The sequence below is a fragment of the Papio anubis genome, chromosome 6 (genome assembly GCF_008728515.1).
Source record: "Papio anubis isolate 15944 chromosome 6, Panubis1.0, whole genome shotgun sequence".
Lineage (NCBI taxonomy): Eukaryota > Metazoa > Chordata > Mammalia > Primates > Cercopithecidae > Papio > Papio anubis.
Window position 1 is genome coordinate 58995438 of NC_044981.1, and position 144179 is coordinate 59139616.

At 36.8% G+C, this 144179-nt stretch overlaps 1 protein-coding gene across 8 annotated transcripts; it reads left to right on the forward strand.

The window, feature by feature from the left end:
- The first annotated feature begins 10540 nt into the window (after nucleotides 1-10540).
- Nucleotides 10541-96794, forward strand: PHF3 (PHD finger protein 3). 8 transcript variants are annotated; one of them, XM_021936785.2, is made up of 17 exons: nucleotides 10551-10884; nucleotides 21428-21696; nucleotides 53569-53761; nucleotides 54745-54906; nucleotides 64300-66082; nucleotides 72332-72638; nucleotides 75501-75684; nucleotides 79461-79608; nucleotides 79688-79844; nucleotides 81614-81730; nucleotides 83786-83917; nucleotides 84807-84942; nucleotides 87321-87516; nucleotides 88018-88165; nucleotides 90448-90537; nucleotides 92475-92670; nucleotides 92890-96794. In XM_021936785.2, exons 4-17 carry the CDS (start codon nucleotides 54765-54767, stop codon nucleotides 95010-95012), a joined length of 5859 nt encoding a protein of 1952 aa, XP_021792477.2. In that variant the 5' UTR covers nucleotides 10551-10884; nucleotides 21428-21696; nucleotides 53569-53761; nucleotides 54745-54764; the 3' UTR covers nucleotides 95013-96794. The 8 variants fall into 8 exon arrangements, with proteins under 8 accessions (XP_009203699.3, XP_021792477.2, XP_021792475.2 ...); XM_021936787.2 differs by lacking the exon at nucleotides 10551-10884 and adding an exon at nucleotides 38122-38230 and having other exon boundaries at nucleotides 21585-21696; XM_021936783.2 differs by lacking the exon at nucleotides 53569-53761.
- The last annotated feature ends 47385 nt before the right edge of the window (nucleotides 96795-144179 follow it).

Genomic DNA, 144179 nt, shown 5'->3' on the forward strand with positions numbered 1-144179 from the left:
TCACATGGAACCCAGCATTAAGATTCTCCTGTCATTTAAATTCAAGGGAGATTTTGGAAATCATAAGCACATAATGAAAACTGAGAAGAAGGTTAAAATATTGGAAGTGATTTTTTTTTTTCTTAAAACCAAATCTGTGCTCCTCTGCCATATTTTTATATCCAAAGCTTAAAACATTAAACGTGTTTGTATAAAAGAAATAGTCCATGAAAAAATATTAAATGTGGGCCAGGAGCAGCAGATCACATCTGTAATCCCAGCACTTTGTGATGCCGAGGCGGGCGGAACACAAGGTGAAGAGATTGAGACCATCCTGGCTAACATGGTGAAACCCTGTCTCTACTAAAAATACAAAATTTAGCTGGGCGTGGTGAGCACACCTGTAGTCCCAGCTACTCAGGAGGCTGAGGCAGGAAAATCGCTTGAACTTGGCAGGTGGAGGTTGCAGTGAGCCGAGATTGCACCAATGCACTCCAGCCTGGCAACAGAGCGAGACTCCGTCTCACATAAATAAATAAATAAATGTGCACATGTGAAAGCAATGATCTTTTTTAATTTTACTTTTTATTGTGAAAATTTAAAAACATACATAAAAGCAGAGCGAGAACAGTATCATAAGCCCTCTTGTACCCATCTCCTAGCATTCATAATTATTAGCATTTTGTCATTCTTCTTTTATCTAGTCTCCATCCGTTATTTTTAATCTTAATTATTTTTTCTGGAGTTTTAAAAATAAAATTCTAGATAACAGACAGTTTCACCTATATGAATGTCCACATGAATTTCTAAAAAACAAGGGTTTTATAGAAAACATAGCCCAATACAGTTATCACACTAAACATAAATTTCTAATGGACTTAAATATTTAGTCTATTCAATTTTCTCCAATTGCTTTAAAATGTCTTTACGTTTCAGTTATTAGTTTGTTCAGTTGTTTACTAGCTTGTTCAATCCAGAATCCAAAGAAAATCTACACATTGTATTTGTTTCATGTGTTTTTTAAGTCTCTTTTATCAATAATATTTCACCTTTCCTTTCTAGTTTTTTTTTTTTTTTTTTTAATGTCATTAACCTATTGAAGAAACTGGGTCATTTCACTTTCAGAAATTTCCACCTTCTGGATTTCCCTGATGGCATATGCATAGTGAAGGGCACAACAATCTTAAGACCTTTTCTGAAAATAATCAGAAATATCTTCTTAAAGCAGTACACAAAACTTTGTATCATAGGCTTTTCTTTAAATATGTGTCAAAAGTATTGGCTGGGCATGGTGGCTCAGGCATGTAATCCCAGCACTTTAGGAGGCTGAGGCTGGAGGGCGGGTCACCTGAGGTTAAGAGTTCAAGACTAGCCTGGCTAACATGGCGAAACCACGTCTCTACTAATAATACAAAAATGAGCCCAGCTCGCATGGTGGCACGTACCTGTAATCCCAGCTATCCGGAGGTGGAGGTTACAGTGAGCCAAGATCGTGCCACTGCACTCCAACCTGGGGACAGAGTCAAACTGTGTCTATAAATAAACAAATAAAGTATAATCAGGAAGGACTTTTTTGTCTGGCCTCACATATATGATTGTGTCAGCTTCCAGAGATACCTGAAGCAAGTTCCTGGGTATAAGCTTTCTGCTATATCCTCCTCTCAACCTCTACACATTGCCATGCTCCAGAGATCCATCTCTGCTCCTTTTATCCCTCTGTCTACATTTACTCCTTAGGTAATCTAATCTAGTCCTGTGGCTTTAAGTATCATCTAGTGTATGCTAATTGCTTGAAAAATTCATAACTTCAGCTCTACCATAACTCCTGAATTCTAAGCTTTTATATCCAACTATTCATTTTAAAGTCTCGCTTGGATATGTCACAGATATTTCCAACATAAAATTTATGAAATGCCTACCATGGAATCATTGTACCCCTGCACCCTAATCTGCTCCCACACCAATCCTCTCCAAATCCAGCAAATAATACCATCTTTCATCCTGTTACTTAGATGCCAAATCTTGAACTTCTTAACTTCTTTCTCCTTAGTCCCGGATCTAATCTATTAGTATACCTTGTCAGTTCTACTTACAAAAGATAGTCTGGCTGTGTTTAAATCTCCTTCAATCCTATTATCACCACTCTGGTCCATGCAACACTATTTTTCCCAGCCTCCTGGATTTCTGCAATGGAGTATCTGTAATCTTCGCTTTTATAGGCATTCAACCATAATTGTTCACTCTTGTTTGGCTAAAATTCATTTTCCTTAAAGTAGTTTGAGCAATGTGTAAGACAAATCCAAGAATAGAAAACAAAGATGCAGTAGAGTGGATTAACAAAGCTGAAAATGATTAAAAATGATAACAAAATAGACAAGCCTTTGGTAAACTAATCAAACAAAATTGTAGAAGTTAGAACCTTAGAAAAATGAAGAAAAAATGTTGATATAGCTATAAATAAATACAAAGGACCTGAAAAAGAGAATAATAAAAATAAAAAGTTTTTATTACTAAATAGGAAAATGTAGACATTATGAACAATTTTCTAGGAAACTATAACAACTAATTAGACTCAAGAGAAAATAGAAAATATGAATAGGTTTATTGAAAATCATGCAGTGGGATACTACTTCACACCTAATGAGATATAAATAATCAAAGAGTCAGATAATAACAAGTGTTGGAGAGGAAGTGAAGAAATTAGAACCTTTATACATTACTGTTTAGGAATGTAAAATGGTACAGCTGCTTTGGAAGACAGTTCAGCAATTCTTTTTTTTTTTTTTTTTTTTTTTTTTTTTGAGACGGAGTCTTGCTCTGTCGCCCAGGCTGGAGTGCAGTGGCGCGATCTCGGCTCACTGCAAGCTCCACCTCCTGGGTTCACGCCATTCTCCCGCCTCAGCCTCCGAGTAGCTGGGACTACAGGCGCCCGCCACCACGCCCGGCTGGTTTTTTGTATTTTTAGTAGAGACGGGGTTTCACCATGTTAGCCAGGATGGTCTCGATCTCCTGACCTCGTGATCCACCCGCCTCGGCCTCCCAAAGTGCTGGGATTACAGGCTTGAGCCACCGCGCCCGGCCACTTAAAATTGTTAAACATAGGCCAGGTATGGTGGCTCACGTCTATATTCCCAGCACTTTGGGAGGCTGAGGTAGGTGGATAGCTTGATGCCAGGAGTTCCAGGTGGCCAGACCAGCATGGCCAACATGAAACAGCGTCTCTACTAAAAATACAAAGTATAAGACAGGAATTGTTGCGCTGCCATCCCAGCTACTTGGGGACTGAGGCCACGAGGCTCAGCTTGAACCCAGGAGGCAGAAGTTTGCAGTGACCGAGGTGCGCCACTACACTCCAGCTTGGGTGACAGGGGTGAGGACTCTGTCTCAGAAAAAAAAAAAAAATTGCTAGACACAAAGTTGTCACAGGACCAAGAAATTTCATTTCTTTTCTTCTTCTTCTTCTTTTTTGGCAGAGGCGGGTCTCGCTCGGCTCGCCCAGGCTGGAAGTGCAGCTGGCGATCCGGCTTTCACTACAGCTCCTGCTCCCGGGTTCGCCGTCTCCTGCCTCAGCCTCCCAGTAGCTGGACTCAAGCGCCCGCCCATGCGTGCAGGCACCGCAGGCGGGGCGGTCCCCCTCACCTAGCCAGGATGGTCTCGATCTCCTGACCTCCTGATCCGCCCGCCTCGGCCTCCCAAAGTGCTGGGATTACAGGCGTGAGCCACCGCGCCCGGCTAAGAAATTTCATTTCTAAGTATAACCACAAGAGAAGTGATGGTGTATGTCCACACAGAAGCTTGTATATGAATGTTTATGTCGCATTATTCATAAAGGCCAAAAAGTAGGAACAACTGAAATGTCCATCAATGTCAATGGATCAAAATTGTGGTATACCCATACAAAAAAATATTATTGGTAATAAAAAGAAGTGAGGTACTGATGCTTGCTATAACATGAACAAACCCTGAATACATTTTAGAGCTAAGTAAAAGAAGTCAGTCACAAGAGACCATGTTATGTGATTCCATTTGTAAGAAATGTCCAGAATAGACAAATCCAGAGATAATTAATGACATATTAGTGGTTGCCTAGGGCTGGTGAGGGAATAAAGCATGGGTGGTAATGACCAAAAGGCATGGATTTTTTTTTGGCAGTATGAAAATGATCTAAAATTGACTGTGGTGATGCTTGTACAATTCTGTGCTAAATGCGCTAAATATACTTAAAAAAGTACTAAAAAATCATTGAATGGTACACTTTAAATGGGCAAATTATATGGTATGTGAATTATATCTCAATAACAACTGTACTAAAAAAATCAGATGTCACTTTTTGCTTTTAATACTCTCATAGCTTCTCATTTTATTTATAGTAGATTCTAAACATCTTGCCTTGTTCTTGCCAATCTCTCATCTTCCTGTCTTGCACCCTATACTCGAGTCAGAATAGTCTTCTTTCTGCTTCTAGAACCTCCCAAATGTGTTACTACTATAGTATCTTGGAATTAGCCTTTTCTTCTTCTAGAATGTTCTTCTCATATGACTTCCCTGGTTGTCTGCTATCACACAATTTCACCTTTTCAACTCCCAACCCCTACTTTAGTTTGATGAAATCCTCTTTTCTGGCCCTCCCTTCCAATCTTTCCAATATGTCTTCTGAATTCCAATTTGTGATCAACCACGTTTTCTACATATTTCTATTGGTGAGACTTCCTGAAAAAAATGTCCTTGTGGAGCCTGGACCCTCCAAGCAAATTTTACATTTTCTTGAGGCTCTCTCTCTTCTGTGTAGACATTAAGTTGTACACAATATTTTACAACCTTTTTCTTCTGTTATAGTTGGAATTTAAACACAAATTGTAAACAAGTTATTGGCTTTTAGTGAAGTAATTTGAAAGACTTATGAGTGGGCACGTAGCTTAGGAATGCTAGAATGGTCCCTTTTGAGAAAAGGCATGGCTCTCTTCCGCCCCATAAGAAGCAGGTCCCCTAACCCTCATTCCAAAGGCAGCCTTGCCTAATGGACATGCATTCTGCTGTTGCTCCAATTTACTGTGCTTCCAGTTGAAGGTGCTTCTCCACCTTTGGACTGGTTGATGTAGCATCTTGGGAAACCACAAACTGCAGGGAACACTTAACCTTTAGTCTTCTGCCTGGAGTAGGGAGAGCTGTAACATTTGCTGTGCTTTTAAACTAAAGACCCTTCCTTTTGCTTCTCTACTTTCTGGGCCTAGGAGCATGCAACATAAACTTGCTTTCAATCATATCTTGTGATTCTGATTCTGAATGTGCTCAGAGTACAAACAATTGCTATAGCAACTGGGAAACCAGTCTTTAATCAGATAAAATTTGTATTTCACTATCCCTTATCAGGTGCCCTTTGCCTCTTTGTTGTAACTGAAGTCTGATAGATTCATTTTGAGGAAATTTTTGTGCGTGGTTTGAGGTGGGGGTCCAAACTCCATTCTTTCGTAGGTGGCTGATTAGTGGTTCCCAGTACTATGTGTTGAAAAGACTATTCTTTTCCCATTGTATTCTTCGCACTCTTGTCAAAAGTCTTTTGAAAATAGACACATGGTTTTATTTCTAAACTTTCAATTCTATTCCATTGAAGTATATGTCTATCTTTATGCCAGTACCACACTGTCTTGATTACTGTTACTTCATTATAAGCGTTGAAATCAGGAAGTATGTGTCCTTCACCTTTCCACTTCTTTTTCAATATATTTTGGCTATTCTGGGTTGTTTCTTTATATGTATAGCTTTTCTTTTTGTGTACATATAAAAAATGCACATTTTTTTCCTGTTATGCTACTTAAATGTTTTATATGTTGGAATTTATTTTCCCTACTGTACTCTACTGATGATTGCTGTTTATGGGAAAGTCATTATTTTTTTTCACTGATTTTTAAATAGTACCAAGGCAACTCTTTACTGCTAGCAGTTGTCTCACTGATTCTCTTTGTTAGGCAGTTTTTATTATATGCAAATAATGATCTTTTGTGTCCTTTCCTTTTCTATAGCTACTATTTCTATTCTTGCCTTTTAGTATTGGCTAATATTGAATAATGGTGGTGATAGTGCCAGCCTTATGTAACCTGGCTTGAATGGGGATGCCTCTATCTTTTCACCATTAAGTGTGAGGGATACATCATTGAACTGCATCTTTAAAGGATGCAGGAACAATTCAGATAAGATGAGAGGAGGTATTATGTGGCTTTTGGGGTCATTTGGGATGGGGCATTCCTGTCAGAAGGAGCAGCATGAGCAAAAACTTTAGGTTGAGGGACATTGTGTGGATGTGTGTAGAAAACAGGAAGTAATTAGGTATTGTTGTATCATAAGTTAAAAAGCAGGAAATAGGGAGAGAAGAGACTGAAGAGTTGGCAAGGACCAATCCTAAAGGGCCTTGGTTACATTAAGAAGTTTGGATTTTAATTTTTCGAGATGGAGTCTCGCTCTGTCGCCCAGGCTGGAGTGTAGTGCTGCGATCTCGGCTCACTGCAACCTCTGCCTGCTGGGTTCAATCAATTCTCCTGCCTCAGCCTCTCAAGTAGCTGGGATTACAGGCATGCACCACCACACTCAGCTAATTTTTGTATTTTTAGTAGAGACAAGGTTTCCCCATGTTGGCCAGACTCTTGACCTCAGGTGATCCACCTGCCTCAGTCTCCCAGAGTGCTAGGATCACAGGTGTGAGCCACCATGCCTGGCCTGGATTTTGTTCTTTATATTTTGGAGAATTATGAAAAGATTTCAAGTAGGGAGGTAATATTGTCACTGAGGGACAAAATCGCAAACAGTTTCTTTGTTAAAAGAGTTTTATTTTCATGGCTGCAACATGTTCAATTCAGATAATGAATCATTTGTAGTTCCCAAAACACATCAAGTTCTCTGGTACTTCTTTGACCTTGAGGACATCCCTTTTGTCAGAAAAGGCCCCCATACCCACTCCAGGTCAAATAAAACACGAATATGGGTCTTCTACACCAACTGCTGTCACACCAGGCTGAATCCTAATTATCTACTGCCACTCTTCTGAGTTCTTTGAGGGCATGAACAATACCATTTATTTCTGAAACCTATTGGGGTGCATAATGGAATAAATGAATAAACAAATGAGCAAATGAAGTGTGTTGGCAGGGAGAGTAACGCAGAGGAGCCTAAAGAGATAAGGTCACAAAGACAGTTAATCATAGAGTTAGTTAAAAATCTGATGCCTCAGGTCTCTCTCTGCTCTTTTCCTGTGCCTTAAAGTTGCTGAAGTTGACAAAGGTGCTTTATAGCTTGCACAGTCCTGATGCATGGAAAAGCTTTATTTTATTGTTTGATCCAGCCTTCCTAGGCCGCACCCCTTCAACAGAGGTAAGCTATGGAAATTTTCACCTCCCGATGGGGCTTGCACTTCTTTTCACCCACTGTTTACTGCTGAAAGCCTGAGTAGCTGCGGCCCATCTTTCTGGAGAAAGTAGGAAAAGAAATGTGTGGAAGGGAGCAAGCCGATGATGTAAGAAAAAGTGTTGTAACTTAAGCCTCCAAGTTCAATGATGATCTCAGTAAAATGAGTTTGAGTTATTTTGTTTTTTATTTGTTTGTTTTTCATCTCTGTCACTCTGTCTCCCAGGCTGGAATGCAGTGGTGCCATCTTGGCTCACTGCAACCTCCACCTTCCGGGTTCAAGCCATTGTCCTGCCTCAGCCTCCAGAGTAGCTAGGATTACATGCGACCGCCACCATGCCCAGCTAATTTTTGTATTTTTAGTAGAGATGGGGTTTCATCATGTTGGCCAGGCTGGTCTCGAACTCCCGACCTCAGGTGATCCACCTACCTCAGCCTCTCAAAGTGCTGGGATTACAGGCGTGACCCACCAGGCCTGGCCGAGTTTGAAATCTTTTGACCCCACTGTTTTGATTCTGTGTTTAAGCATATAAACATTTAAATCTAATCTAAACTAACACAAAAGTATGTGTGTTTAGAAAGTGTTTGCCAGAAAAAACTTCATTAAATAAATTTAATATTTTTATTGACTTTCTGCTCATAGTAGCTAATTCTTCCAATTTTTTTCCCCCATATTCAGTGTAGTGATACTGTAGGGAGCAATGTTTCAGTGATGACAAGCTTTTTTCGTATCAAAATTGACTTTTGTATCTACATTGCGTACTGTTTTCCACAGTCTTAATCTCTGCCAGGCTCAGTTTTCTTAGATCAACCTTTTGCAAGATGAAAATTTTATCAACTTTCCTTCTTTCATAATTTTTTAGTTAAATACAAATACACTGTCAGTTTTAGCCATTATCAATTACTCTGTCTTGTTTTCCTACCAAATTTAATTTTCCCAAGTTAATTTGGAGTTTTCTTTCTTTTTTTTTTTTTTGAGAGAGAATCTCACTCTGTCGCCCTGGCTGGAGTGCGATGGCGCAGTATCAGCTCACTACAAGTTCTGCCTCCTGGGTTCACGCCATTCTCCTGCCTCAGTCTCCTGAGTAGCTGGGACTACAGGTGCCCACCACCACGCCTGGCTAATTTTTTTGTATTTTTAGTAGAGACGGGGTTTCACCATGTTAGGCAGGATGGTCTCGATCTCCTGACCTCGTGATCTGCCCATCTCGGCCTCCCAAAGTGCTGGGATTACAGGCATGAGCCACCACACCCGGCCTGGAGTTTTCAATGTTACTGATACAATCTGATCTTCCAATAAGTCCTGTGTGCAGTTATAGCTGTTGCCAGTATTATTATGCTGGTTCTTCTACTAACCTTTCTATGAATTGGGTATAAGATAAATAGTTCGTGTTTACATCTGGAAGCAAAAAGCAAAGATCATTAATGGACAAATGTGAATCTGGGTGCTTGGCTGGTTCAAAATAACAGAATCAAAACATCATGCCTATGGCAAGCTTGTTGACTTTTTTAGGATCAGAAATCTTTGCTTTGTAAATGTGACAGTCTTATGATTCTTACATTTTCTTTTAATCTCCATTTTGTTTTACCTTAAATTTACTAAAACTTCTCTGAGAAGGTAAGTTTTCCTCAGCCCTTCTAAGGGATTTTCCAGCTAGTAGTCTCCCTTATCAAGTTCTACTCTATTGAATTCCTTCGGGGTTGGATTTTGTTTATAACAATAATTTTATTCTTTCCAAATGCCCTTTTGAAATCTCACACTGAGATCCACCAGAAGAGTAAAGATAACATTAGGCTTATTTTTATAATTCATCCCAGACATCCCAAGTGAGAATTAAAAAAAAAAAAACCAACACCTCATTTCTATTTTCCTTTCTCAAAAACACATTACAACAATATTGTAAAACAAAGTCTTGAGGGATTCATTAGTCAAGACATGGGGTGAAACTCTAGGAATCCAGTGGAATCTGGACAACCCAAACCTCCTTTGTAGAAAAGCATTTGGTATTGGGAGTGCTTAAAGTATCAGAAGACTAGAGAGAGGAAAGAACAGATCTTCACCGCATGCCTGTGACTTATTCTTCCACCCTGCACTAATCTTACAATGTGGGCTGCGGTTGGTCTAAGGCTTAAATCAACAAGTACTGTAAAGGTTTTAAAACAGTGCAGACCACACAGTAAGGTGCTCAGCAGGTACTGGCTGAATACTGTAATGGTCCTGCAGATAAAAGCCACAAACTCTGTCCCTAAGGAGCTCCTTTTGGTTGGAATGACTGACAAGCAACAATTACTTCACAGTGCTTATTAAAGGCTGAGATGGGGTTAGCTCAAGTGTCTGTGGAAGCAGACCAGTGGGTCTGCTCGACCAGTGGGTCTCAAAACTTTTTGTCTCTGGACCTCCACACAATATTTGTTACTACAAATAATGTATTTATTAAAAGTATATTTTCCAAATTAATAAAAAGAGTGATATTTAAAATTTTTGCAAATTTCGTCAATGTCTGGCTTAATAGAAGATGGCTGGATTCTCTTATCTGTTTCTGCATTGAATCAGCTGCTATATGCTGTTTTGGTTGAAGGGTGGGAAGAAAATTTGGCCTTAGACACATGCTCCTGGCAAAGAAATGGAGGCTCTTTTGAAAGGTCTTGGCGACCCCTCAGGGAAACCTGGGACCATATTCTGAAGACTGCTTACTGGATATCAAGAATGTTTCTTGGAGGTAGCAGTTTGAGTCTTGAGGTAGACCAGCCATGCAGGGTGAGGGTAACGGAGGTAGTTAATGGTAAGGCTGCTGTGCCGAGCCAGCACAGATATTTGGGCAGAGGGCTCATCTACTCCATCCTACTCTACCATTCTTGAACTCCCAGTCAATTAATAAAAAGTACCTGCGGTTGGGGAGCTGCGCATGAATATTATATTAACTGTGAAGCCTTAGTGCTTATTACGGTCGAGAAAAAGCGCTCCTCTGATTCGCCCCTCCCGGCGGCCCGGAGGTGTGAGCTAGAAGCCCGCAGGCGGTGCCGCGTCCTCGGAAGACAGGGAGGGGTGCGGCAGCGCCGGGGAGTGCTGCAGCCCGGGGCCCCACGGAGGCGCGGCGCTCGAGGCCCCACAGCGCGCAGGCGCGGCAGCGACGCAGGCCGCGGCCCCCGGAACGGTAAACAGTGGGGTCACGTGACGCGGCCCCTCTCCAGCTCCCGCGCCGCCGCCGCACGCCGATGGCTGCGGGGTCTCGCGCCGTCGCACAGTCCCCACGCGGCAAGCGACCTTCGGGCTCAGGGCGGCGGCGGCTGCAACGAGGATTAGGAGGGCGGCGCGGAAGCCAGAAATAGTGTCGTCAGCAGCAGCTATTCCGTCTCAGGAGGAAAAGAGGCTGTGGCAGCGACGCCGACGTCCTGCGCGTACCCCCTCTCCGCGGCACCCACCGGGCCCCCTCCTCCTCCTCTTCGGCGGCGGCAGCGTCCACCATCTTCCTCTTGCTGCCAGTGGTAGCGCTCGTCTGGCGGAGCTGGGTGAGTTGCGGCTGTGGCCGCGGCCAGGGAGACGGGCAATCCTCCCCTCCCCCATCCCCTTCCACACGCACAGCGCCTCCGCGGGCCTCTCCGCCCCTCCCGCGGCGGACTCTCCGCGCTTTTCTCCCGCGCGGCCGAGAGATCGCCTCTCGGGCCTCTTGCGCAACGTTCTCGGCCTACCTGGGCCGCGCCTCTGCCGCCTGTGGACCATTTGGACCGCGGGCTGGGGAGGGAGTCGCAGCGACGCGGTCGCCAGGCGGAGGGTCGGGACCGCGGCCTCTCTCCCGACCACTGGTACCCAGCCGTCTGCCGCGAGTGCGCCCCGCTGCCGCTGAGGCACCGGCGCGCAGGCCCAAGGCACGGCGGGCGCTGCCTGGAAGGCCCTGCTCGAAGGCCCTGCTCGAAGGCCCCCGGATCCGGCTTAGGGCCTCTTCCCTTTCGAGGAGCCCGAGCATGGAGCTTTGGGCCTTGGTTTCGGGAAACTGGGACTGGCCCTGGCTGCTAGGCTGCTCCCTGCCGCTGATTTTTGGAGACGAGAGTTGCTGTTCCATTTATCCACCAGTTAACGCGCGCTTTTGTGCCCGGGACCCAAACTGTCGACTCCTTTTGCTTAGTTTGAAATGAGAAGCCTAGACTCTTGCCTTCCGATAATACATGTAATTTAGTGAACCACTTGTCGATACGTACGTGTTAATGGTGCTAAATAACTGATCACCTGACACGGGGGGCGGGGGCGGTGCGGAGAGTAGAAAGGGAGAGAATGTTGATATCGCGCAGAGTCCTGTGTCCCTCCTTTCCCTCAGGATGTGTTGCCGGGTCAGGTGACCTTTTTCCGTCTTTGGGCTTTTAAATGCCAATTCCTAGAGAGATTGGGGTGGTTATTAGTGCTTTCCAATAGTCACGCGTAGAATATGTTCATGGATTAATGTTAAGTGGCAACACTGCTTTAATATTCTAGTCCTAATCTGCATTACATGTAGAGGTATTTAATTTAAAAAGAACAATTATTGAGCCTTCTCTAAATACTAACTTTACTATCTTAAGTTAAATCTAAAAACCAGTGCAGTAAACTCCATAGGGAGTACTTATACAGTACGTTGTTGTATTTAATTACTATTTTGGGGTGGAACTTGTCTTCCCTTTGTCAAAATGATTGCTTAGGATCTAACAAAACTACACCTCAATCATTCATTTTTTGATTCCTGAATGAAATGTTTGGAACTGTGAAAATATTTGTAGAAAAAGATGTGTGTTTGTGATAGAGCGACATGTTAAGTCAAAGAACCAGAAACTTTTCTATTGTAGTATACTTATGTTTTTGAATTTATAGCTGCTTTCCACAGCACAAAAGGTGTTGTGTAAAGATTATTGTTAAATAGTAATTTTTAACTTTATTTATCACTTAGACCTTTGCCCCCTAATTTTTTCTCTTCATTCATCTGTTTACTGGTTATATATTACCATAATGATTCTTTACTTCATCATCATCATTGTCATTTTCACTGTTATTATTTTACAATACATACCTCATTTTCTGGTGATAGTAGCAGAGTTTAGTGGCAGAGACTTTTAGGAGTGATGATTGCTCTGATTGAGCCACACAATCAGCCCTGAAATTGGCTACTTTTATTTAAAAAGATTGCAGCTTTAGATTTTAAGCTTTTTCAGATAGCTGTACCCGGTGATTTGTCAAAATGATAAAAATGAGCCAGTGATGGGACCAAAGTTTGCCTCTTATGTACATTATTTATAGGTTCATTTATTGAAGAATAGAAAAATGTAGTTTATTTTACTGCTTTTGCATACACCTGAATTAGTTATGTATTCTCTCTTGTTGGGATAGACCTCAGATAACTTTATCATGTTGATCTTACGGTACATTTATATGTTGCATAATCGGAAAAGTCACCTATGAGAAGTGTTTTATGTAAATGTAGGTAAAAAATTGGTTTGATCACATGCACATTTCAAGATAGAAAAATCGAAAGGAATTTGTCTTTAATCATTTCAAACCATGTTATTAAAATTTAAATTTTATTGAGTATTGGAATCCCCTAGGAAAGGTTGACAGTCTTTGACTTTCACTTATGTAATGTATTACTTATAAAAGTTGGGAGGCAGCAAGTGACAATTTGGAGTGTTGAAAAATCAAGAGCTTAGATTTTTTTCATAGTATGAGGCCTATTTGGAAAAACTGGTAAATGAAAATTATACATACAATTCTGTGTTTCAGTTACTAAAATAGATGATGTTTATCTTCCTTAACATGGTGGGATGGTGTTTGCTTTTTTGATGTATTTTGCTTTCTTAAGATCCATTTAAATTTCTCATAAAATCCTTTTTACATATGTTTTTTCTGGAGATAACTTTTCTGTTTTTTAATGAGATTATGAGATTTTTTGGTCAACGTTTAGATTTGTGTGTTACCAATAACTATTTCACCACACAGTGTCAAGGAGTTCAGGATTCTTGGGGTGCTGATTTCTAACAGTTTTTATTCATCCGCATTTCAAGAATTCTTTCTGACAAGTGGCTGCTGGATTTTTTTCTTTTCTGGAAAAGTACGTCTTGGACTATGTTTCTCTTATTTCTTCTTGGAGCACCCTCTCAGAATTCTGGAGTATCTTTTCAGAAGGATAGACACTTTTTCAACTATAAAAATTACTTGGCAAACTGTTAGACATTTATGATACTGTTGCATTTTTGAGAACACAGTCAAAAAATATTCTTTAATTGTTGCCCTTTGATTACACACGGAAAGATATTGAGAGTATTGATGTGATTAAACATACATGAGACCCTAAAACTGTTTCTATTCTCAGTAAAGATATAGACTGGGAAACAAGATTCATGGACATCCGATGTTAATCAGTGTATTAGAGTTAAAGGGGGAAATATCAAGAGTTTTAAAAGGCATTGTATGAGGCATTGCTTTATGCGTGGACCTGACAGTTACTGTCCTGCGTAATGTGTTTAATTTAGACCATTTTTAATGGTATCTTAAAATTTTATGACTATTATACAATGAAGAGTGGATATAGAGAAATAGTTGAGTAAAAATTTTAAGATATTTCCAGAAGTTGCCGGGCACGGTGGCTCAAGCCTGTAATCCCAGCACTTTGGGAGGCCGAGACGGGCGGATCACAAGGTCAGGAGATCGAGACCATCCTGGCTAACACGGTGAAACCCCGTCTCTACTAAAAAAAATACAAAAAGCTAGCCGGGCGAGGTGGCGGGCACCTGTAGTCCCAGCTACTTCGGAGGCTGAGGCAGGAGAATGGCGTAAACCCGGGCGCAGAGCTTGCAGTGAGCTGAGATCCGGCCACTGCACTCCAGCCCAGGCGACAGAGCGAGACTCCGTCTCAAAAAAAAAAAAAAAGATATTTCCAGAAGTTTTAACCTGTTGGCATAATCTAACTTTATTAGACAGTTTTGAAGAGCATGGTAGATTATACAGAAAGGCTGAACTTTAATATTTTAATTCACTTGTAATTTATGTGAGCTGGGCACATGAAAACAAAGTTTTAGACTGAAAATAAATGGAAAAGTTTGTAGCTGATAAATTGCTTTTCCTCTAATGATGTTCATATGCACTGAGGCTAACATTTTGTTTTTTTTATGTGTAGAGGGTGGCTAAGTGCATATTCCTGCTTTATTTTGGAAGAAGGATGAGTCACTTTTGTTTCTAGCATTTTTTAAGATTTCATTAATGATACATTAAAAGCATAAAAATTAATGTGTAGAGTGCATTATAGAGTGTAAAGTGTAGGCTCAGGAATGGGTTCAAATGTGGGAATATTGGGTATGTGACCTTGGGCAAATTATGTAATTATCTGGGTCTCAGTTTGCTCTAAAGAGAAAGGACTAATAATTGCGCGTACCTTACAGGGTCGCTGTGAGGAACTAATGAGATAATGCATACGATACCCAGGGCCTGACGTATAGTGTGTGCCAGGTACATGTTAGCTTGGGCTGTTACTACCTAGGCCATAGTTTTAATGATGAGCTAGGTCCACTACTTTGGTGGTTTATTCAAATTCCTAATGCTTATAATGTCAGTTATGATATAATGCCAATATAGTTGTAAACTTTGAAGTTAACTTATTCTTGTTACTGTTGGCTACTGTAATTCTGCGTTTGCCAGTTTCAACATCTTCTAATCCTTTCCTAGGGCCTTAGGTCTGCTTTGGTCTAAGTTGTCTTTGTGCAGCAGACACCTTGATATCTTCTTTTTACCAGATACGTTTAGAAAAGAAGTTATGATCCTTGCTTTCTTTAATGATGTCTTGCCAATAGATTCTAATTAACGAAACTGAACCAGAATTTGAAGTGGGGGTGTAGAGTAGATGACTAGGTTGAATTGCTTTGTAGAATGGTACTTTGTAGTATTGTGTCATACCACATGATCTAACCACTTACTAATTTTTGACTCTGTCCTCGAAGGATAACCTATGATTCATCTTCAGTGTTGTTATACCATAGTGGTTAAGAACTGACCTTGGTGTAATGCAGAGTGGATTTGAGTCCTGGCTCTGTCACTTATTTATTTGGTAATATTGGGTGTAACTTTGCTATTTAGCCCCTCTCTTGTAAATTGGGAATGATAGTACCTGCGTAATGGTTTGGTTCTGAGGATTAAATGGCATGATGCATTTAATTTGTTTAGCATAATGCCTTGCACACAGTAAACATCCAGTGAATTTAACCTTATAAACAGATAGAGCAGTCATAAGCACATTGACTCTTAAATGAAATTTTCTGGGTTCAGATTTTAGCTCTGTTTTTCCTGTAGGAGATAGCTTAAACAAATAAAAACAAACAACTTTTAGCTCCGTCACCTACTATGGCAAATCATTTAATCTCTTCGATCCTAATTTAATTTTATTTAATCAGGATAATAATATAAGGTTGTTTTGAGGATTAAATGAATAAATGTAGAGCAGAATTTCTTAAACTTGGCACTGTTGACATTTTTGGCCGGATAATTTTGTGTGTGTGTGTGGGGCTGTCCTAGTGCTTTATAGTATGTTTACTAGATGCAAATAGCACCCTTTCCAGTTGTGATGACCAAAAATGTCTCTAGACATGGCAAATATTCTCTGCATGGGCATACTCACCTCTGATTGAGAATTATAGATATAAAGCATGTAGAACAATGCCTGTCTTGAAGTTTGAGCACAAGAAGTTTTGTTTTATCATTATTATTATTAGTAGTTTTGTTCTTCTGCTACTGCCTATTAGGAATTTGTTTTTAGTAAGCATGCCTGATGAAATTGCTTAATTTAAACGATGGTACAGGGGCTGAAGGCATCAAGTGTGCTCTGCTTTTAAGACCATTGTACTTCTAGGACTTTGTCTGGATTGCTCTTCAGCATTTATGCATTGGTAACTACCTCACTTCAGAACGCTGTGAGGCCTTCACTTACTATGATAGACCAATCTCCCATCACCACCACTATTACTATTGCCCTGTATAACTTTTCGTCAGAGATATTAGTCTCCTGATATATTTGTACTCCCCTCACACCACCCCCCTACACACACACCCACAGACACAAATGTGGACTACGTGAGAGTGTACTTCATCTTAGTACATAACCTCTTTGGCCTTTGATAGCCTTAGTGATTTATTGTTAGGCGTGTATGTGTGTGTGTGTGTTTTAGGAAATAATAGAATTCATAGGTTTACTTTGAAGGTGTTTTTAAAAAGCTGGGATAGAGAATTTTAATTTGCTCTTAAAGTGAGTTTTCATAAAGTGTAATTTTTTTTTTTCGAGATGGAATTTTGTTTTTGTCGTCCAATCTGGAGTGCAATGGTGCGATCTTGGCTCACTGCAACCTCTGCCTCCCAGATTCAAGCTATTCTCCCGCCTCAGCCTCCACCACGCTCAGCTAATCTGTTTTGTCTTTAGTAGAGACGGGTTTTCGCCATATTGGTCAGGCTGGTCTCGAACTCCTAACCTCAGGTGATCTGCCCGCTTCGTCCTCCCAGAGTGCTGGGATTACAGGTGTGAGCCACGGTGCCTGGCCTAAAGTGAAATTTTTTTTTGCTGTTGACACTTTCTAAATCTCATCTTTTTGCATTCTATTAATACTTGAAACACTTATAAAATAATTAGGCTGTTTTGTTAGTATAAACTAAACCTGGCTTCAGTATAATTCTCTGAGAATTACAGATGAAACATATTTTAAAGCAGGAAATATCTTTGGACTCAGATTAAATTTTATTTGGCAAATTAGTACTAATTATTTTTAGTTGTATTCTGAGTCTTTATAAATAGTCCATTAGGACCAAACTCAGCCATTTGTAATTAAGACATGGTGTTCCATTTGCCTGGAATATCCTCTGAATCTTTAGGATCCAGCTTACACATCACCTGCCTAGCCTTTGTTAGCTTCCTCAGTTTTACCTTCGTCTGTGATACTATTCGCAGCCCTTCAATACGGCACTTAGCATTTTGTTGTGATGTTTATATGTGTTGTATTTGTTTATATATATTTATGTTGTTTTGAATTGTGAGTTCTTTGACTTTTTGATGGGTTCGTTTCACTAGACTTAAAATGCTTTGTATTAGATGCTTAATACATGTATGAGTAAATGAATAATTTTGAATTATGCAGATTATTCATTTACATGCTTAGCTGCATATATTCTGTTGTCTGTAAACATGAGTTTACCCAGAAACAATTTCTGACTTTAACATGTATATTCCCAAATTACCAATACTGATTTAATTGGATATACACATAACATTAGCCATTTAAAATTCACCCTATATAGGCTTATTATGTTTTATTAAATTTAGAATGCCAAATATAGGGGAGCATTTAAGTAGAATTTTAGTGTTAAGAAACAGAGATTTGTTTAAATTAGACCATTTGTTTAATTAACAAAGATACTAAATTGGCTCCTAATTTACCCCCTTAATTAGATCCAATTGTCTTTGTTAGCCACATTACTAGGTATCCCAGAATGTTCTTAGTTTTTTTTAAGACTTTATTTTGTAATAATTTTATATTTATAGAAAAGCTGCAAAGGGTGTGTAGTGTTTCTGTATACCCTTATCTAGTTTCCCTGATTATTAACATCTGACATAAAGCTAGTGCCTTTATCAGAACAGATATTGTTATTATTGGTGTATTACTGTTAACTAAATTACAGACTTTATTCTGATTTTACCAGTTTTTTTTGCTACTGTCCCGTTTCTGTTCCATGATCTAATCCAGGGTACCACATTGCGTTTAGTAGATTAGTGTATCCATTACAACTGAGTAAATATTTCTACATTTGGCTAATTTGTTTGCTTATTTAGCATTAGAGTTACTTTATTTTTGAGACTGATCACTTTATATCTGAAACTGATTTTTAAAAATGAATTATATCTCCAATAAATGTTACTTTCAAGGGAGTTCTTTTGGATGGCTACATACTGTTCATTTTTGGCATTTTCTCTTTGGAATTACGTCCAGAGCCAGTTGGAACCATGTAAGAAAAATTATTCTCACTCATTTATAATAATTTTTCTTAAAACGTGTCCCACGAAACACTAGGATTATGATTTGTCCTGTGGAAATTGTCTTCTTTGGACTCACAAATGTGATAATGCTTTATTACTATGTTCTTAGAATATTCCCATTTTCATTAGCCTACTAAACGTGTCTCACACAATGGTAGCTGCTTAGTAAACATTTGATGAATAAATAAACAGTATCGTTAAAGAAATGTAACTTCAGTCTGTCTCCACTTGTGACTGTGGAAACCTTTTTCCTGATAATGCCTGTTTCAATCCGGGGAAACATGCTTTATAAGTCGTAATAGTTTTGACTTAAAAACAGTACTGGAAAGCTTGACCCATTTTATTTACAATATGCTTTATTTAAAAAAAATTGATCTTCAAGAAATACGTTACAGGCTCTGAAGCCATGAAAGGGTTTTGGGATGGTTTCACTCATAGCAGTATTATTGAAAACAAACAAAAAAATTGCTTGTTGATGACTAGTTATAATTGCCTGATCTTCATTATAGCTGTGTGATCTTGAGCTTTGTGACCATAACTTCTGAATGTTGTGAATGTTCCCATCACTTGAAAGCTCACAGCGTATAATTGGTACAATAGGAAGACCTCATAGGAAGTTTGCAGAATTTGCTAGCCTCATGTTGCTGTGGTAACAAGTGCATTTACTTTTTCAGTAGATTCAGCATATCATTTTTTTGAAGGAAAGTTAGCCATTTGTTTCTAGAGCTGAAACTACCTTTTTTCTTTTTGATTGATCTGAGAAAAAAGATTACTAATTGGGATGCAACTCTCTGAAGTGGAGGTGGCTTTGGCTTGCAGTACTGGATTCCAGCACATTCAGATAAATGAATTCATTGGTAGTTCTACTTAATTTTGTAAACATTTAGTAAATATTTTCATAAATTATTTTTAATTACCAGAATTTAATATACTAAAATTTTTTTTGGAACCTGAAAACATATAAGGCGGAAGTATTGGTGATGTATGATAATTGAGACTTTCTTTGGCGCTGAGATCATATAGTGTGGTAGGGAATTCTTAAAGGAACTTGTCCTGAGATTTCTTCAGCATTGCTAGCTACAGTTTTCTGTCAGTTGAGAAAATGCATGTAAAATAAGCAGCAAGTCTGTAGTTAGCATTTTCTTTCAGTGCTTTATTAACATTTCAATGTAAATAAATGGAAAAAAATGAGAAGAGATACCGAAACTCTTCTACTTAGAAGGGCATTAACTTTTGTGAGACAGGAAATTTCTTTTCTTTTTTTTTCTTTTTTTTAAATTGAGGTATAATAAATGCATTCGTTAAAAATGAACAGATTTCTGAAACCGTTATCGCAATCAAGATTTAGGACATTTCCGTCATCTCTCAGGTATCCACGTTCCCTTTTGCAGTTCATCTTTTTTTTGGATTTTTTTTTTTTGTTTTTGTTTTTGACACAGAGTCGGGCTCTTTCGTTACCAGGCTGGAGTGCAGTGGCTTGATTTTGCTGCAACCTCCGCGTACGGTACTCAAGTGATCCTCCCAACTCAGCCGCCCAAGAAACTGGGACTACAGGCACGTGCCACCACACCTGGCTAATTTTTGTAGAGATGGGATTTCGCCTTGTTGCGTAGGCTGGTCTCCAACTCCTGGGCTGTAGTGATCTGCCCACCTCCCAAAGTGCTAGGAATACAGGCATGAGCCACTGGACCTGGCAGGAAAATTGTTTTTAGAGAGCCTTTAATAAGTCAGATCATCTCAGCCCTTAGCTCAGTGTGAAAGGGTAACACTAATGGGTATGGGCTGTGGAGCTTGAAACCTAGGCTAGAATTTTGGCTCTGTTTTGTGACTTTGGGGAAGACATTTAAATTATTCAAGTGCATTTTTAAAAATAATGCAAGGATGATAATAGACCCTGTTTATTATTGGGGCTTAAATTATATAAATGTTGATAAAATTTTTAGTACAGTATGACATATATAACCAGTAGCGTGTATCTGAAATTCTTCCCTCAGTTTTGTAGGGAGAGAGAATTCAAGACTAGTTTGAGGAAATTTTGTTAGATTTGGAGCTAATCTCAAAAATCTTGGAATTAAGGAGCCCAAGATGTTATAGGTTAATCAGTGGAATTTTTTGGTTAAATTAATATTAGTTTTTTTTGGTTGACTTTCTACCCTCTAAAATATGTTGATTCAGTTTTCTCTCAAACCAGTTCAACTTAATTGGTTTAACTTTTCATAATTGAGGCTCCTGTAGAGCTTTGAAATGACTTTTGCTGAGCAATGTAGGTACAGTTCAAATGGGAGACTAACTTGATACTTGTATAGACCACACATAACTAAAATAAATCTAAATACATGATGTAGATTGTCTTTGTGTCATTTATCTTGTTTTTCTCCTAAAAGGGGACCTTGAAAAAAGGTGTATTTGTGCACATCTTTGTGTGCGTGTGTAGTTTTTTAAGTTTTGATTTGTTGGGTTAATAGTTTCTTTTTCATTTTCCGCCCCTACCCCCACAATAAAAGCCCTTTGTCTATATGTATTACCTTTCTTTAAATAATTTTAATACTTTGTAAATAAAGCAAGGCCACTTTATGGTTTTAATAGGTATGGGATAAAAATTTAAACTATTTGATTTTAGCTCTTTTATGTGGACTTATTGTAAAAGCAGTGTCTGATGCTTAATTTGTGAAAAGGTTGTGGTTAAAATCAATTGTTTTTATGCTTTAAGCCTTGTAATTCTTTCGTATGTGTCAAGTTAATGGACTATATACATAGTTTTTTTTCTAAAAATAATGAACTGAGTAAACATTTAGTAGAATTTCTGGTAAAATGATATACTACATGCATGATGAAGAAACATTAGTAAAGATTTGTTCTACATTTCCAAATGTATATTCTAAAAACAAGTGAGGATTTTTTTTAAACAACAATTCAGAAATACCTTAAGTGTGTTCTTAGACTCAAAACTATTAAAATAATTTGGTATTAGGTGATTTTCAATTGATAGCTTTATTTCTTATGGTATTTTTTTTGTCTTTCTATAGGGCTGAAAGACACACAGAAGTCTTCATGGATATAGTTGATACATTTAATCATTTAATTCCTACTGAACACTTAGATGATGCCCTATTTCTAGGATCCAACCTGGAGAATGAAGTCTGTGAGGATTTTAGTGCAAGTCAAAATGTCTTAGAGGACTCGCTGAAGAACATGCTCAGCGATAAGGATCCTATGCTAGGATCTGCAAGTAACCAGTTCTGTTTGCCTGTTTTGGATAGCAATGATCCCAATTTCCAGATGCCTTGTTCAACAGGTAATTCTTACTTTTTTTTTTTTTTTTAGTCTGCAATTTAAAATAAATTTTCAGCAGCTTTTTCTTTTTTCTTTTTTTCTTTTTTTCTTTTTTTTTTTTTAATGAGGAGGGTAGTAGTAAATTTAGGGTTCTTTCCTTTGAATTTAGAGCTTCTTTTCCAGGCATCAGAATTAGAATTTAAACTAAATTTTCTTCCAAGGAGTGTGGAGTTATCCTCAAGGATATTATGGATATAGGTAGGGTGACCATATAATTTATTATCCAGTATGGTACACTTTTTAGAGTTACAGCGAGTACTTTAATAATTACATCATGACAACAGGTATAAATTGGGACTCTTGAGTAAATAGGGATTGCCCGGCAAATTGAAACATGTGGTCACCTTAGGCCTGCTGGAGTCAGGGGGGATGGCTGAATTGACCTTTCTCAGCATACGTCCCAGCCCCTGAAATATTTACATTGTTTGCTCCCATTTCACCTCCTTTGGTATTTTTTGCATGTATCTTAAAACCAGAGAAAGAACTGTATACCTCTGCTGCTCTGGACAGTAAACACTAGCCACATGTAACTATTGATCACTTGCAATGAGTCTGGTCTTAATTGAGATGTGCTATAAAATGCACATTAGATTTTGAAGACTCAGTATGAAAAAAAGTTAAAAAAAATTTCTTCAATTTTTTAATGTTGCTTATGTGCTGAGGTGATATTTTGGATATTTGTGTTTAAAATTTATGTCACTTGTTTTGTTTTTTTTGCCTTTTAAAAAGTGACTACTTGAAAATTTAAAATTACGTATGTGTCTTACATTATATTTCTGTTGGACAGAAAAGGGTCTATAGTTGAAGTAACTACTTTTCTGTAAGGCTAAACTATTCTTAATAAGAAATTACTTTGTCATGTTAATGTATAAAAAAACAGTTTTTCTTTTATAAAGCAGAGAAAATATTACTGTAAACGTTGTGGCAATTATTAGTAGCTATTCTGTGAGTAAAATTATAGGTAAAGGTAAAATCAGCTTCCCATGGAAAAGTAAGGTTTTCCCTCACCATTCCCTAGAGTAAATAGTTCTCAGATTTATGTGATGTTGGTTTGTTTTTCGTTGACTAGACATTTTCTCCTGTACAGTTTGTTCAGCATATTTTTCATTTTTAAAAACGTTTTCTATGTATATTTTAAATTTAATATAGCAATACTTAAAGTTGGGAATAGGTGGTCTGCTGTTCACCCATAAGTTTGTCGGGTTACTCTGCCTTAAGACCTCAACACTGGCTACTAGGAAGCTTCATTTTAACAACTCCTTAAAACTGAGGTCTTTTGAATTGCTTGCTAATAGTGTATCTCTGAATCATTTATATTGTATTGTGTTATTACTTAGGTTTACATTGTTCTGTTGTTGTATTCTAAATGTTTTAAAGCTTTTAAAATTTTGTTTTATGTATGCATTGTTCAATTTTTTACTTTGGTGCTTGTGTCAGTATAGTAGCTCTAATTATCTTTATTGTTAAGCACTTTTGACAGTGTTTAGTTGTATGGTCACTGTTTCCTAGTTTAGTCCAAATTCAGGAAAAACATTTATTTAATATTAACATGGTTCTTGCTGGAACTCCAGTTACCTTCAAGGGTGTTACATTGGATGTGGAACTGACACATGTGTCATCTTGTTAGACTTTTTTGCTTATAAAATTCCAGTTCTATAGTAATACTTGTATTCTTACTTCCTGTCCTTTTTTAAAAATTGATTTCTGTTGATATGAAAAGTTTTTATTAATGTGAAAAATCTTTTCAGTTTTGTTATACATCTCTTTTGCTAATAGAAGACTTAGAGCACGTTTGTAAGTACATAGAAATTTTTTGAGTTACGATTTATTATTTGTTTATGATTCTGTTATCTTTTAAATGAACTTTTAAATTTAGGAACTTAAATTACTTCCTAAATTTTCTGATATTAAAATTTGTTTACTACAATTATTTATCTTTGATTATGTAGCAGAATGTTTACATTGATATACGTGTAGTGTGTATGTTTTAAAGATATGTAAGGAAATATGTGGGGGAAACTTAATAAGGCTTTTCTGTTTAAGATTGTTTAAATTTCATTGTGCCATCTAGCAGGGGATTTATCTTGATTTCAAAGTTCTTTTGCCCTTTGGGATATTTAGGTCAGTAAAAGGCCCACACATTTTCTGAAAGCAAAATGGAAAACATTTTTGAAAAAAATTTTAACTTTTTGTTAGATTTGAGATAATTGCAAAGAAGAAGTCTTATTTATTTATTTATTTATTTATTTATTTTGGTAGAGACAGGGTCTTGTTATATTGCCCGGGGTGATCTCTAACTCCTGGCCTCAAGCCATCCTCCGGCCTCTGTCTCACAGAGTGCTGGGATTACAGGCACTGTGCTTGGCCTGGGAAATCTTACTGTAATTATTGATGAAAACCCTGTGTGGACAGTAACTTTCAGTAATTTCAGCTGTTTTTAAATAAAAACAACATAGTTCTTGCCCAGATTGTTGTTCCTGGCACTATAGGCTTTTACTAGCTGTTTTCATTGAAGCTAAGCAGGGAAATAATCCTGTTTATATTCCTTAGACCAGTGAAAGCTATAGATCGTGGCTGTTTTGTAACCTTAGTGCTAAAATTAGCTACCAAAATAATTGCTACATCATCTTTTCTGTTATGGTGAACCAAGTTGGTTTCGGACCAGTGTTTTTGTTGTTGACATAGTGATTTGGATTGTATTTCAGCTGTCTCAAAAAAAATCGTAGTTTTAGAAAATTATAAAAATAAGAAACATAGAAAATTACATTTAATGCTCTGTTGGATACACAAAAGTTGGGGTGCCAATTGTTTCATTTTGAGAGAAAGCAGCCAGCATTCTTCTTTGAATGCTTTTGACTGTGTCAAGTATTACTTCATCTCTAAGTGTAGTGTTTGCTTATGGTTTTTAGATGTGCCCATTAATACACTTTTTTAACCTCTAGTGAGTGAGCAGAACAATATTTTCCCAAGTAATAGGTTTGAGATACTGAATATACTGTTTATATATACCACTTGAGGAGTGTATTCAAAATCACTGCAATGGTGTTTACTAGCATCAGTTTTATGAAGAAATGTTTATTTTGTCTCTCATTTTACAAACGTGTTCCCTTTTTACATTGACAGCTGTGATTCATAAGTGTGGAACAATCTTGTGTTTACAATCCATTTCTTGATATGGTATATTGAAAATAAATGTTCAGTGACTGTAAGTTGATGTCTTTAGTTTTTACAATATAATTCAACATTGTTTTAAGACCAACAAAACAGACATACTGTAGAAACATGAGTGTTTAGAGCAGCCTTTCATTCAAATAGCACTTTTATCTGCTACTGTAGGTTACTACTTGTAGCTAGTGCATCCTTCAGTGAAACCAAGATGTTTTTTCAAGGCTGCATTATGTCTAGCAAAATCATCATTCTTTTAATTTAAAAAAAATTCTCTACTATCGTATGGTTTTTGGAGGTTAAGCAAATTAAAAAGTCATTGAACTCTTACAGATATCCCAAATATTTGGGAAGAGTTGATTCATATTGTGTAATTGAGTATTTTTTCAACTAAAGGAAAACACCTGCTTACATCATGTGTTGCTTTCCTATCATAAATGACATTGATATTATATGACATCAATCAATGTTGTTTAATATAATTTTAGCTTGCACTGCTTTCCTTTCAAGCAAAGTGTTGTAATAGTTGTAATATATGTTAAGACTAGTTTTACAATTAGTAAAACTATCAGTAATAGTGTGATTTAGTCCCTTTTTTGTCATATGAATTTTAAACTTTTAATCATACCTAGTTTGAGGCTCGTTTATCACTAGACAGAATTCATCTATGTAATATTGGAAAAATTATATTGCACTTGTTCTGGAAAAAAAGGTTTGGTGTACCAGTGTGTCACTGAGATTTGTTTAAAAAGTTTTGGGTTTTATGGCTTCATGTTTCTCTTGGACAGCATTTTCAGTTAGACAGGACATTGAACTATAAACATAGTGGCTCTCTGGTCTAGTAAAATTCAGTTTTCAGATATTTATTATTTTACTCCCTATTTGTGCTTTCTTGGGGGTTGGTGGGGCTATTTGTGCATACTAATTACATCTCTGAATCCAGGTACACATATAAGTTCATTCTATATCTGCACTGGAGTCTTCTCACTGTTTTTGTTTATTATTAGTATTTGTTGATTTTTTTTAAAGCTTCTGTGCTTCAATGAACCTTTTACACTAATAACTTATTTTTGAGAATCGAGTTTTAAAAAATTGTTTTTGACACATAATTGTACATATTTGTGGGGTACAGTGATATTTTTATGTATGTGTACAATGTGTAATGATCAAATTAGGTTAATTTGCATATTTATCACCTCAAATATTTGTCATTTCTTTGTGTTACGAACATTCAAAAGCTGCCTTTCTAGCTATTTGGAAATGCACAATAAATTGTTAATTATAGTTACCCTGTAGTGTTAATAGAGTACTAGAGTTTATTCCTCCTATCTAGCTGTAAATTTTTCTTTTTTTTCCTTGTTTTTGAGATGGAGTTTTTCTCTGTCATCCAGACTGGAGTGCAGGGGGCCTATCTTGGCTCAATACAACCTCCACCTCCCGAGTTCAAGTGATTCTTTTGCCTCAGCCTCCTGAGTAGCCGGGATTACGGGGGCCTGCCACCATGCCCAGCTAGTTTTTGTATTTTTGGTAGAGACAGGGTTGCACCATGTTGACCAGGCTGGTCTTGAACTCCTGAACGCAAGTGATCTGCCCGCCTCGGCCTCCCAAAGTGCTGGGATTACAGGTGTGTGCCACTGTGCCCTACCTAGTCGTGATTTTGTATCTGTTAACAAACTTTTGGCTAGTCCTCCTGCTCCTTCCCATTCCCCAACTCTAGTAATCACTGTTGTACTGTCTACTTCTTTGAACTCAACTCTTTTGCTGCTATATATGACAGAGCATGTAGTATTTATATTTCTGTGCCAGGCTTATTTCACCTAATGTCCTACAAGCTCATCTGTGTTCCAATAAATGACAGAATTTTGTTCTTTTTCAATAGTTAGTATTCCATTGTGTATATATATGACATTTTCTTATTCATCCACCTGTTGGTAGACACTTAGGTCAATTTCGTATTTTGGCTATTGTGAATAGTGCTGCAATAAACATGGGAGTGCAAAGATACTGATTTCTTTTCCTTTAGCTATTTATGTCCAGTGGTGGGATTGCTAGGTCATATGGTAGTTCTTAGTTTTTTGAGGAACTTCCATACTGTTTTCCATAATGACAGTACTGATTTACATTCCCTCCAGGAGTGTGTAAGAGTTCCCCTTTCTCCACATTCTTGCCAGTGTTTATTATTTTTTTATCTTTTTGATAATAGCCGTTCTAAATGGGGTGAGATGATATCTCATTGTAATTTTGATTGGCATTTCCCAGATGATTAGTAATGTTGAGCATTTTCTTCATATGCCTGTTAGTCATTTGTATGTCTATTTTGAAAGATGTTTATTCAGCTTATTTGCCCATTTAAAAAATTGGATTGCTTTTGTTGTTGTTGTTTGAATTCCTTATATATTCTGGATATTAATCCCTTGTTGGATGGGTCAGTTGCAAATATTTTCTCCCATTCTATAGGTTTCTCTTCACTCTGTTTATTGTTTCCTTTTCTGTCCAGAGCTTTTTAGTTTGATCTAATCCCAATTGTCTGCTTCTGCTTTTATTGCCTGTGCTTTTGCGGTTTCCATAAAATCTTTGCACAGACCAGTGTCCTAAAGCATTTCCACCATTTTCTTCTAGTAGTTTCTTAGTTTTGGATCTTACATTTAAGTCTTTAATCCATTTTGAGTTGGTTTTTGTATATGGAGAGAGATGGGGGTTAGTTTCATTTTTCTGCACATAGATATCCAGTTTTCCCAGCACCATTTATTGAAGAGATTATTCCTTCCCAAATGATTGTTTTGGTGCCTTTGTTGAAAATCAGTTGGTTATAAATATGTGGATTCATTTCTGGGTTTCTTATTCTGTTCCATTGGTCTGCGTGTCTGCTCTTAGGCCAGTACCATGCTGTATTGGTTATCATAGCGTTGTAGTATATTTTGAAGTCCAGTAGTGTGATAACTCCAGGTTTATTTTTTTTTGCTCAGGATTATGTCGGCTATTTAGTGGATTTTTTTTTTTTTTTTTTTTTTTTTGGTGCTTCTGTGTATTTTTGTGTGTGTGTGTGGTTTTGTGGATTGTCTTTTTTCATTTCTGTAAAGAATGTATTTTGGTATTTTGGTAAGCATTGTATTGAATCTATACACTGCTTTTGGTAGGTAATATGGTCATTTTCACAATATTAATTCTTCTAACCACGAACATTGGATGTCTTTCTATTTTTTGGTGTGTGTTCTCTTTAATTTCTGTTATTAGTTTTTTTGTAGTCATCCTTGCAGAGATCTTTAACCTCTTGGTTAAATTTATACCAACGTGTTCTACATTTTTTGGTGAGTAGGATTGCTTTCTTGATTTTTTTTTTCCCACTAGTTTATTTTGGTATATAGAAATGCTGCTGACTTTTGTATGTTTATTTTGTATCCCGCAAGTTTAATGAATTTGTTTTTAAGTTCTAACAGTGCAGATAAACAGTTTAATTTCTTCCTTTCCAGTTTGGATGTCCTTTATTTTTATTTTTTTCTCCTGCTTAATTGCTTGGGCTAGGACTTCCGGTACTGTGTTGAATGGAAATGGGCATCCTTGTCTTCTTTCAGATGTTTGAGGAAAAACTTTCAACTTTCCCCAACTTAGTATGATGTTGACTATGGTTTGTCGTGCCTGTATTGTGTTGAGATATGTTTCTCCTATACCTAACTTGTTGAGAGTTTTTATTGTGAAGGGATGTTGAATTTTATCACTTGCTTTTCCTGTGTCTATTGAGATGATCATATTGTTTTTGTTCTTCATTCTGTTGATGCGATGTATCATATTTATTGATTTCATGTGTTTTCATATTTATTTCATATGTTTCATATTTATTGATTTCATAAAACCATTCTTGCATTCCTGGGATAAATGCTACCTGATCATGGTGAGTGATGTTTTTAATGTGCTGCTGGATTCAGTTTGCTAGGATTTTTGCATTTCTATTAATCAGGGATATTGGCCTCTAATTTTCTTTTTTTGATGTGTTTTTTGTCTGGTTTTAGTATCAGGGTAATGTTAGCCACACAGAATGAGTTAGGAAGAAGAATTCCCTCCTCTTCAATTTTCTGGAATAGTTTGAGAATTGGTATTTCTTTAAATGTTTGGTAGAATTCTGCAGTGAAGACTGGGTCCTGGGCTTTTCTTTGATGGGAGATTTATTTTTACAGAGAGAATCATGTTTAACATGAAAAATACAAATTTAGTATGTGTAGCCATGCAGATGAGATGGAAATACATTGGTTAAGACAAAGTATGTACTTTTAATTAAATGTTAAACAAGATGAACTGATGAGCCTTGTAAGCACATGCTTACCCTTTAAGAATAAAAATTTCTATAAGATTGATTATTAAGATTAAATATCATTTTGAGTTTTACATAGAGGGGTTCAGTTGAACGTGGAGTATGTTTTGAAGAGAGCAAAAGATAAAAGAGAGGTAAGTACTTTATAGAATTAGAGCTGTAACTTAGGGAAGAAGAGGAAATGCTGAAAGATCAAAAGAGTATGACCTGGTAGCTGCCATAGATATTTGACAGTTTATCATATTCACAAGAGATCTGACTTTTTTATGAATAAAAGGGAAAGACCTAGGTCCCTTAGGTAGCAGTTAGAGGGAGGCAGAGTTTAAGTGGCTAAAAGGAGGAACTTGTGGTTCTCCAAAATGGAATAATAGGTTCTCTTGCTGGGCATACAGGATTTTTGCTTTTGCTGGTTATGACCCTTTGAGTGAGCTGTTTCACTGGGGATTCAGGCATCAGATAGTTATTTGTATTAGGTGATCTCTTTTTTGTTTTGTTTTGTTTTTGAGACAAGGTCTCACTGTGTTGCCCAGGCTGGAGTGCAGTGATACAATTTCAGCTCACTGCAACCTCAACCTCCCAGGCTCAAGTGATCTTCTCAACTCAGCCTGCCTAGTTGTTGGGACTACAGGTGCGTGCCACCACACCCTGCTGATTTTTTTTTTTTTTTTTTTTTTTTTGAGACAGAGTTTCGCTCTTGTTGCTCAGGCTGGAGTGCAATGGCGTGATCTCAGCTCACTGCAACCTCTACCTTGTGGGTTCAAGCAATTCTTCTGCCTCAGCCTCCTAAGTAGCTAGGGTTACAGGCGCCCACCACCATACCCGCCACTATGCCTGGCTAATGTTTGGTATTTTTAGTAGAGATGGGGTTTCTCCATGTTGATCACGCTGGTCTTGAACTCCTGACCTCAGGTGATCCACCTGCCTCGGCTTCCCAAAGTACTGGGATTACAGGTGTGAGCCACCACACTCGGCCTGTTTTTGTATTTTTTGTAGAGACAGGGTTTCACCATGTTGCTCAGGCTGGTCTCGAACTCCTGAGCTCAAGTAAGCCGCCCACCTTGGCTCCCCAAAGTGCTGGGATTTCAGGCGTGTGCCACTGTGTCTGGCTTTAGGTGACCTTTTTAGGTCTTTTCCAACCCAAATTATCCATGAAACTGTTATTTCTTTTTATAAAAAGAAATACAAATTATTTTTTGTGTTCACTTTAGTCCTAAGTTCTATTGGTTGGCTTTATGTATTTCATAGCTTCTTTAAATTATATGCAATATAGCTTAAAAGCATGGTGATAACTACTACATTTATGTAAGTAGCTTTAATTGCTCTTAGTTCAGTTTGTTTCTTGTCATTTTATTTCTTACGCTTTTTCTGGGTTATAGACTGCTCTTCTATATAGATATTTCTTCTTTTTCTTTTTCTTTTTATTGCAGTGTTGGGGTTTTGCTATGTTGCCCAGGCTGGTCTTGAACTCATGGGCTCAAGCCATTCTGTGATTATAGGCATGAACCACCGTGCCCGGCCCTGCTTTAGACATTTCTAATGGACTGTGCTGTTCTTTTCAGATTATTTTTCCATAGTCATTGCTGCAGCCATCCTTAAAACAAAAATAACAATTGAACTCAGAGATAAAACATATATATCTTTTAATGTAAATACTAAAATATCACTTTATAAATTCAGAAAATCCAGAGTAGGGAATTTCTGGCCCAAAGCCAGAGCTTTCCAGTTGAAGTCTTTATTTTGCATATTCTGTGGCTTTTCTGTTTTAATTCTATTTGCTTCCATTTATTTTTGCTTTCCTTAGCTTGACATAATATAAAACTGAATATATCTTAGTGGTACTTTGCATTGACTAATTTTTTTGCCTTTTTAACTTAAAATGTGAAATAAAATCAATCTTCATTACTGTATCTCTGATAGTTTTTGTTTCTTCTTCTGTTGCTTAAATTTGTTCCATTGTTATTCCTGAAACCCTTAAAAAAATCAAGACACCTTGGACCACGACTAGTACAGTTTTTATTCTAGTACAGTTGCTGACTGTGTGTTTGTATGTGTGTGTGTATAGTGTGTATAAACTTGCATTTTTGTGCTGTTCCAAGAGACTTTGTTTTCCAAGATTTTGAGCCTACTATTTGTCTATTGAATTCATTTTTCCCCTGGAGATCTGTTGCCCAGAGCCCCCTGTCTGGGTTTGTGATTTTCTAGGCCTGTTATATTATCTTCTATATCTGAGCTTTACTGCTCTCCTTAATTAGAGCTATTATTTCCCTGTATTCCATCTTCTTTATTTTTTTATCTATACTCTCTTTCTTTGTTGAAGTCCTTGGTAATTTTCTAATACCCTCTAATACCCTCATACTTGACTAATGATTTGCTTTTACATAGAATCCAAAGTTGAATGTCACTTTTCCTTCAAATTTTATCTCGTTGTTTCTTAGCCTTCTAGCATTTAATGTTGCTGGTCTGTTGCCTGATACTTATATAAGGCTTGCTGCATTGTTAGGTTACCTTTCCTCCAACCCAGCTTTAGGATCTTCTCTTTACCTTTTGATGTTCTGAAATTGCAGTGATATAGCTGCATTAGCCTTTCATTTATTTTCCTGGGCACTTGGTGGGCCTTTTCAATTTGGAGCGTGTTCTCTTAAACTCGGGGAACTTTTCTTGTGTTTTCTCTGCAAACTCCTGGAAGACAGATGTTGGCTGGTGCTTTTTACCTATTTCTTGCATCTTTCCAACATTTTGCTTTATATCTTTCTAGATATTTATTGCCATATTTTCTACCTCTTTGAATATTTCATTTTGACAAATATTTTACTGTTTCTAAGAAATCTTTCATGTGTCCTCTTTATTCCATGTTTTTGGTAGTAGTCTATTCTCACAGGGATATACAGTAGACTTTTGAATAATGTGAGATTTAGGGGTACAGAACCTCCATTCTTTGCATTCTGAAATTCATATATAACTTTTATCTTCCTCCAAACTTAACTACTAATAGCCTATGTTGACTGGAAGCCTTACTGATAGCAGAAGCAGCTGATTAACACATATTTTGTATATTATATGTTATGTGTATTATATACTGTATTCTTACAATAAAGTACACTAGAGAAATATTAAGACAGTCATCAAAAAGAGAGTATGTATTCATTAAGTGGAAGTAGAGCATTAAAAAAGTCTTCACCCTCATCTTCATGTTGAGTAGGTTGAGGAGGAGGAAGAAGAGGGGCTAGTTGGTAGTCTTACTGTTGCACGGGTGGCCGAGATAGAAGAAAATTGATATATAAGTGGAACTGCACAGTTCAAACCCATGTTGTTCAAGGGTCAACTGAATAACTGTCTCTTTAGATATAGTCTGAATTAATTTTTGTATTTGTTTATTTTGATCTTTCTTGTAGTACTGCATGCTTTCCCCACAGGTCAGATTGTTTTTCGTTGGTTGTTAATGTTTACAATTAATAGGAAGTCTAGTCATGTTTTGCTGTGGGATAAGTAGGCTTTAGATAGATAGCCTAAGGTTATTTTGGGGAACCAGGGTAAGAAGTACCTTATCATTAGGTGATAACTGTCCTATTTCCTTCAGTTCATTCAATTTAAGTTCAGGGTTAAGAAAATACTTTCTCTTACTTTGGGTTCAATGCTTGGTTGTAGGCCTTGCTGGGTATTCAGGTGGGGGAGGAGATGAGGTTGACCTCTCAGTATTAAGGCTTTCAGTTAATCCTTAATGTCTAGCCCAGCTCACTACTTACGCTATCTATCATTTCATTTTTGGAGGTTCTAAAAGTTTGTTGGACAAGGTTGTTCACAGCCTCTTAAGCCTCAGCTTCTTTGGACTCTGGGCTGTGACTTTTTTGTGCTCTGTTTTAGTTATCTTTTCTATTCAGTTTTCTCTTCATCTCCTAGAAATGTGTTTAAGTCTTTGATTTGCTTTTGGTCTTCTCTTTATTCATTTTGTTGTTACAGGTTTTTACCTTCTATTCCTTCTCATTTTAATGGGATTTGGGGATGGGGAGATAAATAAAGATGTACAAAGTCTGCCGTATTGAATCAGTGACTCTTTTAATTAAGTCATAATAAATATAAAATTTCTGTCATACAGTAATTCTTACTTAGGGATTTTGGAACCCTCTCCATTATTATCTTGATGGTTATTTCTTTCATGGTGTATTTGCATTACTTTCCTTGCTTTCAGATTTTTTCACCTGTTGGTAATATTAATCTTGTGTTAGTAATAAAGCTATTAACAAACTTATCTGAGTTTGCAGGGTTCTCCGGAGAAACAGAACCAATAGACTGTGTGTGTGTGTGTGCGCGTGTGTGTGTGTGTGTGTGTGTGTGTGTGTGTATTTATAGCGAGAGAGAGAGAGAGAGAGAGAGAGAGAGAGAGAGAGAGAGAGAGAGGGAGAAATTGATTGATTGATTTTAAGGAGTTGGCTTACGTGATTGTGGAGACTGGCTGGCAAGCCCAAAATCTGCAGGGTAGGATGGCAGGCTGGAGACGTAGGGAAGATTTGATGTTGCAGTTTGAGTCCAAAGGCATTTTGGAAGCAGAATTTCTCTTATTCAGGGGACCTCCATTTTTGTCTCTGAAGAGCTTTACCTAATTGGTTGTGGCTGACCCACATCATGGAGAGTGATCTTTTTTACTCAAGTCTTTTGGTTTAAATGTTAATTATTTAAAAAATACTTTCACAGCAGCATTTAGACTTGTGTTTGACCACATATTGGGGCATCATGGCCTAGCCAAGTTGACATATAAAATGAACCATCTCTCACGACAGAAAAGTTGATGTGAGTTAATGCATGCATGTTAATTAATTTGATTTAGCCATTCCACAGTGTATACATGTTTCAAAACATGTTGTACACCATATATTATTGTCAACTAAATAATTAAAAAATCAAATTAACCATCATAGTAAGGTCCCCAAAACTCGGAACATGATAAATTATTCTTTGAACTGCTACTTTATATATGTTGTCATGAAACCAGTGTTAATCTTAGGATTTTTGAGAAAGTGGTTTCAAGATGAGTATTGTAGGCAGATGCAGCTTAAAAAGAAAACCCCTGACTCTTTTCTCATAAGGAATTGTATATATAAAGGAAATTGAAAAAATAGTTAATATGTGTGGATGTTAATGTACTAAATACTGTGCAAAACCACTTTGCTAGCGCTGTCTTATTAAATCTTCACGAAAACCTTAAGAGCTGTAGATACTACACGTTGAGTATCCCCTATTTAAAATGCTTAGGACCAGAAGTACTTCAGATTTTGGATTTTATTTTTTGGATTTTGGAATATTTGCGTTATACTTACTGGTTCAGCAAGCCTGCCTAATCTGAAAATCCCAACTCCAAAATGCTCCAGTGAGCATATCCTTTTGAATGCCATTTTGATGTTCAAAAAGTTTTGTATTTTGGATTTTGATTTTTGGGTTAAGGATACTCAACCTGTATTACTAATCTCATTTTGTAGCCCAGTAAACTGAAGTTTTGAGAATGGTTAATTTCCCAAGGTTATTAATATGTAAGTCATAGTACATGGATTGCAATCATTCTAATTTTTGTTGCCTTCAAGTACGTAAGTTCTGTTAAGATCAGTGCTCTAAATCGGTTCTCAGATTTCGTTTAGCTTTGTAGTCAGCAAGATTAGGATGTTATTTTGTTTTTGTGTGTGTGTGTGTGTGTTTCTTTTTAGTTTTGTTCTTGAAAGAACAAAGAAGATGGTTCTCTTTCCTGTTTAAAGAATATATGTGTGTTTGTGTTAATTCTATGGTATGAGTGCCCGAAATGGCGCTTAGTTATTTTCCATAGGCACTTGAACCATTCGCTGTTTTAACCGGAGTTTAATATAGAAGAGGTAAGTATAATTTTTATACTCCGTGTGACCCATAGTTAACCCGGACCATACACAGACTACTCACCAGTCGTCAGGGAGTTGAACATGCATATCTGTGGACCAAACCGATGATGTTTCTCTGCACCTACCAAAGGGAATCGGGTTCCCACATGCACTTAGGAAAAAAGAAAGACCACGTGGGTGCCAGATATTGGGTGAAACCCCACCCCTGATACTCAACGTGGGTTCTTTTCTATTTTCCTAAGCGTCAGCTGGTCTGAGAAATAAAGGGAAAGAGTACAAAAGAGAGAAATTTTAAAGCTGGGTGTCCGAGGGAGACATCACATGTCGGCAGGTTCCGTGGTGCTCATGGCTCTTAGTTATTAAAGACCAAGGACTTTAGAGAGAAAAACAGGCATTGGCCAGTGATTTAGTTAATCTTGAATACTAGAGAAGTGCTCTAAAAATGTGCCTTTGTTAAGTGCCAACAGGTAGACGTGTACTGCAAGCTACTTGAACCCCTCTTTATCAGATAAGGTTGATTCAGGATGGAATTCATCTAGATATAAGGAAAAAACCTCTAACTTCATACTCATTTTACAGTTGAAGAAATTGTGGTTTATGAATAACATTACCTTGGATTTTTTTTTTTTGTACAAATTAGCTGATTTTGACTTTATTCATTTATTGAATGTCTGTTATATGTCAGGTAATATGCTAGGCAGTGGACATACAATGTTGAGTAAAACAAAACTTGATCTCTTCTTACGGAGCTTAAAGTTTAGTATAGAAATAATTTTTCTTCTTATTTTCCCAGGATGTTTAGTAAGTCTATTTATTTAACGTAAACTTACTGGGAGAGGTTGTCTTCCGTGAGTTTTGAGTGTTCTTGAGCTTTCTTCCTCAGCATGGCAAGAATGCAAGGTCCTGACCACTCTTTTCCTGGACCGTTTCTCAGGGTCGTAATTATAGCAAGCAGCATTGAAGGATGACATTACATTTGCTGTCTCACCTCCACTTCTTAAGTCTACATTCAGCAGGCTTGCTTACTGCTCACTATAAAAGGCAATGCCTTCTCAACAATATTCCTCTCGTGTATTTCAACCCATTGTGTGTGTAGGCATCTATATAGGCATACCTGTGTTGTCCCTGTGGAACTTGAGGAGACAGGGGGATCTTGTCATCGTGCTGCTTGCTGTGCCATGGGTGACAGAGTTCATTGTCTTTTACCCAGTACCCTTGTGTCTTCTGTCAGTGAACATGAATCAGTAATAGGCTAGTTCATTAGTTTGTGAATAGGGTAAAAATCCCAGACCCTTTACAGTTCTTGCGGTTCTCAACATTACTGTGTTTAATCCCAGGAATTATTTATGGAGGTTTAGCAATACTTTAATTATTAAAGATGTTTAAATTTAAATAATTTCCCTCTAGGAAGGCGGGGATTGCAACTATGTATGTTATTCATACTGGTACTAGAATATAGACATTTAGTAAATTTTGACTGGAAAAACGCACAAGGAGAAGGTGGGACCAGATAATGAGACTAGAAGTTAATAAAATGTGTGATGCAGGTGGGGTACAACTTTGCCTCACAGATTTATAGCAATTACTGTTGAAGAGGAAACATTCCAAAGTAAAGAATACAGTGTCCTGAATGTAAAAACAAATTTAGTATCCAGGAAAAGGGAAATCATTTTTGACACTAAAACTGGAAAGAAATTTCAACCAGTATGATATGAAAAAATCCTTAACATAATTTCAGTGAACATAGGGCTTTTTCTTATATCCCTCAATATATATTCCAGTATGAGCAGTATTACAGGGGCTAGCATCATGGTCTGACTGATCCAATCCCAGGATAGATTTTAGGTTGTCTTTCAAACAGCCTACCTTGGATATCAGTTGTCACTAGATTTTTAAATATATTGATAAGAAGATAAGTTATGTGATACTATCTGAGAACTGTTGAGAATGTAATTAGCCTTTTGTTTTATTTTGCCCTATACGTAAGTTTTATTAATCATCAGGGCTGGGTATGAGATTGCATAAATTCAGGCTCTGATAAGAGTGTTTGTTAGAATAGGAGGCTGTTCTGCTGTCCTTGTAGAGCAGGGGTCCCCAAACTGTGGGCCATGGACCAGTACCAGTTCAGGGCCTGTTAGGAACCCAGCTGCACAGCAACAGGTGAGCTGCGGGCAAGTGAGTATTACCGCTTGAGTTCTGCCTCCTGTCATGTCAGCGTTGGCATTAGATTTTCATAGGAGCGTGAACCCTATTGTGAACTCTACATGTGAGGGATCTAGGTTGTGCTCTGCTTATGAGAATCTAATGTGTGATGATCTGAGGTAGAACAGTTTTATCACAAAACCACCCCCTCATCCATGGAAAAATTGTCTTCCATGAAACTGGTCCCGGGTGCCAAAAAGGTTGGGGGCCATTGCTGTAGAGGACAGGGCCAAAATTTTCCTCAAAAAGTTATTTTGGGGTCCTCTGTAATGCCTTAAATAGGCAGGAGTAGCCCCACACCTTCAGACAGGAAGATCATTTTGGTGTATTTTTTGTTTTATAGCCCACATTTAAAGTAAGAGCTAGCTGAGTAAAATTAATCAATTTTATCCTCTTTAGTTCCAATGATTTTTCTTGCTGTTTTCTTCTGGTCATGGCAGGATTGCAGAATCCCTTTTTGCCATTTTTACTGTAGTTGTTGCCTGGATTCTTTTGGAACTCTGTAGACCTGTGTCTTCTCCTTTTGTACTCTTTTCCGTTCCATATTTATTTGCTTAGTTGGAAGATCTTCTCAAAAGATTTCTGATCTGAATCTACTGGTGTTGGCGCTATTTTCTGTCATCTGTTCTTTCCTAAAATACTACCTTTTCCTAATTTTGGTCTTTTGTCATAGGTTTTTTATCATGTCTTTAAGTGAACCATAAATGACAAATTAGTTATCAAATATGTGCTTACATAACAAGAACGATAAATTGTCATGGAATGATTACATAGAAGTTTCCGGAAGTACGAGAATATCCAAAATGATGACATTGTTTAAAGCATAACTGATGTCATTTCTGTTTTCCTGCTAAAGCCAATTTCCTGTAAACAGAGTCTGAGATTAGGATGAGAGCATTTTAATGGTTGACAACTCCAGTGGGTACCAATCTCAGAAGATACAGTGTGAATAGTGCCTGTTTCAGGTGAGTGGACAACAGCCTGGGTAGTTTAAGGAAGTGAATAAAAAAATAATTTTGATACAGAGAATATCAAGGATCCTTGAGCAAATGTTTTCTTAACCTTAGTTTTGACCTCCTTTTCCTTTGTCTAATTAGCCTCATAATTACTAATTTTTTTTCTGTCAAGAATAAAAATAAATAATAAAATCTCTAAGCTCTTTGCTATCTTTTGAGGACACTGATCAAAAAGAAACTCTGATAAAAGATAGAGAGCTGCATCTTGATTCTTACGGGATCTCAAAATGAGACTGGCTAATTTATAGTGGCCCAGAAGAGTGATTACTTGTTTCAAGGCCCTATCCTTGGTTCGCCTTCACTATCCTAGAAATAAATGTATCCGCCAGCTACAGAAGCTGAATTTCATAATTCCTTGGCAGTGGCAGATCCTTGTTTTTTAGAGAAGTAGGAAAACTGGCTACCTAGATTTCTCCAAATCATAGACCTAGGCCTCCTCAGCCTCCCTGGCTGTCCATTTCTTATTTCCTCAGCCTCCTGTCTGACCCCAGAAACACTTTCTGTACTCTAGACTCTATATTCTTTTCCTAGTCTCTGTTGCCATCATGAATTTGCTTCCCATAGGTTGTAATTTACTGAGTCATCATCTTGATTTAGAATTTTTGGCCTTGGTTTTAGTTAGGATTAGGCTCAGCTAACAGTGATAGAAAACTCCAGATAACAGTGGTATAAAGAAATTAATTTATTTTGTCATGCAGTAGCTCAGAAGGAAGTGACTGAGAGCTAGTATGGAATTGGACAGTGCCAGGGACCCAAACTCCTTCTACCTTGCACTATCATGTGTGATCACTAATTCCGCCTTTATTGCATAGTTTGAGATGGTCCCTGCAGCTATCAGATACTGATGCCACTCAGTAAAAAAGGGGAGGGAAAGGTAATATCTCCTTGATTTAAAATCGTATCCTGAAAGTTGTATGTTCATTTCTACTCACATCCCATTGGCCACACCTTAGTAACCACAGCTATCAGTAAGGTAGATTGGAAAGTGTCATTTTTATTTTGGGTAACCATGTCCCCAGCTAAATATTAGGAATTACAGTAAATGAGGAAGAATGGCTGAATGGTTATTGGGCAACAGCTAGCAGTTTCAAGTACAATTTCTATAGCTCAGTCTGTGAGGAATCTGAGATCAGTACCTTTTCCTAGCTCGCTGGTCATCCTGGGACCCACGTTTGACTACTTGGCCTTTTTTCGGAGCTCATCCTGCCTCACTTGTCAAAGACTTCTAGACTGTGTATCTGTATTTCCTCCCTAACAAATGGAACTTGGGAATCAGATAAAGCCCAGTTCTCTGTTCATAGAGCATGATCATTTGCTTGTATCAGAAATTTTAGAGGGAGATTGAATTCTTGTTTTACTCTGAAGGAGATGGGTGTCAAAATTGCTACTTGTGTATTGGAGATATTTCATTAAGGTAAGGTAAGCAAACTTTTTTGATTGTACATGTTTATATATAAGACATTTGAGTGCACACCAGTATTTTTACATGTGTTTATATTACTTGTCTTACTATTCTACTGTATTAATGTATTTTGCATAACAAATACAGTAGATATTAAATATTTTAAAATGTTGAGCCATAGATAAAATATTTATACTTTTCAAATTATTAAGTAAAATTATTAGTTGTATAAGAACTTAACTTGGAATGCATTATGATTGCACATGCTTAATTAGTTTTGGAAATTTCATCTTATTTTGATCTAATTTTTTACATACCTGGTTCCAAATTGAGCTTGATACTGGGTTTTAATGGCTATCATAGCTGAAAAAGATAACTCGATTATACATGCATTTAAATGGAAGAAATTTATTGTAGGCTCTAGTTACTAAGTTATAATCTTAGTTTTTTTTTGTTTTAAATACAGAAAAGCTTTTATTTTAGTTAATTAGAACATTTCTGCCATCTTTCAGTGTGCTTGTTGTTCTTTTAAACTACCAGGAAGTGGTTACATTAAATAGTTATTACCATATAAGATCAAAATTCACTGAACTTTTTTTTTGTTTAGGAAAATTTTTAAATGTCCAGATTAAAAACATTTTTTTTAAGTGCCTCATTTCATTTTTAGCCAGATATCACATAACAGTGAAAACATACCTAAACATCAATTTTCTTAGCCCGTGTTTTTTCTTTTTAAAGTAAGAAAAGAGTTACTTTCTTTCTTATCACTAAAATATCATTTTATCTAGAAGGGACAGATGAAAGGTGTCTGTTTTCTCATATGACTTATCACATCTGCTTATAATAGAAAAGGCCAGCATGTTTATAACACTTGTCTCATTTGTAGAACATTTATTTTGTAAAACAAAAATGTGTAATTTATTAAGTATAATAGCTCTTTTAAGGCCTTTGCTGTGAATTAATGGAGAATTTTTATGTGGCATAAAGATTTTAATAATCACTTCCCATTTCATTAAAATTACTGTTTTGTTTTGTGGTGGTTTTTTTCTTTTTTTTTTGAGACAGAGTCTTGCTCTGTTGCCCAGGCTGGACTGCAGTGGTGTGATCTTGGCTCACTGCAACCTCGGTCTCCTGGGTTCAAGCAGTTCTCCTCCTGCCTCAGCCACCCAAGTAACTGGGATTACAGGTGCCTGCCACCACGCCTGGCTAATATTTTTGTATTTTTAGTAGAAACGGGGCTTCATCATGTTGGCCAGGCTAGTTTCGAACTCCTGACCTCAAGTGATCCACCCACCTCAGCCTCCCAAAGTGCTAGGATTACAGGCATGAGCTCCCACACCTGACCTAAAATTACTGTAAACAATCTACTGTTTTACAAAGTATTTTTAGTATAAAAGTCACTGTATTTATATTAATGACATTCTGTAACAATGCAAAGTGCTGAAGCCAAACAGATGCATTAAGGGTATCAATTCCTCTCTACTTTATGGAATTTTTACTCTTTCAGTATCCTTCCTTTTGGATAAATTGACGTGTATTCATCAAGGATACTAGTGGCAATCTGATTAAATGTTAGTTAAGTTTGATTTCTTTTTAATTTTTAGGTAGTATTTAATCATAGATTGATTGTCATGTCTACCCCTTTAGTTATACACACCACCTTAGGAAATGATTTGCTTAATGTATAAAGTCTAATAAAAGCTGCAATAAGGATGTCTTTTGAAAGAGTGACCAATTTAGAGTTAGTATCTTTTTAAGGTATACTGACTGTTTTTTTCATGTGTTTCTCCATAAAAAGTTCTGCTGAATGCCTGACGAACTTTGACTTTGTCTCTATGAGATCAGGGAACGCCTAGTAAAAGTAAATATTTATAACTTACTCTGGGTACTGACATTATCCTTGTTCATCTTAGTTTTTTACGTATATATGTATTTACATATATATGTGGCATAAATATTTTAATAATCTTTAATACATATATTTACTTAGTTTTTGTCAGCATTTTTTTTCTTTTAAAACATTCCCTTATATTGTAGAGTCATTCCTCGGTATCCATGGGAGATTTGTTCCAGGACTTCTGCCTGCCACAATACCAATATACTCATATGTTCAAGTCTCTGGTATAAAGTGGTGTAGTATTTGCATATAACCTGTGCACATCCTCCTATATATTTTAAATCATCTTTGAATTATACCTAATACAACGTAAGTGCTGTGTAAATAGTTGTGGTGCAGTGTTGTTTAGGGAATAATGACAAGAACAAAAAGTCTGTACATTTTTCATACAGACATCATTGTCCCCCTCCTTTTTTTTTTGAGATGGAGCCTTGCTCAGTTGCCCAGGCTGGAATGCAGTGGCATAATCTCAGTTCACTGCACTCTCTGCTTCCCGGGTTCAAGCCATTCTCCTGCCTCAACCTCCTAAGTAGCTGGGATTACAGGCATGTGCCACCGTGCCCAGCTAGTTTTTGTATTTTTAGTAGAGACAGGGTTTCACTGTGTTTGCTAGGCTGGTCTTGAACTCCTGACCTCAAGTGATCTGCCTGCCTTGGCCTCTCAAAGTGCTGGGATTGCAGAGGCGGGGTCTCCCTAAGTTTCCCAGGCTGGTCTTGAACCCCTGGGCTCAAGCAATCCTCCTACCTTGGCTTATGAAAGTGCTGGGATTACAGACGTGAGCTACCATACTCAGCCTTCCCAAATATTTTTGATTTGCTGTTGGTTTTATTCACATATGAAGAACCCATGGATTTGGAGCGTTGACTGTATGTCCTTTTAAAAGACACTTTAAACTTTAAATACGTTTTGGAACAAAGTAGACTGTAAATCAGATATATGCTATTTAGATACCTGGTTAAGGATACTTGTTATTTTAAGCTTTAAAAATTTTTTAAATTTAATTTTGTATTTTAAAAATTTAAAACATACCGAAAAACAAAGTACAGTATCCTCACATTTAGTCATCACCAATATTCAACAGCTGTTCATCCATCGAGTCTACCCATTTAGTTAAACTTCATCATATATCTTCCCAAAAAGGACTTATACGTAACAGTACCATAACTATACCTAAGAAACAATTTCCAAGTATCATCTAATATCCTGTCCAAGTTCAAATTAGTCATTTGTCCCCAATGCCTATAATACTAATTTTTTCCTTAGGAAACAAAGGTCTCTTAGCAACATCCTGAGTTTTAGATTTTTTAAATTGTATTTTCTGCAAGTTGGAAATTAGGTTTAATAGCTTGATTAGAGTCAAACATATTTGGCATTCAGAAAACTTCGTAGGTAAAGCTGTATAATGTCACATCTTAGAATGTTTATCATCTGACTCGATGTTAAATTGGATTACTGGGTTAAGGTGGTGAGAGCAAAATCTCTTCTTCCTAAATACTTGAGATGGCAAGTAATCTACACAGAGATGCAGCTTTGGCAATATGAAAATATTTAGTTCCTCTTCAGCGTTTTTCCTAATGGTTTTATGCATCCATGATGATATTCGCTGGAATCAGTTGTAGTGAAGTGATGGCTTTCTATATCTAACTTTTCTTTTACATTTATTTGCTGGCATTCTGGTAAGGAAAAGTTTTGTTTCATTACCTGGTTGCTTACAGTTCCTACTGAAGAGGCAGATTAGAAGGAAAGAATGAACATTTCAAAGTTAGGAGTTGGAGGAATGATCTTTCAGAGTAAGGAGTTTTGGTGAAATGATTACTGCTAGTGCCAGAGGTGGCAAATGGTTTTTTTTTGACTTTCCTTTTTTTTTTTTTTTTTTTTTTTTTGAGACAGGCTATCACTCTGTTGCCCAGCTGCAGTGCAGTGGCGTGATCGTGGCTCACTACAGCCTCGACCTCCTGGGCTTAAGTGATCCTCCACCTCCTGGGCTTAAGTGATCCTCCTGCCTCAGCTTCCCAAGTAGCTGGGACCACAGATGTGTACCATCACACCTACTAATTTTTTTTTTTTTTTTCGTTTTTGTATAGATGGGGTCTTCATGTTGCCCAGGCTAGTCTTGAACTCCTGGGCTCAAGTGATTGTCCCGCGTGGGCTTCCCAAAGTGCTGGGATTATAGGCTTGAGCCACTGCACCTGGCCCTCTTTCCTTTTTGATGGTTATAATGAGTTAATAGATTGAAAAAATATATATGTCACATTGCTTTTTTCCTTATGATGCTCAAATTTTTTTTTTTAACCAAATCACCTCACAATGTAGTCAGTGAGATGTACTTTTAAATGCATGTTCTGTTGCATAGTTTTGTTACCGTTACAGAGGCAGAATGCTTCTAAAAGTGCTTGCTGATTTTTTTCATTCTGTGATTTTTAATTTTGGCCTTAGGACCATATTTTCCTCTGTTGCATGTATAATTACAGTCAATTTCAGTATAAGATTTCTTGATATGCAACTTCAAAAAGCACATGAAATATGTAAAAGGAGGTCAGCTTGGAAATTAACTGATCGGTTGTGAAGGTTTGGTAGAAAATTTTTTCCTTAGCTTAAGGCTGAATGTTGATGAAATGCTTTAAATTAAATTTGATACACACTGGTGACAGGAAAATTGTCAAATAAATGACCTTGATTAGTGGACAAAGCAATCTTGGCTTTAATATAGAAACATTCTTGTGATGATTTAGGAAAATAATTATTGTAAATAAATCCTCAAGAAACTGACATTTAAAAAAGTATATTGATAGTTCTTCCTTTTTAAAGCAGTATAGTGAACATAATTTAGCTTTTAACTGTTGATTTAGTAGTCTTGGGAAACAAATGATTGTATTATTACTTATTAGCAACGTCCTTAGGTACCGTTTTTGTAGGTAAGGCTTTTGGTCCCTGTATTAACTGGGCCTGGGCCAAATACACTAGGAAAAAATTGCTTTTGAATGATGTGTTTCTCCTCTTTTTATAATACTGTCTTAGGACCTCCTACTTTATCTTTCTCAAACATCTAGAATATTCGATCCATTCATCTAATTGTGAGAGGCCAGGAAACTTGAGTTATTAGAAATATGTGAAATAAAAATAAGAGACTACTTATAAAGGTGTGTATATATGTAAAACACATGGACAGAAATAAACCATATTAAAGTAGGTTTTCACTGAGGGTTTCTATATACTTGATTTTTCTTGAGGAAGGCTCTAGAGTTGGAAAGCTAACTGACGTGAACTTGATGTAAAGGATTACCCATTCTCAACTGTTCATAAGAGGCCAGAGAAACTTCTGGAAGATAACAGGAAGCATTTACTGACTTTTAAACCTACATTATAGAATGGAGCAAGATACATTTTACTGTTGTTTCAAGGCTAAATACATATAATACTAATTTTTTCCTCATTAAGTTACGACATTTACCTAGGTATGTTTATCAGAATTGTGTTTTCCAAGTTGTAATAGTTCTCTTATGTGTTCCAAATTTATTGCAGAGTTGACTTTTTTTATTCTATTCAGGTTCATATCTTTAATCTCTGTAATATATTTGATGAAAGTTCCTTTTATAGAGGCTTTTTTATACTCTTAAAAGGAGACTTTGATTCCTAGGCATACACCTGAAAAAATGCTACTAATTCTGTCTTTTTGAGTGAGCAGCTTTTTTTGTAGTTATTTGGTTATTCCATGTTTGGATGCTTCCTTCTCATCCGTGCTTTCTAAACTATCATCCTAACTGCATGGGCTAGTCAACACTACTGTGATGGTGTAGAGGTGTTTTATTCTATTTCTTTTGATTGCTGAGGATAACTTCCTGATTTGAGTCTAGTTGAACATGGAGGTTCTCATCTCTCGAGATAGAGCCATGATATTTTTGTATGCACTCATGCATTTGTTCATTTAAGCTGTGTTTTAAAACGGAGTATTTTATGTTCCAGCTGCTGTTCTAGCACTAGTGATACATCAGAAAACAAAAGAATAACAAATTCCTGCTCTTGGGGAGTTCTAGTTAGTGGAGCGTATAGTACCATAATAGTCTCTTCCTGGGCTGCTACAAATTAGGGCTGTTAATTGTTCAACTCATTTTCCTGGCCTCTCTTACTTACTGAAAAAATTAATGTGATTCTCTGAGAACTCTGGGTGGTCCTGTTTGTGTCTGTTTTTTTCATATGTTTGAGTAAATGCAACTGAAATGTTACAGAACAAAGTGCCTAGTTGGGAATTGACTTATTAGAATGTGAAACTCAGTGAATGATAATGAGATCCATATTATAAGATAGTTGAACCCTTTTTTTTTTTTTTTTTAAACCTATTCCTGTTTTACAGTAACGTGATTTTCATTAAATAACATTCCAGGAATCAGCAATTTACAACAATCATATGTAAGGTATAATGATTTGCTTTGAGATTAAAGTGATTGGTACTGTACTGTTTGTTTAACAAATGTTTATTTCATACCTATCATATGCCAGACTGTTTCCAGTGCTGGAAGATAGAGTGGTGTTTGAGACAAAGTCCTTGCCCTCATGGAGCTTGCAAGTATTAGGTTGGTGCAAAATTAATTGCGACTTTGGCCATTACTCTCAATGGGAAGAAACACAATTACTTTTGCATCAACCTAATAAATTATAAGGTGATAGAAAATGTCTAATTGTTTTTTTGGTGGCAGAGGTCATGGTTTATTTGACTTGGACTAGGGGGTGGGCCTCTCTCTAACATTGAGAGTAGCTGCATGCTGAGATACTTGTAGTGGCCAGCCTTTTGAAAATCCTAGGCAAGTAAAGTACGTTTTAAGCAGAGAAATAGCAAATGAAGTGTACTCAAAATGATGTTTAGTTTATCAGATTAAAGTAATTCATGGTTACTAAATAGTTCTAGTATCTCCGAGGGTTGTGTTTACATAATTACATTCATATTTACAGTTGTTTTGTTTTTTTTGAGACAGAGTCTTCCTCTTTTGTCAGGCTGGAGTGCAGTGGTGTGATCTTGGCTCGCTAGAACCTCTGACTCCAGTGAGGTTCAAGTGATTCTCCTGCCTTAGCCTCCCGAGTAGCTGGGATTACAGGCACGCACCACCACGCCCAGCTAATTTTTGTAGTTTTAGTAGAGTCGGGGTTTCACCATGTTGGCCAGGATGGTCTCGATCTCCTGACCTTGTGATCTGTCCGCCTCGGCCTCCCAAAGTGCTGGGAGGTGTGAGCCACCGTGCCCGGACCATATTTACAGTTTTTTACTGAACCCAGTCTGTAATTAGTGGGCCGTATAAATAAATGAACTATGAGACAGTAACTTTTTCATGTGCTATTGCATAAAGAAAATCTAAGAAATAAAAATAATATTTAAACAATTAAGAAGCAATTCATAAAGTATTCTCCCCTTCTCCACAGACACACATACTCATATTAACAGAGTGTATACTTTATCTCACTGTAGGTTTTCTAGAATTGGCTAGTGTCTGGCCAAGTGCCTCTTTTCTGCCTGTTTTTATACACATAGGGCAGACAGAGCTAATCCAAATGAAAATTTGGAATGTGTATTTTTTTTTATTTTTCTTAATTTCATAATGTTGCTTGGTAGCTTAAAAAACACTTTTATACATTTGTTGCCTTTATTGTAATGTCCTATAGTTAGATACTCCTTTAATGAAATTAAAAGATCATATTTTATGGTTAGGTTTCTACTGCTCTGTTTTCCACAGGTATGGTTTGTGGTTACATGATAGGATATCTACTGTTAAAGCAAACTAAATATGCCTGAGAAGGACTCTACTTCTATATTTGAGTGCTTGTGGATGAGCCATAACCTAGCTTAATAGGCAGACAAGATTGGAAACCTAACCTGGTGTATGTGCCTGTACAATAGCTAAGTACTGGTCAATCCCAGTGGCCATACTTGAACCACAGTTGAACACAGTGTTCAAACTGTTCACATAAGGCAAACGCCAACCTGTAACCAATCCAGCTATTTCTGTACCTCACTGCCGATTTCTGTTATGTCAGTTCCCTTCCCTTTTTTGTCTATAAATTTGTTCTGACCACGAGGCACCCTAGGAGTCTCTCTGAATCTGCTGTGATTTTGGGTGCTGCCCGATTCATGAGTCGTTCACTGCTCAGTTAAGCTCCTTTAAATTTATTTCTCTTCAAGTTTTCCCTTTAACACTATCTTATTATTTGTTTTGTCTATGCTTGGGATTTTTTTTTTTTTATGTCAACAATCTTGTATTAACAAATGTGCAGGATTAACACTTTAACATGGCTAACAGCGGAAGCAGCACCTCTAACAAGCTCAAGTATGGAGGTATAGACCCAATAAAGATTGTCTCTTAGAAAAGGATTGAAAAGATACAGATATCTGCTTAAGTATTTTTTGTTTTTAAATAGTTTTCCAGTGTTGCAGAAAAAATATCCCAAAGTGATTTCAGTTCATAAAAAAGCAGCATTAGGCAGCCTGTGCTGCCTTATAAACCCCAACTCAGGATAACCATAGGAGAAAATCAACCCCCAAAACATTAAAAAAAAAAAATCACCCTTTCTTTTCATCCTTCTCTAGCTTCGACTGCATATTCCACGGAACATCTAATATCAGGATAAGCAAGACCCAGCTCACTTCTTTCAGCCTTTTGTCTGTTTGTTAAGGTTGATCCTTCACCTCTACAACAATCAATAAATTGATCTCTAATTTCTGGCTCAGATTACTAGAAACTTGCAAAACATCCTTATGTTTTCTTCAAGGATGGGCCTGAGGGTTCCTTGAAAAATCAAAGGGGCAGGGTACCCACCTGAGACTGGAATGCCTGCCAGGCCCTTTCTAAGCAAAAGCATCCCATTATCTTTCAACTGAAAGTCTGATCTACCAGGTAAGAACAAGTAGCAAATGGGCACTAAACTGTGGCTGTACCAAAAAGGTGAATATCTCCTCCTGTTAACCATAAAGGTAAGGGAGTTGACAGGAGCCAAGTATTTGATCTTATCTGTCTTTAGAGTTTGCATGGTTTAGACTGAAGTCATACTGCAGAGAAAAACATTCAGTCAAAGGATAGGTGTGGCTTTTGCTGTATCTGGTAAAGCTGCCATTCCTGGGCAGCCAAATTCGTTGCTCTTTTATAGAAGCTCTTTTCCCTTATACAAAGTACTTAAGAATTAATAGGGAAATTTTAAATTTGACTTAATAACTGACAAACTTAAAGACATACAAAAAGGCGGTATATAAATCCACAAAGTATTCAAGCTTTTTTAGTAACCCCCATTTTTTTTTTTAAATCTGAAATTAGTGCTAATGAGTTCTTGAGACTTAATATGAAGCTCTTTGCACTGTAAATATTTTATATTTTTGGAGAAACATTTGATGATATCTAAGACAAATGAATACATATATTTGTGTATATATACATGTATGTATGTTTATAGATATACATACGTGTGTGTGTATGTATACACCATATATGTGTGTGTATATACACCGTATATGTGTGTGTGTGTATGTATACCATCTTCGACTCAGTGAACCTGTGTTTTAAAATGTATCGTAAGGAAGGAATAGAAGAGGGGAAGAAAAGCATTATTTATATAGCATTGTTTATTTTTTTCAAATTAAGAACGTGATAATATCTACAGGGATAAATTCATTCCCAAATAGTTAATTGTATGTGACATACAACTCGATGGAGTGTATCATGCCTCAGCCTCTTTTGGGGGTGAATCTGTGACTCATCCATGAAGGAAAGAAGTCTTACCAAAGGGTGGCCAAGTAGAGAGTGATGGTCTTCTGTGATGTTAGAGGGCAAAGCTATAGGGGTTCTGTTAAGAGGAGTTGTTCACATATTTTCTTATACTTAAAAAACACAAGCCATATAAAATAGGTAACTATTCTTTATTGTTGTGATACTGCACAGATATGTTCTTTTCCCCTTCAAGTCTGATACTTACTGCCAACTTTGTAATAGAAGAAATAACTGACATAGAAGTATAATAGTTGAGCTAAGGTTGACCTTTGTGCTGCCTGCATAATTAAGGCATTCCAAATGTGAAGAGCTCCCTTCTATTCCTGATTTGTCATTCTCCCCCTTTGTATGGTATTAAAGTGATTTAAACAAATCTCTATTGTTGAGCAGTGCAATAAATTTAACTCTGAATGATTTGATTTTATTCTCTTTATCTCATTTGTCCCCTTTCCAAAAAGATAGGTTTAATTTAAATAGTCTGGAGTTAAAATAGTAGCAATGTCAGGAGGACTTCACTTAAGCAAGTTTAATTAGGACAATTTGGGGTTGAGATGGGAGGAATTTTAATGTGATGTAAAATCAGGCTCGAAGAGATTTCTGGGTATGATCATGGACTTTATGTCAAAATTTTAAAACCATTTGGGGTTAAATTTATTCCATTTCTCAACAATAGGGATTGGTTTAAATCACTTTAATACCACACAAAAGGGAGAATTACAAGGCAGGACTAGTAGGGAATTTTTACATTTGTTATGTGATAATTATGCTGGCAGCGCAAAGGTCAAACTCAGCTTAACTACTTCTAGGTCAGTTATTTCCTCTGTTATAAAGTTGGCATTAAGTTTCAGACTTGGGGATAAAAATGAGAATGGCACCTAGTACCTAGTTCTGGAATATACAAGGGAAGAAAAAACATACTGGAGGTGCTTCTGTTGTTGGGGCTCTTGTTCAGCATGAGAACTCTGGAAACTCTGAAGGCAATGTAGAGCTTGATTTAATGTAGAAATGGATTTTTGAGTTGAAGGAAGTGTGTTGTCAGGAGGAGCAGGAGTTCAAAAAAAGATGCATGCTTGGAAGTCTTTCCTTGAGAAACATCCTAAATGCAGTCTTAGTTATTCTAATTGTAGATTGTCGACCAAGAGGTTGTTCAGGGATAGAACCTCAAGTCATCACTTACCTTCCAAGTTATTTTCTGGCACATATAAACATTGTCAGATCTCTGTTGATTTTTCCCTCTTCTGTCCATTTCCTTCTCTCCACTTTTCTCCATTAAACTTAAAAGCGACTACAATTATTGTCATTCTTCATTTACTTACTCCTTAACTCCTACTCATCTGATTCTCTGCTTTGTGTGTCAGACTAGTGGATTTCTCTCCTTTATTTGTTCTTTGGGTTGCAGTTAGCCTTCCTGATTCCCACTACTATGAAATTTTTGTGATGTTGCTTTATCTTCACACATCTTTGGTCTGATCTTTTTCCTTCATATCATCAATATATCAAAAAAGTGAAGTCAGTATGTTACTTCCAAATTTGTTCTTTCCAAATTCTCTGTCTATTCAATAGAAACATTTTTTTTCTCACTTATCAAGGTTTAAGTTCTCCCAATCTGTCTTTCCCCGTAATGCTTTTATTCAGCAGATATTTTCTGGAATACCTACTATATACAAGGTTGTGATTCTAGATTCTGGGGATTCAGCCACAAGTAAGAGACAAAGGTCTTTACCTGTGCAGCTTATGCTCTGGTGGAGAAGACTGTCAGACAGATACTTAATGTCATATAGAGAAACATTTTAAAGGATAAAGTAGCTAAGGATCCGTAGGCAGTAATGGAAATATGTACTGTTTTGCATAAGGTGGTTAGGGAAGGTTTCTCTGAGAAGATGGTATCTAAGTAAAATCTGAATGAAGGGAAATAATGAGTTATGGGTATTGGGAGAAGAGCCTTCATGCAGAGGGTATAGCAAGTGCAAAAACCCGGAGATGGGCTTATGCTTCTCTGTGTTCAGGAAAAGCCATTGTGACTGCAGGAGAGTGAATCAGCAGGGGGAGGAGATGAAGTCAAAGAAGTTGGCAGGAGAAGATCCTGTTAGACCCTATGGGCCCTGGCTAGGATTTTGGGCTTTATGTCTAAATGTGTTGGGAAGGTTTTAGAGGATTTTGAACAGAAGAATATTAACGTGATCTGACTTAATATTTTAGAAGGATCACAGTGATAACTGTGTGGAGAATAAACTGTCAGGGGAGAAGGGATGGCAGTAGAGAAACCTGGGACACTAGGAGGCTGTTACAGTCTTGATGAGAGATGGTGATTTGGGAGTAGAATGTTAGCTGGTCAGATGTGTGATACATTTTGAAGATAAAGCTAGCAGGATATGGTGATAGCTTGGATGTGTCAGATATGGGGAGAGGAGCTAAGGACAGTTCTTGAGTTTTAGAATTGAACTAGGTGATTGGAGGTGCCATTTACTCTGAATACCTTGGGAGGAACAGTTTTTTGAGGGGGAGGGAGGATTGATAGAATCAGTGTTTATTTTTGGTATGTTAACTTTGAGGTACTTATTGGACAACCTAATGAAGATGTCAGATTACACTCTTCTGAAGGTCTCATGAGTTTTGGGTTGGAGAAGATACCTGTGGGAATCAGAGTATAGATGGGCCGGGATAAGATCACCTTAGGGATAAGTGAGTGTGAAAGGGATACGTGAGTATGAGTGTAGATAAAGAAGAAAGATGGGGGGACTGAACTGTTGGATCCTTCAATATGTAGATGTCGGCAGGAAGAAAAGGCTTTATCAAAGGCTGTTGACAAGTGGCTAGGGAAATGGGAGGATGTGATATCCCAGAAGTGAAGCGAAAAAAATGAAGATTCAGAAAGTGGAGAGGAATCAGCTATGTCAGATGTTGCTAGGAAATGGAATAATTTAAAACCTGATAATTGGCCTTTGGATTTGGCTTGCTAAATCCTGTTGATTCTGCTTTGTAATATAGCTCTAAAATTCATTACATGACTTCACTCCTTGTCAACAAACACTATTAATCAGGCTTTCCTCCTGGTCTGTTTTTCTATTTTGGATGGTTCTTTTTTCTCCTGTTTACATTGTAGAATACATGCTCATTATAGAAAACTTGGAAAACTCAGAGAAAGTATAGTGAAGGTTAAAAAACAACAGCAATGGCAAAATTCCTTACAACTAAAGATAATCACGATTGAACAGTCTGTTGCGGTTTTCCTATTAATGTTTCTTATACATCTTTGTAATGTATATACTATATATATGTATGCTTTTCTACAGAATTAATGAAAAGTAGTCTTAAAATTTGCGTATTTAAAGGAACTTAGTAGACCTGTAATCTAATGTCAAAACTTTTTTGAGGCTGGGTGCAGTGGCTCATGCCTGTAATCCCAGCACTTTGGAAGGCCAAGGCAGGCGGATCACCTGAGGTTAGGAGTTTGAGGCCAGCCTGGCCAACATGGCAAAACCCCGCCTCTACTGAAAATACAAAAATTAGCTGGGCGTGATGGCACACACCTGTATTCCCAGCTACTTGGGAGGCTGAGGCAGGAGAGTCACTTGAACCTGGAGGTGGAGATTGCAGTGAGCTAAGATCACACCACTGCACTCCAACTTGGGCAACAGAGTGAGACTCCGTCTTAAAAATAAAATAAAATAAAATAAAAACAACAAAAACCTGAGGATGTATGTGAATGTGTGGCAACAAATACTCCATCATGTTGGAATACCTAACTGGACTTCCTACCTGTTTTTACGCAGATTATATCTTAAATGAATCCTGATTAATTTTTCTAAAGCATATTCTCCAAACTTTTAGTGCATAGCATAATGGTTAAAAGCATGGGCTCTATTTTTACTTTTATAATACATGCTTATAGCAGGAAATTTGGAAAATAGGAAAAAGATATATTCTTATCTGTTTATGGATAAGAATTACTGCCTATGATTACTGGTAAAATTTTCATCTGTTTTCTGCCATTCTTTTTTTTTTCTATCTAAATGTACATACGCAGGCATTTTATTTGTGTGTTTGTTTCTAACGAGGATCACACTGTATTTTCTGATCAGCATTTTTCTTCACAATCCATTCTTTCCTCTCTTTTTAAATTTATTTTGATCAAAGCATATGAGCAGTTTCATGATTCTGTTTGTTGTCAAATTGCTCTTCAAAAAAAATTGTGTCATTTAAAAGTAAACTTATGAAGAATTTTGTTCTCTTTAAATTTTAGGATAGACCACTATCTTGTTGAGCTCTTTTAAATGAAGTTCTACTTGGACACAAAGATGAGGACTAGATAACTCCTTGAGGTTCCTTCTAACCCCTAGGATGAAGATAATAACTAACATTTGTATAGTGCTCTAAAGTTTACAGAGTGAGTTCTCATACATCATCTCACTTGATCCTCACAACAGCCCTGTGAGGTAGGTAGGACAGGTATTGTTATTCTCGTTTTAGAGATAAAGAAACTGATAGAGAGGTTAAGTGACTTGATCAAGGTGTTTTTCTTTTTGTTTTTTTTTTTTAACGTTCTAGTAAGGATTTGAATCCAGACCTTCTGGTCTAAATAATCACATTCTTTTTGGCAAGATTTCATACAACTGCACATTTAGAATTACTGCTCCATGTTGGCTAAGTGGCATTTGTTCTATACAGAAATAAACCTAATGACAATATGAGTATGGTGTTAGTATTTCTTTGACTGTTCCTGAATCTTTTTACATTCTTTCTCCACCCCACAAATTAAATACATGACTCTGTCTCTCTTTTGACTAGGAAAAGGTAATGTAATTATATAGCTATATTAAACATCTGCTGTTTTCTCCAGCATTTGGGGGAAGGGGAAGTTACATTATGTTTTTCATTTTTTTCCTGTTTCTTTTTCTTCCTTTTTTTTTTTTCTTTTGGTACCAGTCAAAAGTACATCTGCATTGCTTGCTTTCATACATGTAGCATAAAGTCTTTAGTAGAGTATTGGGATCCCAGTTAGAAGTAGAATTTTTGATTCTAGCATGAACCTAGAATCAAGCTTTTCAGGGTGTGGAACTCTTGAACTACCTTAACCAAAGTTGTGATACTTGAGTACTCCAGGTATAGTCACCTATATCTTTCACAAGGGGTCAGCAAGTGATAAATGGAAGTGATATTTGAGGCTAAATCAGGAAGGAGTATAATATAGCTAATACTGTCTTTGACTAATTGTTTTACAAGGTGGAAGTTTATAAAACTGACTTGATTTGGGAGTTTGGTAGTGGCAATTTCACATGTTAGAAAATTTCACACTCTAGATTTTCAGGAGTATGTAGTGTTACGTTGAGACTATCTCACAGTATTTTCTGTGCTGCCTTTAATTGCCTAACATTCTCAATATTTTTAAAAATTAACTTTTGTTGTTGTTTTTTTCTAGTTGTTGGTCTTGACGATATTATGGATGAAGGAGTTGTTAAAGAAAGTGGCAATGATACCATTGATGAAGAAGAACTGATTTTACCTAACAGGAACTTAAGGGACAAGGTAGAAGAAAATTCAGTGAGATCACCAAGAAAATCACCTCGTTTAATGGCACAAGGTAATCCTTTCAGAGAGGTCTAGCTAGAAAATCAGAGGTATAGGGGCAGATGTGTTAAGTTATAAAACTGCTGAGCAGAAATCATGTTTTCTTGATGTTTTGCTAATCCAGTCATTTTGATGACAATCAGTTTTGAGATCATGTCAATTTGTTCCGTAAGTTTTCAGTACCCACCACCCCACCCTACCCATTTCTCCTTCCTCAGAGGAAACCACTAGTAACTCTTTGAGCTGGTTTAATTTTTTTTTTTTTTGATATATATATATTTTTTATTATACTTTAAGTTCTAGGGTACATGTGCATAACGTGCAGGTTTGTTACATATGTATACTTGTGCCATGTTGGTGTGCTGCACCCATCAACTCGTCAGCACCCATCAACTCGTCATTTACATCAGGTATAACTCCCAATGCAATCCCTCCCCCCCGCTCCCGTGATAGGCCCTGGTGTGTGATGTTCCCCTTCTCGAATCTAAGTGATCTCATTGTTCAACTCCCACCTATGAGTGAGAACATGCGGTGTTTGGTTTTCTGTTCTTGCAATAGTTTGCTGAGAATGATGGTTTCTAGCTGCATCCATGTCCCTACAAAGGACACAAACTCATCCATTTTTATGGCTGCAGAGTATTCCATGGTGTATATGTGCCACATTTTCTTAATCCAGTCTGTCACTGATGGACATTTGGGTTGATTCCAAGTCTTTGCTATTGTAAATAGTGCCGCAATAAACATATGTGTGCATGTGTCTTTATAGCAGCATGATTTATAATCCTTTGGGTATATACCCAGTAAAGGGATGGCTGGGTCATATGGTACTTCTAGTTCTAGATCCTTGAGGAATCGCCATACTGTTTTCCATAATGGTTGAACTAGTTTACAGTCCCACCAACAGTGTAAAAGTGTTCCTATTTCTCCACATCCTCTCCAGCACCTGTTGTTTCCTGACTTTTTAATGATCGCCATTCTAACTGGTGTGAGATAGTATCTCATTGTGATTTTGATTTGCATTTCTCTGATGGCCAGTGATGATGAGCATTTTTTCATGTGTCTGTTGGCTGCCTAAATGTCTTCTTTTGAGAAATGTCTGTTCATATCCTTTGCCCACTTTTTGATGGGGTTGTTTGTTTTTTTCTTGTAAATTTGATTGAGTTCTTTGTAGGTTCTGGATATTAGCCCTTTGTCTGATGAGTAGATTGCAAAAATTTTCTCCCATTCTCTAGGTTGCCTGTTCACTCTGATGGTAGTTTCTTTTGCTGTACAGAAGCTCTTTAGTTTAATGAGATCCCATTTGTGAATTTTGGCTTTTGTTGCCGTTGCTTTTGGTGGTTTAGACGTGAATTCCTTGCCCATGCCTATGTCATGAATGGTATTACCTAGGTTTTCTTCTAGGGTTTTTATGGTATTAGGTCTAACATTTAAGTCTCTAATCCATCTTGAATTAATTTTCGTATAAGGAGTAAGGAAAGGATCCAGTTTCAGCTTTCTACTTATGGCTAGCCAGTTTTCCCAGCGCCATTTATTAAATAGGGAATCTTTTCCCTATTTCTTATTTCTCTCAGGTTTATCAAAGATCAGATGGCTATAGATGTGTGGTATTATTTCTGAGGACTCTGTTCTGTTCCATTGGTCTATATCTCTGTTTTGGTACCAGTACCATGCTGTTTTGGTTACTGTAGCCTTGTAGTATAGTTTGAAGTCAGGAAGCGTGATGCCTCCAGCTTTGTTCTTTTGAATTAGGATTGTCTTGGCAATGCGGGCTCTTTTTTGGTTCCATATGAACTTTAAAGCAGTTTTTTCCAATTCTGTGAGGAAACTCATTGGTAGCTTGATGGGGATGGCATTGAATCTATAAATTACCTTGGGCAGTATGGCCATTTCAACGATATTGATTCTGCCTATCTATGAGCATGGTATGTTCTTCCATTTGTTTGTGTCCCCTTTATTTCACTGAGCAGTGGTCTGTAGTTCTCCTTGAAGAGGTCCTTCACATCCCTTGTAAGTTGGATTCCTAGGTATTTTATTCTCTTTGAAGCAATTGTGAATAGAAGTTCATTCCTGATTTGGCTCTCTGTTTGTCTGTTACAGGGGTATAAGAAGGCTTGTGATTTTTGCACATTAATTTTGTATCCTGAGACTTTGCTGAAGTTGCTTATCAGCCTAAGGAGATTTTGGGCTGAGACAGTGGGGTTTTCTAAATATACAATCATGTCATCTGCAAACAGGGACAATTTGACTTCTTCTTTTCCTAACTGAATCCCCTTGATTTCTTTCTCTTGCCTGATTGCCCTAGCCAGAACTTCCAACACTATGTTGAATAGGAGTGGTGAGAGAGGGCATCCCTGTCTTGTGCCAGTTTTCAAAGGGAATTTTTCCAGTTTTTGCCCATTCAGTATGATATTGGCTGTGGGTTTGTCATAAATAGCTCTTACTATTTTGAGATACGTTCCATCAATACCGAATTTATTGAGCGTTTTTAGCATGAAGGACTGTTGAATTTTGTCAAAGGCCTTTTCTGCATCTATTGAGATAATCATGTGGTTTTTGTCTTTGGTTCTGTTTATATGCTGGAGTACGTTTATTTGCGATGTTGAACCAGCCTTGCATCCCAGGGATGAAGCCCACTTGATCATGGTGGATAAGCTTTTTGATGTGCTGCTGGATCCGGTTTGCCAGTATTTTATTGAGGATTTTTGCATCGATGTTCATCAGGGATATTGGTCTAAAATTCTCTTTTTTTGTTGTGTCTCTGCCAGGCTTTGGTATCAGGATGATGTTGGCCTCATAAAATGAGTTAGGGAGGATTCCCTCTTTTTCTATTGATTGGAATAGTTTCAGAAGGAATGGTACCAGCTCCTCCTTGTACCTCTGGTAGAATTCAGCTGTGAATCCATCTGGTCCTGGACTTTTTTTGGTAGGTAGGCTATTAATTATTGCCTCAATTTCAGAGCCTGTTATTGGTCTATTCAGGGATTCAGCTTCTTCCTGGTTTAGTCTTGGGAGAGTGTAAGTGTCCAGGAAATTATCCATTTCTTCTAGATTTTCTAGTTTATTTGTGTAGAGGTGTTTATAGTATTCTCTGATGGTAGTTTGTATTTCTGTGGGGTCAGTGGTGATATCCCCTTTATCATTTTTTATTGCGTCTATTTGATTCTTCTCTCTTTTCTTCTTTATTAGTCTTGCTAGCGGTCTATCAATTTTGTGGATCTTTTCAAAAAACCAACTCCTGGATTCATTGATTTTTTGGAGGGTTTTTTATGTCTCTATCTCCTTCAATTCTGCTCTGATCTTAGTTATTTCTTGCCTTCTGCTAACTTTTGAATGTGTTTGCTCTTGCTTCTCTAGTTCTTTTAATTGCGATGTTAGAGTGTCAATTTTAGATCTTTCCTGCTTTCTCTTCTGGGCATTTAGTGCTATAAATTTCCCTCTACACACTGCTTTAAATGTGTCCCAGAGAGTCTGGTATGTTGTATCTTTGTTCTCGTTGGTTTCAAAGAACATCTTTATTTCTGCCTTCATTTCGTTATGTACCCAGTAGTCATTCAGGAGCAGGTTATTCAGTTTCCATGTAGTTGAGTGGTTTTGATTGAGTTTCTTAGTCCTGAGTTCTAGTTTGATTGCACTGTGGTCTGAGAGACAGTTTGTTATAATTTCTGTTCTTTTACATTTGCTGAGGAGTGCTTTACTTCCAATTATGTGGTCAATTTTGGAATAAGTGTGATGTGGTGCTGAGAAGAACGTATATTCTGTTGATTTGGGGTGGAGAGTTCTATAGATGTCTGTTAGGTCTGCTTGTTGCAATTCCTGGATATCCTTGTTAACTTTCTGTCTCGTTGATCTGTCTAATGTTGACAGTGGGCAGTTGAAGTCTCCCATTATTATTGTATGGGAGTCTAAGTGTCTTTGTAAGTCTCTAAGGACTTGCTTTATGAATCTGGGTGCTCCTGTATTGAGTGCGTATATATTTAGGATAGTTAGCTCTTCCTGTTGAGTTGATCCCTTTACCATTATGTAATGGCCTCCTTTGTCTCTTTTGATCTTTGATGGTTTAAAGTCTGTTTTATCAGAGACTAGTATTGCAACCCCTGCTTTTTTTTGTTCTCCATTTACTTGGTAGATCTTCCTCTATCCCTTTATTTTGAGCCTATGTATGTCTCTGCATGTGAGATGGGTCTCCTGAATACAGCAGACTGATGGTTCTTGACTCTTTATCCAGTTAGCCAGTCTGTGTCTTTTAATTGGAGCATTTAGTCCGTTTACATTTAAGGTTAATATTGTTTTTTGTGAACTTGATCCTGCCATTATGATATTAACTGGTTATTTTGCTCGTTAGTTGATGCAGTTTCTTCCTAGCCTCGATGGTCTTTACATTTTGGTATGTTTTTGCAATGGCTGGTACCAGTTGTTCCTTTCCATATTTAGTGCTTCCTTCAGGGTCTCTTGTAAGACAGGCCTGGTGGTGACAAAATCTCTGAGTATTTGCTTATCTGTAAAGGGTTTTATTTCTCCTTCACTTATGAAACTTAGTTTGGCTGGATATGAAATTCTGGGTTGAAAATTGTTTTCTTTAAGAATGTTGAATATTGGCCCCCACTCTCTTCTGGCTTGTAGAGTTTCTGCTGAGAGATCTGCTGTTAGTCTGATGGGCTTCCCTTTGTGGGTAACCCGACCTTTCTCTCTGGCTGCCCTTAAGATTTTTCCCTCATTTCAGCTTTGGTGACCCTCAGCTGTAGGTCTGTTGGAGATTGCTTGAGGTCCACTCCAGACCCTGTTTGCGTGGGTGTCAGCAGTAGAGGCTGCAGAAGATAGAATACTGCTGAATAGCGAGTGTACGTGTCTGATTCTTGCTTTGGAAGCTTCCTCTCAGGGGTGTACTCAACCGTGTGAGGTGTGGGGTGTCGGTCTGCCCCTATTGGAGGATGTCTCCCAGTTAGGTTACTCAGGGGTCAGGGACCCACTTGAGCAGTCTGTCTGTTCTCAGATCTCAACCTCGGTGTTGGGAGATCCACTGCTCTCTTCAAAGCTGTCAGACAGAGTTGTTTGCATCTGCAGAGGTTTCTGCTGCTTTTTGTTGTTGTTGTTGTTGTTGTTTAGCTGTGCCCTGTCCCCAGAGGTGGAGTCTACAGAGACTGGCAGGCCTCCTTGAGCTGCTGTGAGCGCCACCCAATTCGATCTTCCCAGGGCTTTGTTTACCTACTTAAGCCTCAGCGATGGTGGGCGCCCCTCCCCCAGCCTCGCTGCTGCCTTGCCGGTAGATCGCAGACTGCTGTGCTAGCAATGAGGAAGGCTCCGTGGGCGTGGGACCCTCCCAGCCAGGTTTGGGATATAATCTCCTGGTGTACCCGTTTGCTTAAAGCGCAGTATTGGTGTGGGAGTTACCCGATTTTCCAGGTGTTGTGTCTCTCAGTTCCCCTGGCTAGGAAAAGGGATTCCCTTCCCCCTTGAGCTTCCCTGCTTCAGCTCTAGCTGGTGGGGCTGCAACAGCTGACCAGCACCGATTGTTGGGCACTCCCTAGTGAGATGAACCCAGTACCTCAGTTGAAAATGGCAGAAATCACCGGTCTTCTGTGTTGCTCGCGCTGGGAGCTGGAGACTGGAGCTGTTCCTATTCGGCCATCTTGCTCCGCCCATCGGTTTAATTTTTTTTTGTTGCTGTTTTTTTGGTATTTACCTTTATATCTCTAGGTAACATGCATATGTTGCTGTTTTTTGATTATTCTGATTTATTATTCATCCATCTATTGACTTTCCACTCTGGATGATTTTCTTCCTGCTACTTGTTCTCATCACAAAAAAGAACATCTTTTCCATTTTTCCACTATATAATTTTGTTAGATCGATGGTAATTATGTTACTATGAGTAATATGCTGTTAGGAATGATCCATTTAAGAAACTACAGTTACTTTTCTTGTATAACTTGTTTTTCTGATTTTAGTTTCTCAGTTGTTTAGTGTGTACATACTGGCAGTTATACTAAAACTGCTCTCCCAGTTGACTAAATACACAAATACCTTAAAGATATTTGTGTATTTCAGGTATTCTGTCATATCCATTTTATTGAAAATACCTCTTGGAGCCTTCTGATTCCCTCTTATGTAGACAGACTCTTGTTAGTCCTATGAGCCTGATGCAAAACTGTTCAGGGATCTCCCTTAACCATTTTTCTGAAAGTCTGTGCTTTGTGCTTTTGTTGTAGTTCCTGTTTCCTCTTTTTGGATTCAACTTTTTTATTTTGGTGATGTACCTCTTTCAGTAGTTTTGTGAGAAAAAGGAGCCGTGAGATACACTTTTTAAACCTTGTATGTTTACCTTGTATTTAGTCTGGTCTCATACTGGAATCATGGTCTGGTTGGACTTAAAATTCAAGGTTGGAAATTATTTTCCTTCAGAAATTCTGAAGGTGTTGCTCCATTTTTTTCTAACTTCAGGGTTGTTGAGAAGTTTATTTTGATGGGGGTGTGTGTGTGTGTATGTGTGTGTAGGAGTGTATGTTACCTGATTTCTTCTGGAAGTTTGGGAATCTTTTTCTTCAGCTTTGGTGTTTTGATATTTCATGATGATGTGTATTGGTTTTGGTGTATTTTGTGTGTGGAGCTCAAGACACTCAGTAGATCCTCTTAGTCCGAAAAATGTTATCGTTCAATTCTGGGAAAATTTTTCAAATTATTTTGTTGTTAATTCCTCTCTTTATTTTGTTCTTGGTTTCTGTAAGCTTTATTATTTTTTACATAACAGGCACTGGTCCCTCTGTTTTCTTTATTTTGCCTGCTTCCCACCTCTTTGTAATTTTTCTTTTACGTGCTTAAATTTTTTCGTATTTATCCTCCAACTTTTCAGTCAAATTTTGTACTTTTGAGTCTTAAATGTTCCTTTTGTTGTTTTGAGAATGGTCCTTTCTGTAGTGTTCTATTCATGTTTCATGGATATAGTATCTTCTTTTGTCTTTATTAAGCAGTATACTAATGGCGTTTTAAATAGTTTTTGTCTCCTTTCATAGTTTCTGAATTCTCCATGTTGCATTATTGTAAACAAATTTTTAAAAAGGTTTTGGCCTCTATCTTTCCTAGATGCTTTCCTGAAATGTCTGACCCTTGATTATTGCTCATGTTTAAGGGTAGGGAACTAAAATTATAAAACTTCTAAGTGTGGAGATTGGGTTTTACCAGCTATGAGCGTCAGTGTATAACAATCTGGCTGTACTGTTATTTGGCAGAACCCTTCATATCAGAATTTAGGTTATTTTCCGTAACTTATTAGATTGCTAGCATATTATGGAAACCCGTAAGGGAGACTGACTGGGGTTTCTCAGCTTTCAGTGTATACAGATTCACTTAATCTTACAAATTTTAGTGTACTTTACAGCCAGTCTCTACTGTGCCTCATGTTCTTCAGCCTAGAAACCTTGCTTTACTATCTCCAGAGAATAAGCTACGAGGTTTGACTCAGGACCAGGGAAGGGCAGTTGCCCAACAAATGGAGTAGGGGAAAGAGGGATCTAGAAATCTAACTGCTGCTTTTAAAGAGCTTTCAACCCTTCTAAGTAGTAAACATCTGTCTTCATTCCCACTTTAGAATCATCTGGGACCACCAAGTCTTAAGGTTTTTGAGATGTTAATGATGTTAGTTTTTGCCAACACTGCCAGCCTAGTGTTTATTACTTTTGGGTATCTTATATGAGTTACTTGGTAATCATCTCTTGTTTAGTTTCCAAAAATTGCTGCTGGTTTTTCCTCTCTTGTTCTTCCTTGCCTTTTGGATTTGTCAAAAAAGATCCTGCTGTTACAGCTTCAGTAGGTTTTTGAGAAGTGAATAAATTTAGATGCATGTATTTATTTCATCATCTTTTCTTTGATCTGTGTTTTTAATACATTTTCAAAATTAGTTATTTGGTATATACTTGTGACTTTGAGAAATGAAAAGAATAGAATAAACATTTTAGGAAAATAAATTTTTTTTTTGCCTATAGAATCAGGCTTCAAACTAAGGAAGGTAATATTTAGAGGAGAAAAAGTGACTTTAGCCTTTGCTTAATAATTTGCTTACTATTGGAAAACCTTTTTTTTATCTGAATATCCTTCACAGTTGAATATACTATTCTTTTGTCATTTTTAGCAACCGCTTGGGTGTTAAAAGATCTTTATTTATTAATGTGTAATGAGTGTTAAAATCTTTCATTTGTTTCATTTCAAGGATGAATAAAGTAGAGCTGTAAATTACTATAATCTGTCTTTAAAGCTTTAAAAATCACCTAAATATTGAAACAAAGCTTTATTAAAATTTTAGTTATTTAAAAAAATTATGTAACTGAACATGTGATAAATAGTTCATAATCCACCAAGTAATTTTTAAACATTGTTAAGTACTTAACCTAATACTCAGATACTTTGTTGAGTCCTATGGGAATTAGAAAGGGTCTGTAAGATTAGGGTGACTATATAATTTATTGTTCAAATTAGGCATACTTTTGAGAATGAAAGTGTGCTATTAATATTAGATCAGAACTACAAGCAGCCCTGGACATTTACCTTTTTAAAGATTCTCACAGTTCAGTGATAAATGACAAATTCAGTTTGTGGGTTGTTTTTGTACTTAGTGAATTATTTAGCTCTCTTTCTTTTTAGCTGTCTTCATGTTTCTCCTTTCTCCTGATAGAAGGGGATGTATCAGAATAGGGAAAGAAGACTCTGTCATTTAATAGACTAATAGGAGCATTGTGTGGGAAGCTTTTACATTATTTTCATACTTACGATATATTTTCTTGGTTTAAATCTTTTAAATTGTGTTTCTTTTTTGATGAACTGTGTGTGGTACTCTGTGTAGATGTCATTTCTTAGGAATAGCTTTAATGCTAAAATGGTGACCGAAGGGAAGCACATTGATAAAGGAATTAGAATCTGTTTGAGGCTGTATTTTGAAACTCGCACAGATCCTGTTTTGTGATAGGAGGTTTTTAGTTCAGATTTCATTAGCACTGGAATTTATTTGGTTTTATATATTTAGAAATATTTAATGTTTAACAATGCATGATGGTCTTGTTTTAATATGGGCATGAATGGTAAAGGAAGCTCATTTTACTTACTTCACCCTAGGTTACTTTCTATGGAAAAGAGATTTGATGAAAACATTTCTTTTAATAAGGTATAATATTAGTCTGAATTTTTTAGGGGCTTTTCCCCCTGCTAGAATTCAGAGAAGTTTGATAAATATAAAATATGACATTTGTTAAATTACATATATGTATATATATAATATCACCATTATGAGTACTGTTCAATACATTTTTGTTGAGAAAATTATAGCTCAGGATAAAGAAGTGATATATTCTAAATTGTACTGAAATAAAAACACATGACAAAATAGCTAAGTATTTTTATTTATTTTTTTCCCCTGTGATAGAACAAGTAAGAAGTTTGCGGCAGAGCACTATTGCCAAGCGTTCAAATGCAGCACCATTAAGTAACACAAAAAAACCATCTGGGAAGACTGTATCTACCCCTAAAGCAGGAGTGAAACAGCCAGAAAGGAGTCAGGTTAAAGAAGAAGTTTGTACGCCACTGAAACCTGAGTACCATAAGGAGAATAGAAGGAGCAGCCGAAATAGTGGACAAATTGAAGTGGTACCTGAAGTATCAGTGTCTTCAAGTCATTCTTCAGTGTCATCTTGTCTTGAAATGAAGGATGAAGATGGATTAGATTCTAAGCATAAGTGTAATAATCAGAGAGAAGCAGATGTACCATCTCATGAATTAACTTGTTCACTTCTTTCAGAGACTTGTGTTACTATTGGAGAAAAGAAAAATGAAGCTCTGATGGAATGTAAAGCCAAGCCTGTTGGTAGCCCATTGTTTAAGTTTTCAGATAAAGAAGAACATGAACAGAATGATTCCATTTCAGGTAAAACAGATGAGACTGTTGTTGAAGAAATGATAGCAACAAGAAAAGTTGAACAAGAATCAAAGGAGACAGTAAAATTATCCCATGAAGATGACCATATTCTTGAAGACCCTGGATCTTCTGATAGTTCTGGTGATGCTGCTTGTACAAATCCAAATAAGACAGAAAATAGCCTTGTAGGTTTGCCTAGTTGTGTGGATGAAGTGACTGAGTGTAATTTGGAATTGAGGGATACCATGGATATTGCTGATAAAACTGAGAACACCTTTGAAAGAGATAAAATTGAACCATTGGGTTATTGTGAAGATGCAAAGTCTAATAGACAGTTGGAGAACCCTGAGTTTAATAAATCAAACTTAGAGGTGGTTGATACTAGTACTTTTGAACCAGAAAGTAATGTTTTGGAAAATGCTATTTGTGATGTGCCTGACCAAAATTCAAAACAGTTGAATGCTATAGAAAGTACTAAAATAGAGTCACATGAAACAGCAAACCTTCAGGATGACAGAAACAGCCAGTCAAGTAGCGTTTCTTACTTAGAGTCAAAAAGTGTAAAATCCAAACATCCAAAACCTGTAATTCATTCTAAGCAAAACATGACCACAGATACTCCGAAGAAAATTGTTGCAGCAAAGTATGAAGTAATGCATAGCAAAACTAAAGTTAATGTCAAAAGTGTGAAACGAAATACTGATGAACCAGAATCTCAGCAAAATTTTCATAGGCCAGTCAAAGTCAGAAAAAAACAAATTGATAAGGAGCCAAAGATTCAGAGTTGCAATTCTGGGGTTAAATCTGTGAAAAACCAAGCTCATTCTGTATTGAAAAAAACATTACAGGACCAAACTGTAGTACAAATTTTCAAGCCCTTAACTCATTCTTTGAGTGATAAGTCACATGCTCATCCTGGTTGCTTGAAAGAACCTCATCATCCTGCACAAACTGGACATGTATCACATTCCAGCCAGAAACAGTTTCATAAGCCTCAGCAACAGGCCCTAGCAATGAAAACCAATAGTCACGTGAAGGAAGAGCTTGAACACCCAGGCATTGAACATTTTAAGGAAGAGGATAAACTGAAACTGAAAAAACCTGAGAAGAACCTACAACCCCGCCAAAGAAGAAGCAGCAGAAGTTTTTCTTTAGATGAGCCACCATTGTTCATTCCAGATAACATAGCTACCATAAAAAGAGAAGGCTCTGATCATAGCTCCTCATTTGAAAGCAAATATATGTGGACTCCCAGCAAGCAGTGTGGGTTTTGCAAAAAACCCCATGGCAACAGGTGTGTGTGTATGTGTGTATGAGTGATGTGTACATTGAAGAGAAATTGTTTTTTGGGGGGGTGGGATTAATGTGAGAATTGTTCTGAAGACATTATTTGATACACAGACCTGTGCAAAAACAAAAAACTTCATCAGTCTTGAATAAATGATAGATGGATCTACTGAATTTACAAATGTATCATCCTAGAACATTTAAAAAAACATAGTCTGGCCAACAGCTGACATACATGGAAATATTTTGTTATTGTCACAGGTTAAACAGTGTAATTTAGCCACTGCATCTGCAAAAAAGCCAAATGCTTCCTGGTAATTAGAAAATTGTTACACTGCTTTGGGTCTAAGTTATATATTATTTTATTTGGTGTGAGAAGAAATAGTAATAAAGTATGAAGGTCATAATGGAAATTTTATTTTTCTTTTGAAGTTTTTTTTTTTCTTAAAATGAAACACATTAAAGACCTAACACTATCATTTCATAACTATCAAACTTTATCTTGCAGTGAAATTTGATAGCTAAACAATTGTTAGATTACCCAGATCAACATGGAGTAGAGTGAAAACATGCATTTCTTTTTTTGAATGTTTTAAATAATTTTTTTGTGAATTCTAGTCTCTTAAAATTTTAGAGATGATTTTAGCACTGATTTTCATCATTCTTTCTAGTATTCAGGGATTTGTAGTTTTATGACACTGCACCCCTCAATCCCCAATGTGTTTTTTGTTAGCTTTTTAAGAAAAAGAAAGCAAGAGATGAAGTGGAGTTTGCAGCTACAAGATTATTCTGTTCAAGTGTTCATATTGCTGTTGGAACTTCTTTCAATGCTGATATGATAAAATAACATTATAAGTTGTATATTATTTTCTTACTATCCTTATTCATGAAACTGTTAGAGTGATTTTTCCTAGCACTATCTTAGTACATAAAAATGAAACTCTTTAGGGAGGGACAATTTAGTCAAGTGTGTTACTATTTTGGTGGTGATAGGGTGATTGGGGAGTTTGGAAAGGAGATGTTGGGGCCATTGTGTAAGTTTTATGGCAAAGTATTTCTTCATTTGTGATCCAGCCCATGGCCTGTTTTTAGCGTCAAGGGTTAGTTTATAACAGTATATTCCAGTTTTTAAAAGCTGTCACTTGTTTGAATACAGTGCTACATTCACTGTCACTTACATGCTCTTAATTATATGTTTTTTTCTTTAAAACACCTTACTTGGCCGGGCGTAGTGGTGCACGCCTGTAATCCAGCACTTTGGGAGGCTGAGGTGGGCGGTAGGCAGATCACTTGAGGTCAGGAGTTTGAGACCAGCCTGGCCAACATGGTGAAACCCCCGTGTCTACTAAAAATACAAAAGTTAGCTGGGCATGCTATTGCATGCCTGTAATCCCAGCTACGTGGGAGGCTGAGGCATGAAACCACTTGAACCTGAGAAATGGAGGTTGCAGTGAGCCGAGATTGAGCCACTGCACTCCAGCTGGTGACAAAGTGTGAGACTCTGTTTCCATAAATAAATAAACACCTTACTCAAATGTTCTGAAGTGGGCCTGCTGTTTTCAGGCGAAGAATGAAGAGTTAGGTGGTACTTTTAAGTGCTCCTTTAAACTAGCCTTTTTCTTTCTGCCAGAATATTTAAAAAATTATCATACTGTCCCGTGGGCAGAGAGATGGAATAGGTTCCTTAAGTAAATGGATTTCTAAAGTGAAACTTTGGCATAGAGTTGGAAGCCATGTTAGTAAGTTATAATGTAACTTACTAACCTTGTAGATAAACTTAGTCCAGTCTTCAGGAGTTCACCCAGGCTTTTTAATGATGACTCTTGCTTTACCAACGTTTAATCGTTTTCCTAAATTGAAGAGTAGGTGTTAGTCCCTTTGTTGTTGTTGTTTATCTGCTGCCACCTTTTGGATCTACTGTATAGAATCTAGAGTGTTTTTGCTTCAGTCTGTAGAATGACTTAGAATGTTAGGTGCATAGAGATTTTGGGTTTACACTCTGTAATTGATGTGAATAATATATGTTAACATTGGAAACAATTTTGAAAGCAGCATTTTTGATTACTTCAATTTTGTGAATAAAAAAAGCCTGTATAATTGTTTTTTTCTTTTCCTTTTTCTTTTTTTTTTTTTTTTTTGAGACGAAGTCTCACTGTTGCCCAGGCTGGAGTGCAGTGGCGTGATCTTGGCTGACTGCAAACTCCACCTCCTGAGTTCAAGCGATTCTCCTGCCTCAGCCTCCCAAGTAGCTGGGATTACAGGCAAGCGCCACCATGCCCGGCTTATTTCGTATATTTGTAGAGATGGGGTTTCTCTACATGTTGACCAGGCTGGTCTTGAACTCCTGGCCTCAGGTGATCTGCCCACCTCAGCCTCCCAAAGTGCTGGGATTACAGGCACAAGCCATGGTGCCCAGCTGATTGTTGTTTTTACGTATTAACTAGCCTTCACTACTACTGTGATCCGACTACTTTTATACATTGTGCTTGTATACATTTTGTTTACCTCAAAAAATGCACCTGTCATGCAGCTTGTAATTTTCCTATTTTAATCCTTGTGTAAGAATATAAATTTATTAGAAAGGGCATATTTGGAAATAATTTTGATCCTTCTCTTTGATTTCATGCACTAGATACATTGAAAGCTGTTTGTTAATATGACACATTTTCTATCACTTGAAACAGCTTTGCTTCTGTGAAGACTATATTAATGCGTTATCATTTTTTTTACATATTGCAGTTGAAGTTAGCTTCCTTGTGTGTGCTCCCAGTTGGAAATTATATTTTGTAATATAGCTGTGTCATGGCTAGATGTGATATTAATCATAAGCAACTTCTATACATATCCTAAAGACAGTAGATCCTTAAAGAGGCAACATATCATGCTAGGTTTTTGTTGCTTCCATTTATTTTCATGATTCAAACTTACACCAAAGATATATGATTTTAAAGACCAGATTATTTAATCCTCTAATTTTTAAATTACTACAATTTTTGAACTTCTTTTAAATGTAAGTCAGTTGGCATTTTGTAAGGAGGAAGTCTTAGTTTTTTCATATTATTTACCTTGTGGTTTCTATTTTTCTACTTCTCCAGAAGATGGTTGAGTTTTTAGTTTGCATTACACTTCCTTGGCCCCAACTGTAGAAGACTAGTATATCAGATAATATTTAAAAAACAAACAGAAAATGGATTTATAGCTTTCAAACAAGAAAACTGCTGAGAAGAAACTTCTAGAACAAATAATTCTGCTTTTCTCTGCAGATTGTTAGTAACAAAAATGATTTAATGTTTATGTGAAATAGAATTTTTTCATCTTAGAAGAGTGAGTCAGTCTCTGTCTCTCTCACACACACAGTAACATGGTCTAGTCTGTTACTTAAAAGGGAACACCAGAACTGGAGGCCCATCTTGAAATGCCTACGATGTTAGTGAATTTATGATGAATTTGTTAAGAGAGGAGTTCTCAATGCTATCTCTGTAGTTTAACTTTGAAGAAACTTGAAAATTTTGCTCATGCCAAAAAGATAATAGTTTTTAATTCTCTTTAGTAGGTCTAGTTTAGTTTTTTTAGTTTATTGTATGTGAACATGTGACAGTAGGAAAAGACAGCATAAATATTGCTTATAACTCTTCCAATTAAATGATTCATACTGACTTGGTCTAGTTAATTGATCCACAGCTAAACTCCACACAACACTGATTTTATAGTAAAAGATTTAACTTCTAGGGTGTAGCCTTTTCCTTCTTTCCTCTTGGTAATTAGAAATTTAAGGACCGGGCAGAAAGTGGTAGAGTAATTGTTAGTTACAACCACTCTAGCTACTCTCTCCCTTACTCCATACTCCCCACATTCCCATGTTTTTAAAGTAGAGCAACAGCATGAAAAGGAAAGAAAATATATTCTCTTTATGTGATAGGCCATCTTTTCTGTTTTTTTAAATGTGGTTTAAAATGTTCTTAGTACTTCCATGTTTTAGACCTTAAAGTGATCCATATAGGACATTTTTTGTTATCAATTTCATTTTCAAGTGAATTTATCTCTAGGACGTGGAAATTGTTTCTGTTGATGCCATTTTTTTCTTGATTTCTTAGAAAATTTTATATAACTGCATTTTTTAAACTGTAATATAAACTGTTAAGATATATCTGTAGATGGCACTAGAGTTTTGCTTTTCATAGCCTCTCAAGTTTGAATGAGACATTTCCAAAGTAAACTTGAAATGAGGCTCATTGAAATAGTTGCTTGATAAATTTCACGATCATCAAACCACTCTTGCCTGGTTGTCAAATAAAAATGTGAAAATTCCTTGATATGTGCTTTATATTTTGACCTTTAGGTTTGGATTTGGGACAATAGCATGATTTGTACTGTAGGTTTTTAAGTCTTGTCTCACTGAAACTATCCCAGACTTGCTTTGAAGAAATCTTAATATACCTTTAATTATGGAAGTAAAGGGAAATTATTAGCTTTCCTTCAGCATTTCAGAAACATTCATGTTAGACAGTTGCTTTCAAGAAATAGCAGTTAACCCATTGTTAGGAAATTTACGATGCTCATTACAAATAATAATCTTTAATATCTTAACTTTGCAACCTGAAGTGGGAGAACTTTTAAACACCTGCATTTCAAACTGTTTTTCCCCTTTTGCTAGAATATCTGTATCGTTACGGGCCCATCAAAAATCTCAAACCTGTAGGAATTACTTCTGTCTTCCAAACATATGTTACATTGTTCGAAAGTTTCCTTGCTTGTCAACCCCAAATATTCTGTATTATTTTTTTCAAATCAAATTAATCCCTAGGGAGATGAGGACTTAACCTGCTAAAGCTAGCACAGGCATTACCAGCAAGGATAAAGAATGATAAATTAGAGATGTGATGAAGTCAAGTCTCAAGGCATAGTAGTGGTTTTATACACAATAAGCACATGAGGAAGAAGAAAAGGAAGTGCTGCTATTGAGGAGTGAGGTATTTGGCAAGACTTTAAAAACACTAAGGATTGGAACTCACTGTTGTAGTTTTTACAGTTCTAACATTAAAACAGTACCTCTGGTATATTTTGAGTTGGCCATATCACCCAGTGTGTTACTTTCAATATCCTCTCTCTTGGACTACAGCTTTTTGAAAGGAGTTTGGCACTGTTGGTGGTGCCACTATTAAAATCAGCAGCACGGTCTTTAGATTGTTAAAGTATTTACCTAAATCCTAAGTCTTTCATCTGTGTCATAAATTGCTAGCCTGAAGAAAAAAAGGGCAAAGTTAAGGATGGATGTCTGAAATGAGCATTGCAGCTTTCCTAACAATGGGTTAAAAAGCACGTAAATTAAATCACTGTGTATATATCTCATTTGCCATTATTTTCAAAGGTAGTTATAGATACTCCTTTTAAACTGGGAAGATGGAAGCTTTTTTAGAGTCATACATCTCACATCCCTGGACTTGTCCTGTTGGTTAGTGAAGTTATTATTTAGCTAAAAGACAATGATGGGAAAACTTTTATAAGAAAATTGGGAATTAAATCCAACCCAAGTACTAATATTTTTATGTTAAGATAGAATAGTGGTCTTTATTTGGAAAAACAAATCTAAAACACATGGTAATTAGTAAGGAAGTCCTTTGAACTTAAAAGTACAGAAAAATATTCTTTAGCTGAATCAGCGTGACACCATGAACCAGGATATTTTGAGGTTATCTGGGTAAGATGACTAATAAACAGTTTGAAAGGCTTCATCATGCTAGCTTTTGAGTTCTGTTTCTGTTGCTATTGTTAGTTTTTTATTTAAAACGATTCGTTGAATAAACAGTTCTTCCCAATTTTATGTATGATTTCACGTCTGTGGTGGGGTAGGTAGCTGTAATGTTGATGGATTGTCTGTGATGAAATTATTACCAAGATTTTATCACCCTTCTCAGTGGAGAAATTTATTGTTAGTCTATACTTTGTTATTCTTTATAGTATTCAAGACTGACAAAGGCCAGTTGTCTTTTCTTCCTGATGGTTTATTGCCCCTCCCTCCCCCAGCATTTTCCCATTCATACCAGAGGAGAAATATTTGAGGTCTTAAAGGTATCATTTTAATGGAATATTATTTTCTTTGAAAACTTGCTGTATGTTGAACTTATGGAATGGATAGAGATGGAAAACATGCAAAGTTTCAGAAATCAAATATTGAAAATTTAATTTAGCCTCATTTTTGACATAGATTTTCTTGTTAAAAAAAGGGATAAAAGTTTTTTGGTGTTCTGTTTTCCAGGTTTATGGTTGGCTGTGGGAGATGTGATGACTGGTTTCATGGTGATTGTGTTGGGTTAAGTCTTTCTCAAGCACAACAGATGGGCGAGGAAGACAAAGAATATGTCTGTGTAAAATGTTGTGCTGAAGAAGACAAAAAGACTGAAATATTAGATCCAGATACTTTGGAAAACCAAGCTACAGTTGAATTCCATAGTGAAGATAAAACAATGGAGTGTGAAAAGCTTGGATTATCAAAACACACAGCAAATGATAGAACCAAATATATAGATGATACAGTGAAGCACAAGGTCAAAATTTTAAAACGGGTGAGCTCTTCATTAATGCATTATTTTGTTTATTTAAGAGCTTTTTGTATGGACTGACTGCAGTAATTTTGAAATTTCTCTGTAGAAGTTTTAATGTTCTTTTACATTTTCAAATTTAGTGTTCCATGAAAGTGAATAGGTTTTTATTTAAAATTTTTTGGCAGTCTTGGTGAAACCAGATAGTGACTTTTAGAATATGCAGACCTTATCTCTTACTGTCCTTTATGCCATTTCTAGCCCTTAGTTTGGTACTTGAATTTTCTGTTGTAGGATGTGTGTGGATCTTGTGGCCGTTAAGTGTAAATTGTGCTTGCTAAGTTTTTTTAGAAAAGCTTTTCAGTCCATAAATATCTACCAGGCCTTTGAACATTTGACATTATTTTTTGACTACCTTCCGAAAGTATTTTCTAAATAGAAATTTCAAGATATTTAGGCTTTAATAGGAGAAATGTGTAAAGGACACATCATTTTATCTGATTAAATTTTCTTTCCTCATTGTCTACCTTTTTATTACCTATCACTTTTTTAATCATTAATTTGTTACTCTTATAGAATACTGCTAGAGAGGAAACAGTGGCAACACATGTATGTGGTTAGGCAATTATAATCCAAAACACAAAGAACATGAATTTTATAGTTGGAACTTTGGAAATCTTTTAGTCCAACCATTTTGATTTATTAATATGCCCTACAACATTTCTAGGAAGTGATGATCTAGTTTCTGTTTGAAATCCATTGCAAGGGGATACATCTTCATTTTTAAGCATCTAATTGTTAGAAAGTTCATCAGTTTGAGCTGAAATTTACATCCCTGAATTGAAGCCTCCTTATTAAAACTAATTTCTCTACAACATGATATGGAAGTTAATTTAGGTTGAAGAGCATGAGGATGTGTTCTGCAGTATCTTACCTATTATTTACAAATCCATTTCAGGCACTCCTTGTATGCCAAATCTGGATTACGTTCTAGTTTGCCACATTCTTGTGGCATCTAATATTTTTTTTCTGTCAAGACTTTTTGAGAATCAGATGCTGTCCTTCTGATACGTGTTGTTACTTTGTTGATTTGATCCTTAAAGTAATTGATAATATAGATCTGAGAGCCACAATGAGAACAGTTTATAGCATGTATTTGGAAAACTTCTGTTATTAACTAGTATTAATAATCACCTCTTATGTACAACTTCTTGGCCATGTATGTATGTAATACAGTGAGAAATATAGCTCATTGTATTGGCCATAACTGAGTTGTCTCTGTCTTGCTTAAAGAGACATCATAAAGTCTGGGTGTGGTGGCTCACACCTGTAATCCTAGCATTTTGGGAGGCCGAAGTGGGTGGATCGCCTGAGGCCAGGAGTTTGAGACCAGTCTGGCCAACATGGTGAAACCCCGTCTCTACTGAAAATACAAAAATTAGCCGAGCGTGGTGGTGCATGCCTGTAATTCCAGCTGCTTGGGAGGCTGAGGCAGGAGAATTGCTTGAACCCGGGGGACGGAGGTTGCAGTGAGCCGGGATTGTGCCACTTTATTCCAGCCTGGGCAAAAGAGTGAAACTCTGTCTCATAAATAAATAAGACATCATAAAACATTAACAACTTTAATATTTTGAGAACCTCTTTATCCAGTCTGTATCAGAAAAGAATCTGAGGTGAGTCTGATTTTGTAAATGCGTGCACCATACAAATGATCACTGCCTCCTTTTTTTTTTTTTTTGAGACGGAGTCTCGCTCTGTCGCCCAGGCTGGGGTGCAGTGGCGCAATTTCGGCTCGCTGCAAGCTCCACCTCCCAGGTTGACGCCATTCTCCTGCCTCAACCTCCCCAGTAAGCTGGGACTGCAGGTGTCTGCCACCACGCCCGACTAATTTGTTTTTGTATTTTTTAGTAGAGACAGGGTTTCAACATGTTAGCCAGGATGGTCTCGATCTCCTGACCTTGTGATCTGCCCGCCTCGGCCTCTCAAAGTGCTGGGATTACAGGCATGAGCCACCGCGCCCGACCCACTGCTTCCTTTTTGATGAGAGAACTGTTGACTCTTATTTGGACTTGTCTGATGTTAGTTTATGGAATCTGCTTTTCTTATCCCTAGATTTTTATGTTGAACTATTTATTGAGTTTCTGTTGTGTGGCATAGCACTAACTGCCTTAGGTGTATAAATATTGAAGTATATTCCTGCTCTCAGTGTCTAGTTGCAAATAAAAAAATTTTTTATTTGCAAATAAAAAATTTGTCTAATTTTAGACAAATAAAAAATTAGAGGATTCTTAGTCTAGAGAAAAGCACTATTTTGATTGTACCCTATTTTAAAACCTGAGTATATGTCTGACTGTATAGCGTTCTTCTCCCTGTCTTTCAGGAACATTAGTAGGATGTGATTAATTTCTTACAAGGGTCTCAGAATTCCAGTTTTACTAGTAACTCTTTGTGGATTATAATTAGAACCAGAGTAGCAGGTACTCTGATGGTTTATTCTACCTCATGGGAATTAAAATTGCCAATAGGCACACTGAGAACTTAATTGATACACTTACTAGTATATAAGTGAACGTAATTTCATTTGTTTTAGAATGTAGACACTTGTTTCTTCACAATTTCCTTCTCCTTTTTCCATATCCAGAGCCAAATAAGAGAATTCTTACTACCTTAGTTTTTAATTTTCTTTCTACTAATGGTATTGAGAGCATGATCTTTATGTCCTTTGTTTCTCCTTTATAAACTATAATGTATTCTACACAAAATAGGTGCAGAATAAATTTCGAATGAAAGAGTGAATCTCATTTTACTAATAATCGAGTTATTTTTGTATGTCTTAAAAAACAAAGATTGTTTAGTTATTTTCATTCTAATGTACTATTTTTCCAGGAGTCTGGTGAAGGCAGAAATTCATCAGACTGTAGAGATAATGAAATTAAAAAATGGCAGCTAGCTCCTCTTCGTAAGATGGGACAACCAGTTTTACCTCGGAGATCCTCAGAGGAAAAAAGTGAAAAAATACCAAAAGAGTCTACAACTGTTACTTGCACAGGAGAAAAAGCTTCAAAACCAGGTAGTGAGATGAACAGAAATAATTATATACTAATATATTTATATCCTATTTAATATACAATTAATTAGTATACTTAGGGAATTTCTACAAATTGAACATTTTAATGGCAGTAAAAATGGGTTAGGTGATTGGCGTTACTTGTAATTAAAAACTTGCTCTAAATTCTGGGGAAGCACTAGTGAAATCAAGATAAGACCCCTGTTCTCATGGCACTTAAATACTAATGGAAGAAGGCAGTAAGTTTGCAAGTAAGAAAATTGCATATTATTTTATAGCTTGTGAAGAAAAAGTGGAGTAATGGAATAGATAGTCACAGGTGGGAAGAGTAATGGGACTTCTGTTTTACATGGAGTGGAGGAAGTAACTTGTGAGGTGGGATTTGAAGGGATGCAAAGATTTTTGGAGGAGGTACAAGGTAAGGGACACATCAAATCTTAAGGCTTTGTGGTAGAAACAAGCTTGGTGTTTGAGGAGGAAGAAAGCCACTATGGAGTGATTAAAAGGTAATACATAAGGGATAGAACAGTGTTAGATGAGTTCAGAGAAAATTATTGATTGTACCCTATTTTAAAACCTGAGTATATGTTTGTCTATATAGTGTTCCTTTCCCTGTCTTTCAGTAACATTAGTAGGATGTGATTAATTTCTCCCAAGGGTCTCAGAATTCCAGTTTTACTAGTAATTATTTGTGGATTATAATTAGAACAAGAGTAGCAGGTACTCTGATGGTTTATTCTACCTCATGGGACCTTTGGGACTATGACAAAGAGTTTATATTTTGTTCTAAATGTTGTGGGAAACCTTTAGGGGGTTTTGTACAAGGGAAAACACTGGTTGCTCTGTACAGTTTGGATTGTAGGAGGGCAGGAGAGAAAGACAGTAACCTGATTAGTTCATAGCAATATCCTAGGAAAGAAATGATGGTAACTTGGAATGGAAATACAATGAAGGTAGTGAGTAGTGGTCAGATTCACATATGTTTTATAATAGAGTTGACAGAACTTGTTGATGGCTTCGATATAGGTTGGTAAAGGAAATAGAGTCTGAGAAAAGAGAAAGAAAAAGGTTTTGGGAAGAAAATGGAAAAATTATGTTTTGGCCATTGTGAGATTCCTATTAGACATCCAGGTAGAAATGTTTTGAGTAAATCTTTGGCTGATGAGTCTGGAGCCTATTAGAAGACTTTTTAGGTTGGTATATAAATTTGGGATTTACTAGTGCACAGGTGAAACATCCCAAATATGAAAATCTGAAATCTGAAACTTGAATGCCGGCATGATGCTCAAAGGCAGTGCTTGTTGGAGCATTGTGGATTTCAGATTTTCTGATTTGGGATACTCCACTGGTAAATACAATGCAAATATTCCAGGATTTGAAAAAACCCAAAATTGGAAATACTCTGGTCCCAAGCATTTCATGTAAGGGCATACTCAACCTATTTAAAATCCTGGGCTTAGATGTAAATAGCTGCAAGAGAGTTTGATCATGAAGGGACAGAAGCAGAGCCCTTGGGAAGCACCAGCATTTATTTTTACTTTATTTTTGTGACAGGTTCTCACTCTGTCACCCAGGCTTGAGTGCAGTAGTGCAGTAGTAGCTCACTACAGCCTTGAACTCCGGGGCTCGAGCTATCCTCTCGCCTCAGCCTCCTGAGTGGCTGAGACTACAGGTGTGCACCACCACACCCAGCTAATTTTTTTGATTTTTTGTAGAGATGGTGTTTCGTTGTGTTGGCCAGTCTGGTCTCAAACTCCTGGCCTTCAAGTGATCTTCCTGCTTTGGCCTCTCAAAGTGCTGGGATTACAGGCATGAGCCACTGACTCTGGCCATCAGCATTTAAAAACTGGGGAGAGAAGAGTTTATACAGCAAAGAAAACCAATGGGTGGCCTGTGAGGAAAGAGGAGAACTAAGACTGGTGGCCTGGAAGCCAGGTGAAGTTTCAAGAAGGAAGGAACGACCAGATGCTGTCTGGACATCTAATAAGATAAACATAAGATTGTTAAGTCTATGACTTAGCAAAATGGAAATCATTGGTGACCTTGACTAGAATGATTTTGGTGGAGCAGTAGGGAAAAAAACCAATTGTAGTGGCTTGTGAGTGAATGAAAGAGTGAGGAACTGGAGATACTGATTACAGATAACTCTCTCAAGGAGTTTTGCTGTTTAAAGAAACAAATGCTATAGTCGCTAGAAGTGGATGTGAATGTTTTTTAAAAGATACTATATCATGTTTGTAAGACTAATGGGAATGATCCAGTAGAGAGAAAGAGACAGAGAGCTAGAGAGAGATGATGATGATGATGATGTAAGAGAGAGAAGTGATAGTGTAGGTGTGAAACGCAGGAAGACACAAGAGGGGATGGGATTCACTCCACTTGGAGGGAGGTATTTATCAGAAAGGTCAAGTGCATCCATTGGATAGTAGGGAAGATTGTATGTGGTAGGAGGAAGAACTAATGTAGGTAGGTTGGATTTGGTAATGGGAAAATGTGATAGCTGACGTTTTTTCCATTTTTTCAGTGAAATATGAAGAGCAAATCAAAGAGGTTGTAGTTGAGAAGGTGGTATTGTTGATTTGAGATGAGAGGAGAAAAAGTATGAAAAAGATACCTTAAAAAGTGGGAGAGCAAATTTATTAGGAAAGGTTAATAGGATTAGGGCAGAAAGTTGAGTTACCTACTTAAAACTTGTGGTTATAAATTTAAAATGACATTTGTCAGTACCAGTGCTTATTTTTCTCCCTTGTCTTTTGCCTATTTGGGTGAAGGATAAAAGTTGGCTTTTAGCAGGGTTGTGGTTTTTGCCAACACACATGTTTAAAGGAGAGAGAATAAAGGTATTAAGTATACAAGGGGCTGGTAATGGTATTGGACTATGTAACCTAAGTTTATAATGTATGAAAGTGAATACATGAAGATGGTAAAAATTATAGATTTAAGAATTGTTGGAATGAGGAGATTCTAGAATAAATGTGCTAATATAGTAAGTCAGAGTGGTGGGATGTTTGACATTGAGATTTTGGAGATGCGTGGGAATTAGTAATGATAGAATAAAAATAATTTGAAAAGCTTAGCCTTCAAATTAGTAATATTAAATGCAATTAAAACCAGAAGAGATTAATCAGTTTTGTGGTATTAGGTTATTATCTGCTCCTAATAAGTTTAGATCAAAATTTCTAAATAGCTTTTAAAATTTAATTAATATACATATGTGGAAAAATAACTGGCTCTAAAAGCCATTGTCTAAATTGAGGAAAGAGTAAGACCAGTTTTTAGTCACTATTCATTTTAATTAGGATTTCAGTGTCAGGAATATTTCAGTATGGACTATGGGTTCTGATAATTATTTCTTTTTTTTTTTTTTTTTGAGACGCAGTCTCGCTCTGTCGCCCAGGCTGGAGTGCAGTGGCCAGATCTCAGCTCACTGCAAGCGCCGCCTCCTGCCTCAGCCTCCCGATTTACGCCATTCTCCTGCCTCAGCCTCCCGAGTAGCTGGGACTACAGGTGCCCGCCACCTCGCCCGGCTAGTTTTTTGTATTTTTTAGTAGAGATGGGGTTTCACCGTGTTAGCCAGGATGGTCTCGATCTCCTGATCTCGTGATCCGCCTGCCTCGGCCTCCCAAAGTGCTGGGATTACAGGCTTGAGCCACTGCGCCTGGCCCTGATCTTATTTCTAAATAGTGACTTTTAATCAGTTTTGTTTATAATATTATGCATTAAAAAGGAAAGATATTTTTAAAAGCAATGTAATAAGTTTTGATATTTATTCAAATTAGGTACTCATGAGAAGCAAGAGATGAAAAAGAAGAAAGTTGAAAAAGGAGTGCTTAATGTACATCCTCCTGCTGCTTCTGCTTCCAAGCCTTCTGCAGATCAGATCAGGCAAAGTGTCAGACATTCTCTCAAAGATATTCTTATGAAGAGGTAACATATTATTATTATAGAAGTTTGAATAATTATGCTTTATATATTTGAAAAATAATTGAATTGTTCTAATTTTAAGACTTACAGACTCAAATTTGAAGGTACCAGAGGAAAAGGCAGCAAAAGTTGCCACAAAAATTGAGAAAGAACTTTTCTCTTTTTTTCGGGACACAGATTCTAAATATAAGAACAAATATAGAAGTTTGATGTTTAATTTGAAAGATCCTAAAAACAATGTAAGTATGCTTTGTTCATATGTTTATGTTTCCAACTTTCCTGAATACGTAGGTATCTCAGATTGTAATACAGTAGATCTATAATTTATTAATTGGAGTGAGATTAGATTTCCTTTTGATGTAGAACATGTAATTTTAATGGTCTTTTTGCTACTGAAGAATTCTGCATACTAATGGATAGCATTAACCATTCAGTCTACTGAAATGCTAACCGTGTGTTAACCTGATTTATATATTTTTTTTCTTTACTCTCCTTTATATAATCCAATTTATTAAAAAATTCATTCATATGTATTCTTCAAAAACTTTTGAGCTAAAATTTGTAACACTTTTTTTCTTAAATCTGAAAATAGCTATTTTGTACTTAAATCTGAAGATAGAATAAAAATGCTTTTAAATTGTTTTTATTGAAATGTGATTTATTTTCTTAAGAAAATACATAACTTTAGTTCTAAAGATAGTCTTAAATATAACTTTAGTTCCAAATATCTTTTAGCAGTAGAGTAAATGTTAATAATTTTTTTCTTGGGACTTTGTGTTTTGGACAGAGGAAATCTGAAGGCTGTGCATGTGTGTGCATGTATGTCAGTGTTAGCTCTCAACACCAAAAGTCGGTCTCTGATAAGTACAATAAGCAAAAGTCACGCCAGTGAACATTTTAAAAGTTCGGAACATGACTGATCTCTTGTGTCTGACATTTACTTAGGTCCACCAGCAGTTTTTTACTATAGATGACTCTAGGTAACAGAATGTAATTAGATGCAACCTTTTTGCATGAAAGGTTTTCACACAACTGATACAAATTTGTTTAAGGATGTTTGCTACAGTATGTGATTTGAGATATTTTCTTGAAGTATACTAACAGAGGCTTAAAAATATACATTGTATATTCTGCCATCATGGTCCTGGATGAGATGCTTCTGGAATTACATAATCTGGAAGCTTAACTTCAGCAATTAAATAAAGATTTATTTCCCTCAGGTTTTTTCCTCTTTTTTTTGGAGACAGAGTCTTGCCCTGTTGCCCAGGCTGGAATACAATGGCGCCATCTCAGCTCACTGCAGCCTCCGCTCCCGGGTTCAAATGATTGTCCTGCCTCAGCCTCCCAAGTAGCTGGGATTACAGGCACGCGCCACCATGCCCAGCTAATTTTTGTATTTTTAGTAGAGATGGGGTTTCACCATTTTGGCCAGGCCGGTCCCAAACTTCTGACCTTGTGATCTGCCTGACTTGCCCTCCCAATGTGCTGGGATTACAGGCGTGAGCCACGGCACCTGGCCTCCCTCAGGTTTCTTTCAGGTTTCTTTCTTGCAAGTGGTTCTTTGCTCTGCAGTTTCCTCCAAGCTTGTCAGGATTTAAATATGTAAAATCTTAAAACTATGAAGACCATTACATTGAGTAAAGCTGTTAGATGCAGTACCTTCCTATACTATAGATTGCTTATTGTTATGGTTAGATTGTGTCCCTGGGTGGACTTAATACAACTTTTGGGTAGGTATTGTAATGGTTTTACTGTACATGCTTCTCCATATGTATTGATTTTTACATGAAATGTTTGTTTTGCTGCCTTAGATAAATTCCTAGAACACAAAGCTGTCATTTAATCTCTGTGTAGTAGGTAATAAATAATTAAAAATTTGTAGATCAGTCTTCAAAAATTGTATCTTTATTACAAGTTTCTGTATAGTAACCACTCTTTTACTTTAAAATAGTAACCACTCTTTTAAATGTTTGTCTCCCCTTCTATTCCTGTTTTAAAATCCTTCCAGATATTATTTAAAAAAGTACTGAAAGGAGAAGTAACTCCTGATCATCTTATCAGAATGAGTCCAGAAGAACTAGCTTCTAAAGAGTTAGCTGCTTGGAGACGAAGAGAAAACAGACATGTAAGGTTATCTATAAATATGCATTTGACTATCAAAATTATTTTTTTTCAGCCATTGGGTAAAAATTATACAGAGTTAAATTCACAGACTGCACAATAACACAGACTTTCTGTTACATGCTGCTGCTTTTTTTTTTTGTTTTGAAATGGAGTCTAGCTCTATCGCCAGGTTGGAGTGCAGTGGTGTGATCTCAGCACACTACAATCTCCACTTCCTGGGTTCAAATGATTCTCCTGCCTCAGCCTCCCGAGTAGCTGGGATTACAGGCACGCACTGCCATGCCCAGCTAATTTTTGTATTTTTAGTCGAGATAGAGTTTCACCATGTTGGCCAGGATGGTCTCGATCTCCTGACGTCGTGATCCGCTGACCTTGGCCTCCCAAAGTGCTGGGATTACAGGCATGAGCTACCGTGCCCGGCCTACATGCTTCTTTTAGTTACGTGTTCTCCATTCCTCTAGTTCTTAAATTCTGTTGGTTTCCCTGATCTTGTCAGTTTTTTTCTTCATTTTCTCCAGTTACTAGATTACAGAATTACCTTGTGTTTTATTATAGTATGTAAATGAGAAGGATGGGAAAAGAATTAACACTTTTCATAATTACATCTGTATTTTTCAGCAGCACAGTTTAAAGGTATTATGAATATTGGTAATTTGTAGAGCCAGATGAATTAAGTCAGAAAAAAATGTGTACAGGTTTATCTCTTATCCAAAGTTTCAAATGCCAGAAGCTCTGAAAAATAGTTATTTTCACATAACTAATTTATTGATAAAGCTTAACCTGAATTGCCATGTATGAATGTTCATATTCACAGAAATATTGTATATTATATGGTGCTGTCTCAGACCTAACTGGAATGTTATGTAATACAGAGTGTGTGCACCATATTTCATGTTCAAATTTAAAAATTCTGAAACTCACAGATAGCAAGAGTTTTTGTTTGGAGATTGTGAACTTAAAGGTACTTAGAGTACCTTTAAAAATTGAGTATGTTACTTAGAGCTATTGTGACAGTGAGATAGCCATGTTATCCAATTTTTGTATTACAATGGCATCAGAATGTTAGCCCCTTATTCTAGAAAATACTGGTTATAGTTCATATTAACTCCACATGATTTACCTGATTCTTTTGTTCATAATATTTAGTTACATCTGAGGCACTAAACCTCCATATAGACCTATGCCAGATCTAGTTTGAAGCTCATCTAGAGGCCTTGATTTGACATATCATACTTCTTCCTATATTCCTTTACCTTCACGATATGTAATTTCTCCTCCTCTTATATTTTGAAAATAATATCACCTCCTCTTCTTTACCTCCATATCCCAAATATGCACATGCCACTCTTCTGCTTTGAAACTGGCTGCGAGTATCATCTGCATCAGAAAATGGCAGCTTGTTCTTTCTTAAGGCCATGTACCTGATTTTTCTTTAAAGGATAATTTGTACTTAACAAAGAGAGTCCCATCTATGCCCTCCTTAACCTGTTCTATTCCTGGCTACCTTTTTACTACTTCTCGTTATACTTGCTTCATTTTGATGTTTTGTTGCTAAGCTTGTTCAACTGAATTTTCAAGGTCACTAATCAGGTTTAGTTAGGAGTTAACTAATAAAGGACTACCAGATCAGTCGTTGGATTAAACTGCTATTGTAGGGGATGTTAGAACATTGAATTAGGAATTTAAGAGCGAGATAGTTCCTATTTCCCTGTGGCAGCTGCTAAAAAGTACTAAATCAGCAAACAGATTTCAAATATAAATACTATGTTTCACCACTTTGCAAATTACTTTGGACCTCATTTGCCTCCTGATATAAATGTACATGTCAACTTCTCATGGTTGAGGTATGGGGTCTAATTCTTATAACCCCAGTGCTTAAAACTGTCTCTGGCATATAACAGTACTCAGAATATGTTTGTTATATGAGACATTACCTTAAGATTAAAAGTCATCTGTGATGATGCGTTTATTTTTAGGTAAGCTCTTATTATTTAAGGTGTACATTTGGAAATACATATTTTAAGTTTAATATTTTTTAAAAAGTATTTTCTGTTAGACCATAGAAATGATTGAGAAAGAGCAGAGAGAAGTGGAACGACGGCCAATCACCAAAATAACTCATAAAGGTGAAATAGAAATTGAGAGTGATGCCCCAATGAAAGAACAGGAAGCAGCCATGGAGATTCAGGTAAGGATAGATATACCATGTTTTATAGCTCAAAACATGAAGATTCAGAAAAAGTTTGTCTAATGTTTTTAAAGTAGAGAAAAGAATTTTAAAATATGCATCCATTTCAAAGTTGCCTATTTTATTGGTTTAGTGGTTTTTTGAGTGTTGAGTAATGTTTCTCTTAGTGTGCAAATTGTGTTATAGGTACCTGTTAAATAGTTATTACAATGTAGATTCCTGGAGTGCTCTGACTTAGTGAATTTCTTTTTATTTTTTTGGTGGGATGGAGTCTTGCTTTGTTGCCCAGGCTTGAGTGCAGTGGAGCAGTCTCGGCTCACTGCAACCTCCACCTCCCAGGTTCAAGCGATGCTGCCACCTCAGCCTCCCAAGTAGTTGGGATTACAGGCATGCGCCAACACACCCAGCTAATTTTTGTATTTTTAATAGAGATAGAGTTTCACCATGTTGGCCAGGCTGGTCTCAAACTCCTGACCTCAAGTGATCTGCCCACCTCGGCCTCCCGAAATGCGGGGATCACAGGTATTAGCCACTGTGCCTGGCCTGACTTAGTGAATTTTTTAGTAGGCTTTAGAAATCTGTAAGTGCTTCTTAGGCAGATTGTCATTTGATAGGTGGCATAGCTTTTCTTATTTTCAAAAATCAGTGAAGAAATAATTTGATGTCTTATTAAAAGCCTTGAAGAATGGGGAATGTTTAAATTTTTGCTCTTTTAAGTTACAGTTAAAAGTTAGCATTCATTTTCTTAAGAAATAGTAAAAAAAAAAAAAAAACCTATCTATGGAACAGTTTCATTTTGGAAAAATATAAATGGAAAATATAGATTGATTTTGATAATTGAGGCCAAATTTTATCAGCTAAAACTAATTTTTACTTTCACTTACGTTAGGAACCAGCTGCCAATAAGTCCCTGGAGAAGCCAGAAGGATCTGAAAAACAAAAAGAGGAGGTTGACTCTATGTCTAAAGATACTACTAGTCAACACAGACAACATCTTTTTGATCTCAATTGCAAAATTTGCATAGGTAATTGGAAGTTTTTTCTTCCTAAAATTTTGCATTCATTATGAAAGAAGGATATTTGTATACTAGTGTATGTAATTTAAGTAGGTTTTGTTTTCTCAGTATTGGTGGTGAGGCACTCACTCACAGTTAAGCTTTCGTGTGACTAGTTTTCTGGGTTGAGGTATAGTTTGATACTGTAGTGTAGTCTACTATCTAGACCTAATTATACCATACATGATTTGAACTTAAAAACTCTTCTTGCCGGAGTCAGATGACAAGAATTTAACCATTAGAATGAACATCAAAAATTGTGGACAGTTGTGATGATACTGTCATTTACTAAAGTAAAGGAGTAAAATAGCATTTATATTTTATTATTATATATAACATAAGACAAATCGGAAACTGAAATTACTTTTTTGTAAAAAAGCTTTTTATTTTTAAGAGCAGTTTTAGGTTCATAGCAAAATTGAGAGGAAGTTACAGAGATTTCCAATATACCTGCTTCCTCCCTACGTGCATAGTCTCCGCTGTTACCAACATCCCACACCAGAGTGGTACAGTTATTACAGTTGACGAACCTACAGTGAAAAATAGTGACCCCAAATCCATAGTTTACATTGGCGTTCACTCTTTAGAGTTGTACATTCTGTGGGTATGGACAAATGTGTAAAGACATGAGTCTAGCATTATAATATTATACAGAGTATTTTCACTGCCCTAAAAATCCTCTCTTGTCTGTCTATTCATCCCTTCCCCCAACACCCCCACCAACCCCTGGAAACCACTGATCTTTTCACTGTCTGTAGTTTTCAGAACATTGTATAATTGAAATCATCTAGTATGTAACATTTTCAGATTGACTACTTTCACTTAGTAATAAGCATTTAAGTTTCTCCTAGGTCTTTTCATGGGTGGATAGCTCATTTCTTTGTAGCATTGAATAATATTCCATTGTCTGGATATATAGTTTTTATAGTTTATCCATTTACTTAATGTAGGAGATCTTGTTTTATTACAAGTTTTGGCAATTACGAATGAAACTAGTATAAACATCTGTATGCAGCTTTTTGTGTGGATGTGTTTTCAACTCCTTTGGGTAAATACCATGGAGCACAGTTGCTGGATCGTATGGTAAGAGTATGTTTATCTTTTAAGAAACCTCCAAACTATTTTTCACAGAGGCTGTGCCATTTTGCCTTCCTGCCAGCAATGAATGAGAGTTCGCCTTCCTGCTAGCAATGAATGAGAGTTCCTGTTGCTCTACATCCTTGCTAGCATTTGGTGTTTTCGGTATTCTAGATTTTGGCCATTCTAATAGGTGTATAGTGGTATCTCTCTGTTGTTTTACTTTGCATTTTCCTGATGTAGCATCTTTTCGTGCTTATATGCCACCTGTATAGCTTCTCTGGTGAGGTGTCTCTTCAGGCATGTAGAGTCATGAGCTGTTGCTGTATAATCCAAACCTGGATACAGATATACAGGTTTGTCTTAGTTCTTCATGTTACATCTCGAGACTATTGGAATTTGGTGTGGTTTAGTTAAAAAAAAATTATCAAGAATTAAGAAACCTGTTTTAGGTTCTAGTAATCATATTTTCATTTTAGCTTGTCTGAGTTGTTTAACATTCTCTGCTTCTAATTTTTCACATCACTAAGAGAGGAATTACACTGTCTACTCTAGGGGTCCTCAACTGCCAGGCCACAAACCTGTACGGTCCATGGCTTGTTAGGAACTGGGCCTCACAGCAGGAGGTGAGCGGTGGGCCAGTGAGCATTACTGCCTGAGCTCCGCCTCCTGTTAGATCAACAGTGGCATTAGGTTCTCATAGGGGTACAAACCCTATTGTCAACGGCACATGTGAAGGATCTAGGTTGGGTGCTCCTTATGAGAATCTAACTATGAATGCTTGATGATCTGAGGTGTGACGGTTTCATCCTGAAACCATCTCTCTCCCCCCATCCCGCTGTCCATGGGAAAACTGTCTTCCATAAAACTGGTTCCTGGTGATAAAAAGGTTGGGGACTGCTAATCTTGTCCATATTTACTCATTATATGTTTTACATGTAGGAAATAATTATAAAGTGATTTTAAGGGGAAATTAACTTTATTATAGGTAGAACCATGCACGATTTGCTTTTAATTGCATTTCAGATAAGCTTAGGTCCCTGTATATAGAAGAGGACTGGAATGGGGAGAACACTGGTGAACTTTCTGCTGATTCTTAAATGTGGTTGTAACATAACTAAATGATGACAATTAGATACAACCCCAGGAAAGGTATGGTTACTCAACAATCGAATCATAGAACCTGAATAACTTTAGAAAGTGAAAATGGGTCAAGTTATAAAAGTTGTGGTTAATAACAATTGTGTTTTTTTGGTGTATTCTGGGCTTAGGTCGAATGGCACCACCTGTAGATGATCTTTCTCCAAAAAAAGTAAAAGTTGTTGTAGGAGTAACTCGTAAACATTCAGACAATGAAGCAGAAAGTATAGCAGATGCGTTGTCTTCAACCTCAAATATTTTGGCTTCCGAATTCTTTGAGGAGGAGAAACAAGAGTCTCCAAAGTCAACATTCTCTCCTGCTCCACGGTAATTTTCTCTGTTGTAAATTCTGTAATACTCATCATAGATCTTTGCCAGATTGTACTTGCAAGTCTTCGAAACAGAAAAGTGACATTTTGGGAACTTTCATTTGAGAAAGTAACTGTACTTTCCTGTACTTTGAGATAAAACAAGACTTTGAAAGTAAATTTATTTTGAGTGGTTTGAGTGAGAGATTTGAGTGTGTGGGGAAACAGCTTTAAATTCTCTTTAATTGTGCTGGTCCCAAAAGTCAGGGATAGATTATTAAAGAAGAAATGCTTGCACTTTTCTCGATCTTAGTTCTCCTAAGCCAGCCAAAAGGGAAGATTTTGTAAATCATAACTATGTAAATATGAATGTAATTTTATAAAATAAAAGTGTAAACTCTTTGTCAGTAGCCTCATATTTTGGCCTTCTTCACATGCTAAAATACGAGTAACTGATGACTAAGTAGAACATTGATTTATTCATCAGCTTGTCTTTAGGCTTTTTAATGTCATTTTCTAGTCCAGAGATGCCTGGAACTGTTGAGGTTGAGTCTACCTTTCTGGCTCGATTGAACTTCATCTGGAAAGGTTTTATCAACATGCCTTCTGTGGCAAAATTTGTTACCAAAGCCTATCCAGTATCTGGCTCCCCTGAATACCTGACAGAGGTACTGTGAACTTTTCTGCTCTTCTGTGCATGAATTGATATGTGTGTTTCTGAAAGTAATTGACAGGGAAATAAGACAGAGTTAGTAATAAAAATATTTATTAACAATGATTCTTAAACAGTTCAAGTAATATAATTATGAATTAACAAATGGATCTTTAGAATTGTGAAATAAACTATACTCTGAAAGTTTTAAACTCCCATGTCCTGTACTTTTCCCAAGATGTACTGCCTCACTGTGTCAGATAATTAAAAATCAATGAGAGTCTACATGGATATCCAAGTTTTTCTTTGAACACACACTTAAATAAAAGATTTACATATTTTTGGCCTTTAACGTTAACCCATTGAGATTTTTTTGTTGAACAAGTCTCCTAATTTCCCCACTGCTTGTGTTTCCCCATCTTCATGACTACTGTTCTTACCTGCCTATTTCTGTGAATGTGGTTTATGTAGACCAGGAGTTGAAGCTTTACAGCTATTTGAAAACCAGTGAAACTAGTGACTATAGTTGCTGCAAGTGACACCCTTGGTTGGTTTTACACCTGAGGGAAATAGGAAGAAATTATGTGGTATTTATGGAAAATAAGCAGCAGTAACATTATAATATTGTGATAAATGTGACAATGACATTTTTGAACTATTTTAAAGGAAATGTATTTTTGTATGTGTATAGAAGGAAAATAAGTCAGTACATATATACTGTATTTATATTGAGATCATATTTTGCTATCTTGCTCTTATCTTACCTTTTTCATTTATTCTCCATCACTGATTTTAAAGAATTAAAAGATTGTAAAAAGTTCCTTTTAGTATTTGGAAAAGCCTAAATCATTTGCCTGGTTTGTGTTTTTTTTTTTTTTTTTTTTTTAAGGCTAACATAAATTTTACTTTTCTTTGGATTAGGCTGCGATTAGTTTAATTCAGTATAATATTGTTTATGTAATGTTTATATCAGTTTATTTGGTTAGCAGTTGTGGGGTGTTTTTTTTTTTTTTTTTTTTTTTGGAGACAGAGTCTTGCCCTGTCGCCCTGGCTGGAGTGCAGTGATGTGATCTCGGCTTACTGCAACCTCTGCCTCCCGGGTTCAAGCCATTCTCCTGTCTCAGCCTCCCATGTAACTAGGATTAACAGACATGTGCTACCACACCTGGCTAATTTTTGTATTATTAGTAGAAACGTGGCTTCACCATGTTGGCCAGGCTGGTCCCAAACTCCTGACCTCAAGTGATCTGCCCGCCTCTGCCTCCCAGAGTACTGGGATTACAGATGAGAGCCACTGTGCCCAGCCCAGCAGTGTGTTTTCGATTAATAAACAGACTAATCAATTTTATATACAGTTTGCTTGAGAAATATTTAAAAAATGTGGGCTTTATAAGAGAAAAATGAATTAGACCCATGATGTTCTTCTTGAACAAATCTGTTTAGAGATTTATTGTTTGGTCAGTCCATGGTGAAGATAATTCTTTAAATGGAGAGGTAAGCCCTTAACTACAAAACCCTTTTGATTTTAAACAAAATTATTATTTTCCTCTCTGAGACACAGTTTTTATGTGATTGCTGTCCAGATTTTTCACTTCCATTTTGTACCTGTTTTTAGTTTGAGACTAAACTCCCAAATCAAATATTTTAAAGTAGTTAATAATTTAAATAAACTAAATTGAATTTAATATCAATTATGTTTTTATGATTTTCCTCAGTCTTCATGGAAAAAATAGGAATGTACTGAATAAAGTTAAATATTCTTAATTGCTTTTATGTGTAATCATCTGTTTTCAGAAGGATTATGCCTTTAAAAAAAAACCTTGAATTATTACAATATTATTCTCCTTTGTGCAAAAATACACTCTGTAATTAGATTTGGTAACCTTTGAAGTTCCACTGTTAATTATTAAGGAATTTTCCTGCCTACTACTACCAGAAGGGGAGGTTACAATCTCTGCTAATATTCTGAAATGTGTTGTGTTCTTTCTGAATTGTTAATGTGGTATGCTTGCCATTGCTTCCCTTTTCCATCTTTCTTAGTGAGATTGGGCATAAACTAAGACTCTTTCTTAGTAGCTGTATTTTAGACATCAGTCATTTTTAGTTGGCATTTTAAGTAAAGCCTAATTGCTCTCTCTTTATTATCTTGTTTTCTGATAACATTTTTCATAATCTTTTTATTTACTTGTTCTTATTACTGTTTCAGATTAGTCTTAGAACCAAATTTGTATGAATTACTAATGTCATAATAAAGATAATCTATATATATTGATTTTTTTTTTTTTTTTTAAACCACAGGACCTACCAGATAGTATTCAAGTAGGTGGCAGGATATCACCTCAGACAGTTTGGGATTATGTGGAAAAAATAAAAGCATCAGGAACCAAGGTGAGGAAAACTTTTTTCACTCTACCAGCATGGGAAAATGTTTAGAAAGTAAACAGTTCAGAATTATTTTGCAAGGGTGCAAGGTCTCCTGGGGAAAGGAAGCAATACACATTTTAAGTCTACATAACACACCTCACAAAACTGAACAAAACCCATTTGCTGAGGCTATAAACAGTACAGCATTTTTTTTTCCTCTCGTCTTCTGGGATGCTCTCTTTGTGGCTTCTGTTAATGTTTTAGAAGAAATGTTTTAGAGTAAATATTGAAATTCACCCTGGAATTTTGTCTTACTTCTACATGTGTTTGAGTGAGGGCACAGCTAAGCTATTGTAAAAGAAAGAATCTAAAATATAGTGACTCAAAGAATATAGAAGTTGATTGGAGTGTTGTCCTCAGCAGTCAAACATACCAAATAGGAATAAATGAGGAATACCTGTCTAGTTGTTTCAAAGGCAAATTGCAGTCATCAACTTCCATTGGAAAGAACCTAGTCACATAGCCATACATAGGTGCTAGGGAGGCTGGGAAATGTAATTTTTATTGGATGGCCATGTACCCAGCTAAAAGTTAAGGGCTTCTCATTAGTAATAGAAGGAAAGGAGAAAAGATACTGTGAAATGGCTCTATCACAATAATATTTCTCCTTTTCCTTTTTCTCTCTACATTTTCTTTTCTTTTCTTTTTTTTAACTTATAGAATATTATTACTACAGAGGAAAATTTAATCATTAGAAGAAATTGTTTTTCCCTCCAGAGGATGTGATAGTACCTAGTATATTACAGTCATTCAATAAATAAATCTTGAATAAATAAATGTTACTTTTTTGCCTCTTTTTCTAGAAGTCTCTAGTTTTCCTTTGGAATGAACCAAAATGGATAATCTTAAGCTGAAAAGAATGTTTTGTTCCAATATAGATTTTAGAATTTAAATCGATGTAGTGTGAAAATACAAATTAAAGCACTAATAAAAATGAGAAGTATTACTCTTGGACATTTTGAGAATCAGTCTTTAATCCACACATATATTACTGCCCAACACTTTATAGTATATTCCAATTTAACAGATTTAAACACGCTGTAATAGTTGTTACTAACATACATATGGTGATTTTTACTCTAAAAGAGGGCAGTTTAGATGACACACATTTTATGAGAGATAGAGTCATATTTTAGCTCATTCACGTTTTCCTTAGGAGCTTGCATCAGTTTTAGGCTTTGCAGCAAATCTGGCTCTCCCATTTCGGCCATATACCATTATGAAAAAAACATTGTTTTTGAACACTACCAAATTAGTAACAAATTAGGACTGTCTTTTCTATCTGAAACAAAGCCGGGAACCTAGAGGCAAGCAAGAAAATTCCTGAGTAAGCCAAATTACTTTACAAAATTTATGGTCTATATGTGTTTAAGGTCTCTTCATCCAGCCCTTTTTATTTCTAAGTTCAGTGCCTAGTAACTGGATTATTAGTGGATTTTTCTGTTGTGTATATAAATGTATAGTAGGCTGGAAGTATTGGGTGCTTTGAGTTCCCAGTGGGTCAAGAACATAGGCAGCCCTTTGTGGAGGTTACAGCATTGGAAATCACGATATAGTATAGATATTAGAAGACTTGGGTTTCAGTATTATCTCTGCCACTGACACAGTTGTATCTGTCACCTTCATAAAAGTCGTTAATCACCTTGGGACTCCATTTCTTTACGTTTCCCTAAGAAGTGTAAGCCATCAGATAAAACAAATCCATCAGTGGATCAGTAAAGATCTTTTCTTAAGAGTTACTTCCTTTTAATATTCTCTTCTGTATTTAAGTTGGTAAACCATGTTACTTGGTACTATCATTATAAAGTTCAGTAGATTATTACTAATTGAGAAATAGTTTTAAAACCAAGATACTCTTTAGCTTATTATCTTAAACAATCATTTGTTCTTTTCTTGAACAGGAAATTTGTGTGGTTCGCTTCACACCAGTAACTGAAGAAGATCAAATTTCTTATACTTTGCTCTTTGCATACTTCAGTAGCAGAAAGCGCTATGGAGTAGCTGCTAACAACATGAAGCAGGTTAAAGATATGTACCTTATTCCTTTGGGTGCCACAGATAAAATTCCACACCCTCTTGTGCCTTTTGATGGACCTGGTAGGTATACGTTTTAATAATAGGATAAGAATGAAATAACATGGGAGGTGGGACCAGAGTGAAAAGACTGATTCTGCCTTCTTTCTCAGGATCCAGCCGTCTAGAGATGGCTTTACAGGGCCAGGCATCATTTAATATCCTGTAATAAGTTAGAGGCAGAATTTTACCCTTTTTTGCAATGATCAAAAATAATGAATTAATGTTTTTGGTTTTATACAGGGCTTGAACTGCATAGACCTAATCTATTGTTGGGCTTAATTATTCGTCAGAAACTGAAGAGGCAGCACAGTGCCTCTGCTAGTACGAGTCATATAGCTGAGACTCCTGAAAGTGCACCAATAGCATTGCCACCTGATAAAAAAAGTAAAATAGAAGTTTCTACAGAAGAAGCACCAGAGGAAGAAAATGACTTTTTTAATTCCTTTACAACTGTATTACACAAGCAGAGAAATAAACCTCAGCAGAATCTTCAGGAAGACCTTCCAGCAGCAGTTGAACCTTTAATGGAAGTCACCAAACATGAGCCACCAAAACCTTTAAGATTTCTTCCTGGCGTATTGATTGGCTGGGAAAATCAACCTACTACTCTGGAATTAGCAAATAAACCTCTTCCTGTGGATGATATACTTCAAAGCCTTTTGGGCACCGCTGGTCAAGTATATGACCAGGCTCAGTCAGTGATGGAACAAAACACTCTTAAAGAAATTCCATTTTTAAATGAGCAGACCAACTCAAAAACAGAAAAAATAGATAATGTGGAAGTCACTGATAGTGAAAACAAGGAGATAAAAGTTAAAGTAGATAATCTTTCAGAATCCACAGATAAGTCAGCAGTAATAGGAGAAGAAACATCAATAGTAGGATCCTCTTCCATTTCTGCAGGGCCTTTGACGAGTCTTAGTCTCAGAGGTAAACCACCAGATGTTTCTACAGAAGCATTTTTAACAAATTTATCGATTCAGTCAAAACAAGAGGAAACTGTGGAGAGTAAAGAGAAAACATTAAAAAGACAGCTTCAGGAAGATCAAGAGAATAATTTGCAAGATAACCAGACTTCAAATAGTTCTCCATGCAGATCTAATGTAGGAAAAGGAAACATAGATGGTAATGTGAGCTGTAGTGAAAACCCTGTTGCTAATACAAGGTCTCCACAGTTTATCAACCTGAAAAGGGATCCTAGGCAAGCAGCAGGACGAAGTCAGCCTGTAACTACTTCAGAAAGCAAAGATGGAGATAGTTGCAGGAATGGAGAAAAACATATCCTTCCTGGTCTGTCACACAACAAGGAGCACTTAACAGAACAAATGAATGTAGAGGAAAAGTTGTGTTCTGTAGAGAAAAACTCATGTGTTCAGCACAGTGACAATTTAAAAGTTGCACAAAACTCGCCATCAGTAGAAAACATACAGACTTCTCTGGCAGAACAAGCAAAACCCTTACAGGAAGATATTTTAATGCAAAATATTGAAACTGTGCACCCATTTCGAAGAGGATCAGCAGTAGCGACATCTCATTTTGAAGTTGGAAACACGTGTCCATCAGAATTTCCTTCTAAAAGCATCACCTTTACTTCCAGAAGCACCAGCCCCAGAACAAGTACAAACTTTTCACCCATGAGGCCACAGCAGCCCAGCCTTCAGCATCTGAAATCTAGCCCACCTGGATTTCCATTTCCAGGGCCTCCTAATTTTCCCCCACAAAGCATGTTTGGATTTCCACCACATTTGCCACCTCCATTACTTCCCCCTCCAGGCTTTGGCTTTGCTCAAAATCCCATGGTTCCCTGGCCACCTGTTGTTCATCTCCCAGGTCAGCCACAGCGTATGATGGGTCCTCTCTCACAAGCATCAAGGTATATAGGCCCACAGAATTTTTACCAGGTTAAAGACGTTCGGAGACCAGAAAGGCGCCATAGTGACCCTTGGGGTAGGCAAGACCAACAGCAACTGGATAGGCCATTTAATAGGGGTAAAGGGGACCGCCAGAGATTTTATAGTGATTCACACCACTTGAAAAGAGAGCGACATGAAAAGGAATGGGAGCAAGAATCTGAAAGGCATAGACGCAGAGACAGAAGCCAAGACAAGGACAGAGACAGAAAAAGCAGGGAGGAAGGGCATAAAGATAAAGAGAGGGCACGGTTATCACATGGTGATCGAGGAACAGATGGAAAAGCAAGCAGAGATAGTAGGAGTGTAGACAAGAAGCCAGATAAACCTAAAAGTGAAGACTATGAGAAGGACAAAGAACGAGAAAAAAGTAAACATAGAGAAGGAGAAAAGGACAGGGATAGGTACCACAAAGATAGGGACCACACTGACAGAACTAAAAGCAAAAGGTAAAATTTGCAGGCTGCTTCAGGATTACATTTAAATAACTGTTAAATGTTGTATCTTGTAAACAAAAGAAAGATTGCCTGCTAGGATTGTGCCATCTTTAAAATTTTTACTATCAGTCATTTGCAGAACAGTAAATTCTATGTGTTGGTGCAGAGTGTCCTGTACCAGTGCTCATCATCCCTTCTTCATACCAACTGTCCCTAGTTATAGGAATTTAATATTTTTAAAAATTTTACATTGCTGTATATTCAAAGATTTGTTTTATTAATATGCAATAAAGGCTTAGAAATTTTAGTTTTATTCCTTAATTGGTAAATATGGTTAACTATGGAATATATTTACTGCCTCTAGTGAATGTCCTTTATATAATGACTAATTTGGGAGTAATGTGTGGCTCTGTAAGTTTGTTTTAAATTGCACTGTTTTTAAAGAAACTGTAGAGGAGCAACAAAAATCCAAACAACTTCATAATCAGATTATGCTAATCATTTAGTTGAGCAGTTTTTGACCAAGAATCAGAAGCCCAAGGGGTACTTTTATTGCTTTAATCTGCACTCATTGAAGTCATTTATTACCATGTACTACAGCTTTGTGGTAGGTCATTGTTTTCATTTTCATTTTTGGCTCTTCAGAAACTTGAATACTTAAGCTTGTACATGATCTTGTGTTTTGCTATCCTTTTTACTGTAAAATGTAAATATTTTAAGGGATATTTTGATTCTAAATATGATAAAAGAATTTCTCACCTATTTTGTGTGTGTGACTTGAAATTCAGTAGTAAAAGAATTTCTTCTTTAAAGCTTTAATTACCTTCAACCATTGATTTTTCATTACTCAGCCAAGAACATATAGATATAGCTATCTATGTCAGGCATTAGGTGAGGGGAAAAACAATTTTTTAAAATCTTAAATTATAGGCTGAGATGAATTGTGTAGTTCTAAAGAGGCTAGAATTTAGAACTACTTGTGAAACACTGTGCAGCTATAGCCCCCTTTTAGGTAAGTTTCTGAAAACTTTTACACCATCACAGTTTGGTACTCTGACTCACTCATCATTAAAATTAAAGACCACAGAACTTGAAGAGAAATATGTTTTGAATCTTTTTATAAAATGTGATTTAGCCTAATTTGTAAAGTAACTGTACAGTTTCGTATACTAGTTTTACTTGAAAAAAAAAACATATGAAAACTATTAATTCAAATCTAAATTTATTTAAACCCTAAAACACATGGTTTTGATGGCTGTAATTTAAAGCAAGAGCTATCAAATGATGCTGACAAAAAAAAAAAAAAAAAAAACCTCCCAAAAAACAAAGAGAACTCAGTATATTTACTTACCTGTATTAATGAAGAAAAATATAAATAATTCCACAAAATCAAGATTGATTGTTTTCCTAAAGAACTTAAAGATTAGAGTTAAAAATTGGTTTTGAAACAGAATTATCCTTGTTGTTTTTGCTGGAGAGAAGGGAGAAAATTCGGAACCAAACATTCTATCTAATTTGCAATGACTTGCAGTACTTTTTTCCCTACTTTATCCTCTGAAATTTGTCGTCATAAAGTTCTAAAACAGAGGACTTGTGTTTAAATAAAGCCCGTTTAACTTTGGTCCACTTTTCTTTTGGAAATTAACTTGTTAGAAAACAAATTCCCAAACAAAACAAAATCTAAGTCATAATTTGCACCAGTACAAAGAAATTGCTGTCAGGGTTTTACACATTAAAAACAAAAACATTAGTTTTTCAATTTCAAATGTATATGTCATCAGTACATCTACCTTTACTGGTTGAGGTATTATCAGACTCCAGATTTCTTTTGCAAGATGAAAGTAAAAAATAATGGGTTAATGAATGAAAACAAGCTTTTAGGTCAGTTTTTGATCACCTCTTAGCTAATAGTTTCTTCTACATATCTAAAATTCTTTAATCAGATCTGATTGAATCTTGATACATGTTTTTAAAATAGCAAGGCCCATATAGCCTCCTATTAGGGATGAGCATCTCTTGGGGTTAGAGACAGATCTTGTAACCGCTGATCGACTGAAACATTGTGTGGAGAGTAGGAAAAGTATGGTCATATTAACTATTTGAGGTTTTCCTTTTGAGGAAAAAAAAGGAAAATAAGCAGAGTTTTCAACGAGTAGTAGATCCAAAGCCATTCTCAGTCCCAGGTACAACTAGCCTTATACAAACTAGTGAATTACATGAATTTCATCTTTCAGTTTCTCCTGTTTCAAGAAAAACCTGCTCCTTAAAAAAAGTTGTACACTTAAAAAAACTTAAGAGTCATCTTAAGACAGTGAATGCATACCTCTATTAGGTAAAAGTACCAGGGCATCTCAGTACCTGTAAAGTTCACCCCATGTGATCTTTGTGGCAATCAGAAAGCGTCCATGAGCCCTCTGTAAGGCATCCCTGGTTTTGAGCACTTAGTATAAACATTGGTCAACTCAAAGGTGAAGGCTTAGAGCTGAGGAATTTGGAACTTAGAGAAGTTGGGAAACTTGGCCAGGTTATCCTGCTGTTGTCAGAGCAGGGATCCTAGCTCAGTTGTCCTTTTCTCTACAGTCCATGTGCTTAGCAATTGTGCTCTGAGAATTAAGAATGAGGAAAAGAAACAAAAGCCTGGATCATATATACCTTTCATAGCCCTCTTGCTTTGCATTCCACCGAACTGTCAGAAACCCTTCACTGAGCAACCCAACTCTTCAGCGTGAGCCAGAAGACATAACCAAAAACCTGTAAGTTATTTTGTACAGATTTGCAAAATTTAATCACAAATCCTAATTCTCTGTTCCTGTTTTCTATTGCTGCTGTGATGAATCACTACAAGTGTAGTGGCTTAAAACCACACAAATTTATGATCTTACGGTTCTGTGGATCAGAAGTCTATGCAGATCTCACTGGGTAAGATCAAGATGTCAGCAAGATGCATTCATTTTCTGGAGGCTTTCGGGGAGATTCCCTTTTTTTATTTTGGCCTTGGTTTCTGTCTTCTAGAGGGCACCCAATTTCCTTGGCTCATGATCCCTTTTTCCATATTTAAAGACAGCAATATGGGACCCAGTCTTTCTCTACTATCTCTGACCTTCCCTTCTGATTCCCTCTTCTACAAAGGACCCTTGTTACATTGTTGACCCCAACCAGATAATCCAGGGTAATCTTCCTATTTTAAAGTCAGCTGATTAGCAACTTATATTCCATCTGTGACCTTAATTCCCTATTATCATGTAACCTAATGTATTTACAGGTATTCCAAGGATTGGGGTGTAGACATCTTTTGGGGGGCCATCATCTTCCACAGCCCTTGACTCACTAATTGTAGCTTATTGTGGGTGAATTAATCTTAAATCTTTATAGAATAGTTAAGGCTATAGTAAATACATGTTAAAAATGTAAGAACAATAACACCAGCAGTAGAGAAGAAATTGGAGTGAGAAGCCCCTCCATGTTAACGTGTGTGTTAAAACTACCCCTTAACAGGTAACTTTGTTGTTCCCAAGTTTTTAATAGTAGCTGTGTTTTTAAAGTTTATGAACCACTGAAATGCATTATGAGAGCTTGATAGTGAACCAGATCTTAGTAAATCAGTATTTTAATATTTGGATATACTAGTTGTACTGTGCTCATCTTCTCAGATCCCTGTAACACTGGTCAGGCTACAACTTACTAATGACTACAAAGAACTGTATACATAATCAGGTTTATTTCTGTCTCTTAAAGCAAATTGCAAATAAAATTGGTTACTGCTTTTAAAAAGGTGCCAAACACCCTAATTCTTTGATTTCTGTTTCACAAAGAATTATAGTAGTTAATACGTAGAACAAGAAAGTAGTTGAGTTGAAAACAAATATTAGATCAGTAGCTAGAAGTCCTTTGAAAGCTTGAGTTCACCCTGTCAAGTTTCATCTTATAGATAGATGCAGAGCAGAGTCATTGAGGGAAATAGCCTAAGCACTAAAGGACAATGAATCCAATATAACTCCAAATAGCCCCAAAATACTTTTTCTATGTAATAATTGTGTGCATGTCCATGTGTGTATATATATGTGTGTATATATATGTATATGTTAGCCCAAGCTGTCTTTTAAAGATACTTATTTTAAGATAATTTTGTCCTCAACGTAATTTTTTTTTTCAGGAACTTATTCTTTAAAAGGAGACTGAAAAGGTAAATATTACTGCACCTTATTTTATAAAAATGTTCCGTTTACATTCAACACTTTGAGAAACCTCGTGACATTTATAGTAAAATTACCTTAAAAGTCTTTCTGTAGCAGTCATTTTTATTTCATACTGGAAAAGCATTTCACATAGGAAATCATCAACACCATCATCACCAGGGTAGCAAAATTGGAAGCAGGAATAATGTTAATTTGTTACATGAAGTTTGCAGGGTTTTAAGGTGAAAAATATATTTTTCAAGTCATTTTGATTTATGGGAGAATAGGCAGCAGTTTTCAGTTCCTAAATATTGTGTGCCTATTCTGCAAGCACAATTTTCTGCATTTGGAATTCAATGATGAGCAAAATGGGAAGGTTCCAATTTTGTGGAGATTACAGGTAGAAGACAAGCTATAAAATCTGAACATAAAATTGCAACTGTGAAAAGCTTTAAGGCAGCAATTCTCAAACTTTTGGTTTCAAGACCCCTTACACTCTTAGAAATGGAAAATGCCAAAGCTTTTGTTTATATGGTTTATATCATTAGCATACTAAGAAAGTCAAATGATAAACATTAAAAATATTTATTAATGATAATCTCATCTGTTAATACAACATTTATATAAATGTTAGCTTCCAAACTAGTAAGAAGAGTGTCATTGTCTTCATTTTTGCATATTTCCAATTTCTAACGTAAGGCTGGATTCTCTTACGTGCTCTGCATTCAGTGTTTTGTAGTATGTCGTTTTATTTGAAATATATGAAGAAAATCTGTTAATATGTTCATTCGTTTTTGGGAAAGGGAGGACTCTGGATTCCTTGAAAATATCTCAGGGGTTCTTGGACCATACTTTGGGAAGTGCTATTTTAAAGAAAAGGCATACTTTATTATGAGAGAACAAGTGACCTAATATGATGGGAGTGTGATTCAGGCAGTTTCTTTGAAGATTTTGTAAGCTTTTATAAAACAGCCTTCTTTTTATACATGACGTGCATTTTCTGAAAGGTTAGATTTGATTACTAGCTGCCAAAAGGAATTTCTTTAGAGCATTTATCCTTATGGTGTAAGTATCTCCAAAGTTAAATGCAGTAATATGGACCAATACCAGTTTAGGTAACAGTTTTTCAGCAAAATTTGATGGAGTTGTCTTGAGTGGTTTCTGTTAAAAAACAAACCGTTGAATCAATGTGTAAACATTCTGCAATTCTACCTTATATTCTACCCTCACACTTCCTAGTGTTAATATGAACTGTATGTTTGGAAACATTTGTGCCCTGTCAAATGGTGTCGACATTCTTAACTCTGGTCCTAGGTCCTTTTAGGAATGTCTGTAGCCTTTTGATTGGAATGAATGGAGTGGCTAAAATAAGACAAAAATCTGTAATATTTTTTGAATGATAAATTACTCCTAGTTACTTTGTATAGATTGGAATCTGCACAGAAGTTAAATGTGTATTCATCAGCTCTTACTTTTTGTAAATTCTTTTCTCGAATTACTTGATGATTAATTACATACTTTTCTTTTTGAACATTACATGCTGTTTATTATTAAGATTTTTTTTCTCCAGATGACCTATTCTACCTGGTAGTTCACCAAGTCAGTCATATGTTGCTGGTTGTCAAGTGGCAAAATTGTCACACATATCAAACTCAGAAAATGTCGGGTAACAACAGCAATAACTGCTTTCCAATCTGCAGTGGTGGACTGGGAGTGGGAAGTGAAAATTCTGTTCACAATTGTATCAATAACTGTTTTGGGAAAAATACTTTTTCAAGTTATGCTATCAACAGTACTAAATTGTTAGGACAGTAATTTCCTGTGGCATTGTTTAGAACCTATTTTATGCCCAATTTTGAGATCTGTAGACTTGAAAGCAGTTAAACACAAATTAAGGTTAATTTTTTAATTTGATCAGTTAATATGAGTACATAGTTTTAAAAAGCCAAATAGTTCTACAAGGTTTATAAATAAAAACAACAGGCCTCTGCACTACTCTTCTCTCCAGAGGCAACCATTTTTAATTCTTTTAGATATTTAGGATATTTGCCTTCATGTTTGTGATATGCATATGCTATTTTTTAAGTTGCACATACTGTAATATCTATTAATGTCTTACTATAAAAGATAAGGATTTAGCTCTTACCAGCCTGTTCTCCTTTTCTCTCACCGTCTCTTTCTACATTCATGCAATAATTTTTGGTTTAAATCTATGTTCAAGTTTTACATCGTTGAATCATACAAATAGTTGTAGCTAAGCCATGTAATACAATATGGTTACATTGCTTTGTATAAATTTTATTTTTACTTTGATTAATAACTTGACTTTTTCCTATTTGTACCTATCCCTAATTCATTCCCAACATTTTAAAGTTCAGTTTACACATTGATTTTTAAAATTGTGTTTACACATTCATTTTAAAATTTAAGCATTAGGGATAGGTAAAAAGTGAATAAGCAAAGTGAATAAGCACATTCCGTGAATAAGCACTGAATGAACTAATGGAGTTAAAACATGAGTCAAAATATATACAGATAAATTAGATGTAGGAAAAACAATCAGAACCTTCAGTGACATTTTACAATCCTACCAAAAAGATATGTTAGCATTTAGACTATTTCAGGTAATAGTAAACAGTTGATTCCCCGTGAGCAATGTACCAAAGAAATAACTATCAAAATAACTGCATTTATATATAGTGTGTACTAAAATCTCTAGTGTTAACTTACGTAACTTCATTTTGTTCATCTCCATCATAAACATTGTATCCTTCTAATTTAATTAGTTCAATTTTTTTTGGATCCTGAAAAAATACAACATCTTTAATTTTGCCAACAAAATTGGTTTTAAAAATCTCTTGAGTAACGATATTTACCTTTCGACCATATTCAAAACCCCCTAGATAACAAATGCCTTCATAGTTTAGAGCAACAAAGTTTTTATGTGGATCAATATCCTCGGAAAGAATTAGACTGTTATTTACGTAGGCCTTGATAAGAGTCTGATTTTGAATTACAATTACATGGTGCCATTTATTACAACAGAATGTGCCATTGTTATAGCTCATAGGCACAGAGATTCTTTCTCCTAAGTTAACTGCTATTTTCAAGGTCTGATTATGGAGACCAATTGCTAGAAAATCATTTTCTTCATTTTGAGCTATTCCCATCCATATAATTAGACCTTCTGTTTTAGTGGTACTGAAATTTAAAGATATAGTAGTGAACTGGAGGTTTCTCATTCTGTAATTTGGATCAATGTATTTAATGTAAGAATTGCCCATGAATTTTGCAGTTGAAAATGAAGTTTTGTTTTCACAATACCTTCCCACCCAACCCAAAGTACACAGGCAACTGTAAGAAAATGATTGATCAGGTATACATAAAGACTGGTGGAGGCAAAGATTATTCAAACAGTACGCAGACTGGTTACATATATTTCCAGCCCAATCTGGCAAACATCTGCAAGAAAAAGTTGTGCCATTTACTGTACATTCACCTCCGTTTCTGCATGTATTGTACCCACAGGCTGTCCCATCACAGTCACCTACATTTGAACCACCTTTTGCTCCGAATTCAGTTAGTTGTAATTCTTGATTATTTATGATAACTTGTCGGATACAGCCGTGAAAACCTACAGGTTCATTTTCTATTGCCATGGGATTTACAAGATTTAAAGAAGATACTCCTCCAATATAGAAGTCTGTATTTGTGTCCAGAGAACTCATTTTAGTGGAGGCTTTTTCTGTTACATTTATTCCATCTAGATCCAGGTAACCTTCTGCACCAACTCTTCCTGCTTTTATTATGTGCCAAGTACTTCCGTTTATAGTTACTTTTTGGAGAGTTTCTAGAATGATAGTTCTGTCACCAAGGTTGTAGCGAAGTTGAACGGAACCATTTACTAAAGAGATACATAAAAAATCACCTGCAAGAAAGCAAACAGTAAGTTTGATTAGCAACAGTAAAAGTTTCCATTGAAAACTTTTGCTCTTTCTTGCCAAGTTGGGTGAGTTTTGGTTATGGGGAAAAAAGTAACAGATCTTGAGCACAATTGTGTTAGTTTTACTTCCACTCACAGAACAAAATGCATATATCCTGTATTCTTTCATTTTGTTCAGCAATTGACTACATAATTTTTCTGTAGTTGTGGACAGTTTTCATTGAATGAATGTATTGTGGTAGTAAATTAAAGTGAGGTTTTTCTTCAAATGAAAGCCTGATCCTTATGATACCGTTTAATGGCGTTCACTATTTTCAGGTTAGGTACCTATAAATTCTCTGCACATTCCTGGCTCCTTTCCTCTTTCTCCAACCTTACCTGGAATGTTCTCTTTCCCCATCCTTACATTCTCTTTACTCCAACAACATTGACCTTGTCAAGGATTTCATTTGCCTGTTTTCTAGGAACACTCCTCCGCCCCATTCCACCTCAACTAGATAACTCCTACCCATCCTTCAGGTTTCAGATCAAGTGTCAACTTCCTCAGAGAAATTTTCTTTGATTTCCCAGAGTTGGTCAGGCATTTTTTTTTTTTCTGTCAGTGCTTTAATATCACTAGGTTTCCTTCCATTACAATATATATCATTTCATAATTATGTAGTTGTGTGAAGAAATTGGAACAAATACCATCCAGCATCTGAAGTTGCAATGAGGCATTCAGAAGAAAATTAAAGGCAATTCTACAAGCTTGGAAAAAGAATGTTCTTCAATGTTAAGATTGCTTCAAGAGGATAGCAAAATGACTTATTAATAATGAACCATGCAGAAGGCTCCATGAAACATTTTCTTCTCCCTCTGAAATTTCCCAACCTTTCTCGTTTCTCATACAGGGATATTCGGCATTATGCTACACTACTTCTTCCTCCAGAGTGCCATATTTCCATGCCTCCCTCCTGCAAATGGTGTTCTTTCCTTCTCTTCTCCATTGTGGTCTATACCAAGCCATTCTAGAGTGGTTGGAATACTTGGCAGCTCTATAGTTCTTCACCTATCAAACTATGGTTCTCTTGCTTTATTTTCCTCATAGGGAATTTTTAGTGAGTATACTATGTCATTACATATATGATTATTTGATTAACAGCTGCTTTATCCACTAGGTTGTAAGCTTTATGAGAACAGGGTCTGTGTTAGGTTTGGTCCAACAGTTTATTCACAGCACCCAAAACGGCATCTGGCACATAAATAGATGCTAAATAATTATTGAATGAAGAAATATGTTTGTAGGGTTGTGGGTTGAGATGACTCAGGACATTTCTCAAATAATGGTTTTAGCTTGGAAGCAAAAACTTTTTTCCTATAATGACATGAAAATTGTTTTAAAAAATTCATAACAAAGGAAGAAACTCAGTTTATTTGCATACTTTCTAACATGGACAGCATTTTTAACTATAAGGAAAGAGAAGCAGCATTATAAACTTTCAGATTAGGAAAGAAAAATATACAATGGGTTATACCACAAAAAACTAGAATAAGTAAACATAATTGATATTAAGTTCAAAAAATTTATAGCAACCTAAATATACTTTATGGCCTGCAAGTGAACACAAACCAGTTATCTTTCGAAAGATTTTGGAGGAAGCTTTTCTTGCTCTTTGTGTTGTAGAGTGTTCCTGTAGTAAACAATTTCATAGTGAAGAGGTACATTAGAATAAAAAATATCTAAGAAATGATTAGGAAAGCTGAAGCTGTGATCTATACTATCACTGGTCATGTTGCCAACCAGAAGAAAGAGCAAGGATAGCTTCTGTGAAGAAAGGGTTATTTTAACTCGGCTAGTATGTTCTTACGAAAAACTGACAAAAAGTTTTCTTTCTGTGGCTATGGAAGCTAAAAGCTGTATTAGCTTAAAAAATCTTAGACTTTTAAATTTCATTGCATTAGGATATGATTCTCTAGTTATGGGTCATAAGTACAGATTGGCATTATTTTTATTTTGAGACGGAGTCCTGCTCTGTCCCCCAAGTTGGGGTGCAATGGTGCGATCTCGGTTCACTGCAACCTCCACCTCCCAGGCTCCCTCAGTCTCCCGAGTAGCTGGGACTACAGGCGCTGGCCATCACGCTGGCTAATTTTTGTATTTTGGGTAGAGACGAGGTTTTACCATGTTGGCCAGGCTGGTCTTGACCTCCTGACTTCAGGTGATCTGCCCACCTCAGCCTCCCAAAGTGGTGGGATTACAGGCATAAGCCACTGCACCCAGCCTCGGATTGGCATTAGAGTAAGAACATGTAATGAACAGTTCTTACAAGAAACGGCTCAAATAGGATAAAGATCATAAATGAATTCACTTTGGCTATTTAATGCCCACTCAACCATGACTGAGTCTCCTCCCACCTTTGTTCTGCTATTGTTTCTACCTCATTATCTGCTATCCCACCGTGCTTTATTATAGATCAGAGAAATCTTATAGGACTTAATATTTGTGAAGAGACTACAGAATCAGCGTTATCAGGGGAATTGTATATACGTTCTTTTCTCTAGAAAAGGAAAGCAATGGTAATTTAAACATTTAAAATATCTTATAGCTTAATTATTTGAATATGTTTTAACTTCACATTGCAATGACTAGGCCTTTTTATACACATTGGGAGGATTATAACTGTCAGACGAATTCAGGCTTTGATTAATTTGTGCTTAACAAAATATTAATTTTTATATGTCAAAAATCTTTTAAAGGTGTTAAATTTTTAGCAGAAATAGACGAAAAGGGACCAGAGTCTTATTTCTTTAAAATATCTTTCAAAAAGCAGAGATCTAAAATCATCTAGTATAATGTTCAAGTTATTTTTTTTTTAATTTTACACTACTTGAGAGTACTCAAATTATTAACCTCTAAAGAGATACAGAAACCATGTTAATTTAGAATTTGGTTTTCAATATGTGAAAACCACATTGGCTTCTTATATTTAAATTTTTGGATTTTAACTTTGTTTAAGTGTTTGGTTAGTTTTTACTAATAGGTCCTCTTAGCAGAGGATCAACTATGAAGATTTGGTTAATGTTTACATCAGGCACAGCTCTTAGAGCAGGTACAAAGTACAGAACTGTCAGCTGTATTTTCTGCAACCTTAAATGAGAGGCTTCAAATAAACTTGTTACATCACTTGATTACTAAAAGATAAGTTTATGCCTTTCATCTGATGATTGTTTTTGGTTAATCTAGGTTTAAGCATGCAGAATTTATATTTTTAATATTTTAAAATTTTCATGATTTTCTTATATAAGTGTCAAATGCAGCATCAATTGTGTGAAACTAATGAATCTCTGTAAGTAGTGTCTGATGGCATAAAAAGGAAACTCTTGATTGTCTTGAACTACATGCATTGAATAACAGATGTAAGAAGATGTGCTTTTGCCCTCCTATGTATATTAGTGTGTATGAGCTTTATATTTCATATACATAAACACAAATATGTATCTGTTGTACTGATTATAAAACTATAGTACAGTATTCCCAGCCAGTCACAATCCTGAATATACCTTGATTTTCTGCCCTTTTACATAGGTCCCACTTATGTTAATTTTGAGTTTTATTAGCAATATAACTGAACTTGATTGTCTTTTAATGTCTCTTGATTTATAAATAGAAAATTTCTCTCTGTGTGTGGTTCTCCTATTTGACATTTTCACAGGGAGATTTAATCATGAATTTAAAACCAAATATCAAATCTCAGGAGAACAAATTTCTTCTGAGCTGTATTTTATAGCTCAATTGTACTTTTTCTCTTTGAAATTATTTTCAGGGTATTTCAGAAATGCACTGAGATGGAACCACTTTGGTCGAATTCCCTGATATTCTTATCATTTAGAAGCCAGTCAAGACACTTCTATAAGAACTACTTAGATTGTGATAATTAGAGCACCATTTTTGTTAATGATGTGAAACAAAATAAGCAATTGTAATTATTTCTCAGTACCAAAATTGTTTCTCATTTTCTGAGAAGCAAGATCAAAGAAAGTCAGATGTAAGATTTTGAAAATACTTAGCAATGGAGATGTAACTATGTGTGCAAATGTCTGTCAGAATTTTGGAGAAACGTATGAAAATGGAAATCGGGTAAAATAGTAAAACCTAAAAAATTATTTTTTAAAACACTAATTGGATACTTTATTTTATATTTTATGGTAAATAAGTACCTTTTAAAATTCCAGTATGTTTTCATAAGCATTTTAGAACACAAATCCTGGGTTTACTATTTGGATGACAGAACAACTTAAAGGGAATTTTTGGAGCTATAAATGTGGTTGAATCTACATGAAATATATCAGCCATGCCTTCCTTTTAAAAAATCTTTTATATGCATATTTTGTCTCCTTTGACACAGTACTATCATGCATGGCTTTAATGTCTTTTTTGAGGTGTTGTTTTAAAGTTGAGCATACACTATATTTAGATTTTGCAAACTTTAATTCCAACAAATCTGTTGCTATTAGAATATTTAGGACTTCTAAATTCATACGCATACACTTGCAGTGACAATAGAACATAAAAGCATCAAATGTTTACATATTTAAAGACTAGGTGACACAAACACTATCATACATTATTTAATAGACTATTAGGAATTCATTAGGGTGTTTTTCTTTTTTCATTCTGCAAACAAACAGCCTGCCAATCTTACCTGATTGGGCTTTTAAGTGTTGTGCAGCATAAAATAGGATACCATCTGCAGCGAGAGGCTGAAACTGCAATTGAATATGTGTCTTTTTTCGAACATGAAAGGAAGCAAAAGACATCCAGGATAACTCACTGCTTCTGAAAGATGGATCACTTATGGATAAAGCTGGGGGGGAGGAGAGAAAGAGAACTCTGTGAGTTATCTGCTGGATTAAAAAAACATTGCGCATAAATACAATAAACTGCTTATGTAATTTTGTAATTTAAGGATTTATTGCCCAAGAGTTGCTTGTAGATGAGTACGTCGAACCTTGGTAAATTTGTGAGTCTGTTCTAATTCCACTAACTTTAGGCTTTTGTAACGAAGCCACTTACTGAAAAGTCTTCTCTTGCTTCTGGTAACTATGCCTTTTTTGACTGATACTATGTGACACAAATCTTCTGCTCTAGATTGTATTATATAGAGGGATCAGATGCATAGCTGAAATTCTTGGAAATGTCTTACATTTATAATGCTTTCAGAAAGATAGTTCAAATGTTGGAAGATAGAGAACAACACTATATAAGTTATTCTTCAGCCTCTATATTTCTGATTCGAATATAGAGTATAATCAAGTCAAGTATATTTTAAGGCATAATATATTGATATTATTTTTTTGCTTCTGTGTATAACTGACCCAATGGGAATTATGAGAGGGAGACGGAAAGTTCTGCACATTTGGCCAGTTTTTATCCCTATGGAATCTATATGCCTTCTTCTTTTCTTAAAATGTTACTGTGCTGCTTAGAGTGCGCCCTGGTTCAGGACATTGCTTAGCCATTAATCCAGTTATTTAGTTTTCTCCCTGCTCTTTGGACCAGGCATATGCTAACGGCTCTTTTTACTTTAGATTGAATAATTGGTAGGTGTTTATCCAAGAAGTGTTGGCTTTTGCTGTTTTTTTTTTTTGTTTGTTTGTTTTTTGTTTTTAACTGTACTCATTCATTTTGACTTATTGCGATTCAGAAGGGTAGAGGTTAGAATCACCTGATGGTGTTGCCAAGAATGCAAAGTGCTATACCTCATTCCTAGAGGGCCTGATTTATTAAAGCCAGGATGGGGGCCTGGCGCAATGGTTCACTCCTGTAATCCCAGCACTTTGGGAGGCTGAGGCTAGAGGATCGCTTGAGCTCAGGAGTTTGAGACCAGCCTGAGCAACATGGCGAAACCCCATCACTCCAAAAAAAAAAGTTAGCTGGGCATGGTGGCGAATGCCTGTGGTCCCAGCTGCTGGGGAGGCTGAAGTGGAAGGATCAATTGAACTTGGGAGGTGGGTGGAGGTTGCAGTGAGCTGAGATGGCACCACTGTACTCCAGCTTGGGCGACAGAGTTAGACCCTGTCTTTAAAAAAAAAAAAAGCTGGGATGGGATTCAGAGGGCACCCCCATTTTTAATAAACCCTCCTGGTGTTTCTGACAGAGAGATTCCTGGGACCACATTTTCATAAAACCTGGTTAAAAATTTTAAGAACACAAGGGTGATTTAAAATGTGAGTGTCCTTTTGAAACTGTTTTGTAAATATTTTTAAATTAATACATGTTTATTATAAGACAAACAATATAAAAGTGTGTAACATTTTTTAAGTGAAATTTCATTGTTCTTTCTCCTCTCCTAACCCCAGGAATTACTGTTGTTTATTGTACATGTAGCCAGACTTAAAAAAAATACACATACAATTAACATATGCGTATATCTAATACTTGATTTATTTTAAATAAAACCACATTTTATGTAAACTATGCATAAGTAATTGCTTTTTTTCCATCTATCTTTGTGAAACTGATATTAGCGTATTTTGCCTATCACTTCTTTTAAATACATGGAAGGTATTTGTAAAAATACACTTTATTTTTTTAGAGCCACTTTAGGTTCACAGCAAAACTGAGTGGCAAGTATTAGGGTTCCCATATACCCCTTGCCTCAACACATGCGCAGCCTTCTCCACCGTCAGTATCGCCCACTAGAGTACATTTGTTCAATGGATGAATCTGTACTGACACATCATTATCACATAAGTTCATAATTTACATAGGATTCACTCTTGATGTACATTCTATGGTTTTTGACAAATGCATTGTGAAATTTATTTACCATTACAGTATCATACATAAAATCATACATCATTTTATTGCCTTAAAAATCCTCTTTGCTTGCCTTTTTGACACTCCCTCCACCCTGGCAATCATTGATCTTTTTTTACTGACCTCATAGTTTTGCCTTTTCCAGAATATCATATAGTTGGAATCATATAGTATGAATACAAATTTTAAACTCCTTTGGACAAATACCAAGGAACACAATTGTTTGAGCATATGGTAAGAGTATTTTTAGTTTTGTAAGAAACTGCCCAATTGTCTTCCAAAATTGTTGTACAATTTTGCATTACCAGTAATGAGAGTTCCTGTTGTTCCATATCCTTGCCGGCTTTGGGTGATAAGTGTTTGGGTTTTAGCTATTCTAAAAAGTATCTAGTGTTACCCAATTATTATAAGTTGTAATTTCCTAGTGACATACGATGTTGAGCATCTTCATAAGCTTATTTGCCATCTGGGTATCTTCTTTGGTGAGGTTTATGTTTAGATATTTTGCCCATTTAAAAAATTGAGTTAATTTTTGTGTGGAATTTTACAAATTCTTCATTTACTTTGGATAACAGTTCTCTATCAGATATATATTTTGCAAATATTTTCTGCCACTCTGTGGCTTGTATTCCCACTCAATTTCAAGTGTCTTTGGCAGATTAGTTTTTTAATTTTAATGAAATCTAATTTATCATTTTTTTTCTTTCATGGATTCTGCCTTTGGTTGGCATCTAGAAACTCATCATCAAACTCAAAGTCATCTAGATTTTCTCTTATATTTTCTTCTAGGAGTTTTATAGTTTTTTTATTTTACATTTAGTTCTTAGATCCATTTTGAGTTAAATTTTGTGAAAGATGGCATGTCTGTGTTTAGATTCTTTTTTTTCTTTTTGCATGTGAATGTCCATTTCTTCTAGCATCATTTGTCAAAAAGATTATGCTTTCCCCATTTTCTTCTTCCTCTTTTGTCAAAGATCAGTTGATTTTATTTTGTGGCATAATATTTTACAAAATGGATATACGATGATTGCCTGAGCAGTTCCCTCATTGAAGGGTAAGTAGGCTATTTTCAGTTGTATTCCATTACTCCTGGTTTCCCACCCTATCTCTCTAGCTTCATATGCCCCTGTCTTATACATTTTATAATTCCTCAGGGCTTCCCATAGCCTGTCTCTCTTCTTTTCTTTCCATTAGTGACCTCTCATCTAATTCCGTGACTTTAAGAAATACCTGTACATACGATAACTCCTTCAAAATTTACGTCTCTCTAAACCTCTTCTCCTAGCTTCAGTTTTATATAGTCATCTCTCTTATTGATTATTTGTTTTGGCCATCTCAGTTATATCGAACTTAACATGTTTGAAGTTGTACTGCTGAAAGATACTCTTCCCTCAGCCTTCCTCAGATCAGCAAATGGTCCCACCACCCATTCAAAGCCCCATATAGAAACTTGTTGATCAATTTGATTGTGCTCTTTCCAAAATTTCCTTTACTTTTCCCAATATAATGCATTAATAGATTATAGCTGCATGATACATTTCTTATTTGCCCCATCTTTCCATTACCACTGCCACCATCCAAGTTGACGTCAGTATCAACTCTTGATTAGATCATTGCAATATACTCCTCATTGATCTTTTACTTTTTGTCTTTATCTCTTCACATCCATTTTATATCTCTGCCAGAGAAACCTTTTGAAAACATCAATTAATTGCCTTCTTTAAGCCCTTCAGGGATTTTACTTAGAATAAAATACAGATTCTTTATCGTAACCTCTGAAGCTTTGCATGATTTGGCCTCCTGTTAAATTCCCAACATTATCCCACCTTCATGCACCATTGTGCATATGATGCACTGCATAACCCCAAGGGGAAGTCATCACATTGTAATTTATGTGGATAGTGTTGCCTAGAGATGTTCAATGAACAACCTACATGAAAATATGATGCTGCTGTCTGCACACTTTCCTCCTGTTCTTTAAACTTCAGATGCACTGGCTTTTACTACTGGATTTGTCATAGTTTGATTATCTTAGATTAACTATACCACAGTTTACTTAACCACTGCCATGTTGCCATGTTTTGAGTTGCTTAAAATTATTTTGTTATCGTCTGGGGCATGGTGGCTCACGCCTGTAATCTCAGCACTTTGGGAGGGCAAGGTGGGTGGATCACGAGGTCAAGAGATCGAGACCAACTTGGCCAACATGATGAAACGCTGTCTCTACTAAAAATACAAAAAATTAGTTGGGCATGGTGGGGCGCACTTGTAGCCCCAGCTACTCGGGAGGCTGAGACAGGAGGATCACTTGAACTCAGGAGGCAGAGGTTGCAGTGAGTTGAGATTGCGCCACTGCACTCCAGCCTGGTGACAGAGCAAGACTCCATTTCAAAAAAAAAAAAAAATTATTTTGTTATTACTAATACTGATAAAATAAACATACTTGATTATATCTCCTTGTAAACATGAGAGAAAGTTTCTCATGTGCAAACGTGAGAAATGGAATCGCAATGTGATGGTCTGTGTTCATTTTTAGAGTTAATAGATGCCACCAAACTACCCTCTAAAGTGTCCACATTAATTTATACTCCAACCAGCAGAGGATGACAGAATATCCTTATGTATATCCTCAATCACACTCGAGATTATTAAAATTTTAAGTTTTTAGCAATCATAATGATTCCATTTTATTTTAATTTGCATTTTGCTGATTACAAGTGAAGTTGAGTTTCTCATGTGAGTATTGGCCATTTGTGTTTTTCTGTGACTTTTTTGTTTATGTCTGTTGTATGTTTTTAAATTCAATTTGCATTTTCTAATAATACATATTCAAAATATTGGTGCAAGATGTCATTTCAAAAAGGTACATTTTTACTTAGCAGACTTCAAGGATAAACTAGAACAGGAAAAATGACTATGCTTAATATGACTTAAATGTTTATTTTATAGGTTAAAATAAAGTCAAGAGAAAAATTGAGGTGGACATACCAATGATTAGTCATTGAGCTATGCTCAATTATTTCTTTTATGTCCATCAACTCCTAAAAATGATCACTTTGTGGTGAAAATATTTCACATGTATTTTGAAACCATAAATTAATATTTCCTGATTGGCTATCCATCTTCTAAATTTAGTGACCATTGGCAACTCCCCCTATTTCACCATAGGCAAAGGTTTGTGCCAACACGTTCACTAGGTTCATAGAAGTTGAATTAAAGTATTTTGGCTGCCTGTCTGGGACATAACAGTAAAACAAACAAAAATTCTTTGTGCTGTCATCCTTGTGGGTGGAAATAGTAAACTAAATAAACATATGTTGGTAAACTAAATATATGATACATGTTTAAATAGTGAATATATGTTGATACATCTTAGAAAAACAGGGAAAGGAGAAAGGCATGTGTGCATGTGGGGGCAGGAAAAGCATTATGAGGAAGGTGGTTTTGAATAAACACCTCAAGGAGGTAAAGAATTGAGCCAAGTGGGTCTTTGAGGAGAGAGGGAATACTGAACCCTAGGGTGATAGGGTTCCTACCATGATTAAAGAACAGGAAGGAGGGCAGTGTGACTGGATGAATGTTAAGGAAGGGGAGAGTTTTAATAGACAAGGTCAGAGAGGTTATGGGGGCCAGATCACATTATCAAAGACCGGGAAGGTTCTGAGACTTTTACCTACTGGCTATCTAACTTATTAGCCTGCAACTTCTTTCCTTTTTAATTTCAACTTGTATTTTAGGTCCAGGGGTACATATGCAAGTTTGTTACATGGGTAAAGTGCATGATGCTGAGGTTTGGGGTACAATTGATCCCATCACCCAAGTAGTGAGCATAGTACCCAATAGGTAGTTTTTCAGTCCTTGTCGCCCTCCCTCCCTACCCCCTCTAGTAGGCCCCAGTGCCTATTGTTCCCATCTTTATATCTATTTGTACTCAGTGTTTAGCGCCTACTTATGAGAACAGGTGGTATTTAGTTTTCTGCTGCTGTGTTAATTTGCTTAGGATAATGGCCTCCAGCTGTATCCATGTGCTTGCAGCATTTTCAATGATGATAGTAAGAGATGTGAAACTCCGGAGATAAAGGACGGTTTATTACAGCATTAGCAGTAGCCAAGGTATCAGCATTTTTGAGTCAATTCTAGGAACCTCAGTTCTCTCACGGACCATGTTATAAACATGCAGTGGGTTGCTTGGGGAGGAAGTCTGAGGTTAGAGATCCAAATATTTTTATAATGGGTAGTGAGCATCCTTGCTTTTTGCTCCAAATGAAGACAGTATCTCCATCTTATAAGGCAGTAAGCAAACTGGCTTATTACTCCAAAGGAAGACATTATCCCTGTCTTCCAAGAATATTTTCTACACAAACACACTTGATAACCAATAACAAAAACAGCCAGTACCTTTAATCAGCAGATGGAGGCCATTATCCTAAGCGAATTAACACAGAAACAGAAAACCAAATACTGTGTGTTCTCATAAGTGGGAGCTAAACATTGGATACACATGGACATAAAGATGTGAACAATTGACACTGGGGACTACAAAATCGGGGAGAGGCAGATGGGAGTAAGGGTTGAAAAACTATATTGAGTACTATGCTCACTACCTGGGTGACTGGTTCAGTTGTGCCTCAAACCTTAGAATCATGCAGCACACTCTTGTAACAAACCTGCGCGTGTACCTCCTGAATCTAAAATAAAAGTTGAAAAAATAAAAGTGTAGAAACATGACAGGCCAATAGAAAATTGTCTCTCTACACATGGCTATTATATCCATCGAGACTGTCTTATAAGAATGAGATGGGAAGTCACTGGAAAGCTTTGAGCAGAGGAGTGTCATCATCAGATGGAAGTTAAACAATATCGCTTTGATTGCTGCACTGAGAACAGAGTGATGAATGCAAATGTGGGAACAGGGCACTCCCTATCAAGAGGTTATTACTATAATACTGATAAGAGGTGATGGTGGCTTGTATCAGAGAAGTAGCAGTAGAGGTAGTGAAAAGTGGTCATATTTCAAATATATTTTGAAAAATTGAAAGATCATATGTGGGTAAGAAAGAAGAAGGAGAAGAATCAAGGGTAACTATGGGGGTTTTGTCCTGAGAAACTGGACGGATAATGTCATTAACTGAAATACGGAAGACTGTGGGAGAAGTCAGATATTTTGGAGATGATGGGGAGCTCAGGTAGGACACGTTTGAGATGTTTTTAAAATGTTCAACGTGGTGGTTTAGTAGGCTGATGTATGATCTGGAATTTAGTAACTAATAGATCAAGCAACAGAGATTGGTAAGGAATTTAGGAGATTTAAACAACACAATCAGCAAGTTTGATGATATGGACATATAGGACATAGCATTTGACCTTCCCAATATACATTCTTGTCAAAAACACATAAAATATGTACAAATATTTCCTAAATACTGAGCCATAAAACAAGTCTCAGAAATACAAAAGAATTGATATTCTGTATACATTTACAGACTTGTTCACAGCTATGATTCAGAGGAAAAACATGCTCACTCTGCCTGTGCATCAGTAGCAGGTAGCACACCTTACATTGCTCAGTTTAAACTGTACCTTTGAGCCTTGTTTTGGTTTGGTTTCTCAGTCTGCACCACGTTTGCTGTGTCTGAGTTTACTTTTGAGTTGCTTTAAAAAATCATTTTGTGCAATAGAAATAATGGTGGTTTGAGTGTTGAAGGTGCTTATAAGAGGTAATAACGGAAATATAATTTTTAATAACTCACTTTGAAACAATTTTGAACTTACAGAAAAGTTGTCATAACAAAAAGAACTCCTTTATCTCTTTCACCGAGACTCTCCAATTGTTCCTATTTTATTGCATTTTCTCATCTTTTTCTTTGTTTTTCTTTTTCTCAGTTCCCATCTCTGTCTTCCTATGTCTCTGTCTCTGTCACACATACACACACACACACACACACACACACACACACATCCTATTTATTATTAGACCTTTTTCCCAACCTACAAAAACAAGCTAAAGATGCAGTGTCCTACAACTTCTAACCATTCCAGTCAATGTTTCCTGTAAACAAGGATATTTTCCTATATAATTAGCACTCAAACCTCCAAATCAGGAAGTCAACATTGATATATCACTACAATCCAACAATCCAATCCATAGGCATGATTCACGTTTCAACTGTTCCAACAAGGACTCTTTTTCCTTTCTTGTCCAGGATGCCCTTCAGGAATGTGTTACGTTTAGTTGTCATGTCTCTTCATATTTCTTCAATCTGGAACAGTTCCTCTTACTGTTTTTCCATATTCTTGACAGTTTTTAAAAGGCTTTACATCCTGTAGAATGACCCTCAACTTAGCTCTATCTGGTGTGTCTGCATGATCGATTCAAACCATGTCATCTTTGTAGAAATCATGTGCACATCAAGAGCTACATAATGTAGACCCATATCACTAAGGTTAATATTAAACTTGATCATCAAACAGATGATCAAATATACAAATAGAAGCAATATTTGGATTTGCCAGGTTTCTTCACTTTAAATTCTCCATTTTCCCTTGTAATTCATTTCTATGTCAGGCAAAAGTATTCAAAAATTACATCAATATCCTGATCCTCAACTAATCTCCACCCACTAGCAGCATTAACTTTCATCAATGACTCCAGGAATTAAGTACCTTTTTGAGATGGTTGCTACATACTGATTATCTACTTACAACATTCATTTTATGTTTGTTAGCTGGAATTCTGCTAATAAATAAATGTATAGAAGATCTTTCCTTTTTCTCATCCTCCTTCATTTCCTCTTTCATTTTTCCCTGCCTCTCTCCTTCCTCCCCTCCTTTCTATCAGTATGGTATCATTATTTTTATTCAATGGATTGTAATCTGTTATTATCATAATTGTTTTGTTTATAAAATTCTCCCTGATTTGGCTAGCTAGAGCCCCTTCAAGCTGATTCCTGTGTCCTTCTGTCTCAGGTTATTTTTCTAGAAGCAGACTCTGGGATGGAATTTAGTGTATGGGAGGTTTATTGGAGAGTGTGCTTGGAAGCAACATGTGTGTGAGGGAGAAGAAAGCAAGAGGGAGAAGTTGGCATCTGATTTCACAGGGAGCTCTGGAGCTCCTTGGAGCTCTTTAGAGTCATTTCAAATTGAAGCAAAGGGCCAGGGCTTTGGGGCACCCCTGTCTTCCTGTCATCTTCTCTTTAAACAGTTATTGGATTCAAGCTGTCACTAGTGAGGTGGTGTAACCTGGGACAAGGCAGCTCTCTTCAGTCCTGGTGAGGGATTTACCTTTGAACTCTCTGTTGGCAAGATTTCCAATAGTTGAGGAAGTGAGTACCTCCATTTAGAAAGGGATGGGTGCAGATCTGCATTATGTACCATAACATCCACTTCAAGGAAAATTCAACATTGACCTTGGTACTATTTTACTTTATGAATTAGAAAGTAAACTTATTCCCCCCACCCCCAGCCCCCGAGATGGAGTCTTGCTCTGTTGTCCAGGCTGGAGTGCAGTAGTGCGATCTTGGCTCACTGTAACCTCTACACCTTGAGTTCAAGCAATTCTCCTGCTTCAGCCTCCTGAGTAGCTGGGATTACAGGTGCATGCCACCACACCCAGCTATTTATTTTTATTTTTATATTTTTAGTAGAGACGGGGTTTTGCCATGTTAGCCAGGCTGGTCTTGAACTCCTGACCTCTTAATCCACCTGCCTCAGCCTCCCAAAGTGCTGGGATTATAGGTGTGAGCCATCATGCCTGGCAGAAACTATTGATTTTCTTATTTATAACACTTAAGATTACATGAAAATTTTCAGCACTTTTGGAACCACAAAAATTCCAGAAAGATAATGTGTGTAACCAAGTGTAGTCCTAATTAGATTAAAATGCTATATTCCAGATGTTAATTAAGACCCTGATATGGCTTAGCTGTGTCCCTACCCAAATCTCATCTTGAATTCCACATGTTATGGGAGGAACCGAGTGGGAGGTGATTGAGTCCTGGGGGCAGGTCTTTCCTGTGCTGTTCTGATAGTGAATAAGTCTCACAAGATCTGATGGTTTTACAATGGGAGTTTCCCTGCACAAGCTCTCTTTGCCTTCCACCATCCATGTAAGTTGTAACTTGCTCCTTGCCTTCTGCCATGAGTGTGAGGCCTCTCCAGCCACGTGGAATTGTAAGTCCATTAAACCTCTTTTTCCTTCCAGTTTCAGGTATGTATCAGCAGCATGAAAATGGACTAATACAGATCCTGACTTTTGTTTTCAAAACACTTTGCTTGAAGAGCTGAATATAAGTTGGCACCTCCCATTTCTCTCACCTGCTTTGAAATTCTTATAATAAAGCTATGTGTTCAAGAATTTCAATGTCCCATGTTCCTAGATAAGGGATGGATCTATTTTAAAGATGAGATAGGTGAAGAACTATTTACAATGGATTGTATGTTTTGAAACAATGCATAGATAGTTGATACTTTTATTGTTGAGTTATGTGCATTAGGGTTTTACAGCTTGAATACTGAAAATTCTGATGCCTTTTGGGTGTGAATGGGTCTGCCTCTAGAAACAGAGGCCACAAATAGGACTTCACGGAAGCCACAAATAGGATTCAAAGGACTCTGATTAAGTAAGTAGCATCTATCATCATTAAATTAGCTTCTCAACATATCCTCTGTTGTTCATTTTGAGGTAGAATTTGGGAAAGGTCCAGGGTTTTCAGTGACTCATACCAAGTTTTTCTGGCAGTGAATCATCTTTGGGAGACTTTAGAAATCCATATAGGTTAACTAAGAAGAAAACGCCACTACTGCTCTTCTTGGATAACTGATGTACTGAGTTCTGGCCAATAGCTTCAGGGATGGTCAGTGTAAGGGGCTGTTTCAGAAGGGTTAGTAATTAGTTTTCTGAGAGGAATAATAACGAATAATTCAAGTTACTTCTAAATTACACAAACTTCACTCATGATCACCACTTTTATGGTCTTTATTATAAATAGAATCCCTCAGAGAAATTAATAATATTTATATTTACTCCTGTTTAACAACTGCAGCATTAACTGGCCAATACCATCTAGTAAAAAAGAAAATAGAATAGGCTGTTTAGTGAAGCGGAAACACTTGGATTGCAATGAAATACCATCTGATTTATGAAATCCATAGATTTCTAAAACAATATTTTGAGTAAAGATATTATGTCTTCTCAAAACACTTAAGGATAAATGATACGGAATATCAAAGGAAGATGTTTTTAATATGAGCGAAAGATTGCTTCAGGGAGAGCACAGACTGGCATAATATCAAAAATCAAGAAAAGGATTCAAGGATTTGTCATAATTTATTGAAAAGGCTGAACTTGATAGGAGTCACCCAGGAAGTAGCTTGATTTTCCCCTGTGATTCCCCTTTGGATATGTCTGTGAGATCTTCCATTCTTATCCTTGATGATACTTGGGTGAATTTGTTAGATCTTTTGTCATTTTCAGGTTTCAGTGAAATGTTCCCATTTGCAGGTACTAAGAGACCCCATTCAATCTGAATCAAACTGCCAACATTTCACCTAATTATAAGCTTCAATCCTTTCTCCATAGCTCTTCTGACAAATTTGGAAAGCTGTACTAGGGTAGTCCGGGTAGTTGTATGTTTTTGTTTTGCTGTTTGTACTGGTCCTTACCCTCCTTCTTCACTTTCCATTCTGCTGGTTTTGGCTTTTCCAAGATCACAGTGAGGATAAGTGCTAAGAAGACAAGAGAAGGGTCTTTTTTGTCTACTGCTATTTGTAGCTCTTTATCAGCTGTCTAATGTCTTCTGTCATGGCAGACACTCTTGGATCTTTGAAATCTCTTTAACTCTTCACTTGTACATCTGTCCTGCAGTTCTTGACAAGCCTGATGCTTCTTGCCAGACCCTTTATGAATCCAAATCAACTTTTGCTCTTGTGGGAGGCCTCCAACACATTTCCTCTTGAGACAACTTACCTTTCTGGTCAAGGTTCTTTTAAGGTGACTCATGCCTGCTTATCTTAGCCATGGTTCTTGCCCTGTCTTCTGTGGAATGGCACCTCTGCTCCCCAGCTGCTATGCCTCTGGCCTTGCTATTAGGGAAAGCTACAGCCGGCCTCTTGGCTTTAAGCTACTTTGGATGTGGGTCAGGAACTGGTCTTAAGTCTTCTGTCACTCCAGGGACATAGGTCTGACTCTGAGATCTTGTTCTCTCATGCTCCACTCCTGTTTCATAGCCAAACTCAGCTCAGCAGAAATTGACAACCCCAGGAAGGAAATCTTAGGCTTTCCTTGTGGCAAGAGCCTTTACTTTCTTTGAGTACATTTTGATTCCTTTGCCACTCATTTTTTGGGTACATCCTAACCCCTCTTCCTATGCCAATAATGCTCTTCAAGAAAACCCAAAAAACAACCCTTTTTTCAGAACCAATTCTCTTAGATCCTACCCCTACCCCATGATATAGACTGGGAGCAAATGATGGACCAATAGTACTATCTCTTGGCATACTCTATATGGATCATCTCTCAGCTCTTTTCACTCCGCATAATGCCCTTGAGATCCTGATTCAATACATGCTTGATTCAATAGTTTGTGTCTTTTTATTTCTGAGCAGTATTCCATGGGATAATTCTATAAGATTTGTTTAACCATTCATCCATTGAAGGACATTTGTGTAGTTTTTAGGATTTGGCTATTATAATAACTCTGCTGAGACCATTTGTGCATGTGATTTTATGTGGACATAAGTTTTCTTTCTTTCTTTCTTTTTTTTTTTTTTTGGTATAAATGTCCAGCAGTGTGATTGCAGGGTTGTATGGTTAATGTATGTTTTGTTTTATAAGAAACTGCAATACTTTTTTCTATAGTGGCTATACCATCTTACATTCTCACCAACAATGTGTGAGGGATCTAGTTTCTCTATATCCCTGCCAGCATTGTCATTGTCATTATTTTTTAATTTTAGTTGTTCCAGTGGATGCATAGTGATAGCTCATCATTCATAAACTGTTTTTAGACTTGTGGGTATACATTATACTTATTATTAGCTTTGAGGCCTCAGCCTGAACTTTTAGACAAAAAAAAATTTAATATCTCATTGCACAGTGATTCAGACAACCTCTGACTTAGGCTAAGATTTTCCAGGAAGGAATTAGAATTCTAATTAGAATTCAAATAATAGTTTGGCAGGCGTATCAGCTTGCACCTAAGTTATATCTTCTGATGTGTTTAATATTTGTTGGGCATGTCTGGTAGAATGGTGATGTCTGCCAGAAATCTATTTACATTTAAGACTTAGAAGTTTCCTAGGAGATTACTTATATCAAAGAAAGAGTTTTGCAGACAGGTTTGCCTAGTAAACAAGCATCCAAGTTGTCAGATAGAAGGGCAGGGCAATTTTTGTGAGCTACATGATATTTGCCAGTTAGATTGGTTTACTAATTTTATGCACAGTTTTTCTCCCAAGTTATCCCTAGATTCAGCATAGGAAAGTAGAGGAGACCACAATTAAAGATACTACAAAAGTTATTCTTACTAAGATTCTGGGAGACATTGAGTTTAAAGAAGAACTGTTTGAGTATTCTTCAAACCAATCACAATATAAAAAGGAAGAGAAATCTCCACACATCTGCCAAAAACAGACAAACACACAAACAAACAGTTGAACTCTGGCACTTTGATGTCTCTAGCAGTAATGGGTAAGGTCCCTGACAGGAGGGTTGTCTGGAGCCACCAGGTTGCAATTTGAGGCAGCAGTAGTGAGGGAAATGGTATGTGCAGATTTGTAGATGTTACGAGGCAGCATCTTTTGTGACATATTTTCTCATTTTAGATTTTGAAAATAGTAAAGTATTCCCCCAAAATACACACCAAATAATGAACTATAAAAATACTTGGATTATAAATATACTTTAGTGGCTTCTCTTTTCTTTTCATGATAATGTATTTTTTCTCGTGCATACTCCATATCTTCCTTATGTTCAAGCATACTTTAATTTTTAATTCATCAGTTAAGCTGTCTTTGAGTTACCATGATACAGGGCATAAATCATTATTTTTTACACCAAGTGCATTTTAAAAAGGAAAAGGATACTGTTTTATCTTCTTTCTTGCTGCTTTAATGAGGATGGAGGGATAAGTGACAGGCTGGTACATTAAGTGTACTACTATGGAAGGACCTTTTTCTTTATCAGTGTCCCTTCCCCACCTTTAAAATCACCAATCAGGGTCTAGCAGTATCTGCTCCTCAAAACTTGGGGCCACATGATGGTGTTCCCACTTGCAATGTCTTCTCATAGCACTTTTAACTTTCTTCTGTAGTTTTTAATGTAATAGCTTTATGTAATACCTATCAGAAGGGCTTCTTTTTTTTTTTTTTTTTTTTTTGTGAGACAGAGTTCTGCTCTATCACCCAGTCACCCAGGCTGGAGTTCAGTGGCGTGATCTTGGCTCACAGCAACCTCTGCCTCCGTGGTTCAAGCGATTCTCCTGCCTCAGCCTCCCAAGTAGCTGGGATTACAGGTGCCCATCACCACACCTGGCTAATTTTTGTATTTTTAGTAGAGACAGGGTTTCCCCATGGTGGCTAAGCTGGTCTTGAACTCCTGATCTCAGGTGATTCGCTCACCTTGGCCTCCCAAAATGCTGGGATTACAGGCATGAGCCACTGCGCCTGGCCAGATGGGCTTCTTTTAAAATAAATCCAATAGTTGACTTTTGTTTCCAGCAGTGTAGTAGATTAGATAACATGATTTACCCTCTTACCCATCATGAAAACTACCAAAAATGTTGGCTAAATTATTCGAAAACATCTTTTCCAACAAATTGATGACCTGGCAAGAAAAAAGAATATTCAGATGCCAAAAAAGGTGAAAAAAAAAAAAAGAAGCTAAATAGATAAGTAGAATGATAAAGCCAGGTTTTTCCTCGAGCATATTTGTCAAATCTGCTAAATCCAAAGTTTAATCTTCAACTGTTCAAGGACATGTGGACAAGAGAGAAGCCTAGAAATTGCTTAATGTGTAAAACGAGGCTCTCCACCAAAAAACTGGAACCCTAAAGATACACTCAGTGAAAGGGTGAATTAGAAATAAATCACCATTATTGCCACAGACACACAGGAAGAATTCTATGTTAATATGAAGGCAGAGATTGGAGTGATGCACCTATAGGCAAGGGAAAGTCTGGAGTTACCAAAAGCGGAAAGAAGCAAAAAAGAAACTGCCTCTAGAGGCTTCTAAGGAACATGGCCCTGCCAACACCTTGAATTCAGACTTCTGGCCTCCAGAAACTGTGAGGCAATAATTTTTTTGTTTTAAGCTACATGTTTGTTATGTCCACCCCTAGGGAACTAACAAGATCTAACCAGAGTTCCAGAGAAGAGAAAAGTAAGAAAAAGAGAAAGGATAAACGAGAAAGATAAAATTGAAGAAATAAAGCTTCAGAATTGAGAATTTCCCAGAATAGCTGAAACAAACACAGTAATCCAATAAATTCAATAAATTCCAACAGGACTTTAAAAAAATGTCTATGTATAGACATATCTTAATGATTGTGGAATACCAAAAAGTAAGGATATTAAAAATAGCCAGAAGCCGGGTATGGCAGCTCACATCTGTAATCCCAGCACTTTGGGAGGCTGAGGCTGATGGATCACCTGAGGTCAGGAGCTCAAGACCTGCCTGGCCAACATGGTGAAACCCTGTCTCTACTAAAAATACAAAAAATAGCCAGGCATGGTGGTGGGCACATGTCATCCCAGCTACTTGGGAGGCTGAGGCAGGAGAATCACTTGAACGTGGGAGGTGAAGGTTGCAGTGAGCCAAGATCACACCATTGCACTCTAGCCTGGGCAACAAGAGCAAAACTCTCTGTCTCAAAAAGAAAAAAAAAGCCAGAGAAAGGACACAATAATTAGACAGACAGTTGCAACAACTGAAATCAAGGGGACAATGAGATCTTCATGTGCTGTGAGAAAATAACTGTCAACACACTTTCACGGTCAAAAAACTCTTTCAAGTAAAAGAGCAAAATGCATATTCACATAAAGAGTAATAGATAATATGTCCCTAACAAACATTAAGGAAATTTTAAAGAATGTACTTCATACAGAAAGAAAGTGATTTAGATGGATGGTCTTATATTTTTGAAGAAACAAAGACCAAGATAGTTTAAAAATGTATATTATGGACTAAATATTTCTGTCTCCCCAAATATATATGTTGAAGCCCTAATCCCCAGTGTGACAATATTTGGATATAAGACTTTTACTGAAATAATTAAGATTAAATGAGGTTGTGATGTTGGAGTTGTAATCCAATAGAATTAGTATCCTTATAAGAAGAAACACCACAGAGCATGCTCTCTCTCTGTGTGTACCATGGGAGGACACAGCTAGAGGCAGCTGTCTACAAGCCAGGAACAGAGCCCTTGCTGGAACCTAACCATTCTGGCACACCGCTCTTAGACTTTCAGCCTCCAGACTGTGAGAAATACATTTTTGTTGTTTGAGCCACCCAGTCTGTGGTATTTTGTTATGGCAGCCCGAGTGACAAATACAATGTAGTTGAATCTAAACAAATAATAGTGATTTGTAGGGCTGAGAAAGAAAATAAGATAGAAAGGAAACACACAACACAGTTGAGACAGGGCCTATTAGAATTAAAGGGATCATTGTATTGCTTTGGGGAGGATATAACAATTCTAAATTGTATGTATCTTACACCAAACTTTAAAAATGAACACATTTGCAAGAAGAGATAAACTAATCATTATAGTAGGATATATATATATAGCTATATATATATCTATATATATGTATATATCTACCTTCTATATATATAGTAGGATATATATATAAAATATATATATATTTATTATACTTTAAGTTCTGGGGTACATGTGCGGAACATGCAGGTTTGTTATACAGGTATACATGTGCCATGATGGTTTGCTGTACCCATCAACCTGTCACCCACATTAGGCATTTCTCCTTATACTATCCCTCCTCTAGCCTCCCACCACCTGACAGGCCCTGTTGTGTGATGTTCCCCACCCTGTGTCCCTTTATTCTTATTGTTCAGCTCCCACTCATGAGTGAGAACATGTGGCGTTTGGTTTTCTGTTCCTCTGTTAGTTTGCTGAGAATGATGGTTTACAGCTTCATCCATATCCCCACAAAGGACATGAACTCATCCTTTTTTTATGGCTGCACAGTATTCCATGGTGTATATGTGCCACTTTTTTTTATCCAGTCTATCATTGATGGGCATTTGGGTTGGTTCCAAGTCTTTGTTGTGAACACTGCTGCAATAAACATATGTGTGCGTGTTTCTTTATAGTAGAATGATTTATAATCCTTCGGGTATATACCCAGTAATGGGATTGTCAAATGGTATTTCCAGTTCTAGATCCTTAAGGAATCGCCACACTGTCTTCCACAATTGTTGAACTAATTTTACACTCCCACCAGCAGTTTAAAAGCGTTCCTATTTCTTCACATCCTCTCCAGCATCTGTTGTTTCCTGGCTTTTTAATGATCGCCATTCTAACTGGCTTGAGATGGTATCTCATTGTGGTTTTGATTTGCATTTCTCTAATGACCAGTGATGATGAGCTTTTTTTCATATGTTTGTTGGCTGCATAAAATGTCTTCTTTTGAGAAGTATCTGTTCATCTCCTTTGCTCACTTTTTGATGCGTTTGTTTTTCTTTTTCCTTATAAATTTGTCCAGGTTCCTTATAGATTCTAGATATTAGCCCTTTGTCAGATGGATAGTTTTCTCCCATTCTGTAGGTTGTCTGTTCAATCTGATGATACTTTCTTTTGCCATGCAGAAGCTCTTTAGTTTAATTAGATCCCATTTGTCTATTTTGGCTTTTGTTGCCATTGCTTTTGGTGTTTTAGTCATAAAGTCTTTGTCCATGCCTATGTCCTGAATGGTATTGCTTAGGTTTTCCTCTAGGGTTTTTTATGGTTTCAGGTTTTGTATTTAAGTCTTTAATCCATCTTGAGTTAATTTTTGTATAAGGTGTAAGGAATGAGTCTAATTTCAGTTTTCTGCATATGGCTGTCCAGTTTTCTCAACACCACTTGTTAAATAGGGAATCCTTTCCACATTTCTTGTATTTGTCAGGTTTGTCAAAGATCAGATGGTTGTAGATGTGTGGCATTATTTCCGAGGCCTCTGTTCTGTTCCGTTGGTCTATATATCTGTTTTGGTACCAGTACCATGCTGTTTTTGTTACTGTAACCTTGTAGTCTAGTTTGAAGTCAGGTAGCATGATGTCTCCAGTTTTGTTCTTTTTGCTTAGGATTGTCTTGGCTATACGAGCTCTTTTTTGGTTCCATATGAAATTTAAAGTAGGTTTTTCCAATTCTGTGGAAGAAGTCAATGGTAGCTTGATGGGGATAGCATTGAATCCATAAGTTACTTTGGGCAGTATGGCCATTTTCATGATATTGATTCTTCCTATCCATGAACATGGAATGTTTTTCCATTTGTTTGTATCCTCTCTTATTTCCTTGAGCAGTGGTTTGTAGTTCTCCTTGAAGAGGTCCTTCATATCCCTTGTAAATTGTATTCCTAGGTATTTTATTTTCTTTGCAGCAATTGTGAATAGGAGTTCACTCATGATTTGGCTGTTTGTCTGTTATTTGTGTGCAGGAATGCTTGTGAGTTTTGCACATTGATTTTGTATTTTGAGACTTTGCTGAAGTTGCTTATGAGCTTAAGGAGATTTTGGGCTGAGACGATGAGGTTTTCTAAATATAGAATCATGTCATCTGCAAATAGAGACAATTTGGCTTTATCTCTTCCTGTTTGAATACCCTTTATTTCTTTCTCTTGCCTGATTCCCCTGGGCCAGAACTTCCAATACTATGTTGAATGGGAGTGGTGAGAGAGGGCATTCTTGTCTTGTGCCAGTTTTCAAAGGGAATGCTTCCAGCTTTTGTCTTTTCAGTATGATATTGGCTATGGGTTTGTCATAAATAGCTCTCATTATTTTGAGGTAGGTTCCATCGGTACCTAGTTTATTGAGAGTTTTTAGCATGAAGGGTTGTTGAATATTGTCAAAGGACTTTTCTGCATCTACTGAGATAATCATGTGGTTTATGTTATTGGTTCTGTTTATGTGATGATTATGTTTATTGATTTGCATATTTAGAACCAGCCTTGCATCCCAGGGATGAAGCCAACTTGATCATGGTGAATAAGCTTTTTGATGTGCTGCTGGATTCAGTTTGCCAGTATTTTATTGAGGATTTTTGCATCGATGTTCATCAGGGATATTGGCCTAAAATTCTCTTTTTTGTGTGTGTCTCTGCCAGGCTTTGGTATCAGGATGATGCTGGCCTCATAAAATGAGTTATGAAGGAGGCCCTCTTTTTCTATTGATTGGAATAGTTTCAGAAGGAACGGTACCAGCTCCTCTTTGTCCCTGTAATAGAATTTGGCTGTGAATCTGTCTGTCCCTAGGCTGTTTTTGGTTGGTAGGCTATTAATTGTTGCCTCAATTTTAGAACTCATTATTGGTCTATTCATGGACTTAACTTCTTCCTGGTTTAGTCTTGGGAGGGTGTATGTGTTCAGGAATTCATCCATTTCTTCTAGATTTTCTAGTTTATCTGTGTAGAGGTGCTTATAGTATTCTCTGATAGTAGTTTGTATTTCTGTGGGATCAGTGGTGATATCACTTTTATCATTTTTTTTACTGTGTTTATTTGATTCTTCTCTTTTTTATTCTTAGCTGGCTAGCAGTTTATCTATTTTGTTAATCTTTTAAAAAAGTCAGCTCCTGGACTCATTGATTTGTTGAAGGGTTTTTTGTATCTCCATCTCCTTCAGTTCTGCTCTGATCTTAGTTATTTCTTGTCTTCTGCTAGCTTTTGAATTTGTGTTCTCTTGCTTCTCTAGTTCTTTTAATTGTGATGTTTGGGTGTCGATTTCACATCTTTCCCACTTTCTCCTGTGGGCATTTAGTACTATAAATTTCCCTCTAAACACTGCTTTAGCTGTGTCCTAAAGATTCTGGTACACAAAGACAAAAAGACTGTGTCTTTGTTCTCATTGGTTTCAAAGAACTTCTTTATTTCTGCCTTAATTTCATTATTTACCCAGTAGTCAATCAGGAGCAGGTTGTTGAGTTTCCATGTAGTTGTGTAGTTTTGAGTGCGTTTCTGAACCCTAAGTTCTAATTTGATTGCACTGTGGTCTGAGAGACTGTTATGATTTCCATTCTTTTGCATTTGCTGAGGAGTGTTTTACTTCCAATTATGTGATCAATTTTAGAATAAGTGTGATGCAGTGCTGAGAAGAATGTATGTTCTGTTGATTTGGGGTGAAGAGTTCTGTAGATGTCTATTAGGTCTGCTTGCTCCAGAGCTAAGTTCAAGTCCTGAATGTCATTGTTTATTTTCTGTCTCATTGATCTGTCTAATACTGACAATGGGGTGTTAAAGTTTGCCATTATTATTGTGTGGGAGTCTGAGTCTCTTTGTAGGTCTCTAAGAACTTGCTTTATGTATCTGAGTAGTCCTGTATTGGGTGCATAAATACTTAGGATAGTTAGCTCTTCTTGTTGGATTGATCCATTTACCATTATGTAATGTCCTTTTTTTTTTTTTTTTTTTTGTCTTTTTTGATCTTTGTTGGCTTCAAGTCTGTTTTATCAGAGACTAGGATTGCAACCTCTGCTTATTTTTGCTTTCCATTTGCTTGGTAAATATTCTTCCATCCCTTTATTTTGAGCCTATGTGTGTCTTTGCATGTGAGATGGGTCTCCTGAATACAGCACACTGAGGGGTCTTGACTGTTTATCCAATTTGCCAGTTTGTGTCTTTTAATTGTGTCATTTAGCCCATTTACATTTAAGGTTAATATTGTTATTTGTGAATTTGATCCTGTCATTATGATGCTATCTGGTTATTTTGCCTGTTAGTTGATGCAGTTTCTTTATAGTGTCAGTGATCTTAATTTGGTATGTTTTTGCAGTGAGTGGTACCTGTTTTTCTTTTCCACATTTAGTGCTTCCTTCAGGAGCTCTGGTAAGGCAGGCCTGGTGGTGACACAATATCTCAGCATGGTACTTGACAAAAGTCATCTGTGGATGGACATTTAGGTTAATTATACTACCAGACTACAGTAACTGAAACAGCATGGTACTGGTACAAAAGTATCTGTTGACGGACACTCAGGTTGGTTCCATATCTTTGCTATTTTTGAACCAACTTTGCATCCTAGGGATAAAGCCTACTTGATCTTGATGGACAAATTTTTTTGGTGTGCTGCTGGACTTGGTTTGCCAGTGCTATGTTGAGGATTTTTGCATCAGTGTTTATCAAGGATATTGGCCTAAAATTTTCTTTTTTGTTGTGTTTCTGCCAGGTTTTGGTATTAGGATAATGATGGTCTCATAGAATGAGTTAAGGAGGAGTCCCTCCTCATCAATTTTTGGGAATAGTTTTAGTAGGAATGGTACCAGCTCTTCTTTGTACGTCTGGTAGAATTCGGCTGTGAATCTCTCTGGTCCTGGGCTTTTTTTGGTTGGTAAGCTAGTTATTATTGATTTAATTTTGGAGGTCATTATTGGTCTTCTCAGGGATTCAGGTTCTTTCTGGTTCAGTCTTGGGAGGGTGTATATATCCAGGAATTTATCTATTTCTCCTAGATTTTCAAATTCGTGTGCATAGAAGTGTTTACAATATTCTCTGATTATTTGTATTTCTGTGGAGTCAGTGGTAATATCCCTTTTGTTTCTAATTGTGTTTATTTGGATCTTCTCTCTTTTCTTCTTTATTGGTCTAGCTAGTAGTCTATCTATTTTATTAATTTTTTTTTCAAAAACACAACTCCTGGATGTGTTGATCTTTTAAATGATTTTTTGTGTCTCAATCACCTTCAGTTCAGCTCTGATTTTGGTTATTTCTTTCTTCTGCAAGTTTTGGGCTTGATTTGCTCTTGGTTCTCTAGTTCTTTAAGTTGTGATGTTAGGTTGTTAAATTACTATCTTTCTAACTTTTTGATATGGGTGTTCAGTGCTGTAAGTTATCCTCTTGACATTGTCTTAGCTGTGTCCCAGAGATTCTGGTATGTTGTATATTTGTTCTCATTAGTTTTAAAGAACTTCTTGATTTCTGTGTTAATTTCATTATTTGCCCCAGAGTCATTCAGAAACACGATATTCAATTTCCATGTAATTGAATGATTTTGAGCTATTTCCTTAGTCTTGATTTCTAACTTTATTGCACTGTGATCTGACAGAGTGGTTGTTATGATTTCAGTTCTTTTGCATTTGCTGAGGAGTATTTTATGTCTGATTATGTGGTCAATTTTAGAGTATGTGCCATGTGGCAATGAGAAGAATGTATATTTTGTTGTTTTTGGGTGGAGAGTTCTGTAGATGTCTGTCACATACGTTTGATCCAGTACTGAGTTTAGGTCATAAATATCTTTGTGAATTTTCTGCCTTGATGATCTGTCTACAGATGCTCCAATTCCTAACCCTCTGGGCTCTGTATCGGCTAGTATGCTTCCCCATCACTTCTCTAAGCAGGTTTCCCTGCCAACTCAAGTGTCTGTGGTGGTTGAGGGATCTCCTGCTGCCAGGATTCCAGAGGCCTGTGGTGAGAGTGGGTTCTCCTTACCAGTTCAACTCACCCATTCCCCCAGAGTCACTGGGAGTCAGGAACAAGTACTGGTGCATAGTAGCCCCCTACAGGGGTCCCAACTTCCTCCCTCTTCAGCCCAGCTTCTGTGTCTTCCCTCAGTCTGCTCTCAGTGCCTTCCCTCTGAAGATCTGCTAGGACTATGTGCCACTTGTCCTAGTCCCTTGGTGGTAGCTGTTCCACCTGGCTGTGTCTGGTTGGCCACCTTGCCCAATTCTCTCAGTAATTTTAAATGACCCGATTTCAAGTTTGCCAATTCCTTCTCCTGTCAGATCAAGTCTGCTATTAGACCCCTATAATGAATTGTTCAGTTCAGTTTTTATATTTTTCTGCTATAGAATTTCTGTTTTTTATATAGTTTATTTATCTTTGTTGACAATCTTATTTTGTTCATGCATAATTTTCCTGATTTCTTTAGTTGCCTATGTTATCTTTTTAACATATTGAGATCCTTGTGACAGTTATTTCAAATCCTTGTTAAGCAGCTCATATATCTGCATTCATTAGGGTTGGTTTCTGGAGTTTTATTTTGTCCCTTTGATTTAGCCATGTTCCCATTTCTTTGTATGCCTTGTAATTTTTTGCTGGGGATTGGGCATTTGAAAAATGCCCATCTATCCCAGTTTTTATATACTGACTTTGTACAGGAGAAGACCTTCTTTAATCAGCCCAGCTGGAAGACCTCTCAAACCCTTGTAATCTCTTACTCTCCTTGGAATCTGCCTGCTGAACTGCATTTCCAACATTCCGCTCACCTTTGTTTCCAGTGGCTTCTGAATTCTGGTGTCAATACTGTCAGCACTCTGAGTCAGATGATACAGAAATTAGTCTTTTGGGCAGCCATCAGACAAGTCAGAACATTGGACTCATGGTCTATTGTTTATTTTCTGTCTCAAGGGAGGAGAGCTCATATAGAGGATTACTTCCAGTTGCTCTGTGTTATGCTGCATAGAGGAAGGGGAACAAATGTGTGTGACAAATGCCGCAGATTTTCCAACACCTTTCACTGGAATTCTGTTTTTGTCTTACAATAGCTTTACTGCTATAGATTCGCAACTGGTCTCCAGCATTATCACAGAGGTATTGTGGTCCAAATACTATTGTTAATTTGGTGTCTTTGTTGGGGAAGGAGAGCCTGTAGCTTCCTAGTCCATCATTTGCTGACCTGCACCTCTGCTTTTAAAGTATAACTTTTCCCTCCAAATCTAAAGCTCTGCAAGTTTCCTCTATGCTTTGTGAATTTCACCACTCTTACCTAGGATGCACTAATTTTGATTATTTCAGCACATCTATTTAATCACTTTAAGTTGAACAATCCCTACTGATGTTATTTGCTACCAAATCATCCTGTTCTTGGTACACCTCAAGAGTTATTTCTAAAATAGATTGCTTTAATTCCTAGAGCATTATTCTTTAAGATGGACTCAAAGCTTAGTCTATGTCATAAACAGATAGGTCTTTATCTCTATATACTATAAGCCTATGAGTTTAAATGGATAATTTTTGCAGATAAAATTAGCTTTGTTCTTACCAAATTTCAGGATTCTTAATTAAAATGCTCTCAATTTCATTTTGTTTAATAAAAAACATTTTGACTTTAGCCACGGCTCTTCTACTGTACCATAGCCATTTTCTGTTCAGTTAGTAGAGAAAAAGAGGTAAGAATAATTTAAGACTTTTTGTAGCATGTATTAATCTATTATTTGCCTTTTGGTCTATGGATAAGTGCACATGATTTTTGTTGGCTTGTAAGTTCTTCTTTAAAGCTTTATCACAATAAGAATCTAACAGAATAAAAAGAACTTTTCTTCCATCCTTAACTATTTGAAGTCTTAGGACTTTACCTCTCCATTTCAATTTAAGCAGTCTGACAAATTTTAAATTAACTAGGTACACACCTAGTTACTGTAGCAAAAATGAAAGTTAAGCATCTTTCTTTGCTGGAGGAATGGATTATTGTCAGAGTCCACTGGGAGTTGTGTGAATGAGCAATTAAACATGTTGTCTAATTGCTAACAGAAGGAATGGTTAAGTATCAATTACAGAAAAAATAAAATCATCCCTTTAGGCACACTTTCCTCAGAACCCAGATAGATAAGGCTGAAGAACTCTATTTAACAATCATTTAGTTATTTGGGTGGCTATTTTGTTCTGAATGATCTTTGGAGACCCATCAGGATGATGTGTTGCTTAAAAATTAAACATTTTACAAAATCACACGATTGTTTTGTGATAGGCAAAGACATCTGGTGATTCCTGCTACCAAAGTCTTCTAGGATGAACTGTTCTATTCCATGTTTTATGAATTGCAATTTGGGGGTTGAACAGATGCCAAGGTAAACTTTAAAATTTTCATAATAAAACATCGAGTTTGTCAACTATAAATCTAGAAAATAAAGCATATAGTGATCCTTTCAATCAATAACTGGGATACCTGGACTTCTACAAGGACTTTAAGTTTTAATTTTTTGACTATTTTCTGGCTGACACAATTGATATACAAGAGTAACCATCTAATGAGTGTTAAATAATTGCTCCCCTAGATAATTCACTATTATTCTAGTAACATGCCAGATCATTAGCAAGCTCCTATATTAATTTAGCTTATGACAATATATTTGCATTATAATATGTGACAATATTATTATGCCTATAATAGTATAACCTTTATTGTGTGTCAATATAAGAAATGGCCATCTATATAGAGTCTCTTCATTTTCTAGAAAATTGTCCTCCAAGATAACATACATTGTTTAATTTCTTTTTTTTAAATTGAAGTTTGCTCAATACATTTTTATTAGAGCTCAGTACCAGGATGTAGTGTTCTGTTTTTGGTGTGATGACTGGAATGTTTTCTTTTATTGAGTAGCAACCTGTTGTATGTTATATTTTGCTTAGACTTCCCAGAAACCCAAAGCTAGTTTTATGTGCAGTTGTTTGTTATGTTTTAGACTAGCCTTGTTTGGTCTTTTTTGATTTTTCCTTCCTGTCCCTTAATTTTTCAATTTTCTTTTCTCTTTTTTCTTTCCTTTTCTTGATAAGAGGGCATATTTTCTTTTTCTGTCATATCTTGGCTACTTAAAAAAATTGTGTGTGTGTGTGTGTATATATGTGTGTGTGTGTATATATATATATATATATATATATATATATATATATGTTTTACAGTGAACTGTCTTTTATGCTATTCTTATGCTATTTGAAAGTGTCCTAGTAATATTAAGCCAGGTAAATTGTATAGGAAGATTTACGGATGTTTTAGGAGTCTCAAAGGCTTATTTACAGAAGGTTTTGGCAGATTCCATGGATTATATGCATGTGTCATCTAGGTTTTTAGACTTTGAAGAATCATCATCCAATTCAGAAATGCTGAGATCCATCTATTTGGAGGGCATACCTTTTAGCTCAGTAAGCAAGTCCTGGAGATTTAAAAATCTTCTGTATTAGTCTATTTTCACACTGCTATATGGGAAGCAAGGACCTTCTTCACATAGTGGCAGGAGAGAGAAGCACAAAGGAGGAACTTCCAAACACTTATATTAATAAAACCATCATATCTCATGAGAACTCACTCATTATCATGAGAATAGCATGGGGGAAACTAACCCCCAGGATCCAATCCTCTCCTTCCCTCTACATGTTGGGATTACAGTTCCTCCCTTGATACATGGGGGTTACAATTTGAGATGAGATTTGAGTGGAGACAGAGAGCTAAACCATATCATCTTCTTTTGTTCTCATTGGTATTTTAATAATTCACACCTAATCTGCTAGAAATGTTTTTTTCAGATGAAAGGGTTTACTTATATATGCAAGTCCACCCTTCCATTCCTCTTCATGCTTTTCTGAAGTGGTTCTCACCTTAGGAAAGCTATGTCCGTCTCTCATGAGTCTACTCAAGTCTTACCCATCCTTTGAAACCGAATTTAATTCTATCCCTTTCTAATGCCTATTTAGGTCCAACTAGCAAGAAATAATGCATTTATCTTGTTGTTGATCTGGCAATTAAAGCATTCAGTATACTAGGATATTTCTTACTCTTTTCACCTGAACTTTTATCTAAATTATATACTTGTATTTAATTTGTACAGACTTTTGCCTGGACTTAACCTAAATACTTAGCTCTTTGAATGGAGGGACACTATTTTATTTATTTATTTTTATTATACTTTAAGTTCTAGGGTACATGTGCACAACATGCAGGTTTGTTACATAGGTATACATGTGCCATATTGGTTTGCTGTACCCATCAACTTGTCATTTACATTAGGTATTTCTCCTAAGGCTATCCCTCCCCCAGCTCCCCACCCTCCAACAGGCCCCAGTGTGTGATGTTCCCCAACCTGTGTCCATGTGTTCTTATTGTTCAACTCCCACTTATGAGTGAGAACATGCGGTGTTTGGTTTTCTGTCCTTGTGATATTTTGCTGAGAATGATGGTTTCCAGCTTCATCCATGTCCCTGCAAAGGACATGAACTCATCCTTTTTATGGCTGCATAGTTTTCCATGGTGTATATGTGCCACATTTTCTTTATCCAGTCTATCATTGATGGGCATTTGGGTTTGTTCCAAGTCTTTGCTATTGTGAATAGTGCCACAATAAACATATGTGTGCATGTGTCTTTATAGTATTTTATGATTTATAATCCTTTGGGTATATACCCAGTAATGGGATTGTTGGGTCAAATGGTATTTCTAGTTCTAGATCCTTGAGGAATGGCCACACTGTCTTCCACAATGGTTGAACTAATTTACATTCCCACCAACAGTGTAAAAGCATTCCTATTTCTCCATCCTCTCCAGCATCTGTTGTTTCCTGACTTTTTAATGATCACCATTCTAACTGATATGAGACGGTATCTCATTGTGATTTTGATTTGCATTCCTCTAATGACCAGTGATGATGAGCAAGTTTTTATATGTCTGTTGGCTGCATAAATGTCTTCTTTTGTGAAGTGTCTTTTTATATTTTTTCCCCACTTTTTGATGGGGTTGTTTTTTTTTTTCTTGTAAATTTGTTTAAGTTCTTTGTAGATTCTAGATATTAGCCCTTTTTCAGATGGATAGATTGCAAAAATTTTCTCCCATTCTGTAGGTTACCTGTTCACTCTGATGATAGTTTCTTTTGCTGTGCAGAACCTCTTTAGTTTAATTAGATCTCATTTGTTTACTTTGGCTTTTGTTGCCATTGGTTTTGGTGTTTTAGTCGTGAAGTCTCTGCCTATGCCTACATCCTGTTTAATCCATCTTGAAATAATTTTTGTATAGGTATAATGAAGGGATTCAGTTTCAGCTTTCTACATATGGCTAGCCAGTTTTCTCAGCACAATTTATTAAATAGGGAATCCTTTTCCCATTGCTTGTTTTTGTCAGGTTTGTCAAAAATCAGATGGTTGTAGATGTGTGGTGTTATTTCTGAGGCCTCTGTTCTGTTCCATTGCTCTATCTCTCTGGTTTGGTACCAGTACCATGCTGTTTTGGTTACTGTAGCCTTGTGGTCTAGTTTGAAGTCAGGTAGTGTGATGCCTCCAGCTTTGTTCTTTTTGCTTAGGATTGTCTTGGCTATACAGGCTCTTTTTTGGTTCCATATGAAATTTAAAGTAGGTTTTTCCAATTCCATGAAGAAAGTATTTGGTAGCTTGATGGGGATAGCATTGAGTCTATGAATTACCTTGGGCAGTATGGCCATTTTCACGATATTGTTTCTTCCTATCCATGAGCATGGACTGTTCTTCCATCTGATTGTGTCCTCTCTTATTTCCTTGATCAGTGATCTGTAGTTCTCCTTGAAGAGGTCCTTCACATCCCTTGTAAATTGGATTCCTAGGTATTTTATTCTCTTTGTAGTAATTGTGAATGGGAGTTCACTCATGATTTGGCTCTCTGTTTGTCTGTTATTGGTGTATAGGAATGCTTGTGAGTTTTGCACCTTGATTTTGTATCCTGAGACTTTGCTGAAGTTGCTTATCAGCTTAAGGAGATTTTGAGCTGAGATGATGGGGTTTTCTAAATATATAATCATGTCATTTGCAAATGGAGACAATTTGACTTCCTCTTTTCCTAATTGAATACCTTTATTTCTTTCTCTTGCCTAATTGCCCTGGCCAGAACTTCCAATATTGTTTTTAATAGGAGTGGTGAGAGAGGGCATCTTGTCTTGTGCCAGTTTTCAAAGGGAATGCTTGCAGTTTTATCCATTCAGTATGATATTGACTGTGGGTTTGTCATGAATAGCTCTTATTATATTGAGATATGTTCCATCAATACCTAGTTTATTAAGAGTCTTTAGCATGAAAGACTGTTGAATTTTGTCAAAGGCATTCTCTGCATCTTTTGAGATAATTGCGTGGTTTTGGTTGTTGGTTCTGTTTATATGATGGATTATGTTTATTGATTTGCATATGTTGAACCAGCCTTGAATTCCAGGGATGAAACTGACTTGATCATGGTGGATAAGTTTTTTGATATGCAGCTGGATTCAGTTTGCCAGTATTTTATTGAGGATTTTTGTATCAATTTTCATCAGGGATATTGGCCTAAAATTCTCTTTTTTTGTGTGTGTCTCTGCCAGGCTTTGGTATCAGGATGATGCTAGCCTCATAAAATGAGTTAGGGAGTGTCGCAGGAAGTTGCAGCAGAGGAACATAAATTGTGAAGGTTTCATTTTAATATGGACATACATCAGTTCTCAAAATTAATACTTTTATAATTTCTTATGCCTGTCTTTACTGCAATCTCTATCATAAAGTGTGAAGATTTCATGGACATTTACTAGTTCCCAAAATTAATACTTTTATAATTTCTTATGCCTGTCTTTACTTTAATCTCTTAATCCTGTTATCTTAATAAGCTGAGAATGTACGTCACCTCAGGACCACTATTGTGTTAAACTGTACAAATTGATCATAAAACATGTGTGTTTGAACAATATGAGATCAGTGCAGCTTGAAAAAGAACAGAATAACAGTGATTTTAGGGAACAAGGGAAGACAACCATAAGGTCCGACTGCATGCAGGGTCGGGCAGAATAGAGCCATATTTTTCTTCTTGCAGAGAGTCTATAAATGGATGTGTAAGTAGGGAAGATATCGCTGAATTCTTTTCCTAGCAGGGAATATTAATAATTAAGACCATTCCCGGAGCAAGATGGCCAAATAGGAGCAGCTCCAGCCTCCAGCTCCCAGCGTGAGCGACACAGAGGACAGGTGATTTCTGCATTTTCAACTGAGATACTGGGTTCATCTCACTGGGGAGTGCCAGACAATCAGTGTTGGACAGCTGGTGCAGCCTGACAGCGAGCGCTGAAGCAGGGTGAGCCATCGCCTCACCTGGGAAGCGCAAGGGGGAAGGGAATCCCTTTTCCTAGCGAAGAGAAACTGAGACACACAACACCTGGAAAATCGGGTAACTCCCACCCTAATACTGTGCTTTACCAAGGGTCTTAGCAAACGGCACACCAGGAGATTATAGCCCACACCTGGATGGGAGGGTCCCACACCCACGGAGCCTCCCTCAAGACTAGCGCAGCAGTCTGAGATCTAACTGCAAGGTAGCAGCGAGGCTGGGGGAGGGGAACCCGTCATTGCTGAGGCTTAAGTAGGTAAACAAAGCCACGGGGAAGCTCGAACTGAGTGGAGTCCACCACAGCTCAAGGGGGCTGGCCTGTCTCTGTAGACTCCATCTCTGGGGACAGGGCATAGCTAAACAAAAAGCAGCAGAAACCTCGGCAGAGGTAAATAACCCTATCTGACAGCTTTGAAGAGAGCAGGGGATCTCCAAGCATGGAGGTTGAGATCTGAGAATGGACAGATTGCCTGCTCAAGTGGGTCCCTGACCCCTGAGTAGCCTAACTGGGAGACATCCCCCACTAGGTGCAGACCGACACCTCACACCTCACACGGCAGGGTATACCCCTGAGACAAAGCTTCCAGAGCAAGAATCGGACAGTAACACTTGCTGTTCAGCAATATTCTATCTTCTGCAGCCTCCACTGCTGATACCCAGGCAAACAGGGTCTGGAGTGGACCTCAAGCGAACTCCAACAGACCTACAGCTGAGGGTCCTGACTGTTACAAGGAAAACTAAGAAACAGAAAGGACAACCTCACCAAAACCCCATCAGTTCATCAGCATCATCAAAGACCAAAGGCAGATAAAACCACAAAGATGGGAAAAAAGCAGGGCAGAAAAGCTGGAAATTCAAAAAATCAGAGTGCATCTCTCCCTCCAAAGGAACGCAGCTCATTGCCAGCAATGGATCAAAGCTGCATGGAGAATGACTTTGATGAGTTGAGAGAAGAAGCCTTCAGTCGATCAAAATTCTCAGAGCTAAAGGAGGAACTACATAACCAGTACAAAGAAACTAAAAATCTTGAAAAAAGAATGGAAGAATGGATAACTAGAATAATCAATGCAGAGAAGGATAAACGAACTGACAGAGATAAAAACCATGACATGAGAAATACATGACAAATGAACAAGCTTCAGTAACTGACTCGATCAACTGGAAGAAAGAGTATCAATGATTGAAGATCAAATGAATGAAATGAAGCAAGAAGAGAAGTCTAGAGAAAAAAGAGGAAAAAGAAATGAACAAAGCCTCCAGGAAATATGGGATTATGTGAAAAGACCAAATCTACGTCTGATTGGTGTGCCTGAAAGTCAGGGGAAAAATGGAACCAAGTTGTAAAATACTCTTCAGGATATCATCCAGGAGAACTTCCCCAACCTAGTAAAGCAGGTCAACATTCAAATTCGGGAAATAGAGAGAACGCCACAAAGATACTCCTCGAGAAGAGCAACTCCAAGACACATAATTGTCAGGTTCACCAAAGTTGATATGAAGGAAAAAATGTTAAGGGCAGCCAGAGAGAAAGGTTGGGTTACCCACACAGGGAAGCCCATCAGACTAACAGCAGATCTCTCACAGAAACTCTCCAAGCCAGAAGAGAGTGGGGGCCAATATTCAACATTCTTAAAAAAAAAAGAATTTTAAACCCAGAATTTCATATCCAGCCAAACTAAGTTTCATAAGTGAAGGAGAAATAAAATCCTTTACAGACAAGAAAATGCTTAGAGATTCTGTCACCACCAGGCCTGCCCTACAAGAGATCCTGAAGGAAGCACTAAACATGGAAAGGAACAACCGGTAGCAGTCATTGCAAAAACATGCCAAAATGTAAAGACCATTGATGCTAGGAAAAAACTGCATCAACTAACCAGCAAAATAACCAGCTAATATCACAGTGACAGGATGAAGTTCACATATAACAATATTAAACTTAAATGTAAATGGACTAAATGGTCCAATTAGAAGACACACACTGGCACATTGGATAAAGAGTCAAGACCCATCAGTTTGCTGTATTTGGGAGACCCATCTCACGTGCAGAGACACACATAGGCTCCAAAATAAAGGGATGGAAGAAGATCTACCAAGCAAATGGAGAACAAAAAAAGGCAGGGATTGTAATCCTAGTCTCTGATGAAACAGACTTTAAACCATCAAAGATCAAAAGAGACAAAGAAGGCCATTACATAATGGTAAGGGGATCATTTCAACAGGGAGAGCTAACTATCCTAAATATATATGCACCCAATACAGGAGCACCCAGATTCTTAAAGCAAGTCCTTAGAGACATACAAAGAGACTTAGACTCCCACACAATAATAATGGGAGACTTCAACACCCCACCATCAACATTAGATCAACGAGACAGAAAGTTAACAAGGAAATCCAGGAATTGAACTCAACTCTGCACCGAATGGACCTCATAGACATCTACAGAACTCTCCACCCCAAATAAACAGAATATACATTCTTCTCAGCACTACATCACACTTATTCCAAAATTGACCACATAGTTGGAAGTAAAGCACTCCTCAGCAAATGTAAAAGAACAGAAATTATAACAAACTGTCTCTCAGACCACAGTGCAATCAAATTAGAACTCAGGACTAAGAAACTCAATCAAAACCGCTCAACTACATGGAAACTGAACAACCTGCTCCTGAATGACTACTGGGTGCATAATGAAATGAAGACAGAAATAAAGATGTTCTTTGAAACCAATGAGAACAAAGATACAACATACCAGACTCTCTGGGACACATTTAAAGCAGTGTGTAGAGGGAAATTTATAGCACTAAATGCCCACAAAAGAAAGCTCAAAAGATCTAAAACTGACACCCTAATATCACAATTAAAAGAACAAGACAAGCAAGAGCAAACACATTCAAAAGCTAGCAGAAGGCAAGAAATAACTAAGATCAGAGCAGAACTGAAGGAGATAGAGACACCAAAAACCCTCCAAAAAAATCAATGAATCCAGGAGTTGGTTTTTTGAAAAGATCCACAAAATTGATAGACCGCTAGCAAGACTAATAAAGAAGAAAAAAGAGAAGAATCAAATAGAGGCAATAAAAAATGATAAAGGGGATATCACCACCGACCCCAAAGAAATACAAACTACCATCAGAGAATACTATAAACACCTCTACACAAATAAACTAGAAAACCTAGATGAAATGGATAATTTCCTGGACACTTACACTCTCCCAAGACTAAACCGGGAAGAAGCTGAATCCCTGAATAGACCAATAGCAGGCTCTGAAATTGAGGCAATAATTAATAGCCTACCAACCAAAAAAAGTCCAGGACCAGACAGATTCACAGCCAAATTCTACCAGAGGTACAAGGAGGAGCTGGTACCATTCCTAATGAAACTATTCCAATCAATAGAAAAAGAGAGAATCCTCCCTAACTCATTTTATGAGGCCAATATCATCCTGATACCAAAGCCTGGCAGAGACACAACAAAAAAAGAGAATTTTAGACCAATATCCCTGATGAACATCGATGCAAAAATCCTCAATAAAATACTGGCAAACCAAATCCAGCAGCACATCAAAAAGCTTTCCACCATGATCAAGTGGGCTTCATCCCTGGGATGCAAGGCTGGTTCAACATACACAAATCAATAAACATAATCCAGCATATAAACAGAACCAAAGACAAAAACCACATGTTTATCTCAATAGATGCAGAAAAGGCCTTTGACAAAGTTCAACAGCCCTTCATGCTAAAAACTCTCAATAAACTCGGTATTGATGTAACATATCTCAAAATAATAAGAGCTATTTATGACAAACCCACAGCCAATATCATACTGAATGGGCAAAAACTGGAAAAATTCCCTTTGAAAACTGGCACAAGACAAGATGCCCTGTCTCACCACTCCTATTCAACATAGTGTTGGAAGTTCTGGCTAGGGCAATCAGGCAAGAGAAAGAAATCAAGGGTATTCAGTTAGGAAAAGAAGAAGTCAAATTGTCCCTGCTTGCAGATGACATGATTGTATATTTAGAAAACTCCGTCATCTCAGCCCAAAATCTCCTTAAGCTGATAAACAACTTCAGCAAAGTCTCAGGATACAAAATTAATGTGCAAAAATCACAAGCCTTCTTATACACCTGTAACAGACAAACAGAGAGACAAATCATGAATGAACTTCCATTCACAATTGCTTCGAAGAGAATAAAATACCTAGGAATACAACTTAGAAGGGATGTGAAGGACCTCTTCAAGGAGAACTACAGACCACTGCTCAGTGAAATAAAAGAGGACACAAACAGATGGAAGAACATACCATGCTCATGGATAGGAAGAATCAATATCGTGAAAATGACCATACTGCCCAAGGTAATTTATAGATTCAATGCCATCCCCATCAAGCTACCAATGAGTTTCCTCACAGAATTGGAAAAAACTGATTTAAAGTTCATATGGAACCAAAAACGACCCTGCATTGCCAAGACAATCCTAATTCAAAAGAACAAAGCTGGAGGCATCATGGTACCCGACTTCAAACTGAACTACAAGGCTACAGTAACCAAAACAGCATGGTACTGGTACCAAAACAGAGATATAGACCAATGTAACAGAACAGAGCCCTCAGGAATAATACCACACATCTACAGCCATCTGAATTTTGACAAACCTGACAAAAACAAGAAATGGGGAAATGATTCCCTATTTAATAAATGGTGCTGGGAAAATTGGCTAGCCATAAGCAGAAAGCTGAAACTGGATCCTTTCCTTACTCCTTATATGAAAATTAATTCAAGATGGATTAGAGACTTAAATATCAGACCTAATACCATAAAAACCCTAGGAGAAAACCTAGGTAATACCATTCAGGACATAGGCATGGGTAAAACACCAAAAGCAATGGCAACAAAAGCCCAAATTGACAAATGGGATCTAATTAAACTAAAGAGCTTCTGCACAGCAAAAGAAACTACCATCAGAGCGAATAGACCACCTATAAAATAGGAGAAAATTTTTGCAGTCTACTCATCTGACAAAGGGCTAATATCCAGAACGTACAAAGAACTCAAACAAATTTACAAGAAAAAAACAACCCCATCAAAAAGTGGGCAAAGTATATGAACAGACATTTCTCAAAAGAAGACATTCATACAGCCTACAGACACAGTAAAAAATGCTTGTCATCACTGGCCATCAGAGAAATGCAAATCAAAACCACAATGAGATACCATCTCACACCAGTTAGAATGGCGATCATTAAAAAGTCAGGAAACAACAGGTGCTGGAGAGGATGTGGAGAAATAGGAACACTTTTACACTGTTGGTGGGATTGTAAACTAGTTCAACCATTGTGGAAGACAGTGTGGCGATTCCTCAAGGATCTAGAACTAGAAATACCATATGACCCAGCCATCCCATTACTGGGGATATACCCAAAGGATTGTAAATCATGCTGCTATAAAGACACATGCACACGTATGTTTATTGCGGCACTATTCACAATAGCAAAGACTTGGAATCAACCGAAGTGTCCATCAGTGACAGACTGGATTAAGAAAATGTGGCACATATACACCATGGAATACTATGCAGCCATAAAAAAGGATGAGTTTGTGTCCTTTGTAGGGACATGGATGCATCTGGAAACCATCATTCTCAGTAAACTATCGCCAGAACAGAAAACCAAACACCGCATGTTCTCACTCATAGGTGGGAAGTGAACAATGGGATCACTTGGACATGGGAAGGGGAACATCACACACCAGGGCCTATTATGGGGAGGGGGTTGGGGGGAGGCATGGCATTGGGAGTTGTAACTGATGTAAATGACGAGTTGATGGGTGCTGACAAGTTGATGGGTGCAGCACACCAACATGGCATATGGATACATATGTAACAAATCTGCACATTGTGCACATGTACCCTAGAACTTAAAGTATAATAAAAAAAAAAAAAAAAAAAAAAATTAAGACCTTGGGAAAGGAATGCATGAGGTCTATAAATGGCCGCTCTGGGAGTGTCTGTCTTATGTGGTTGAGATAAGGACTAAAATACGCCCTGGTCTTCTGCAGTACCCTCAGGCTTATTAGGGTGGGGAAGAAACCCCACCCTGGTAAATTTGAGGTCAGATGGGTTCTCTGCTCTCGAACCCTGTTTTCTATTGTTGAAGGTAGTTATCAAGACAATATATGCACAGCTGAACATAGACCCTTATCAGGAGTTTTTGACTTTGCCCCTTGCCTTTTGGTCTTGCTTTGCCCTTTGCCTTGTGATCTTTATTGG

Bases quoted from the DNA above. Each gene is read 5' to 3' on its own strand.
- PHF3 (XM_021936783.2), top strand. From the start codon at position 21,453: ATGGATATAGTTGATACATTTAATCATTTAATTCCTACTGAACACTTA. The intron at 79,845-81,613 runs GTAAGTATGCTT...AAATCCTTCCAG, and splicing joins TGAAAGATCCTAAAAACAAT to ATATTATTTAAAAAAGTACT. The intron at 84,943-87,320 runs GTAATTGGAAGT...TTCTGGGCTTAG, and splicing joins CAATTGCAAAATTTGCATAG to GTCGAATGGCACCACCTGTA.